We start from the raw sequence: 144179 nt of genomic DNA, 5'->3' as shown, positions 1-144179 counted from the left end.
GAAATATTATTCTCTCTATGGTGGTATGTGGAACTTGTTTTGCAGAGCCAGACACGATCCTCGTGTTCAAAATCTTCTATGAAGTATTCAGAGGAGGAACCCGCCTTGCAATGCCGAAGACAATCTGCGCGCCGGACTCATCGTCATTGAAGCCTGGTTCACGGGCTACTGAGGGAGTCCTGGATTAGGGGGTATCCGGACAGCCGGATTATATCCTATGGCCGGACTATTGGACTATGAAGATACAAGATTGATGACTTCGTCCCATGTCCGGATGGGACTCTCCTTGGCGTGGAAGGCAAACTTGGCAATACGCATATGTAGATCTCCTTCCTTGTAACCGACTCTGTGTAACCCTAGCCATCTCCGGTGTCTATATAAACCGTAGGGTTTCAGTCCATAGGACAACAACAATCATACCATAGGCTAGCTTCTAGGGTTTAGCCTCTCTGATCTCGTGGTAGATCAACTCTTGTAATACTCATATCATCGAGAACAATCAAGCAGGATGTAGGGTTTTACCTCCATCAAGAGGGCCCGAACCTGGGTAAACATCGTGTCCCCTGCCTCCTGTTACCATCCGCCTTAGACGCACAGTTCGGGAACCCCTACCCGAGATCCGTCGGTTTTGACACCGACAGCAAGAAAGATCAATCTAGTAGGCCAAACCAAACTGATAATTCGAAGAGACTTGCAAAGATAACCAATCATACATAAAAGAATTTAGAGAAGATTCAAATATTATTCATAGATAGACTTGATCATAAACCCACAATTCATCGGTCTCAACAAACACACCGCAAAAAGAAGATTACATCGAATAGATCTCCACAAGACAGGGGGAGAACATTGTATTGAGATCCAAAAAGAGAGAAGAAGCCATCTAGATACTAACTATGGACCCGTAGGTCTGAAGTAAACTACTCACACTTCATCGGAAGGGCTATGGTGTTGATGTAGAAGCCCTCCGTGATCGATGCCCCCTCCGACAGAGCTCCGGAACAGGCCCCAAGATGGGATCTCGTGGATACAGAAATTTACGGCGGTGGAATTAGGGTTTTGGCTCCGTCTCTGATCGTTTGAGGGTACGTGGGTATATATAGGAGGAAGAAGTACGTCGGTGGAGCAACAGGGGGCCCACGAGGGTGGGGGACGCGCCTGGTAGGGTAGGGCGCGCTCCCTACCTCATGGCCTCTTGTTACGTGCCTTGATGTAGGGTCCAAGTCTCCTGAGTTGTATTCGATGAGAAAATCACATTCCCGAAGGTTTCATTCCGTTTGGACTCCGTTTGATATTCCTTTTCTTCGAAACCCTAAAACAGGTAGAAAACAACAATTCTGGGCTGGGCCTCCGGTTAATAGGTTAGTCCCAAAAATAATATAAAGGTGGATAATAAAGCCCAATAATGTCCAAAATAGTAGATAATATAGCATGGAGCAATCAAAAATTATAGATACGTTGGAGACGTATCAAGCATCCCCAAGCTTAATTCATGCTCGTCCTCGAGTAGGTAAATGATAAAAACAGAATTTTTGGTGCGGAGTGCTACTTGGCATAATTTTATTGTAATTCTTCTTAATTGTGGTATGAATATTCAGATCCGAAAGATTCAAGACAAAAGTTCATATTGACATAAAAATGATAATACTTCAAGCATACTAACTAAGCAATTATGTCTTCTCAAAATAACATGGCCAAAGAAAGTTCATCCCTACAAAATCATATGGTTTATTCATGTTTCATTTTCGTCACACAAGAATGCTATCATCATGAACAACCCCGATGACAAGCCAAGCAATTGTTTCATACTTTAGTAATCTCAAACCTATAAACTTTCACGCAATATATGAGCGCGAGCCATTGACAAAAAGGAGGAAGTCTCACATCGATGAGGCTAATCAATGGGCTATGGAGATGCCCACCGATTGATGTTAATGTAAGGAGTAGGGATTGCCATGCAACGGATGCACTAGAGCTATAAATGTATGAAAGCTCAACAAAATAAACTAGTGGGTGTGCATCCAACTTGCTTGCTCATGAAGACCTAGGACACTTGAGGAGGCCCATATTTGGAATATACAAGCCAAGTTCTATAATGAAAAATTCCCACTAGTATATGAAAGTGATAACATGAGAGACTCTCTATTATGAAGATTATGGTGCTACTTTGAAGCACAAGTGTGGCGAAGGATAGTAACATTGTCCCTTCTCTCTTTTTCTCTCATTTTTTATGGCCTTTCTATTTTTTATGGCCTTTCTTTTTTTCGTTTTTTATATATATTCCTCACTTGGGACAATGCTCTAGAAAATGATGATCATCACACTTCTATTTATTTACAACTCAATGATTACAACTCGATACTAGAACAAAGTATGACTCTATATGAATGCCTCCAACAGTGTACCGGGATATGCAATGGACCAAGAGTGACATGTATGAAAGAATTATGAACGGTGGCTTTGCCACAAATACTATGTCAACTACATGATCATGCTAGGCAATATGGCAATGATGAATGTGTCATGATGAATGGAATGATGGAAAGTTGCGTGGAAATATATCTCGGAATGGCTATGGAAATGCCATAATAGGTAGGTATGGTGGCTGTTTTGAGGAAGATATAAGGAGGTTTATGTGTGAAAGAGCGTATCATATCACGGGGTTTGGATGCACCGGCGAAGTTTGCGCCAACTCTCAATGTGAGAAAGGGCAATGCACGGTACCGAAGAGGCTAGCAAGGATGGAAGGGTGAGAGTGCATATAATCCATGGACTCAACATTAGTCATAAAGAACTCACATACTTATTCAAAAAAATTTACAAGTCATCAAAAACCTCGGTACTATGCGCATGCTCCTAGGGGGATAGATTGGTAGGAAAAGACCATCGCTCGTCCCCGACCGCCACTCATAAGGAGACAATCAAATAACACCTCATGTTTCAAATTTGTTGCATAACGTTTACCATATGTGCATGCTACGGGACTTGCAAACCTCAACACAAGTATTTCTCAATTTCACAACTACTCAACTAGCACGACTTTGATATTATTACCTCCATGTCTCAAAACAATCATCAAGCATCAAACTTCTCTTAGTATTCAACACACTCATAAGGAAGTTTTATTATTAATCTTGCATACCAAGCATATTAGGATTTTAAGAAAATTACCATGCTATTGAGACTCTCAAAATAATATAAGTGAAGCATAATATATCAATAGTTTCTATAAAACACATCCATCACCGTGCTCTAAAAGATATAAGTGAAGCACTAGAGCAAAATTATATAACTCAAAAGATATAAGCGAAGCACATAGAGTATTCTAACAAATTTCAAATCATGTATGGCTCTCTAAAAAGGTGTGTACAGCAAGTATGATTGTGGTAAACTAACAAGCAAAGACTCAAATAATACAAGACGCTCCAAGCAAAACACATATCATGTGGCGAATAAAAATATAGCTCCAAGTAAAGTTACCGATAGAAGTACACGAAAGAGGTGATGCCTTCCGGGGCATCCCCAAGCTTTGGATTTTAGGTGTCCTTAGATTATCTTGGGGGTGCCATGGGCATCCCCAAGCTTAGGCTATTGCCACTCCTTGTTCCATAATCCATCAAATCTTTACCCAGAACTTGAAAACTTCACAACACAAAACTTAAAGTAGAAAATCTCGTGAGCTCCGTTAGCGAAAGAAAACAAAATACCACTTCAAGGTACTGTAATGAACTCATTCTTTATTTATATGGGTGTTATACCTAATGTATTCCAACTTCTCTATGGTTTATAAATTATTTTACTAACCATAGATTCATCAAAATAAGTAAACAACACACGAAAAAAAGAATCTGTCAAAAACAGAACAGTCTGTAGTAATCTGTAGCTAGAGCAAGATCTGGAACCCCAAAAATTCTAAAATAAATTGCTGGACGTGAGGAATTTATATATTAATCGTCTTCAAAAAGAATTAACTAAATAGCACTTTGCAAATAAAAATGACAGCAGTTCTCGTGAGCGCTAAAGTTTTTGTTTTTTACAGCATGTTCAACAAGACATTCCCCAAGTCTTCCCAACGGTTCTACTTGGCACAAACACTAATTAAACACAAAAAACACAACCAAAACAGAGTCTAAATAATTTATTTATTACTAAACAGGAGCAAAAAGCAAGGAATAAAAATAAAATTGGGTTGCCTCCCAACAAGCGCTATCGTTTAACGCCCCTAGCTAGGCATAACAAGCAAGAATAGATCTAGGTATTGCCATCTTTGGTAGGCAATCCATAAGTGGCTCTCATAATAGATTCATAAGGTAATTTAATTTTCTTTCTATGAAAGTGTTCCATGCCTTTCCTTAATGGAAATTGGAATCTAATATTTCCTTCCTTCATATCAATAATTGCACCAATCATTCTAAGGAAAGGTCTACGAAGAATAATAGGACATGAAGGATTGCAATCTATGTCAAGAACAATAAAATCTACAGGCACATAATTCCTATTTGCAACAATAAGAACATCATTAATTCTTCCCATAGGTTTCTTAATAGTGGAATCCGCAAGGTGCAAGTTTAGAGAGCAATCATCAAAATTACGGAAACCTAACAAATCACACAAAGTCTTAGGAATCGTGGAAACACTAGCACCAAAATCACATAAAGCATAGCATTCATGATATTTAATTTTAATTTTAGTAGTTGTTTCCCACTCATCAGAAAGTTTTCTAGGGATAGAAACTTCCAATTCAAGTTTTTCTTCATAAGATTGCATCAAGGCATCAACGATATGTTTAGTAAACGCTTTATTTTGACTATAAGCGTGAGGAGAATTTAGCACGGATTGCAACAAGGAAATACAATCAATAAAAGAGAAATTTTCATAGTTAAATTCCTTGAAATCCATAATAGTGGGTTTAGCAACATCTGGGGTTTTAATTTCTTCAATCCCACTTTTATCAAATTTAGCATCAAGATCAACAAATTCCGAATTCTTAGAACGCCTTCTAGGTAAAGGTGGATCATATTCAGTCCCATCATTATCAAGATTCGTATTGCAAAACAAAGATTTAATAGGGGACACATCAATAACTTTTAGATCTTCATCATTATTTTCATAGGAACTAGAAGAACACGCTTTTATAAAGGTATTTTTCTTAGCACGCATCCTAGCGGTTCTTTCTTTGCACTCATCAATGGAAATTCTCATGGCTTTGAGAGACTAATTGATATCATGCTTAGGTGGAATAGATCTAAGTTTCAAAGAATCAACATCAAGAGCAATTCTATCAACGTTCCTGGCCAAATCATCAATCTTAAGCAATTTTTCTACACTCATAGCATTAAAATTCTTTTGTGAAGTAATAAATTCTTTAATATTAGATTCAAAATCAGAGGGCATCTTATTATAATTTCCATAAGAATTGTTGTAGGAATTACCATAATTATTAGAGGGATTACTAGGATAAGGCCTAGGGTTGAAATTTCCTCTATACGCGTTGTTGCCAAAATTGTTCCTACCAACAAAATTCACATCCATAGATTCATTATTATTCTCAATCAAAGTAGACAAGGACATATCATTAGGATTGGAAGAAACACTCTTATTAGCAAATAATTTCATAAGTTCATCCATCTTTCCACTCAAAACATTAATTTCTTCTATCGCATGCACCTTTTTATTAGTAGATCTTTCAGTATGCCATTGAGAATAATTAACCATAGTATTATCTAGGAGTTTAGTAGCTTCTCCTAAAGCGATTTCCATAAAAGTGCCTCCCGTGGCCAAATCTAAAAGATTTCTAGAAGCAAAATTCAATCCGGCATAAAATTTTTGTATAATCATCCACAAATTTAAACCATGAGTAGGGCAATTATGTATCATTAATTTCATTCTCTCCCAAGCTTGTGCAACATGTTCATGATCAAGTTGCTTAAAGTTCATAATATCGTTTCTAAGAGAGATGATCTTAGCGGGAGGAAAATACTTAGAGATAAAAGCATCTTTGCACTTGTTCCATGAATCAATACTATTTTTAGGCAAATACGAGAACCAAGCTTTAGCACGATCTCTAAGCGAAAAAGGAAATAGCTTCAATTTAATAATATCATTATCCACATATTTTTTCTTTTGCATGTCACACAAATCAACGAAGCTATTTAGATGGGTAGCGGCATCTTCACTAGGAAGGCCGGAGAACAGATCTTTCATGACAAGATTCAGCAAAGCAGTATTAATTTCACAAGATTCAGCATCGGTAAGAGGAGCAATCGGAGTGCTAATAAAATTATTGTTGTTGGTATTGGTGAAGTCACACAATTTAGTATTATCTTGAGCCATCGTAACAAGCAAGCAAACTAACACACAAGCAAACGAAAAGCAAACGGACAAAAAGAGGCAAATAGAGAGAGAGGATAGAGAGAGGGCGAATAAAACGGCAAGGGTGAGGTGGAGGGAAAGGAAAACAAGAGGCAAATGGCAAATAATTTAATGCGGGAGATAAGGGTATGTGATGGGTACTTGGTATGTTGAGTTTTGCGTAGACCTCCCCGGCAACAGCGCTAGAAATCCTTCTTGCTACCTCTTTTAGCACTGCGTTGGTTTTCCCCAAAGAGGAAGGGATGATGCAGCAAAGTAGAGTAAGTATTTCCCTCAATTTTTGAGAACCAAGGTATCAATCCAGTAGGAGGCTATGCGCGAGTCCCTCGCACCTGCACAAAACAAATAAATCCTCGCAACCAACGCAAATAGGGGTTGTCAATCCCTATAGGGCCACTTACGAGAGTGAGATCTGATAGATATTATAAGATAATATTTTTGGTATTTTTATGATAAAGATGCAAAGTAAAATAAAGGCAAAGTAAATGACTAAGTAGTAAGAGACTGATATGACAAAGATAGACCCGGGGGCCATAGGTTTCACTAGTGGCTTCTCTCGAGAGCATAAGTATTCTACGGTGGGTGAACAAATTACTGTTGAGCAATTGACAGAATTGAGCATAGTTATGAGAATATCTAGGTATGATCATGTATATCGGCATCACGTCCGAGACAAGTAGACCGACTCCTGCCTGCATCTACTACTATTACTCCACTCATCGACCGCTATCCAGCATGCATCTAGAGTATTAAGTAAAAATAGAGTAACGCCTTAAGCAAGATGACATGATGTAGAGGGATAGACTCATGCAATATGAAGAAAACCCCATCTTGTTATCCTCTATGACAACAATACAATACGTGCCTTGCTGCCCTTACTGATCCCGGGAAAGGACACCGCAAGATTGAACCCAAAGCTAAGCACTTCTCCCATTGCAAGAAAGATCAATCTAGTAGGCCAAACCAAATTGATAATTCGAAGAGACTTGCAAAGATAACCAATCATACATAAAAGAATTCAGAGAAGATTCAAATATTATTCATAGATAGACTTGATCATAAACCCACAATTCATCGGTCTCAACAAACACACCGCAAAAAGAAGATTACATCGAATAGATCTCCACAAGAGAGGGGGAGAACATTGTATTGAGATCCAAAAAGAGAGAAGAAGCCATCTAGCTACTAACTATGGACCCGTAGGTCTGAAGTAAACTACTCACACTTCATCGGAAGGGCTATGGTGTTGATGTAGAAGCCCTCCGTGATCGATGCCCCCTCCGGCGGAGCTCTGGAACAGGCCCCAAGATGAGATCTCATGGATACAGAAAGTTACGGCGGTGGAATTAGGGTTTTGGCTCCGTCTCTGATTGTTTGGGGGTACGTGGGTATATATAGGAGGAAGAAGTACGTTGGTGGAGCAACAGGGGGCCCACGAGGGTGGGGGCGCGCCTGGTAGGGTAGGGCGCACCCCTACCTCGTGGCCTCCTGTTACGTGCCTTGACGTAGGGTCCAAGTCTCCTGAGTTGTATTCGATGAGAAAATCACGTTCCTGAAGGTTTCATTCCGTTTGGACTCCGTTTGATATTCCTTTTCTTCGAAACCCTAAAACAGGCAAAAAACAGCAATTCTGGGCTGGGCCTCCGGTTAATAGGTTAGTCCCAAAAATAATATAAAAGTGGGTAATAAAGCCCAATAATGTCCAAAACAGTAGATAATATAGCATGGAGCAATCAAAAATTATAGATACGTTGGAGACGTATCACCCACAAGATAGCTTTTGTCCCATTATATTTGGTAGACCCTTCCTGAACACTGTTAATGCTACCATAGATTGCAAAAGGGATGTTGTTACTATCGGTTTAGATGACATGACTCATGAATTTAATTTCTCTAAATTTAGTAAACAACACCGTGACGAAGAATTACCTAGTAAGGATGAAATTATTGGTCTTGCTTCTATTGCCGTACCTCCTAGTGATCCTTTAGAACAATATTTGCTAGACCATGAAAATGATATGTTTATGAATGAAAGAAGGGAAATAGACGAAGTATTCTTTAAACAGGAACCTATTCTGAAAAACAATTTGCCTATTGAAATCCTGGGGAATCCTCCTCCACCCAAGGGTGATCCCGTGTTTGAGCTTAAACTGTTACCTGACACTCTTAAATATGCTTATCTTGATGAGAAAAAGATATATCCTGTTATTATTAGTGCTAACCTTTCAGAGCATGAGAAAGAGAGATTGTTGAAAACTCTGAAGAAGCGTCGTGCTGCTATTGGGTATACTATTGATGGTCTTAAGGGCATTAGTCCCACTCTATGTCAACATAAAATTAATTTGGAAGAAGATGCTAAACCAGTTCATGATCATCAACGACGGTTGAATCCTAAAATGAAAGAAGTGGTAAGAAAAGAAATACTAAAGCTCCTTGAGGCAGGTATAATCTATCCCGTTGCTGATAGTCAGTTGGTAAGTCCTGTCCATTGTGTCCCTAAGAAGGGAGGTATTACTGTCGTTCCTAATGATAAAGATGAATTGATTCCTCAAAGAATTATTACAGGTTATAGGATGGTAATTGATTTCCGCAGTTTAAATAAGGCCACTAAAAAGGATCATTACCCCTTACCTTTTATCGATCAAATGCTAGAAAGACTATCCAAACATACACATTTTTGCTTTGTAGATGGTTATTCTGGTTTCTCTCAAATACCTATGTCAGTCAAAGATCCATCAAAGACTACTTTTACTTGCCCTTTTGGTACTTTAGCTTATAGACGTATGCCTTTTGGTTTATGTAATGCACCTGCTACCTTTCAAAGATGCATGATGGCTATATTCTCTGACTTTTTTGAAAAGATATGTGAGGTTTTCATGGACGATTTCTCCGTCTATGGATCTTCTTTTGATGATTGCTTGAGCAACCTTGATCGAGTTTTGTAGAGATGTGAAGAAACTAATCTTGTTTTGAATTTGGAAAAGTGCCACTTTATGGTTAATGAAGGTATTGTCTTGGGGCATAAAGTTTCTGAAAGAGGTATTGAGGTTGATAAAGCCAAGGTTGATGCTATTGAAAACATGCCATGTCCCAAGGACATCAAAGGTATAAGAAGTTTCCTTGGTCACGCCGGATTTTATAGGAGGTTCATTAAGGACTTCTCAAAAATCTCTCGGCCTCTGACTAATTTGTTACAAAAAGATATACCATTTGTTTATGATGATGATTGTGTAGAAGCATTTGAAATATTTAAGAAAGCATTGATCTCTGCACCTATTGTTCAGCCACATGATTGGAATTTACCCTTTGAAATTATGTGTGATGCTAGTGATTATGTTGTAGGTGCTGTTCTAGGGCAAAGAGTTGATAAGAAATTAAATGTTATTCAATATGCTAGTAAAACCCTAGATAATGCTCAAAGAAATTATGCTACTACTGAAAAAGAATTCTTAGCAGTTCTATTTCCTTGTGATAACTTCAGACCTTATATTGTTGATTCTAAAGTAACTATTCACACTGATCATGCTGCTATTAAATAGCTCATGGAAAAGAAAGATGCTAAACCTAGACTTATTAGATGGGTTCTCCTGCTACAAGAATTTGATTTTCATATTATTGATAGAAAGGGAGCTGAGAACCCCGTTGCAGACAACTTGTCTAGATTAGAAAATGTGCTTGATGACCCACTTCCTATTGATGATAGCTTCCCTCATGAGCAATTAAATGTCATAAATGCTTCTCATACTGCTCCATGGTATGCTGATTATGCTAATTACATTGTTGCTAAGTTTATACCACCTAGTTTCACATACCAGCAAAAGAAAAAGTTCTTCTATGATTTGAGGCATTACTTTTGGGATGACCCACATCTTTATAAAGGAGTAGATGGTGTTATTAGACGTTGTGTACCTGAGCATGAATAGGAACAGATCCTACGCAAGCGTCACTCAGAAGCTTATGGAGGACACCATGTTGGAGATAGAAGTGCACATAAGGTATTGCAATATGGTTTTTATTGGCCTATTCTCTTCAAGGATGCCCGTAAGTTTGTCTTATCTTGTGATGAATGTCAAAGAATTGGTAATATTAGTAGACGTCAAGAAATGCATGTGAGCTATTCACTTGTCATTGAACCATTTGATGTTTGGGGCTTTGACTATATGGGACCTTTTCCTTCCTCTAATGGATATACACATATTCTAGTTGCCATTGATTACGTTACTAAGTGGGTAGAAGCTATTCCAACTAGTAGTGCTGATCATAACACTTCTATTAAAATGCTTAAAGAAGTTATTTTTCCAAGATTTGGAGTCCCTAGATATTTAATGACTGATGGTGGTTCACATTTATGGTGCTTTCCGTAAAATGCTTGCTAAATATGATGTTAATCATAGAATTGCATCTCCTTATCACCCACAGTCTAGTGGTCAAGTAGAATTGAGTAATAGAGAGCTCAAATTAATTTTGCAAAAGACTGTTAATAGATCTAGAAAGAATTGGTCCAAGAAACTTGATGATGCATTATGGGCTTATAGAACTGCATATAAAAATCCTATGAGTATGTCTCCGTATAAAATGGTTTATGGAAAAGCATGTCACTTACCTCTCGAATTAGAACACAAGGCATATTGGGCTATTAAAGAACTCAATTATGATTTCAAACTTGCCGGTGAGAAGAGGTTATTTGATATTAGCTCACTTGATGAATGGAGAACCCAAGCCTATGAAAATGCCAAGTTGTTTAAAGAAAAAGTTAAAAGATGGCATGACAAAAGAATACAAAAGTGTGAGTTTAATGTAGGTGACTATGTATTGCTATAAAACTCTCGTTTAAGATTTTTTGCAGGGAAACTTCTCTCTAAATGGGAAGGTCATTACGTTATTGAGGAGGTCTACCATTCCGGTGCCATAAAAATCAACAACTTCGAAGGCACGGATCCGAAGGTGGTGAACGGTCAAAGAATCAAACATTATATCTCAGGTAATCCCATAAATGTTGAAACCAATGTTATTGAAATCGTAACCCTGGAGGAATACATAAGGGGCACTTTCCGGAATGTTTCAGACTCCGAAAAGGAATAGGTATGTAGTACGGTAAGTAAACCGACTCCAAAACAGTTTTAAGGCAATATTTCTCCATTTCGGAATATTTAGAAAAATAGAAAAATAAGAAGCAGTCCAGGAAGGACACGGGGGCTCCACGAGGGTGGAGGGCGCGCCCTACCCCCTGGGCGCGCCCCCTACCTCGTGGGTAGGGCTGCAAACGAGTCGAGTTCAAGCGAGTTGGACTTGGCTCGGCTCAACTCATATAAATTTTGAGCGAGCTCAAACTAAGTGAAGCTCAAGATCGAGCTATAGAACATGATTCATGCTCAACTTGTAACGATCTCGAGTCGATCTCGAGCTAGTTTCGAGCTAAATGAGACCGTAAAAATTATAAATTTATGGCGATTATTCTAACGAGATAAGGACACAACATGACACAACTTTGTACCCCCATCTTGTCATGCTAGGGAGAGCTCATCTTCTCTCTTGGGTGAACTAGCAATAGATGGTGGTCTTCATGGACGAAAAACAAGAAAATGAAGGTGCATATGCTGGAAACTTTTGCCAAACACAATATGATATTTAACACATAGTCGACCACGTACCATAATTAGGCCAAAATCTTCTGTGCACTTATATGATAACAAAAATGAAGGTGCATATGCTTCCATGTTTGTTGGTAAATAAAATGGAGAAAAAGCATGGACATCATATGTGATAACAAATTATCTTATTTCCGTTTAATATATGGCATGATCATTTAACATAATGATATTATGTCGAGCTATAGAGCTCAAATCAAGCGAGCCAATATTGGCTCAAGATCAGCTCGTTTCTCGGTCAAGCTGCATAAAGTGTTCAAACTCAGATCATTTCTTTTCGAGTCGTTCTCAAATCGAGCCAAAAAACGAGTCGATCTCGAGCGTCTCACGAGCCACGAGCTTTTCTTGCAGCCCTACTCGTGGGCACCTCATGTGCTCTCCGGACTCCGTTTTCTTACACAATGCGTATTTTGGTCGGTAAAAATTCATTATATAATCTCCCAGAGGTTTTGACTCCCGTATCACGCAAAAATCCCCTGTCTTTGTTTCGAGCTATTTTCTGTCAGGGTTGTCAAGGCCAGCACTGTGTCGTCTCCCTCCTCCTCCAACCATGAGGGCAATGATGCTTGGCTAATGAAGATAGAGTTGAAGAGAGAAGAACCCATGGAGATCAACAAGGATGAAGGGATCAAGAAGGCCATGGAGGACCAAGTTCCGGCAACATAAGACACCCTTCAACTTGATCACAATCTTCTTACCCCAACAAAGATCGAAGCTTTCAAGATGATTAAGTTAGCTTGTATACAAAATAAGTATCTCACACGTGAAAATATTTTGTTGAAGGAGCATATCATCGCACTTAAGGGCATTATCCGCAAGTAAGAAGACCTCCTGCGCTCGATGTGCGACTATCCATCATCAACAACTCCACCTTCTTCACCAACAAAGGAGACATAATCACATGGGTATGGGCACTCCCCTTGGCAAACTGCCAAGCTTGGGGGAGTGCCCCGGTATCGTATCACCATCACTTTTACCTTTACCATTTTTATTAGTTCGATCCTTTTGGTAATATCTTGATCTAGTAGAATAAAAGTCTTAGTATGATCTAGTTGTGAGTTTTGATTTATGATTCCTCTATGTAATCGAGTCCGTGAGCTATATATATAATAAAGATTAGTGTTGAGTCAAGGGCTTGATTATTTTGCCATGATCCTAAGTGAATAAAAGAAAAGAGAAAGAAATAAAAAGAAACAAAGAGATCATGTGAGTCTTATGGAGAGTAATGAGCTCACATAGAAAAAGTATGATGAATAAAAGTTGTTGAGAGTTGACAAACATAGTTTTGGTCATCGTTGCAATTAATAGGAAGTAATAAAGAAAGAGAGGTCTTCACGTATAGATATACTATCTTGGACATCTTTTATGATTGTGAGCACTCATTAAAATATGACATGCTAAAGAGTTGATATTGGACAAGGAAGACAATGTAATGGATTATGTTTTCTTACATCTGAGATAAATTATATTATCATGGATCCTCCAACATGTTGAGATTTCCTTTCCCCCTCATGCTAGCCAAATTCATCGCACCAAGTAAAGATACTACTTGTGCTTCCAAATACCCTTAAATCGGTCTTGCCATGAGAGTCCACTATACCTACCTATGGATTGAGTAAGATCCTCCAAGTAAGTTGTCATCGGTGCAAGCAATAAAAATTGCTCTCTAAATATGTATGACTTATTAGTGTGGAAGAAAATAGCTTTATACAATCGTGTGATATGGAAGAAATAAAAGCGACAGACTGCATAATAAAGGTCCATATCACAAGTGGCAATATAAAGTGACGTTCTTTCGCATTAAGATTTTGTGCATCCAACTATAAAAGTGCATGACAACCTTTGCTTCCCCCTGCGAAGGGCTTATCTTTTACTTTTATCTCCTACATTGCATAAGAGTCATGGTGATCTTCACCCTTCCTTTTTTACACTTTATCCTTTGGCAAGCACAGTATGTTGGAAAGATCCTGGTATATATGGCTAATTGGATGTGAGTTTTCATGAACTATTATTGTTGACATTACCCTAGAGGTAAAACATTGGGAGGCAAAATTATAAGCCCCTATCTTTCCCTGTGTCCGATTAAAACTACATACCCATAAGTATTGCGTGAGTGTCAGCAATTGCGAGAGACTATATGATAGTTGAGTATGTGGACTTGCTGAAAAGCTCTTATACATTGACTCTTTCCTATGTTATGATAAATTGCAATTGCTCCAATGACTGAGATTATAGTTTGTTAGTTTTCAATGAAGTTTATGATTCATACTAGAAATTGTGATTGAATTATTACTCTAGCATAAGAAATCATATGACAAGAATTATATAAGTTGTTGTTCTAAGAATGATCATGATGCCCTCATGTCCGTATTTTGTTTTTATCGACACCTCTATCTCTAAACATGTGGACATATTTTTCGATTTCGGCTTTTCGCTTGAGGACAAGCGAGGTCTAAGCTTGGGGGAGTTGATATGTCCATTTTGCATCATGCTTTTATATCGATATTTATTGCATTATGGGCTGTTATTACACATTATGTCACAATACTTATGCCTATTATCTCTTATTTTATAAGGTTTACATGAAGAGGGAGAATGCCGACAGCTGGGATTCTGGGCTGGAAAAGGAGCAAATATTAGAGACCTATTCTGCACAGCTCCAAAAGTCCTGAAACTTCACGGAAGCCGTTTTTAGAATATATAAAAAGTACTCAGCGGAAGAGATTCACGAGGGGGGCCACACCCTGCCCACGAGGGTGGGGGCGCGCCCTACCCCCCTGGGCGCTCCCCCTACCTCGTGGGCCCCCTGGTGGCCCTCCGGTGGCCATCTTCTGCTATATGAAGTCTTTTGATGGGAAAAAATAGGAAGCCATCTTCTCGGACGAAACTCCGCCGCCACGAGGCGGAACCTTGGCGGATCCAATCTAGGGATCCGGCAGAGCTGTTCTGCCGAGGAAACTTCCCTCCCGGAGGGGGAAATCATCGCCATCGCCATCACCAACGCTCCTCTCATCGGGAGAGGGCAATCTCCATCAACATCTTCATCAGCACCATCTCCTCTCAAAACCCTAGTTCATCTCTTGTATCCAATTCTTGTCTCCAAGTCCGGGATTGGTACTAGTAGGTTGCTAGTAGTGTTATAGTTGATGCTAGTTGGTTTAATTGGTGGAAGATCATATGTTCATATCCTATATGCATATTAATACCCCTCTGATTATGAACATGTTTATGCTTTGTGAGTAGTTATGTTTGTTCCCGAGGACATGGGAGAAGTCTTGCTATTAGTAGTCATGTGAATTTGGTATTCGTTTGATATTTTGATGAGATGTATGCTGTCTCTCCTCTAGTGGTGTTATGTGAACGTCGACTACATGACACTTCACCATTATTTGGGCCTAGAGGAAGGCATTGGGAAGTAATAAGTAGATGATGGGTTGCTAGAGTGACAGAAGCTTAAACCCTAGTTTATGCGTTGCTTCGTAAGGGGCTTATTTGGATCCATATGTTTCATGCTATGGTTAGGTTTACCTTAAAACTGTTGTTGTAGTTGCGGATGCTTGCAATAGAGGTTAATCATAAGTGGGATGCTTGTCCAAGTAAGGGCAGTACCCAAGCACTGGTCCACCCACATACCAAATTATCAAAGTACCGAACGCGAATCATATGAGTGTGATGAAAACTAGCTTGGCGATATTCCCATGTGTCCTCGGGAGCGCTTTTCTCTATACAAGAGTTTGTCCAGGCTTGTCCTTTGCTACAAAAAGGATTGGGCCACCTTGTTGCACTTTATTTACTTTTGTTACTTGTTGCTCGTTACAAATTATCCTATCACAAAACTATCTATTACCACTTATTACAGTACTTGCAGAGAATACCTTGCTAGAAACCGCTTATCACTTCCTTCTACTCCTTGTTGGGTTCGACACTCTTACTTATCTAAAGGACTACGATAGATCCCCTATACTTGTGGGTCATCACAATGCCACCAAAAAACAGCAAGCACGGGACTCCGCCGCCGACGGGAACACCGGAGCACCGCGAATCCGCCAGAATCTTGATGAATCTCGATCGGAAAATTGGCCATAGATGGGGGGAGGGAATGCAGGTAAGGAATGTGAGCGCGTGAAGGAGCATTACCTTCAATCTGCGGGGCACTCCGGTGAAGACGCTCCGGTCCGGCGAGCCCCACCGATGGCCGTGAATGCCGTCGACTCTTCCGCTTCCGCTGCCGCCTTCTCCTCTCGGCTTCTCTTCCAATCGAATGAACTGCGGGGTGGGTTGGGTGAGTAATGAAGTGGAGCGAATAAATGGAACCATGAGGGGAGGGGGCGAAGTGCGAGACATGGTTGACGACAACCACAGTCGGGCGAGTCGTGCGGGCACTAAGCAGTTCCACCACACGCCCCTGAGTGGCAACCGTTGACCACGGAGAGGAAACCGGCATGTGGGCGAACTCTCTCACACACCACACACGCGAGGCGTCCTATGTGGCACACAAAATCACCCATCTTGTGCAAAGATTCGTGCAGAAGTGATTGGACGGCGATGGAGACATGTGGGTGAGTTGGCTAACGCCCACACGTGTGGGCGTTACTGTTTTCGTTATTACTAACATACAATACAATGCCTTCGGGATTTCTCTCCCCTTGGGTTGAGTTGTTTTTTACTAACATACCTCTTGTTCAGTTACTAATGAGTACATCAAATTGTCTGAACAATTTAATCGGTTACTAGTGAGTACATGTAGTACATCGAACTGTCTGAACAATTTCATCGGCATGCCCACTGTATATCGTATCACAATATTGTTTTGATTGTATTGTACTTCACAATGCTGCTACTACCTGTTACTATGGAGTTCTCTATAGCTAATTTACATCAGATAGGGCGACGCGACGAGGAGGGCAAGAACAATGGCAGACACAAGAGTGGAGGCAGCCAAAGTGGCGACGTGGCGACACCCGATGCTGTAGGGTTCGAGGGTGCCGCTCGGCCCGAATGTCCCGCTCCCGTCTGGGCCAAATGCCGAGGGGGACCGAACCTAGACGGTGGGCCAAAGCCGGTCGGAGGGGGCCCGGAATCAGACAGAGGGCTCGAGCCAAACGGAGGCATGAGGCCACCTGACGGAAGGGCGAGGCCCGTTGGAGGGTTGGCGCTCGGCACAGGCGGGTTGGAGCCTCCTGCCATGGTGCTGCAACCATGAAATAGGCAACTCGATGGACACGACAACTCGGTGGAGGAGGCTGCTCGGGCAGTGCAGGGGACGCCGGCCACGGGTGGTGGCGGGTGAATCAATGACAATCGGGGCGGACAAAATCTACTAAAGCTACAAAAGAATCAACCATGTCAAGATTAGAGCATCTCCAATAGATGGTCAAAAATTTTGTGGTCCAAAACCGAAGATGTAAAATTTGGACCGCCAAAAAGTGTGTTTTGGAGCTCCGAAAAAAGCTCAACTCCAGCAGATGATCCAAATTGATGGTCCAAATTTGCAACTCCAATAGATGGTCCAAAATGAAGATGTAAAAAATATGAGAACGGCCGCGTGGCTGCTGCCAGCCGCGGTTTTGCATTGAAATAGCAACTAAAATTTGAAAATAAAGTGCATCATCATCATAGTTTCAATCAAAAGTGCATCGCCATCATAGTATCAAATTCGTCTACCAAAAGAGCATCGTCTGAATCAAAGTTTTTCGCCCAAGAAATTGAGATGCACATGAATATTACTCATGCGCAACACCACCGGTGTTTTGAACCGTGGTACGATCATCATCTCCACCATCTTCTTTGTCGACGTTCTCAACAAGCGGTGAACTCTCATTGTCGTGAGCACCACGGGAACCATCTTCATTGCGTCCCATGTTGCCGCCATATCCACCTTCAATGCCACTCATGTTGCCGCCATAGCCACCTCCCAAGCCACCACTACAAAAAAGACACATCCGTGAAATTTTGGGCCGAACAAATTTTTTTCTGTCATACATATGACACTTCTATGACGATAATTGTGACAAAACCCGGTATCATCATAGATGTGGTGGGCTCCTACTTCTATGACAAAAAATCATGACAGAAAAATGGGCTTTTCGTCCTGGGCGGGCCGGAGACGCATCTGCATGACATTCTTTGGGCCGTCCATGACGGAAAAAACCGTGGTAGAAGCGAGGGCGAGGAAAATTTCGGGGAGTTCCCGGTTATGGTGGGAGGTCGGTGCCGAGCGATGCACGTTTCTCTCGTACACGTACGCGCGTGTGTGCGAGGCGTTGGCTCTAACTGAACCCGAGCGAGGCATTGGGCTCTAACTGAACCCGAGCGATTACACTGCAGGCTACGTGTTACTGAACTGGAGTGATCGATCGATGGCTGTTAACTGAACCCGATCGAGCAATTCCTGCGCTACTGCTGCTAACTAAAGCCGATCGATGCTGCCTCTGGATGAACAGTGAGCGTTGCGAGGGGGGTTGGATGAATAATTCCTGGGTGGGGGTGGATGAACAGGACCCCGTGGTGTTGCCTCTGGATGAACAGGACCCCGATCGATCGAGCCGGTTGGGGCTGGATGAACAGGACCCCGTGGAGGGCTGGATGAACAGGACCACCCCGTGGAGGGCATGATGAGCAGTAGACGGTGGAGGGCAGGATGAACAGTAGCCCGTGGAGGGGTGGTTGAACAGGAGCCCGTGGAGAGGGCTGGTTGAACAGTAGCCGGTGGAGTAGCGCGCGGTGGAGGCTGGATGAATAGGAGCCTGTGGATGAACAGTCGCAGGTGGAGGCTGGAGGAGGTCGACGGTGGATGAACAGTAGCTCGTGCAGGCTGGAGGGGGTCGACGGTGGAGATGAACAGTATCCCGTGGAGTCCCGTTTTGCGGTACGCCACACCCCTCTCGATGAACAGGACCCCTGTTTAGACCGTAGCGCTCCAACACAAGTCTGTTTCGTCCGTTTTGCGGTACGCCACACCCCACCCGATCAACAGGACCCCGTTTCGACCATAGGAGGTCCGTTTCCTCCATTTTGCGGTACGCCAGACCCCTCCCGATGAACAGGATCCCGTTTCGAACGTGGCCGGTCGAACACAAGGCCGTTTCCTCCGTTCTGCGATACGTGAGGCCTCGTTTCCATCGCCTGTTCCGTTCAAGCCCTCCCGATGAACACGATGCATCCCGTTGCCTCCCCATGAACACGACGCATTTCATTGCCTCCACATGAACATGACGACGATGTTGTTTCTCCGTTCCGACCCAGCCATGTACACGAGCCCTGGCCGTACGTATGCGTGAGTAGGCGTTCGAGACCCCGCCTGTATGTACACATACGTGGCCGTATTTTCTTTCTTGCACCCTGGCCGCTGTACGTACGTGTACATGCTACGTGCGCACCTCTACATCGACCAGTATGTACGTACAAGTTCGCGACCAGAATGACAACGCTACGTATGCTTCGACCAGGTGGGTCCCGACTGTCAGGCACTTCCTTGCCTGCAAAGATGTAGCTGGTGGGTCCCAGCAGTCAGGGGGCGAATCGTTTTTTTTGCCCGGACGCACTTCCTTGCGTGCGAAGATGTAGCTGGTGGGTCCTAGCAGTCAGGGGGAAATGTTTTTTTCGCAAAATACAGTGGCCCGTCCGATGGGTCTCAGCTGTCAGCTGGAGGAATCATTATTTTCCGCGTAATAAGGAGGCACTTCCTTGCTGCGGCCGTGGACCCAGCTGTCAGCCTCTCCACGTATAGTCCATGTCCGATGGAAGTAGGTCCTTGACCACGTTGACCATGCCGCGCCGAGAGCACCAGGGCGGTGGACGACGGTGAGGCCTAGGAAGGGGACGACATGGAGGCAGGGAAGACTCGGTAGTTGTTTCCCATGTGGAGGGGAGTACGACTGTACGAGGGTCTACTGGTTCGTCTGTCGTCGCCGGAGAATAAAAGCAGGTGTGGGTGAGTAGAGGGATGGCTAGGCCAGCGATGGGAGTACGGTCGGGCGGTGAGGCCTGCGCGGTAGCACAGCCGGCTGCGAGGAGGAGGGAGCATGCAGTCCCGCCGGCGCTTGCTTGAGCGGCTGGAGCAGGAAGAGCAGAGATTGAAGAAGCACGACGGCCGTTGATGGACATCCAACAGTCAGTGCTTGTGCGTCAACCTTTTTTTAGGAAAGCCTCAAATGTGCGGTCCGAACTGTTTTTAATCTCGAAATTTTTACTCACATTCAAACTGATTTTAAAAATAAATGTATATCAACATAAAATCCAACAAATTCTCCATGCATAAAAATTAATGTAATTTAAAATCTTGAAATGAAAAAAAGATATTTGAAACTAATTGCCGGTTTGATGTGTCTTAAAAATGTACAACCCATTTCTTATTACTAATGGGCCATTTTCTCGGCCAGCCGAATGAAAGCTCTCCTCGTCTTGAAAGATTTGCAGCCCAACAGGCCTGACAAAGCGACTTACTTGACAAATCACAAAAAAACTGGGCTGTGACCGTGGACCCAGCTGTCAGCCTCTCCACGTACAGTACTCTTCCGATGGAAGTCGTTCCTAGAGCACGTTGACCACGCGGTGCGGAGAGCACCACGGCGGTGGATGACGGCAAGGCCTAGGAAGGGGATGACGTGGCAGTGGAAGCCCGCGCGGAGAGGACTACAAGGGTTCACTGGTTCAACTGCAGTGTGAGGCTGCCGTCGCCGCAGGGCCTGGCTAGCGGTGGGAATAGTAGGGGCAGTGAGGCCTCTGCGGCAGCACAGCCGGCCACGGGAGGCAGGAGCATGCGGCACGATCGGCGCTTCTTTGGGCGGCTGGAGCAAGAAGACCAAAGGTTGAAGAAGCACTACGGCCGTTGGATGGACATCGTACGGTCACTGGAGCTAGAATCGTTCATATTGACTAAGTTGACAAAGCCCTTCATCCCCGTCAACTTAGTAGGCCCACAAGTCAGCCTCCCAGCAAGGTGGGTCCCAGCTAGCCGGGGGAGTATTCATTTTTTTGTGTGTAATAAGGAGGCACTTTCGGTGGGTCTGAGATGACAGCGGGGGGGGGGGGGACATTTTTAACGCGAAATACGGTGGCCCGTCCGGTGGGTCCCAGCAGTCAGGGGGAAACGATTTTTTTGCAAAATACTGTTGGCCCGTCTGGTGGGTCCCCGCTGTCAGGTGGAGGAATAATTATTTTACACGTAATAAGGAGGCACTTCCTTGCTGCGGCCGTGGACCCAGCTGTCAGCCCCTCCACGTACAGTCCACGTTCGATGGAAGTCGTTCCTTGACCACGTTGACCACGCCGCGCCGAGAGCACCAGGGTGGTGGACGACGGCGAGGCCTAGGAAGGGGACAACGCGGAGCCGGGGAAGACGTGGCAGTGGATGCCCACGCGGAGAGGAGTACGAGGGTTCACTGGTTCGGCTACGCTGCCGTCGCCGCAGAATAACAGGTGGTGTGGGTGAGTGGAGTGGAGGGATGGCCTGGCCAGCGGTGGGAGTAGTATGGGGGTGGTGAGGCCTCCGCGGCAGCACAGCCGACCACGGGAGGCAGGAGCAGGCGGCACGACCGGCGCTGCTTTGGGCGGCTGGAGCAAGAAGACCAGAGGTTGAAGAAGCACTACGGCCGTTGGATGGACATCGTACGGTTAGTCGAGCTAGAATCGTGCATATTGACTAAGTTGACAAAGCCCTTCGTCCCCGTCAACTTAGTAGGCCCACTATATTGTGTCCCAGCTAGCAGGGGGAGTATTCATTTTTTGTGCGTAATAAGGAGGCACTTCCTTGCGTGCGAAGATATAGCTGGTGGGTCCGAACTTTCAGCGGCGGTAACGTTTTTTCGCAAAATACAGAGGCCGTTTCGGTGGGTCCCAGATATCAGGTGGAGGAAATCATTATTTTGCGCGTAATAAGGAGGCATTTCCTTGCGTGCGGCCGTGGACCCAGCTGTCAGCCTCTCCACGTACAGTCCACTTCAGATGCATGTCGGTCATTGACCACGCTAACCACGCCACGCTGAGAGCACCAGGGCGGTGGACGATGGCGAGGCCTAGGAAGGGAACGACACGGAGGCAGGGAAGACTCGGCCGTTGTTTTTGTTTCCTGCGCGGAGGGGAGTACGACTGTACGAGGGTTTACTGGTTCGTCTGCCGTCGCCGGAGAATAACAGCAGGTGTGGGTGAGTAGAGGGATGGCTAGGCCAGTGATGGGAGTACAGTGGGGCGGTGAGGCCTGCGCGGCAGCACAGCCGGCCGCGGGGAGGAGGGAGCAGGCAGTCCCGCCGGTGCTTGTTTGAGCGGGTGGAGCAGGAAGAGCAGAGATTGAAGAAGCACGACGGCCGTTGGATGGACATCCAACAGTATACAGGCCATCTGTGGAAAGTCTCAAATCTGTGGAAAACAGCATACAGACCATCTGCCATTATTTCAAATAATTTACAGCCCATTTGCTAATTCTTATGGGTTTTTTTGGAGCCCATATTCTTTATGTTAGCATTAAAGCCCATATTCTGGCCACGGTTAAAAAATTATACGAAATTTTGCATATGTCGGTGCAGTCTGAACTGTTTTTAATCCCGAAATTTCGAGCCACATTCAGACTGATTTTAAAAATAAATATATATCAATATAAAATCCAATAAATCGTCCACGCATAAAAATCAATGCAATTTAAAATCTCGAAATGAAAAAAAGATATTTGAAAATAATTGCCGCTTTGAGGTGTTTTAGAAATGTACAGCCCATTTCTCAGTACTCATAGGCCATTTTCTCGGCCAGCCGAATGAAGCTCTCCTTGTCTTGAAAGATTTGTAGCCCAGCAGGCCTGATAAAGTGACTTACTTGACAAATCACAAAAGAACTGGGCTAGCCATTTTCAGAAAGAAAAAAAACTACTGGGCTGGTCTGTGGTAAACATAAAAGGAAAGGCTGTCTAGACAGGCCAGAGTGTCCTGCACAGCCCAGTTGACACCTTGCTTTCGTCTCAAAAACAAATTAGATAAATGCCACTCCAATTATGGCGATTCGTAAAAATGCCAGTGCAATTTCCAAACTTTGAAAAATGCCACTGCAATTTTTGCAAACTTTGAAAAACGCCACTGCAGTTTGGAAACTTTGAAAAACGCCACTCCAGACTTCGAAAAATGCCGCTAAAATGGCATGAAATGGCATTTTTCAAAGTTTGGAAATTGAAGTGGCATTTCTCGGATACACCGGATTTGGAGTGGCATTTATCAAATTAACCCAAAACAAAAATAACTGGGCGAGCTGCTGGGTCCCTGGTGTCAGCCGCTCGTTGTGCAATTCTCTCGTTTATTGACTACGTTGACAATGGCATGGGACCCAGATGTCAGAAATCCACTAGGAAGAGCCATTTTTTATTGGCTTGAAATAAGGAGGCACTTGCTTGCGTACTGCCATGACCTTGGCGGGTCCCTGCTGTCATCCTCTCCACGTATAGTACCAGTTAGTCGTGCTTCAAAACTGATCGGCACGCCATTAAAAAAATAAAGGTCGATAACTAATGCGGCACCTCGGGCCAACGCGGCCAGATCGCATTTTGCATGACAAATTACACACCATGTTTTGTTGACATGTGGTCCCGTTCCAACATATCAGAGAGACGACGGCGAGTAGGAGGAGTATTTCCGAACGGACATGTAGGCCGGGGCGCCTCTTCATGAACCGTGGCAAACTCGCAACCGTCCACCGACTCTTCGCCTTTCCCTCTCGATTTGGAACTACTGTCGCACGCTCTTCCTCTCCCCCCTCCATTTTCCTTCAGCCCTTCACCCTTTCTTCTGCCATTGTTCGATCGTCTTCTCCATGGAGGGAACAGGCCGGAAACGACCCCGTTATTCTTGCCCCGATCTGAAAGATGACGTGGTGGAGGAACTCATTGATCGGTGCGACGTCATCACCTCGGCTAGCATGGCAGGTTCATTCAAGCCCATTCTCGACTCAATTAATAACATCATTACAAAGAACCCAAGAGTCAAGGAGCGGTTTGATCTCCCATATCTTCTTCGCCGTGACCCTGATGACTGGCGCCGGCACGACGGAGGCCTCGCCCTGTGCCAGTTGATGCCGCTTGATAATGATATGTATGATGTTAAGATGCCATCGCTTGAGGGCAAGGCTTGGGCGGGCACAAATGGAGATTGGGTTGTTTACATTGGGTCCAACTGCGAGTAGGAACTTGTGAATGTGTACACTTGTCACCGGGTTCCACTTCCAAAAATCTCAGCACACTGCCCAGAGGTTGAGCACACCTGTAATGTACGCACGTTCAAATACGATCATGGTGACTGTCTTCTACGGAAGATAGCAATTTGTCGAGTTCCCAACTGCTCTTGGAATTACAACAACCATCAAGTTGTTGCTATCTTCGACAAGCTTGTTGCCGTCCTTCGTGGTTCGACTCGATGGATATTGCTCAAAAATCAGTTTCTATACACGGATGAGTACTGTGATGCAATTCAATACGAGGGCCTTGTGTTTGCTGCCACCACTCGTGGCATTGATTTTGCATGGCATCCTAATAGTTTTGGTACGTTTGTCTTCCACCATAATTATAATTGTTTCATCCACATGCATGCGGGTTAGCAAGTTTCCCCTTACTAATTAACCTTCTTCTTGTATTTCCAAGGTCCTGTGAACATCCCACCACCTATACTTGAAAATTTTTATAACCAAGGGGGAGATGACTATGGTGATGATCATGGGCATGAGGACGAGCAGTGCCGATATACTCTATGGCGCCTGGCAACTAATTCCGATGGATCACCTCTTCTTGTGTGTATACAGCCCACTGATGATGTTACTGCTAAGGAAGCAGGTGTCTCCCATGGTCGCACTCTCCGGACCTATTCCAACACCCGTTGCATGGTATTCGGAATGGATACTAGTGTGCTAGCGCTAACTCCTTCTCCCTGGCACAGAATTGATAGTCTTGGAGAAAACTTGTTCTTCCTTTGACAAAACTATCCGATGATGGTGAAAGGCGATCCAACTGCTGTTGACACATTTATGAGAAGCAACTGTGTCTATACCTTGGACATTTGGGTGGTTCCCTACCCTCGTACTGATATAGTAGGCCGCTTCAGCCTGGATGATCGGTCCTGCGTTGGTCTCCAGATCGACAACAGATGGCCCGTCCCAGAGAATCACTTGTGGTTCAAAGCAAGCGTTTCCAACGCCGCGGAATGGTTGAGTTGAAGTTCATTTCATGGCTTGTTATTTGTTGTGTGGTGAAAACTTTAGTATTTATAATGTATCCTCATTGTCAATGTGGGTTGATGACCTGTTTTATGTAATAAAATGATATGCCTGTGATAAACTTACTAAATTTATGAATGGCTTTCGAGTCGCTTCTCTAAATTTGTACTAGCTTCACATGCTTCGTGCGTCGGGAGGGTGTTTTTACTGTAGCCATATGTTAATGTGTTCGTTGTACGTAACCAGCACCTCGAATCCTCGATACTAGTATACTATATACTAGTAGGAGTAAGTAGTAGGAGTAGTAGGGTGGCATGGGCCAGAACAAGCATTCACGTCCAGGAGTACAACACACGCCACCACCACGACATCCATCTGACACCATATTATTTCTTGGAGTCCGTGCTAGAGCAATCTCTTCAATCTCATCGTTTCTCTAACTCTAGCCATCGCGCAGCGAGCGAGGTGGGGGTTTGCCGATAGTCGGTTTCCTTAACTGCGGTCCCACTTGTAAGGCCAACTCCAACGCACGACCCCAAACGGACCTCCGTTTTGCACGAACTCCAACGATAATTTTGACTAGAAAAGCAAGACCAAAGAAAACAAGAACCACAAGAATACATTTTACTACTCCTGTAAGTTGGATTAGTGCCTTCTCGATGCATTCATTTTTGATCTGCGGAGGCTCGATCTTGCGTGCTTCTTTCTTCTTCGAGTGTAAAGAAGTAGACGTTGCTTCCTCGCATCTAGTCTCATGTCTAGCCTCTATTCTAGTAGGAGTATCAACAAGTGCACTAATCTCATCCGAGAGCAGAACCGAAGATTTGGTCGGGTTCTTCCTCCTTTTGCCGACACGTGGGACATCCAGCATCCAGGTCGTGTCATGAAAGAAAATAGAGTGGTAGTTGAAGCCACGAGATGTGCATCTTGGGTTAAACTGTAAATAGAATCTTACTACTATTGAGTAACTCCAAAAGCGGCCACCGACGATCTTTATTGGATTTGTTTTTCATCACCAACACGTCGAGGTGAAAGATGTGCAAGTTCAGTGGGTCCTCTTGCGTTTTCACTGACATGTGGGGCCGCATGTGAGCAAACATACGATGGGCTCCGCGCGTCCGCTGGCTGGCTGAGAAGAGAGCTAGAGGAGGGCTGAGCACGGACTGCGGGAAATTTGTTCTACGTACCTCGATATAGGCTCGATATAGTGGGGTGGCATGAGCCATAACTCAGTAGCATTCACGTCTAGTAGTACGGCACACGCCACCCACACGAGTCCCATCCGACACCAATTTTCTTGGAGTCCGTGCTACATCCATCTCTTCTCCCTCCTGTTTTCTCAGCCATCGCGCGATGGGCGGGGTGGGGGTTTGCCGATAGTCGGTTTGCTCAACTGCGGTCCCACTTGTAAGTGAAAATGCAACACCGCATGCATTCCCGCTTGAGCGGCGTGCCGGACCAACCGTGTGGGGGTGCGACGCGAACACGGCAGGCTTTTCCTTTTGAACTCGTAACTTGTAAAATTTGGTTCTCCTCCATGGCGCGACCGATAGATAGAAAATAACGATTTTGCCTAGAGTAATGAGAAGTTTGGTTCTGGCGCTGTTCATGCATGGAGTATGTACGAAAATTTTGAAGTTGATGCGAAAGGTAAGATAATTACTGTAGTATCATATACTACTACATGGATTCGACGGAAAGATAAAAATACATACGGATCCATCAACGTTCAACAACATCCTCACGCCCTAGTGCGCCGGGTCACCAAATGACGTGTGAGGAGCAGCGGCATTGGCGGCGAGCTCAACGTGCTTCTGAACAGTGCCGTCCAAGGTTGCCCTGCGCTCCAAGAAGGCCAGCGTCCTATCGTCCTCCTCTTGCATGTAGTAGTCCTTGTGGACGATTTGCGTGTAGACATGGGTGATTATGTCGATGGTGTCTTGCTGCGCCAGGCGCTGCGCGGCGAGCGCGACCTCGAGGTGGACATTCTCTGGCGCGACGGCGGGCAGTCGCAGGGCCACCAGTGCGTCGAAGAGGTTGTTACCATAGTGGCCGTTGAGGGTGGCGGGCATCGCAGAGCCTGGGCGTGTCGGCTGGAGGCTTACGTCAAAGTCATCCGCAAGCTTCTTGACGACAGTGAACTTGTCGAGGAAACCGACGAGGACCTCGTCAAACAAGGAGAAAAAGCTATCGTCCAAGCGGCCCCTCGCCCTGGCGGCCTCAAGCAATACTACCTGGAGACGTTCCTCGGTGCTGGGCCGCAGGCCGGCGTCGTGGACCATCTGGCACAGCCGGCTGATGCTCGCGCTCATCGCCTCCATGGGTCTAGCGTAGCTTCTAGTCAACTGATCTTACGATTCGAGTTATCACTCAGCCCTTGGTTAGCGTGCGTAGGTGCGTAGGATTTCGTACTACTCCTCGGCCCTCTACTGCACCTGCCTTTGGCTGTATGATAGGTGGGCCAGCCACCCCCTGGGGCCACGTGTCATTCACCCAAAGGAAGTTGTCGTAAGTCAATGAAGCTACGTCCCCCTCCGTGCCGGTGCAGTATAGTCATCTCACTAGACCTCTAGTTGGGGCCAAACGAGAGAAGTTTGATGTTTACTGGTTTATTGGTCCCCTTTGCATTTTGCGCCAAGTTTTGACCTTTGATTTAACTAATAAAATGTTAATGCATGTAAACAAAAATGTTGTGTAAGTCACCTTACGAAAACCAAATAATCCCAAAATACTTAGGCACGGTGCATTAACTCCCTCCTTGTTTCTTATTTCGTGACATATCAACCAATGAGAGATGTGGGCCGTGCATGCTTTCAATGACTTGAGACTACCAAACATGACATGCAGTGTTTAGTTCATTGCATGTAATCCTATTAGTACTCTAGTTAGGAGTAGCAAAAAAACATTAAGTTCTCTCGCCGATAGGAATAAAACACCATGTATTTATTTACAGAGGGAGTAGTACATTTTTGGTGACATGCATTACTAGATATTGCTAGTCAAATACTAAAATCCAGATGGACATGGTAGTACTCCTAAATCCAGACGGTGGTGCTACTAGTACTAGTAGTAGTACTACCAATGTAGGAGTAGTAGTAGGAGTACTAGCATTGTACTATCTATTGGTCAAATTATTACATGCTGCTCCTCATAGTGAAGTGACAAGACCCTGCGCCGGAGATGACACCTGAGTATAGGCGCCGTGTTCGGCATACCATAGTCAGCCTCACCGTCTGCAGTCACTATCATCATGGCTGTAGAGCTAGCCTGCTTACAACTAGCCATGTTCGACATAATTTCTCGTGCGTAGATGCCTGTGCATTGCACGGAACACCAAGATTGGGGGTGGACGGCTCCGGCAGCGGCAATCGCGCCAGATTTTTCCACGGCCTTCTACTCCTAGATGTGGTGGGGAGGAGATGAGGCTGATTGTGAGAGACAAGGAGTTGTTTGTAAATAGGGAACAAGTGCGGGCATCTTTTTGCAAAAATGGAGAAGCTTGGTTTGTATGCGTCAGATCTAGATCCGACGGCTATTGGTGAAAGATGGGAGGCACAACATCATCACCAACTCAGGACCTGTTTGATTTGCAGGATTTTGAAAATGCAGGAATAGGACACGGCAATATTACAAGTTTCAAACTGATATTACAAATGTTAGGAGTAATGTTGCACCTACGAAGAGGGAATTACTAGGAAGTTTACGTAAGAACTTTCGTTACTTTAGGTGGATGCAGTATTATCGTACAAACTAAAATCCACCGCCCTGACAAGTCACTAATGGGAAAATAAGTTTTCGAATCTCTGGCCACTTGATGTTTCAAAAAAAAATTCAGCTTCTGCGGAGAAATGAGCTCCACCGTGTACCCGCGCGGGTGTGGCTGGGCACGAAGCGTGAGTACGTGCACAGTGCACCTATTCTCTTCTTGTATATGTACACCACCTACGTGGGGTTGTTTGAGAGAGATACAAACCTAGAGAGATATAGTGTGTGGGTTCTTGAGAGTTTTTTTTGTGGGGGGGTCAATCAAAAAATTTAACATATGCAATGTGTGTGAAATAGAGTCCTGGATATAACATATATATATATAGAGGGGGCGATCCACGAGAAGAGAGTGGAGGTATCATCGGCTTGAGGTGTCCATAGAATCGAAGAGAGGGATGATGTGTGTGTGTGCGCGCGCGCGTGATCGATAAAGAGTGCCATCGAATTTGTGTGTGCCCACGTCAAAGATATAGAGTGGCTGGCCTACTGGAACTTGAGATGGGACATGTGCAGTTTGTCTCTATGGCATGGATACCTACCTACAGCGGTCAACTATCGGTGTGTGGTGGGGGAAGAGGGAGTCCCAATTAACTATAGAGGTACAATGGCTGGTATATGTGTGGAGGAGGAGAGAGGCCTACCTCATGTATTAAGGAGATCGGTCTACCTCATGTATTAAGGGAGATCGATCGGCATCCATGCATATGTGCAGGAGATGAATAAGGTTGGCAGAGAGACAGAGCTAGAGTGTTGGAGGGGGTGGTAGTGGAGTTGCTTCTAACAAATGGTGGGATAGGCTTGCTAGACAAACGGAGGGCACGCCCGCAATATCAATAAGAGAGGAGATGGCTGCTTGTTGTCTGTGCACGTGTGTGTGAGAGACGGGTCAGGAGGCATGCACGAATGATGAGGGGGGACGATGTGGCTGTGGTAAGTAGACGTAACTACATAGGAAGATAAATCGCCCTTTGTAAGAGAAATGAGAGACATAACTTGTGAGGTACGTCGATCGATGGGGGGGTAGTTAAAGTCGATCTAGGTATATGTTGGGAGATTGATCGGTATACATGCATGTGTGTGTTAGAAGCAAATGAGGCACAAGGAGAAGGATAGAGAGAGAGGGATGCATGTAGGAGGTGGTACGAGAGGCATACTATATCGAGGGGGGAGTGTGCGAGTACGAGAACGATGAAAAGAGTGGTGGGAGTGAGGCATGGATGGTGACAAGAGAAGAGGGGAAGCTTGTGTTTGTGCTAGGCACACCTGGCTAGAGAGGCATATCGATCGATGTGTGCCGTAAAGAAGGAACTGGGGGGCCTACACACACCGTGGGTGAACGACCTAAAGTGAAAAGACAAATTTGCGCGATGGAGCTACAGAATGCCGAGGGAGGGTGAGAGGGATGCGGGCATGTGCATGCACAAGAGAAAGTTAGCGCTAGCTACAAAGATAAGAGGGTTGTGTGGGTGTAAAAGACGAATAGAGATCATATATACTTCATTATAAAAAGCGGATATTTGAATAATTTATCATAGTGTTTCAAACCGACGGATGTGTGAATATATATAACGGTGATACACATGGTGTGGTTATGAACATGGTATACTACATTTAATATATTTTATCTCTACTCTTATAAAAAATGGAGTTGTTGATGATGGTGTGCCTGCCATCCTGCATTATAGGCCGTCTGATTTATATCTGGCGGATAGCAAGGAAACTATGATGGTTGAAGTTGGCAACAATCATGATCGTTGTCGGTGTCAAAACCGGCGGATCTCGGGTAGGGGGTCCCGAACTGTGCGTCTAAGGCGGATGGTAACAGGAGGCAGGGAACACGATGTTTTACCCAGGTTCAGGCCCTCTTGATGGAGGTAAAACCCTACGTCCTGCTTGATTTATTCTTGATGATATGAGTATTACAAGAGTTGATCTACCACGAGATCGGAGCGGCTACACCCTAGAAGCTAGCCAATGGTATGATTGTATGTTGTCCTACAGACTAAAACCCTCCGGTTTATATAGACACCGGAGAGGGCTAGGGTTACACAAGGTCGGTTACAAAGGAGGAGATCTACATATCCGTATTGCCAAGCTTGCCTTCCACTCCAAGGAGAGTCCCATCCGGACACGGGACGAAGTCTTCAATCTTGTATCTTCATAGTCCAACAGTCTGGCCAAAGGTTATAGTCCGGCTGTCCGGATACCCCCTAATCCAGGACTCCCTCAATAGCCCCTGAACTAGGCTTCAATGACAATGAGTCCGACGCGCAATGTTGTCTTCGGCATTGCAAGGCGGGTTCCTCCTCCGAATATACCATGGAAGAATTTGAATACAAGGATAGTGTCTGACCCTGCAAAATAAGTTCCACATACCACCGTAGAGAGAATAATATTTCCACAAATCTAATCTGCTGACACGTTTTGGCAACATGACATCATGCCATGGCCCGGTGATTATTTGAACCATTTTTCTTTAACCAGCCATGCCCATAACGTGAGGCGGTTTCTTGACACGTCTTGTCAAAGCAGAGATCGTGTTCCCCTAATTATGGGATTCTCATCAATACGGTCGTGGGTAACCCAACTGTGCCTAGGACTCCTAGATTTTAGGCAAGTCCCAAATGGCCACTAGGAGGACGCTTGATATTCACCCTCCTTATAAAGGGACAAGGCTTTTACTTTTTTCCCTCCCGTGCTCAATCGAATCCTTCCCCCGCCTCGAGTTCTAACACCCAAAGCCCAGGTCAGGTGCTTCGGACCTTCAATCATGTCCGGATCTAGCCTTCAAGGCCAGTGGATGCCCTCCTCTGTTACGGAAGAGGATATCAAGAAGTTGAGGGAGGCCAGATACCTGACCGCCGAGGTTTCGCATCGGCTGCCTGCCCGAGGGCAGGTCGTCCCTACTCCCGAACCCAACGAGAACATTGTGTTCATCTCCCACTTCCTCCGAGGTCTAGGCCTCACTCTGGATCCCTTCGTTAGGGGTTTGATGTTCTATTACGGGCTAGATTTCCACGACCTATCCCCGAACTCCTTTCTCCACATCTCGGCATTTATTGTCGTATGTGAGGCCTTCCTCCACATTACCCCTCACTTCAGCCTGTGGCTCAAGACCTTTGACGTGAAGCCGAAGATGGTTGAGGGGCAGCATGTAGCGTGCGGAGGCGCATTAATAAGCAAGATCGCTGGAGCTCCATGGCCAAAGGGTTCCTTTCCAGAGGTGTCCGGATTATGGCAACGGGAGTGGTTTTACATCACAGCTCCCAGAAGTGCCAAGTGGGTGGCTGCCCCCGCTTTCCGCTCGGGCCCTCCACCACAACTGATTTCATGGATTAGCAGAGGGCTGAGCTGGGGCCCAGTCAAGGACGTGCCTATATTGCGGAGCCGTATTCAAGATCTCTTCGAAGGAGATTTCAGTCTGGTTACGGTGGTGCAAGTCATGCCGGTTCGTCGAGTCCAGCCTTGCAAACATCGGCCCCTCCGCATGTGGGAGTTCAACCCAGAAGGACCGCGCACTATTCAGAATTTCCTCGGCCTGACGCACGAGGAGATGTATAAATCATTCTTCGGACCCCAAATAGAGTGTCCGGATACTACCGAGGACGTGGGCCTGAGCAGCAACCGCACCGCCGACCAAGTAAGTAATCCTCTATCCGAACACAACGTCTTTCATTTATCATGACGTCATTCCGAGAAATCGCTCTTTGACCAGGACTGGCTAACAAAGGCGAAGATGATTCGGTGTTCGGTCCCCCTTCCTGAGGGTTTGGACAATCCGGTACTGGAAAAGATGCTCGAGCTAGCGCCCTGCCCGGCGCCCTCAAAGGAAGATAAAGGGGGGAATAATGAGGGCAAAAGCGGGCCCCACCGCTACCAATTCCCATCGAGGGAATAAGTGCCTCCATGAAGGAGGATAACCAAGGGGAAGAATCTGACATTCTCTTGCTCCGGGGAAGGAAGAGGACTGCCTCTGAAGAGCCGGAAACCAAGGCTTCCAAACGGGAGAAGAAGTCTCCACCAGAGGGTCCTGCCTCGGAGGGTGCTCTCGCCGCACAAAGTCCATGCGGGGATCAGGCCTCTAACGAGCCGTAAGTGATAAAAAAATTCTTAATAGTAAAGATATTATACCTTACTTCCACGGAAAATAACCGAAGCGTTTATCTTGCAGTTCGGATCTTAGCCCTTCTCAACAGAGCTCATCTTCGGGGGATCTTCTTCCGGAGATGATGGAGAGTGAAACGCCTCCCCCGGACTCCCCCGCTCAAGAAGCGGGTGACCTTGAGGTGTCATCACGGAGGGCCTCCCCGGGTCCGGTGAGGCCAGAAGATAATCCTATGGTCACCCGAAGTCCCCAGTATCTGGCCCTTGAAGAGGGTAAACAAAAGAGTCCGGCGCCGTTTGGTATGCGGTCGGACGCACTGAGGGATCTGCTGATGTGAGCGACCATCTCGGAAGAACACCATATGTTGATGGGCATGGTGATGGAGAGGATTTCATCCGCCGAAAGCGGGTTGCATGACACCTTTATGAGTCTACTAACGGGCTTTGAGGTACGTAAAATGATATACATTTGTGATAGTACCGCACATTTTTAGGTGTGCCCTGTGTAGGTAGTAGCCCCTGAGACTCTGGTTGTCGCCGAGAATGGCGGCAAACAGAGGATCATAGTCCCAGGTAATGACCATACCGCTTTTATGTGCAGGTGGTGGAAGCTCCGGTGGCTAGCCGGACTAATGAGTTTGCCGAACTAAAGCGGCAAATGGATGCGGCAGATGCCGACATCGAGCTTGTTAACAAGCGGCTTGACGAGGCATGGGGTAAGTGATGTTTTCTGGTGAATGTCACATAGGAAGAGCAGCATGATGCCAGTATCTTTAATATGTTGTGACTGCATATGGAGCTGCCACCGTGGAGACCCTTCGGGCGGAACTTGCCCGAGCCAAAGAACAAGCAAGGAGTAGTAATGCGGCTGCTTTGAAGGCGGCCGAAGAGTTGAGAGCCGAGAAGGCCGCGCATTGCGATAGCAAAGAGAAAATGGCCAAGATGGCTGTAAAGTTAAAAGACACTGCCGACCATTGCCAGTTCCTTGAAGAAGAAAACCGAGCAAAGGCGACGGACCTTGAAAAGGCCATGATGGCGACCAAAGACACCCGCTCTGCTATGAGAGCGAAGAAGGAGGAGCTGCGTGAAGCCAAGGATATTGTGGCTGGGAAGCCCTTTATGCTGTGGAGGAAGTTCGAAGATCCGTGGTATGCCCCTCTGGATCAGCTGTGGAGTTCGGCAGACGCATATCTGGACTTGGCGGCGAGCGCGGTCGATGCGACCGAATACTTCCGAGATCAAATGGATCATGAAGTGGACACGTTGTTCTGGTCGCAGTTTAACGTTCCAGAGCGTCCGCTTCCATTGACTGGTCGGCTAGCCGAATGGGCCGAACTCAATAGGTTGTCCGGACTCGCCATGAGGTCTGTCGTGGATCAGCTGTGGCCGGAAAGGCCAAAGCCGAACAGCTATTTTAGCCTGGTGCAGCAGTTCCTTGGTGCGGTGTCGAGCATCAATGCGATGAAGAGGTCGGCATGCATAGAGGGCTCGCGGATGGACCTTGCCCGTGTCAAAGCATACTGGGCGGAGATGGATGCTACCACTGTTGCGGCGCAGGGTTCGGCCATAGGCCGAGTGGCTGCCGAGCACTATTTTGAAGAAGTTCTTGAGGGTGCTCATTTGATAGAGGCCCGGTGCTCGAAGAATATTATGTTTGAGTGACATGTATTCCCATTGTAAAAACAATGTTTTATTAAATTTATCAAGGCTGAATTACTTGTGCCCAAAAGTATTGTGATGCCTCCTGTGCGGCCGTTTATGTATACATGTATATAACCTGAAAGATTGCAGTCGTCGGCTTCAGCCCCCACGCATATAATGCGGGGGTGTTTGCAGAAGACGCGTGTTTACACTTAACCCAATGTCTTGGTTCTAATAAGGAGGTGATAGCGCAGCGAACTAGGCAACCAGACTATAATGCTTTAACACTTTCACTTAGCCATAGGAGTTTGACAGTGGGGCTACTATATAGCCCCTGGTGGCTCCGCACTCACCCGAATTCGGGGTGCGTACATGCCTGACTGGGAAACGGCCCTTCGTTAAGGCAGGGGAATTCTAAGATTCTGATGGGTCATCGAGTGGTTGACCAGTCTCGCGCTATATCATGACAGTCTGTTTTCGGCTTTCTCTACTGAGGTGCTCGTTCGGATGAACCAGGGCACAATCCCAGTAGTTCTCCTGGTGCCGCCTTAGCCGATAGAGCGGAACGTAAGGCAGCAAAACACAGGAGCCGGGCAAACCCAATATTTTACCAAAGACATGATTCGGAGCTGATGCATATAAGGCCAAACTCGCGACGCCGAACACTCCCTAAGGTATTCGGTCTTTATGGTGTAAACCGGGCCTAAACAGTGCCCTTTGTAAGAAGCCCCTGGTGTCCAGGTACGTGCATTGTTTTGGCGTGGCCACATGCCAAGACGTCAGCATCCTTCTCAATTGTACCGAGAATCTGAGGGATGTGTATCAACAAGAGACAGTAAAAAAGGTTGACACAGGGTCTTAATCTAAAGAGAATCCTTGGAACGGGTCCCTGCTGCACGTCTGCGCCTGTGTCTCCGTTGTGCCGTATCCTGGACGGGTGTAGCACGATAGTCATCTGTAAAAGAGAGGAACTTAGGTGAAAAGTTGTCGTGCAAAAAGGTAGGTTATATTAAACAAACCATGTACAATTCAAGATGAGCAAAAATTGCCACTTGTTTACGCGCGTGGAGCCCCTTGTTTTAATAACAGGGGTGTGGCTGTCGAACCTGTATGGATTACATATAGCTGCGCCGGACTCGTCTGACCGTGTCCATGGTCTTGACGACCTATCAAATGCTTTAGTTGGTGAGGCCGTTTTAGTGTGTGGCTGCCAAGGCAGTCACACTCTCTTCGGCGCGCAAGGATCGCTCAATATTTCCACTTACTGTAATAATGCCACGTGGACTGGGCATCTTAAGCATGAGGGAAGCGTAATGCGGTATTGCGTTGAAGCGAGCAAAAGCTTTGCGTCCGAGTAGTGCTTGATAGCCACTTTGGAACGGAGCAATGTGGAAGGTTAAATTTTCGCTACGGAAGTTATCGGGGAAGCCGAATATAACCTCTAGTAGCAGGGAGCTCGTGCAATGAGCCCCTGAGCCTGGCGTTACTCCTCTAAAGGTAGTATTGCTGTGGCGAATTTTTGTTGGGTCTATCCCCATTTTGCGGATTGTGTCCTGATATATCAGGTTTAGACTGTTGCCGCCGTCCATCGGGACTCGTGTGAAGAGGTATCCATCAATTATTGGGTCTAATACCAAGGCAGCCCATCCTGCACGCCGGATACTTGCTGAGTAATCCCGATGGTCGAAAGTGATCGGTTGAGACGACCAGTGGCAGGACTCCGCGGTGACAGGCCCTTGGGCATATTTCTCTGGGAGTGCCGCTTTGTTTCTCCCCTTGATCACGTGTAACACATTTACTGTTTTGACTTCTGGTGGAAATTTCTTTTGTTCCCCAGTGTCTTGCTTGAGAGGCTCATCCTCGTCTTCGCTTGGTGTATCCTCCCCCTTGTGTACGGCATTGAGCTAGCCGGACTGCTTGAAGACCCAACATTCTCTATGGGTATGATTAGCGGGTTTACCAGGGGTGCTATGGATCTAACATATTTGGTCCAGAATTTTGTTTAGGCTGGACAGTTCGTCTCTGCTGCCTTTAGAGGGCGGCTTTTGCTGACCTGGCCGAGAGCTTCTGAATCCGGCGTTTACCGCCGTGCTCTTCGGGTTGTCTTCTTTATTCCGGCGCTTATTTTTGTTGCGTCGGGATTTCCCATTTCCATCCCTGTCTTCGGATGTATTTGGGTCGCTGGTGCTGCATCGGGCTAACCAGCTGTCCTCGCCCGCGCAAAAGCGGGTCATGAGGCTTGTTAATGCTGCCATTGTTCGCGGCTTTTCTTGGCTGAGGTGTCTGGCAAGCCATTCGTCACGAACGCTGTGTTTGAAAGCCACTAAGGGTTCGGCGTCCGGACAGTCGACTATTTGGTTCTTTTTAGTAAGAAACATATTCCAAAGCTTTCGGGCTGACTCTCTGGGCTGTTGAGTTATATGACTCAAATCGTCTGCATCCGGTGGTCGGACATAAGTCCCTTGAAAATTTGCCCGAAAAGCTTCTTCGAGCTCTCCCCAACTTCCGATGTTGTTTTCGGGGAGGCTTTTAAGCCAGTGCCGAGCTGGCCCTTTGAGCTTGAGGGGTAAGTACTTGATGGCATGGAGATCGTCTCCTCGAGCCATGTGGATAAGGAGGATGTAGTCCTCAATCCAGACCCCAGGGTCTACCGTTCCGTCGTACGCCTCTATGTTTACGAGTTTGAATCCCTCTGGAAATTCATGGTCCAGCACCTCATCGGTGAAACATAGGGGGTGTGCGGCACCCCTGTATCTGGGTGTACCGTGTTGTTCGGATGTTTGTTGTGTTGCATCGTATGCTGGAGCGCGCTTGCGTGGTCCATAGATGGATCTGGTTGCGCCGTCCTTTTGATGCGAGCCCTTGTGTGGATCGTGTATTGGCTTATGTGTGGTGTTGTTTGCCGCTCTATGTTGGCCGTGAGGTTGTCTATTCGGCCAGATGGCCGTTTTAATTTTTGGTTGCGGGGGATCTAAGGCCTCCTCATCGAATTCAGGTAGCAACTTCCGCTTCGGGTAGCTCTTGGTGGGGTGATTACCGCCGTACTTCGCTGCTGTGTTGAGTACTTTAATCCATCTGATTCTGAGTGTGTCTTGCGCAGCCTTGAGCCTTTGCTTCTGCTTTTTAGACTCCTCGCAGTGGCAACAAGCCTTTGACGGGCATTCTGTTGCTCCGGGTGTCTGTCCGGTGTGATGTCGTCCAGACTATTATCTTTGACAGAGTCGGGTTGATCGGTTTGATTCTCCGTGTTGCCGTGGTCCGGCGATGGTTCACCCTGCTCTAATGCTGGGTCTATATGATCGTTGTTTCTGCCGAGGCGGGATTTGGAGCGGCGCTTATGCCGCCACTTTGACTGCTTCTCGAGGGGACAACCCTTCATTGCGTCCTTCCGTTCCTCGTCATCATTTTCTTTTGGTGTGTCCACCATGTATACGTCATGTGATGAAGTGGGCGTCCAGTGCCCTGTGGGCAGTGGTTCCTGTTCGTCTCCTGCATCGTCGTCCATACCGTCGATGTCTTCGGAGTCGAAGTCGAGCATGTCGGTTAAGTCGTCGACAGTGGCTACTATGTGGGTGGTGGGTGGGCGGCGAATTTCTTCGTCATCCGCATCCCAATCCTGCCGAACATAGTTCGGCCAGGACTCTCCTGACAAGGAGAGAGACTTTAATGAATTTAGTATGTCACCGAAGGGCGAGTGCTGAAAGATATCCACGGAGGTGAACTCCATGATTGGCGCCCAGTCAGATTTGATAGGCACGGGCGGAGGCGGTTCGGAGTCCGTGGCCGGGGAAGGATCCGGTAGTTTGGCAACACGGCTCTCGTGAAGGGTAAGGTCGATATTCGGCTCGATCGCCGCTAAGGATACGGGCTCTGTGACGGGTCTATCCACCCGTCCATGGATGGCGCAACTGGCTCCGAATTGAGGCTCGGAGCGGCTGCCGGTGCAATCTCCTGAATACGGTCCGATGGTAGAGCTAAATCGTACTCATCGTGACCGTGTGGCGCACAAGGCAGGGGCTCAAATCCGTCGAAGATCAAGTCTCCGCGGATATCGGCCGCGTAATTTAAGCTTCCAAACCTGACCTGATGGTCAGGGGCGTAGCTTTTGATCTGCTCCATATGGCCAAGCGAGTTGGCCCGCAGTGCGAAGCCGCCGAACACAAAGATCTGTCCGGGGAGAAAAGTCTCACCTTGGACTGCATCGCTATCGATGATAGAAGGAGCCATCAAGCCTAACAGCGACGACACAGAGGAACTCTCAATGAAAGCACCAATGTCGGTGTCAAAACCGGCGGATCTCGGGTAGGGGGTCCCGAACTGTGCGTCTCAGGCGGATGGTAACAGGAGGAAGGGACACGTTGTTTTACCGAGGTTCGGGCCCTCTTGATGGAGGTAAAACCCTACGTCCTGCTTGATTTATGCTTGATGATATGAGTATTACAAGAGTTAATCTACCACAAGATCGGAGAGGCTAAACCCTAGAAGCTAGCCTATGGTATGATTGTATGTTGTCCTACGGACTAAAACCCTCCGGTTTATATAGACACCGGAGAGGGTTAGGGTTACACAAGGTCGGTTACAAAGGAGGAGATCTACATATCCGTATTGCCAAGCTTGCCTTCCACGCCAAGGAGAGTCCCATCCGGACACGGGACGAAGTCTTCAATCTTGTATCTTCATAGTCCAACAGACCGGCCAAAGGTTATAGTCCGGCTGTCCGGATACCCCCTAATCCAGGACTCCCTCAATCGTAGTTTCTTATTGAAATAGAGAAACGAATTCAAATTTAGTTCGAATTGCAGCGGTAGTATAGACATTTGGAATGCACTAAAATGTTGGTATGAGTAGGTTACATGCATTATACAGCAAGCGAAAAATTTAATCGGACATAACATGGATTCATACTCCCTCCTTCCATCTATATAGGGCGTAATGAGATTTTTAAGACCGCCTTTGACTATTGACAAGATTAATAGTACATGACATGCACAATGTGAAAATTATATCATTGAAAGAACCTTTCACAGACGAATTTAATGGTGTGCTTTGTGTAAGTTGCATGTCATATATCATTGCTCTAATATTTGGTCAAAGTTAGTATCGAAAAACGCATTAAGCCCTATATAGATGGAAGGAGGGAGTAGCTTTGAATAGCATTTGTATAGTAAAACGGGGCAAGACTCTCTCTTTGTGTGGTGTGAATAGTTTTATTTTTTTCGTTTTCTTTTTGGTTGAGGGAAGTCCGAATTGATTTGGTACGTACAAGTACAATATTACTACACGTTAGGCTTGTCCCTAAAATTCAACCCTCGTCTTGTTATATCCCGAAAATTCAGATATCGTGCTCCCAAAACTGGTGCCTTCACAACCCGCGCCTTGCTATCCCGAAATTACAACGCGTGTGAAAACTCCCTCCAGCTGCCAAATCCCGACACGTGAAATCCCCCTTCTAACCCTGAGCCGAAAGGGCCGCTAGTTCAAATCGGTGGGAGGTACTTTTGTAACACACCCTACATTTTGGACAAGCGCGTTCCTAAGTCATGCTTCACCCCCTCCCATCGCCCCCTTTTCGCCATTCGAAATCCCAGGTCGCCATAACCTCTCCGCTCCAGCCGCGAAACCCCACCCTCCTCCATCCACCACGTCACCGCTGCCCAGCCGGAACCTCTTCCCCGACGACGTCGTCCACCGCAATAGATCGACGTCCCTCGTCCACCTCCCCGGATGAGGATTCGTCGTCCATTTCGCTGTCCCGCCGGTTCAGCCGCCCCGTCCTCCACCTCCAAGGAGCTGCTCCAACGATCGCCTCATCTATCACGGCTACTCCATCCCCACAGCGTCGCCTTAACCTGCTCCACCGGAACCACAGCATCCTCACCGACTCCTCGGACGAAGCCGAGGCCTACTCGGCGCCACCAAAGAGGTTGTACACTCATCGCATAGCACCTTATCCTTAACTCGACCTCCCGCCGCCGACGGTGCTCCATCTCGCACCCCCATGGAGCGGCTACCTTGAAGCCCGCGCCGCGGGCGACATCTCCACGATGGCTCTTGTTGGGGATCGTAGCAGAAATTTAAAATTTTCTACGCATCACCAAGATCAATCTATGGAGTAATCTAGCAACGAGGGGAAGGAGAGTGCATCTACATACCCTTGTAGATCACTAAGCGGAAGCGTTGCAAGAACACGGATGAAGGAGTCGTACTCGTAGCGATTCAGATCGCGGTTGATTCCGATCTAAGTGCCGAACCACGGCGCCTCCGTGTTCAACACACGTGCAGCCCGGTGATGTCTCCTACGCCTTGATCCAGCAAGGGGAGAAGGAGAGGTTGGGGAAGACTCCATCCAGCAGCAGCACGACGGCATGGTGGTGAAGGAGGAGCGTAGCAATCCTGCAGGGCTTCGCCAAGCACCTGCGGGAGAATAGGAGGACTTGGGAGAGGGGGAGGGCTGCGCCAGAACTTGGGTGCGGCTGCCCTCCCACCCCCCACATATATATAGGGGCAAGGGAGAGGGCCGGCCCCCTCAGATCCAATCTGAGGAGGCGGCGGCCAGGGGGGTTGCCTTGGCCCCCAAGGCAAGGGGGCGCGCCCCTTTAGGGGTTCCCAAACCTAGGCGCATGGGCCCTAGGGGAGGGCGCCCAGCCCACTAAGGAGCTGGTCCCTCTCCACACACAGCCATAGGGCTCTGGGGCAGGTTGGACCCTCCCGGTGGACCCCGAACCCTCCAGTGGTCCCGGTACAATACCGGTACCCCCCGAATATTCCGGTGACCGTATGATGGACTTCCCATTATATTAAATCCTTTACCTCCGGACCATTCCGGAACTCCTCGTGACGTCAGGATCTCCATCCGGGGACTCCGAACAATATTCGGTAGACCACGTACATACTTTCCCTATAACCCTAGCGTCATCGACCTTAAGTGTGTAGACCTATGGCTCGGGAAACCATGCAGACATGACCGAGACAAACTCTCGCGGTCAATTAACCAACAGTGGGATCTGGACCCATGTTGGCTCCACATGTTCCACGATGATCTCATCGGAATGAACCACGATGTTGAAGGATTCATCAATCCCGTAATTCAATCCCTTGGTCCAGTCGGTATATTGTACTTGCCCGAGATTCGATCGTCGGTATCCCGATACCTTGTTTAATTTCGTTACCGGCAAGTCTCTTTACTCGTTCCGTAACACATCATCCCGTGATCAACTCCTTGGTCACATTGTGCACATTATGATGATGTCCTACCGAGTGGGCCCAGAGATACCTCTCCGTTACACGGAGTGACAAATCGCAGTCTCGATTCGTGCCAACCCAACAGATACTTTCGGATATACCTGTAGTGAACCTTTATAGCCACCCAGTTATGTTGTGACGTTTGGCACACCCAAAGCACTCCTATGCCTACGGTATCCGGGAGTTGCACAATCTCTTGGTCTAAGGAAATGATACTTGACATTAGAAAAGCTATAGCATACGAACTACATGATCTTGTGCTAGGCTTAGGATTGGGTCTTGTCCATCACATCATTCTACTAATGATCTGATCCCGTTATCAACAACATCCAATGTCCATGGTCAGGAAACTGTAACCATCTATTGATCAACGAGCTAGTCAACTAGAGGCTTACTAGGGACATGGTGTTGTCTATGTATCCACACATGTATCTGAGTTTCCTATCAATACAATTCTAGCATGGATAATAAATGATTATCATGAACAATGAAATATGATATAATAACTAATTTATTATTGCCTCTAGGGCATATTTCCAACAGTCTCCCACTTGCACTAGAGTCAATAATCTAGTTCACATCGCCATGTGATTAACACTCACAGGTCACATCGCCATGTGACCAACATCCAAGAGTCTACTAGACTCAATGATCTAGTTCACATCACTATGTGATAAACACTGAAAGAGTTCTGGGTTTGATCATGTTATGCTTGTGAGAGAGGTTGTAGTCAACGGGTCTTGCCATATTCAGATCCCTATGTATTTCGCAAAACTTTATGTCATATCGTAGATGCTGCTACCACGTTCCACTTGGAGCTATTCCAAATTGTTGCTCCATTATACATATCCGGTATCTCTACTCAGAGCTATCCAGATAGGTGTCAAGCTTGCATCGACGTAACTCTTTATGTCAAACTCTTTATCACCTCCATAACCGAGAAACATTTCCTTATTCCTCTAAGGATAATTTTGACTGCTATCTGGTGATCCACTCCTAGATCACCTTTGTACCCTCTTGCCAGACATGTGGCAAGGCACACATCTGGTGCGGTACTCAGCATGGCATACCGTATAGAGCCTATGACAAGAGCATAGGGGACGACCTTCGTCCTTCCTCTTTCTTCTGACATGGTCAAGCTTTGAGTCTTACTCAACTTCACACCTTACAACTCAGGTAAGAACCCCTTCTTTGACTGATCTATTTTGAACTCCTTCAAAAACATGTCAAGGTGTGTGTTCTTTGAAAGTATCATCAGGCGTCTTGATCTATTTCTATAGATCTTGATGCCCAATATGTAAGCAGCTTTATCCAGGTCTTCCTTTGAAAAACACTCTTCAAACAACCGTTTATGCTTTCCAAAAATTCTACATTATTTTGGATCTACAATATGTCATCCACATATACTTATCAGAAATACAAGTTTCTATCAAACATTGTATAAACCTAAAAGCTTTGATCACTCTATCAAAGCATGTATTCTGACTCCGAGATGCTTGCTCTAGTCCATAGAAGGATCGCTGGAGCTAGCATACCTTTTAGCATCCTTAGGATTGACAAAACCTTTTATTGTATCACATACAACCTTTTCTTACGAAAACTGGTAAGTAAACTTGTTTTGACATCCATCTGTAAGATTTCATAATCGAAAAATACAGCTAATGCTAACATGATTCCGACGGACTTAAGCATCGCTACGGGTGAGAAATTCTCATCGTAGTCAACTCCTTGAACTTGTGAAAAGACTCTTTCCCACAAGTCGAGCTTCATAGACGGTAACATTACCGCCCACGTCTGTCTTCTTCTTAAAGATCCATTTATCTCAATGGCTTGCCGATCATCGGGCAAGTCCACCAAAGTCCATACTTTGTTCTGATATATGGATCCTATCTCGGATTTCATGGCTTCTAACCATTTGTCGGAATACGGGCCCACCATCACTTCTCCATAGCTCGTAGGTTCACTGTTGTCTAACAACATGATATCTAAGACAAGATTACCATACCACTCAGGAGTAGTACATATCCTTGTCGACCTACGAAGTTCGATAGCAACTTGATCCGAAGCTTCATGATCACTATCATTAACTTCCTCTTCAACAGACGTAGGCGCCACAGAAAACATCTTTCTGTGTTGCATCACTCTCTGGTTGAAGTAAAGGTTCGACAACCTCATCAAGTTCTATCTTCCTCCCACTCAATTCTTTCGAGAGAAACTCCTTCTCGAGAAAGGACCCGTTCTTAGCAACAAACAATTTGCCCTCTGACCTGAGATAGAAGGTGTACCCAACTGTCACCTTTGGGTATCCTATGAAGATGTGTTTGTCTGCTTTGGGTTCGAGCTTCTCCGGCTGAAGCCTTAAGCATCGCAGCCCCAAACATTAAGAAACGACAACTTTGATTTCTTGACAAACCAATGTTCATACGACATCGTCTCAACGGACTTAGATGGTGTCCTATCTAAAGTGAATGCAGCTGTCTCTAACGCATAACCTCAAAATGAAAACGGTAGATTGATAAGAGACATCATAGATCGCACCATATCTCATAGTGTTTGATTACGACGTCCGGACACACCATTACCTTGTGGTGTTCCAGGTGGCTTCAACTGTGAAACAATTCCACAATGTCTTAAGTGATTGCCAAACTCATAACTCAGAAAATCCCCTTTTGATCAGATCGTAGGAACATGATCTTATTGTTATGATGATTCTTAACTTCACTATGAAATCGCTTGAACTTTTCAAACGTTTCAGACTTGTGCTTCATTAAGTAGATATTCCTATATCTACCCAAATCGTCAGTGAAGATGAGAAAATAGCGATATCCACCGCACGCTCCAATTCTCATTGGATCACACGCATCAGCATGCATGATTTCCAACAAGTCACTTGCCCGTTTCATTGTACCTGAAAGCGGGGTCTTAGTCATCCTACCCATGAGGCATGGCTCACATGTGTCAAGCGATTCAAAATCAAGTGACTCCAAACATCCATCGACATGGAGTTTCTTCATGCATCTTACGCCAATATGACCTAAGCGGCAGTGCCACAAGAAAGTGGTACTATCATTATTAACTCTACATCTTTGGCGTGAACATGCGTATTACCACGACCGAGATTCAATGAACCATTCACATAGGGTGCATGACCATGAAAGGTATCATTCATGTAAATAGAGTAACCATTATTCTCTAATTTAAATGAATAACCGTATTGCAATGAACATGATCTAATCATATTCATGCTCAACGTAGACACCTGATAACATTTATCTAGGTTCAATACTAATCCCGAAGGCATATGGAGTATGCGATGGTGATCTCATCAACTTTGGAAACACTTCCAACACACATCGTCACCTTGCCCTTAGCCAGTCTCCGTTTAGTCCGTAGCTTTTGCTTCAAGTCACCAATAATAGTAACTGAACCGGTATCCAATACCCAGGTGCTACCAGGAGTACTAGTGAGGTACACATTAATAACATGTATATACTTTGTTGAAGTTGCCAGCCTTCTTATCTACCATGCATTTGGGGTAATTCTGCTACCAGTGACCGTTCCCCTTACAATAGAAGCACTCAGTCTCGGGTTTGGGTTCAACGTTGGGTTCCTTCACTGGAGCGCAACTGGTTTTCCATCCATGAAGTTTCCCTTCTAGCCCTTGCCCTTCTTGAAACCAGTGGTCTTGTCAAACCATCAACACTTGATGCTCCTTCTTGATTTCTACCTTTTGTGGTCTTAAGCACCGCGAACAGCTCCGGGATCAACTCCATCCCTTGCATGTCATAGTTCATCACGAAGATCTAGTAGCTTAGTGATAGTGGCTAGAGAACTCTATCAATCACTATCTTATCTGGAAGTTTAACTCCCACTTGATTTAAGTGATTGTAGCACCCAGACATTCTAAGCACATGCTCACTAGTTGAGCTATTCTCCTCCATCTTGTTGGCAAAAGAACTTGTCAGAGGTCGCACACCTCTCAACACGGGCATGAGCCTGAAATCCCAATTTCAGCTCTTGGAACATCTCATATGTTCTATGGCGTTCAAAACATCATTGGAATCCCGATTCTAAGCCGTAAAGTATGGTGCACTAAACTATCAGGTAGTCATCAGAATGTGTTTGTCAGGTGTTCACAACATCCATAGACGACGTTGTAGGGGTTTGCACATCGAGTGGTGCATCAAAGACGTAAGCCTTCTGTGTAGCAGTGAGGACACTCCTCGGACTACGGACCCAGTCCGCATCATTGCTTACAATATCTTTCAACTTGGTTTTTCTCTAGGAACGTATTGAAACAGGGAGCTACAACATGAGCTGTTTATCTACAACATATTTGCAAAGACAATTTAGACTATGTTCATGATAATTGAGTTCATCTAATCAAATTATTTAATGAACTCCCACTCAGATAGACATCCCTCTAGTCATCTAAGTGAAACATGATCCGAATCGACTAGGTCGTGTCCGATCATCACGTGAGACGGACTAGTCATCAACGGTGAACATCTCATGTTGATCGTATCTTCTATACGACTCATGTTTGACCTTTCGGTCTTCTGTGTTCCGAGGCCATGTCTGTACATGCTAGGTTCGTCAAGTCAACCTAAGTGTTTCGCATGTGTCCCGAGGCCATGTTTGTACATGCTAGGCTCGTCAACACCCGTTGTATTCGAACGTTAGAATCTATCACACCCGATCATCACGTGGTGCTTTGAAACAACGAACCTTCGCAATGGTGCACGGTTAGGGGGAACACTTTTCTTGAAATTTTAGTGAGGGATCATCTTATTTAAGCTACCGTCGTTCTAAGCAAATAAGATGTAAAACATGATAAACATCACATGCAATCAAATAGTGACATGATATGGCCAATATCATTTTGCTCCTTTTGATCTCCATCTTCGGGGCTCCATGATCATCATTGTCACCGGCATGACACCGTGATCTCCATCATCATGATCTCCATCATCGTGTCTTCTTGAAGTTGTCTCGTCATTCATTACTTCTACTACTACGGCTAACGCTTTAGCAATAAAGTAAAGTAACTACATGACGTTTATGTTGACACGCAGGTCATAAATAAATTAAGACAACTCCTATGGCTCCTGCCGGTTGTCATACTAATCGACATGCAAGTCGTGATTCCTATTACAAGAACATGATCAATCTCATACATCACATATATCATTCATCACATCCTTTTGGCCATATCACATCACAAGGCGTATGCTGCAAAAACAAGTTAGACGTCCTCTAATTGTTGTTGCAAGTTTTTACATGGCTGCTATAGGTTTCTAGCAAGAACGTTTCTTACCTACGCCAAAACCACAACGTGATATGCCAATTTCTATTTACCCTTCATAAGGACCCTTTTCATCGAATCTGATCCGACTAAAGTGGGAGAGACAGACACCCGCTATCCACCTTATGCAACTAGTGCATGTCAATCGGTGGAACCAGTCTCACGTAAGAGTACGTGTAAGGTCGGTCCAGGCCGCTTCATCCCACGATGCCGCCGAATCAAGATAAGACTAGTAACGGCAAGTAAATTGACAATATCGACGCCCACAACTGCTTTGTGTTCTACTCGTGCATAGAAACTACGCATATACCTAGCTCTGATACCACTGTTGGGGATCGTAGCAGAAATTTAAAATTTTCTACGCATCACCAAGATCAATCTATGGAGTAATCTAGCAACAAGGGGAAGGAGAGTGAATCTACATACCTTGTAGATCGCTAAGCGGAAGCGTTGCAAGAACGCGGATGAAGGAGTCGTACTCGTAGCGATTCAGATCGCGGTTGATTCCGATCTAAGTGCCGAACCACGGCGCCTCCGCGTTCAACACACGTGCAGCCCGGTGTCGTCTCCTACGCCTTGATCCAGCAAGGGGAGAAGGAGAGGTTGGGGAAGACTCCATCCAGCAGCAGCACGACGGCATGGTGGTGAAGGAGGAGCATGGCAATCCTGCAGGGCTTCGCTAAGCACCTGCGGGAGAATAGGAGGACTTGGGAGAGGGGGAGGGCTACACCAGAACTTGGGGTGCGGCTGCCCTCCCACCCCCCACATATATATAGGGGCAAGGGAGAGGGGGGCCGGCCCCCTCAGATCCAATCTGAGGAGGGGGCGGCGGCCAGGGGGGTTGCCTTGCCCCCCAAGGCAGGGAGGCACCCCCCCCTTTAGGGTTCCCCCAAACCCTAGGCGCATGGGCCCTAGGGGGGAGGATCCCAGCCCACTAAGGGACTGGTCCCTCTCCACACACAGCCCATAGGGCCCTCCGGGGCAGGTGAACCCTCCCGGTGGACCCCCGGAACCCCTCCAGTGGTCCCGGTACAATACCGGTAACCCCCCGAATTATTCCGGTGACCGTATGATGACTTCCCATATATAAATCTTTACCTCCGGACCATTCCGAAACTCCTCGTGACGTCCAGGATCTCATCCGGGACTCCGAACAATATTCGGTGACCACGTACATACTTTCCCTATAACCCTAGCGTCATCGAACCTTAAGTGTGTAGACCCTATGGGTTCGGGAACCATGCAGACATGACCGAGACAACTCTCGGGCCAATAACCAACAGTGGGATCTGGACCCATGTTGGCTCCCACATGTTCCACGATGATCTCATCGGATGAACCACGATGTTGAGGATTCAATCAATCCCGTATTCAATTCCCTTTGTCCAGCGGTATTGTACTTGCCCGAGATTCGATCGTCGGTATCCCGATACCTTGTTCAATCTCGTTACCGGCAAGTCTCTTTACTCGTTCCGTAACACATCATCCCGTGATAAACTCCTTGGTCACATTGTGCACATTATGATGATGTCCTACTGAGTGGGCCTAGAGATACCTCTCCGTTTACACGGAGTGACAAATCCCAGTCTCGATTCGTGCCAACCCAACAGACACTTTTGGAGATACCTGTAGTGTGCCTTTATAGCCACCCAGTTACGTTGTGACGTTTGGCACACCAAAGCACTCCTACGGTATCCGGGAGTTGCACAATCTCATGGTCTAAGGAAATGATACTTGACATTAGAAAAGCTTTAGCATAAGAACTACACGATCTTGTGCTAGGCTTAGGATTGGGTCTTGTCCATCACATCATTCTCCTAATGATGTGATCCCGTTATCAACGACATCCAATGTCCATGGTCAAGAAACTGTAACCATCTATTGATCAACGAGCTAGTCAACTAGAGGCTTACTAGGGACATGGTGTTGTCTATGTATCCACACATGTATCTGAGTTTCCTATCAATACAATTCTAGCCTGGATAATAAACGATTATCATGAACAATGAAATATGATATAATAACTAATTTATTATTGCCTCTATGGCATATTTCCAACAGCTCTCCCCTAGTGCGAGGCCCCTTCGGCGGCGGCCATACTAGCCGGATCTACTGCTGCTGCTTCGGCTCTCGCTCGATTGCTCGCTCGCCTAGCTGCTCCTGCTGCTCTCCCCCTCGCTCGTGCTGCTGCTCTGCTCCGATTAAGCGACACTTTAGTCGACTGAATCGACTTTTGGGTCAGTCGATTTTCAGGGGTTGGAGGGGGGCTCGCCGGAGTTAAGGAAGAACCACCCGCAGCGGGGACGGGGGCTCGCCGGAGAGGTACCCCACTATCTATCTTAGGGTTCAGGGTGGGGGCGGGGGGCCTAGAGGGCTGGCCGGGGCGGCGATGGCGAGTTGTTTCGGGGCGGCGAGGCGGTGCTGGGGCCGGTGGTGGTTGGCGGCTCAGCGGGGTGCAGGTTGAAGATGAACTGCAGGCCCTCCCTAAACTACATGTCAAGTGCCTCTCTGCTACCATTGCGTTCAGTTTCGACAGTAGCATTCAGATTCCATAGTAAATTTCAGTTTCGACAGTTAAGTTCAGAGTCAACAGTTTTTACCTCATCTGTTGTAGTCAGGTGGTTTTTGGTGATGTTAATTTTACATCCATTTTACATCATCTATTGGAGATGCTATTAGAATCCCACTTGAGATTGACGATGTCTGTCTTGTGCTGCTTCAGCCTTGACGTCTTACGGCTCACCGGAGCTGCTCCAACGATAGAACGATCCATCACAAGAGAGCAGTGCCTTGGACGCCGTCTACAGATTCCTCAGATCTTCCTCCACACCTCCGACAGCCACCTCTGCCTCAACTGCTTCAGCGACCAACCCAATGATGCTGAGGTTGACACGGCTACGGCAAAGAGGTTGTACACTTGTTGCATCACTTATTACTATACATTCACGTCGATCCATTAGGGCTATTTTGGTTCAACGGTAAAACATCGATCCACTGGTTGTTACCATCACTCTAAATTTCTGCATGCTCTCCTTACATAATCTCACCATATTTTTTCGTATGCATGTCAGATATTGTACACAGTCATGCTGAACGTGTAGAGAAAAAGTGAAGAGTTTTGCGTGGCAATACAATGTCATGCAGACATTGCTCCATGGTGGGTTCAATGGAAAACCCTCCCCACCCCTCTCCAGATTGTAATCCAGAGGAAGATATATGTTCTGAGGCAGATTCGGACGCCGCTGACCACTCCTATTTACCCCCAAGGTGTTTGCTCTACATTGGCATGATGATCTTAGTCATATCATGCATATGTTGCCTTGTAGTGCCTACTTTTGACATCATATATGTCATCTGCTTAGTTTAGACATGTTCTGTAATGCCACCTGTTTAGTTTCTATATCATATATGGGAATTATGCAGTATCATGTCTTTTAGCCAGCCATAATATATGTGAAATGTGCAATGCCATCTTGTTTAACCAGGCATCATATATTTGAATGATATCTTGCCCATCCTTTTCTTCATTACATTTCCATTTGTCGACAATGTTTGTACATTAAACTACTCTTCCTGTGAATCAGCCATTTGGGTGGGAGATGGAAAAATCTGGAGTGAAAACAAGGCCTTCAGAGCAGACAGTGCTACCTGTCGAAGCAGATCTCTTGTTGGGTCCCGATAGCTCCTCAAAGATGGATTCAGAGACAGATGACCAGTCCTATTCCCCCACTGAGGTGTATGCTCTAACTTGGCACGGTTATACTGCTCATATCATGCATACGGTGTCTTGCATTGCATAGTTTAGACATCATATACACAATATTCAACACCATGTTCTTAGTTCAGACATCATATCAAATGCCCTCTGTTTAGCATATAAATCACATATGTGAATTAAATGATACAATCCTGATTACTTAGATAACATGTAGGTGAATTATGTCATGCGATCCTGTTTAGTTATTCATCATATCTTTGAATTATGTTATGCTATGCTATCAGTTTAGATAGACATCATATATGTGAAATTATGTCATGCTATCCGTTTTAGTTAAACAATATACATGTCAACTATTTCATGCCCTCTTTTTTCCACACTATCTATTGCATCTGTCTCTCATACAATGTATGTACATTCAACTATGTTTCCTGTTTTTCAGCCATTTGAATTGGAGCGGGTGATGCCAGTATCTAGCGGGCTAAAAACACGGTCTTCAAATAAAACAGCGCTACCTCTTGGTGGAGATAGCACCCCGGTTGTACTTGCACAAGAACCACCCTACCACATATAACCCAAACTCTCGCAGATTGTACCCCTACTACGATGGACAGAGAACCAGCTTCACCCAATCTAACCCCAACCCTAGCCGATAGTAACCCAGTTCCTGTTGACACAGCACCATCTCCACCACAGAGCTCCCAAACAAGAGCAGTTAGTAAGGCAGCTCTAGTGCCCAAAGGGCCGGTACTATCACGGCGAACCCCAACTCCACCAGTTAGTACGCCTATTCCCGTGGAGGAAGCACAACCAGCTAGTCGTAGTTTAGCATCTATCGCATTTGATGTTGTTAAATCGTATGTGCGTATCTTCCCATCTTGGAAATATTATACTGAAGATAAAGGAAAATGCCAGTTGCAGGTGTTTGTCCAGGTGTTATGTGTAATTAATGTTATTCATGGCAATTACTTTGCTTCGTCCCATACATCCTACCTCCGTGATGGTTATAATATAGCAAATTTTCCCATTTTTCTCTATAGAGAAGGACCGATTTGGAAACTTGGGATGAGGTAACCTGTGCTAATACCTCTACTATCTTCAAGAATGCTTGGTGGCAGTATCGGAATTACCTAAAGAAAACGTACTTCACCGGCAAAGAAACTCATCAAATTCCCTTACGTTCTCCTGAGACACATTTACTGGACGATGACTGGGAACGCCTTGTTCTGTACTGGTCCCGAACCAAGAATGTGGTAAGGTCTATGAGCTCATTTTCTATTTTTAAGTATTATATTCTTGCGTCTTACTGTACTCTGTTCATGTAGAACAAGTGCCTAAACCTGAAGAACAACTGTTCTAATTTAAAGATTCCATTGCTACCATAGGACATAGATATATGTTTGTTTGATGCTTTTATTATGTACTAGTACTTGGCAATAGAAGACTTGGTAGTTTAATCCTGTCCACCTTACTAATGAACTGGTTCACCGAAATGAGTTTCATATACTAGTACATGCTAAACTTGTTATGTGTCTGCTTGTTTCTTCTTTTAGAATGCAGACAGAATATTGGGGAAGAGTGCCTTATTAAGCAACGGCAAAGGAAGTAATGCAGATAAGGTTCAGGATAGTGACACATCCTGTCTTGGTTTAGTGTTGGAGTTACTGGCCACTACCGCTTGCACAAGCTATTCAAACTCACTGTCTGAATCAGTTCGGTTTCTTGAGTCTCCACTACAAGTTGAAAGATATCGATCAGTTGTGCTGCGACAAGAAGCGGAAGGACTACAAAAGTCCCTGGAGCATTCAGATGCATACTTTCTGGTGCAATAGCAAGCGTTGGAGGATTTTAGCGCCAAACAGGACAAAGCTAATCAGCTTGCTAAGCTTATTTCCAGCATGGTGGATACCCAGGATAACGTTTCTTGAGCTCTTCTGAAGTTGTTTCAGTTATGCTCTTGTTTTGCTGTCGCGTTTTTTTTGCACTGGTGGCCAATTTTGACGGCCAGTGTATATGATATGCTGCTTTGTTCCCTATATTTGCACTGGTGGCGAACTTTGATGCCTAGTGGATGTAATATGTGTAATAGCCGTGATAGCCTAGCGTTAGTTGCTTGCTTATTTATTTCCTTGTTGTCTTGTTTATTTGTTTGCTTGTAGTCATTGCAGTTCTTTTTCCGCGGTTAACTAGTGGCTGCAATAACCTATTTTTTAGAACTAGGCCACAATAACCATGGGCTAATATTTACTGTAGTGACATTGGGCCTCCTACGGGCCGTAGAAATAGTGGGCCTTCTACGGGCCGTAGAAACAGTAGGCCTTCTACGGGTCGTATCATCAATGGGCCTTATACGGGCCGTATGATCGATTGGCCAAACATGGGCCAATAACAGGCCGCATTATGGTCGTAAACGGGCTAGAGTTGGAATCGTCCGTTCATGGGCCGACCGTAACGGGCCATCGTTAATAGGCCGTATTTGATGACGCTATGAAAACAGCCCAACGTATTAACGGACCACAAACGGGCCGACTGTAACCACAGGCCGAGTTTGGCCCACAAGCAGAAAATGACAGTAACGGGCCGTAAGTAAACGAATGTTGGAAATGAGCCCAAGAATAAATGGGCTCTGAGAAGGCCGAAAGATAACATGGGCTGGAAACAGCCCAACGGAATAACGGGCCATTAATGGGTATAAAGTGATACACTGTTCATTACGGGCCAGTTTCACCACGGGCCGTTAATGGGTGTAAAGTGATACACTGTTCATTACGGGCCAGTTTCACCATGGGCCGTTAATAGGCCAAGAGTTACATAGCGCCTCATATGGGCCGAAAGATGTCATGGGCCATACATGGGCCAGAAGTGAAAACGGACTGGAATCATATTGGATGGCCCAGATGACGCTACTGGGCCTAATTCGGATAGGGCGTAACGGGCCTTGGGTTAGCGGGCTGTAAATGGGCTATATTCGAACAGGCCGTTAATAGGCTTTACATGGGCCGGCCCGCCACCTTTTGACCAAGTCAAACGGGCCGGCCTTTGCACAGGAATGGGCCTCTGTTGGGTCGTGCCACGTGTCGACGTATCATAGGCGCCTATCTGACCCACTTACGAGCTGACACGTGTTTCGTCCGGCCAATAAGAATTTTACACGTGGAAATTTCCCATTGGTCGGGGCTGTTAATGGGTTATCGGATCCAAAACCCGACCTCATAGCTTAACAGCGTTCCGTTACGGTGGATGCCATGCGTCGGTCACCCTTGACGAAAGCACTTCTGTGACGCGCGATTTATCGTCATGGAAGTGGACACTTCTGTAACACCCCGGATGTAACTTTCTCAATTTGTACTCCAACTCTTGCCGTTTCCGGCATTAAGTTATATTTATTTCCTCGGGTTCGGGTTTTGTATCCATGTGTTGTTGTCATTGTCATGCATCTCATATCATGTCATCATGTGCATTGCATTTGCATACATGTTCATCTCATGCATTCGAGCTTTTTCCCCGTTGTCCGTTTTGCATTCCGGCGTTTCGTTCTCCTCCGGTGGTCATTTCTAGCTTTCTTTCGTGTGTGGGGATTAAACGTTTCCCGATTTGACCGAGACTTGCCAAGCGGCCTTGGTTTACTACCGGTAGACCGCCTGTCAAGTTTTGTATCATTTGGACTTCGTTTGATACTCCAACGGTTAACCGAGGGACCAAAAAGGCCTCGTGTGTGTTGTAGCCCAACACCCCTCCAATTTGGCTCAAAACCCACCAAACTCTGCTCCATCATCTAGAGCGTTCGATCACGATCGCATGGCCGAAAACCGCACCTCATTTGGACTCTCCTAGCTCCATCTATGCCTATTTAAAGACCCCTTCCCCGAAATCCTGATCCCCCCTCGTCCGAAACCCTAAAATCCACCTCGCGTGCCGCCGGACACTTTCCCTGCCGACGGACGTGTCCGCCGCCGTGTCTACTGCCACGTGGCAGCCTCCTATTCACCCGCCTCCCTCTCTCTCCACCGCCGCCACCGGAGCCCGCCGCGACCCGTGGTTGTTCCGCCCGCGCCCGCGCACGGGCCAGAGGAGCCGCCGCCGCCGCCTCCTTCTTCCTCCTCCGCCCCGCTACCTGAGCAACGCCTCCCTCCTCGCGGCCGGCCACCCGGGGCCATCGGCGCCGCCGCCCGCCATCGTCGCCGGCCGGCGCCTCGCGCCGCGACCCCGCCGTCCGCCGGCGCGCCCGCCGCCGCCCGACCCCGCCGCGGCCACCGCCGAGCGCCGCCACCGTCGTCCCCGCCTCCTCGTCGTCCGGCCACTCCGGCGACCTCCTCCGACGTCATCCCCGCCGCCGGTCTACAGTGCTCCGGCCGCCTCGATTTCTGTGCGCGAGATCTAGATCCAAAAAAACCCTAGGTCAAATTCGTCTAAGTCCCAGAAATTTCAGTACAAGTGCACATGTTCATGACCACGTAACTTTGCATCCGTAGCTCCGATTCATGCATATAGCATATCAAAATGTTCATCTCAGAGAGTACATCATTTCATTCCCTTCCATCATTTTCATTTGAGTTTATCTTGATTCCCGAAATGCTGTTAGAAGTAGGCTACTTGAGTTATTTGTCAGATCTACTACTCCATTTAGGTTTTTGTCATTTTTGCCATGATTAATGTGTGCATGATATGCCCTGATGCTCTACATATATTTTGTTAAGGGTTTTGTCATCTTTCCAGAGGTGCAACCCATGTATTTTTGTGATGTGTGTGGTGACTAGTGCAAGCTTGCAAAGTGGTGCACTTGCTAATTCTGTTTCCAGGGACTTAGCATTTCCACCAAGTCCTTAATCTGTTTATCTCATGATGCCATATGTTCATGTTGTTTCCTAGTGATCCGTGCCTCTTTTGAGGATGATCAGTAAGGATTTTTTGTTAATATTGTAGTGCTCTATCTATCCATGCCTTTGTTTGCAATTATGGAGCACCCTAGCTTGAGTCAATCGAGCTCTACTTTTGCTACTTTGTGAATCTGGGCAGATTGTCAACTTGTTTGCAATTTTGCCGATGATGTTGTAGTTGATCCGTGCATGCTATGCTTTTTTTCTTGCCATGTCTAGCTTGTATTTTGTGCCTTCTTGATGGATGTATGCTTGTCTTGCCATGACTTGCACCGTAGTGAGTGCATCGAGCTCGTAAACATGCCTACTTGAGTTATATTTCAGCATGTGTCAGTTTTTCACTAAGTCTGAAAACTGATTATGTTTTTGCTATGTTCACATGCTTGCAATTGTATTTTCTGATCCCTTTTGGCTCAAGGTCACTAAGGGACTTTTGTTAAGCTCTTTGAGTAGCTCCATGCCATGCTTTACTTTGCCATGTTCAGGTCCTGTATCATGTAGTTTTGTTGCTCCGAAGAGTGCTACCCGATCTGAAATTCCAGACAAGTGTTAATTTCACCAAGTCTGAAATCTGTTTGCCATATGCATTTTTGCCATGCTTGTTTGAACATGTTAATGGATGAATTGGCCGTAGATCAATGCTAGACTTTTGTTAAGCATCTTGTGTGCATCACTGCCATGTATTTTGTTGTCATGTTTGGGTGCTGTAGCATGTTCATCTCATTGCATTTAGATGGCTACTTGCTGTAAATCGCAGGCCGGTGTCATTTTTGAATCGCTTGCCATTTCCAAACTGTAACTCCGATTCTGGCGTTCTTTATATCGTTTTCAAGAGATTTCATCTCATCTTTCCAGTGGCACACTTGGTTTTTCAAGTTGAGGCCAGGTTCATGCATTTCCTGTCATATCTTGCATTTCGCATCCCGCATCGCATCCCGCATAGCATACCATCTTTGCATTGCGTTGTTTGAGTTTGCACGTGGTTGATTGTATCCTTGTTGCTTGTTTGTCTTGTTTGGGTAGAGCCGGGAGACGAGTTCGCTAACGAGGAGCCCGTTGAGTTTGCTTTCGAGGATCCAGTCAACTCTGACAACTATGCAGGCAAGATGATCATACCCCTCGAAATCACTACTATCTTTGCTATGCTAGTTTGCTCGCTCTTTTGCTATGCCATTGCTACGATGCCTACCACTTGTTTTTAAGCCTCCCATATTGCCATGTCAAACCTCTAACCCACCATGTCCTAGCAAACCGTTGATTGGCTATGTTACCGCTTTGCTCAGCCCCTCTTATAGCGTTGCTAGTTGCAGGTGAAGATTGAAGGTCGTTCCTTGTTGGAACATTTATTTACTTGTTGGGATATCATTATATTGCTATGTTATCTTAATGCATCTATATACTTGGTAAAGGGTGGAAGGCTCGGCCTCTCGCCTAGTGTTTTGTTCCACTCTTGCCACCCTAGTTTCCGTCATATCGGTGTTATGTTCCCGGATTTTGTGTTCCTTACGCGGTTGGGTTATAATGGGAACCCCTTGATAGTTCGCCTTGATTAAACCTTTTCCAGCAATGCCCAACCTTGGTTTTAACATTTGCGACCTAGCCTTTTCTTTCCCTTGGGTTCTGCAGACTCAAGGGTCATCTTTATTTTAACCCCCCCGGGCCAGTGCTCCTCTGAGTGTTGGTCCACCTGTCAGCTACCAGTGGCCACCAGGGGCAACTCTGGGCTGGCCTACCCGTACCTAGGACAATCTGAGTGTGCCCTGAGAAAGAGATATGTGCAGCTCCTATCGGGATTTGTCGGCACATTCGGGCGGTGTTGCTAGTCTTGTTTTAACCTGTCGAAGTGTCTTGAATAACCGAGATACCGAGTCTGATCGGAATGTCTTGGGAGGAGGTCTATTCCTTCGTTGACCGTGAGAGCTTGTCATGGGCTAAGTTGGGACACCCCTGCAGGGATTTGAACTTTCAAAAGTCGTGCCCACGGTTATGGGCAGATGGGAATTTGTTAATGTCCGGTTGTAGATAACTTGAACCTTAACTTAATTAAAATGAATCAACCGAGTGTGTTACCGTGATGGCCTCTTCTCGGCGGAGTCCGGAAAGTGGACACGGTGTTGGAGTAATGTCTGCGCAGGTTGTTCTCTAGTTTCTCGCTCGTGCTTTGCCTCCTCTTCCCGCTCTCTTTTGCGTATAAGTTAGCCACCATATTTGCTAGTCGCTTGCTGCAGCTCCACTTATATTTACCTTGCCATACCTATAAGCTTAAATAGTATTGTTCGCGAGGGTGCGAGATTGCTGAGTCCCTGTGGCTCACAGATTACTATTACACCAGATGCAGGGCCTGATGATTCCGCTCCAGGAGACGCGTTTGAGCTCAAGTGGGAGTTCGACGAAGACTCTCAGCGTTACTATGTTTCCTTTCCCGATGATCAGTAGTGGTGGCCAGTTGGGGGTGAACGGGACCGTGTCGCATGTTGGGTTCTCTTCTATTTTGGCGCCGTAGTCGGGCCATGAGTGTTTTGATGATGTAATGTTATTTATGTACTTGATTGACGTGGTGAGTGTAAGCCAACTTTGTTATCTCCCCTTTATGATTTATTTTACATGGGGTGTTGTGAAGATTGCCTAACTTGCGACATATGCCTTCAATGCGATTATGCCTCTAAGTCGTGCCTCGACACGTGGGAGATATAGTCGCATCGAGTGTGTTACAACTTCCGTGATGATAATTTTGGTAATGTCATGGAACACTTCTACGACAGCACAGGTATGACTATCTTGATTCTGTCATAAATTTGTCATGGATGTACATGCATGACAAAAAACGCGACCTACTGTGACAAACACGTGTCATCACGGAAGTGTATTTTTTTGTAGTGCACCCATCATGTTGCCGCCAAAAGCACCTCCCATGCCGCCAAAGCCACCTTCCATGTTGCCACCGAAGCCACCTCCCATGTTTCCGCCAAATGCACCACTCATGGAACCTCCAATCATGTTCATGTAACCACCCATGGCACCTCCCATGGCACCACCCATGGCATCTCCCATGCCTCCTCCCATGGCACCTCCCATGACTCCTCCCATCATCATTTGCCTCATGAGCATTTGCTTCTTCATGAGCATTTCATCGCGACAAAGTTCAACATATGCCTTTGCCTTGGCATTAAGAGTTGATGTGTCCATAAACATAAACTTGAGTGTCCTCTCTTCTACCATCTTCCTCTCGTCGGCCGCGACCTTCTTCTCCTCTAGGTCCACCTTCCTCTCCTCGGCCGCGGCCAACCTCTCCTCGGCTGCCGCCCTCTTCTCCTCGGCCGCCGCCCTTCTCCGCTCGGCCTCACTCCTCTCCTCTATTTCCTTCAGCTTCAACATTCTTTTCTCTTCGGCATACTCTTTCCTTGCCATGACAATGGCATCAAATCCTTCCTTGAGATCATTGTCTCCGGCCTTGGTTCCCTTCGCTTTCTTATTTCCATCGGGCCTATAAGATTTTGTCGGGGAGTGAGGAGTGGGGCTCGTCTCCTCAATGGTGACATCTTCTTCATCCTCAACCAACACACTCTTCTTCTTCGACAATTCAAAAGTCTCTCTAGTTTTCCACTTCTCCACATCCTTGAGCTCTTTGTAGCAATGATGAAAAGTGAAAGGTTTTCCTTTCCTTTTCTTCTTCTCGCCTTTCACGTTCCTCTCCCGAAACAATCCTTGTGCAATGATTTTCTACAATAAAATATATCATCATCAACATGTTGAACAAAGAGGAAATATTTGACAAAGCACGGACGAAGAGGAAATATTTACCAAATCACTATCACCGCAACCACTTGGGTTCATGCGAGCAACGTTTGACAAGCAACCGGCCCACTTTGAGCATTCGGCGTTGATGGTGGACCAACGTTGGTGTAGAGAGTCGCTCGAACGGAAGATACCACTTGTGTTGTGCTCATCAAAATACTCCTTGATGCGTTTCCAATAGGTGCTGACCGTTTGGTCGCTTCCAACGCTTGCATCTTGAGAGATTTTCTTCCAAGCGGTGCATATCAACACATCATCCGCGGTGCTATAATTTCCACTTCATCAAGATTGTCATCATCATATTGGGTTTCATATTCTTGTGACTCATATATGTAATCATCATTTGCCACATTTGTTGCGTGCATGAAATCTTCATCATCAACACTACAATTGCACGCACAAACAATCAAGAACACAAAAAATTTGGAACAACAAACGAGAGCACAACCGGAAAATTTATACCTTTGCGACATTTCCTCGAACATGTTGGAGGCGGTGGCCGTCGGCGTGGCCACATCTTCCTCCACGGCTGGTGGTGGCGGCGGGGGAGGTTGAGGAATGGATGTGTGGCTGCTGGAGGAGGCCGCCGGCCGCACCGTCCGCGAGTCGTCGCCCCGAGCCGCTGCGGCCGCCTTAGAGACCTTCGCCGGCCGCGTAGAACTGTCGGCCGGGTTGCGACTGCGGTTGGCCGGCCGTTTGACGCTGCCTCCTCGTCCCTTCGCCGGCTTCGCCGCCTGCGTGGTGGCCACCGGCCGGGGCGGCACCAATCCGAGCCCGCGGGCATGCCGCGGTTGCGGGCGAGATGGCAGCGGCGGCAGCGGTGGCAGCCATGTGGGTCAGCCCACCGGCTGCGGCGGCGACGGAGAAGGCGGCGGGGTCGTCGACATCGGACATGGCGGCGCCGGACGGCGGGGGCGGCGGTGGCCGGGAGGGTCACGGGCGGGCGGACGGGCGGGAAAGAAAATGAAGTGGCGATTGGGCGTTCGCGGGCGGCGGCTAGTTTTGGACCAGATGCATCTGGTGATGTATATTTGCATCGCGAGGTGTTGTATTTTACATCACGAAGAGGCCGCGGTCCTTTTTTTTGCATATGAACCGTCTGTTGAAGCAACATTTTTTGCCCCAGGCGATCCAAAAATTAGGTATTTTTACATATTACCATCTATTGGAGATGCTCTTAGGCATTCCATTTTCTTTTTTCTTTTCGATTTAGATTTTGTATGGAATGTTTATCCAATATATAATTTTAAAGGAATATTAGAATAACAATGCAGTGAACGTTTGACAGCAATTACAAAAACGGTGAAGTTAATCAGACCGTAAGGCCAAGAGGTGCACAACGTTACGAAATTATGTGGGAGCGAGATCCAATGCTACAGGAGGTAGTAGCTAGTTCGTGGAGAAGAAATAGACCCACAAGCAACTTGGGTGCGGTGGCCAACTCCTTGAAAGAACTAATGAAGAATATCAAAGAATGGAGTAGTAATTTTTTTGGCCATGTGATACGTGATATAGAAAGGCTGCGGTTCGAGTTAGCTGGTCTTCAACAAAGGAATGCAGATAGGCAGACTATAAGGCAGAAGATGAACGAGCTTGACGAGCTTTTGTATCGAGAAGAGATGCTATGGTTACAACGCTCAAGGATTACTTGGTTGAAAGAGGGATAAAGGAACACCAAATATCTACACCGGCGAGCTGTATGGCGAGCGAGGCGAAATTATATCCAGCGGCTGCGCAAACTGGACGGCACTTGGTGTACTGCGCCCTCAAAGATGGAATTGATGACGCGGTCATACTTCTAGGAAGTGTTCACGAAAGACCCAACTCTCTCTCCTGATGTGGTCATCGAATGTATTGAGGAAAAAGTGATGGATGAGATGAACAATGTGTTATGCGTTCCATTCTTAGAGAAGGAGATTTCAGACGCGCTTTTTCAGGTAGGGCCATTAAAATCCTCCGGAACAGATGGATTTCCAGCACGGTTTTATCAGTGTAATTGGGCGATATTGAAACAGGAAATTGTTGCGGCAGTAATGGAGTTTTTTGTTATTAGAGTGATGCCTAATGGTGTTAATGACACGGCCATCGTCTTGATCCCTAAATTTCAATTCCCAAAAGAACTAAAGGATTTTAGACCGATTAATCCGTGTAATGTGATTTATAAGATTGTTTCAAAATGTTTGGTTAACCGACTACACCCTATTTTGTCTGAACTTATTTCGAAAAACCAGAGTGCATTTATTCCAGGAAGGCTCATTATAGATAATTCTATCATAGCATTTGAATGCTTGGATTTCATCCAAGAGGTTGGAGCCAGTTCACCGGCTTTTTGCGCATACAAACTAGACCTATCAAAGGCCTACGACCAGGTGGACTGGGTTTTTCTTGAGAAGGCTCTTAGTAAATGGGGATTCTCACAACAGTGGATTTCTTGGATTATGGCGTGTGTCACGTCAGTAAAATATTCGGTGAAGTTGAATGGAAAATTATTGGAGCCCTTCATCCCCTCCCGCAGCCTCCGACAAGGTGATCCTTGTCTCCATTTCTTTTTCTCTTTTGTTGCTGATGCTTTGTCTTTGTTGGTCAACAAGGCTATTTCGGAGGAGGGGCTGATGGGAGTGGAAGTATGTCGACGGGCACCTATGATCTCTCACCTGTTATTCGCAGATGATTCATTGTTGTTCTTTCACGCATTTGAGCAGCAAGCAACTATTGTAAAAGGTTTATTGAGCACTTACGCACGAGCTACAGGACAACTCATAAACCCCTCAAAGTGTTCCATCCTCTTCTCTAGTAATTGCAATGAGATGATGTCGGTGGAGGTTAAACGTATTCTGGAGATAACAAGTGAAGCTTTCAAACCCAAATATTTAGGGTTGCCGGTCCCAGAAGGGAGAATGTATAAGGGGAGGTTTGAAACTACTCAAGAAAGATTAAATAAGAGACTAGTTGATTGGAGCGAGCAATTTTTGTCCTCTGGTAATAAGGAAATATTAATAAATCAGTGGCATAAGAAATCCCTACATATGTTATGAGTGTTTTCCGCTTACCTGTATCGTTTGTGATGATCTTACTAAGTTGATGAGGCAGTATTGGTGGGGTGTGGAAAGAGGCAAAAGGAAGATGGCTTGGCTAAGTTGGGATAAACTGAGGCTGCCGAAGAGTAAGGATGGCATGGGATTCAGGGACATGCGCACTTTTAACCAAGCATTGCTAGCCAAGCAAGCTTGAAGACTGATTGAGTTCCCTGATAGTCTATGTGCACACATATTAAAAGCTAAATATTATCCTTATGGCAGCATCTTGGATACAGTATTTACTGAAAATTCGTCCGCAGTTTGGAAGAGAATTGCGCATGGACTAGAGCTTGTTAAGAGGGGTATTATTTGGAGGGTTGGGGATGGTGCATCGGTGAGGACATGGAGGTATCCATGGATTCCTCGACGATATGATTTTCGTCCTATCACCCCTAAAAGGAACTGCCGGTTTAACCGAGCGTCCGATTTCTTAGACTCAAATGGAGCATGGATGGTGGAGCGGATCGAGGAGCACTTTTGGCCGATGGATGTTATAGAGATTCTGAAAATTCGTACCTCTCCAAGGAATAAACAAGATTTTATTGGCTGGTTTCCTGAACCTCACGGTATTTTCACGGTTAAATCGGCGTACAAGCTAGCTACAGAATCACATGATGATATTCATGCTGGTGGCGCTAGCAGTAACAGGCCGGACGGCGACCGGACAATTTCGAATTCTATATGAAAGTCTCGGGCACCTTTAAAGATGCGCATATTAGCATGGAAGGCGGCGAGCGGGGCATTAGCTACTAATTTGGGCAAGGTTCAACGTCATATATCAGCATGTTGTTCTTGTCCGGTATGTGGCAAGGAGAAAGAGAGTAGTTTTCATGCCATTATAACATGCATGCATGCTCGGCAAGTCTGGGAAGGTCTACGCAAGATTTGGTCATTGCTTGATGATGCACTATTAATTGATTCAGGGAAGGATTGGCTCTTGCAACTGCTATTAAAGTGTTCAGAACATACTAGGGACTTAGTAATTATGACCATTTGGCGAATATGGCAGCTACAGAACGACATGGCTCATGAAAAGGGTGAGACCTCGATTCATGCTACAGTTGACTATTTGGATAGCTATTACAAGTCGCTTCATTTAGCAAGAAATTTTACTACGAAAGAAATAATAAAAAGGGAAGATGCCAATTTCGGAGGAAGCCGTGTGGTGAGTAGTAAACGGTTGTCAACACCTGTACCATGGCCTCGGCCTCCAGCTGGTTGGGTAGCCTCCTCTGTTGATGATTCTTTTTCGAGCTGGGACAGGCGCGCTTCTGCCGGAATGGTACTGCGGAACAATGATGGTTCTATGATCTTTGCGGCATATAGGTACATCTTTCATTGTAATGACACCCTTAAAGCGGAAATGCATGCAATAATGCAAGGCATGGCTTCGGCTATCCAACATTTAAATAAGTCGGTGATGGTTCAATCGGATTCTTCAAATGCATTGGCAACTCTTACCGGTGACACACTATCCAGATCAGCCTATAGTCATCTTGACGCTGAGATTAAGGCTCACCTGGATGTTAGGGAGTTTGTTCCTTGTAAAATTGGTAGAGAGAAGAATATGGTATCACATTTCTTGGCACATTATAGCCGTACCGAGTGTTGTACTGCGGTATGATTGAACTCGAGTCTTCCATGTTGTGAGGAGTTGGCTTGGGATTGTAACCCTATAATTTTGGAATAAAACTCCCTTTCATCCCGCAAAAAAAAAAAAATCAGACCCAAACTGAAAAAGAAAACTGAGCTATCCTGTACAATGAAGTTAATTTCTTCGGAGAGATTTTGGCCGTTTGATGTGAAAGCAAGGGACAGGATTGAACTGTGCAGGCACCTCACCTCCGTCCGTTGGGTCATTTGCAGAAAGGGCCTCGAAATGTCCAAATTGCTGCGACAAGTGCATACATCCTTCTCCCCCAAATCCTCACCCACGGGACTCACACTCTCTCTCACCAAAACCAAACAAAAACTAGGGTTTCCGATTCCGGCGACGCGATGGTCGACGGCGCGGCGGATGAGCGCGAGCCCCATCCTCGACCCCAGGAAATGGCCTCGCTGACAATCCCCGACGAGCTATCGGTGGAGATATTCCTCCGCATTCCCAACCCAGCCGACCTTCTCCGCGCCTCCGCCGCCTGCGTCTCCTTCCGCCGCCTCATTGCCGACCGCTCCTTCCTCCGGCAGTACCGCAAGCTCCACGCTCCGCCCCTTATCGGCCTCCTCGACCACGAACGCAAGGTCTTCTACCCCGCGGTCCCGCCTCACCCCTCCGCGCCGGCAGCCGGCGCCGCGGCCCTAGCTGCCGACTTCTCCTTCTCCTTCCTCCCCGCCCCCGCCACCGATTGGCGCGTCCAGGACGTCCTCAGCGGCCGCGTCCTCCTCGACAGAGCCCCCCAGCACGACATCGATAATAGGCACAGACTGGTCTTCCCGGAGCTGGTGGTGTGCGACCCCTTGTACCGTCGGTACCTCCTGCTTCCCCCAATCCCTGCCCACCTAGCCGCTACGGTGAAGCGTCCACTCTGGATAAAACCGCATCGTTACTGCGAGACCTTCCTCGCTCCCCCAAGCGACAGCGACGAGGAGGCATCCGCGGCAGAAGAGACGTCTTTCAGCGTGGTCTGGATGGCACAGTGCAATGCTAAGCTGATTGCCATTGTCTTCTCGTCAAGCACAGGGCAATGGCGAGCCATTTCGTCCCTGAGCTGGAGTGATTTATTACCTGGCTTGCTATCGTCCACAGGGTTGGCTCTGTTCTCCTTGCGGCAATACGCCTATGGGCTCTTCTATTGGGTGACAGATTGGAGGGAAAAGTTTCTGGCGCTTGACTCCCGGAGGATGAAGTTCTCCATTGCTGAACCCCCACCTGAGATGAGATATTTACACGGTGTGGATATAGCCATTTTGGAGTCAGGGGAAGGCAGGTCCAGGATGTTTGTGCGTACCGAAGGCACAAAATACCTCAACTATACCACTGGGCGAAACAATTGTGGGAGTTCCATCCAGTGGCAGTTGGAGAGGACAATCTCACTGGATTCTGGGTATGTGTTGATAGTTCAACAGGGAGGCACTTATTCCTATATCAGCGCCAAAGCTCATCGCTTGATCGAGCCTTTTTCTCGCTGGATGCCAGGACATTCCAGCTTGAGAGGGTGTTTGCCTCAAATTCATGCATCCCCAATGCGCGCGCATATAGCAGCTTTCCACCATCATTGTTGTTGACACCAACAATATCAAGTGGTAAACTTTGTGCTGCATCCTTATTTTCTTACTTGCTATACATACTTGGTACTTCATTATTGTTATCTGTTATTCTTGCTTACACAATTTGGTAGTTGTTACCTTTCAGCTCAGGAATATATGAATAATTTTCTAGTAGCCATCTCAAGATAGTTAGATTAGTAAAGGAAGGATCTTACTATGATATACATGAGTAGCATCCTTGAGGCATCATGGAATTTTAGAAAGCACTGCAACAACAATAACAACAACAACAACAAAGCCTTTAGTCCCAAACAAGTTGGGGTAGGCTAGAGGTGAAACCCATAAGATCTCGCAACCAACTCATGGCTCTGGCACATGGATAGCAAGCTTCCACGCACCCCTGTCCATAGCTAGCTCTTTGGTGATACTCCAATCCTTCAGGTCTCTCTTAGAAAGCACTGCGCCGCAATTTTTTTTTGCCAAGCTAATGTAGAGGGAATGCAAGTTTAAACCAGGACATTGCTACCAGTTCACCTTTAGATTGTTTTATCTCAGACACATTTAGTCAAGTCAAGCAGGACTTATGCTGTCCACTTTTCTGTATGGTTTTAACACAAGTGATATGACATGTGTTATATTGACATTTATTTTTTGATTTGAGAAATTTGTACAAGAGTTTCTCCAATTACGAGTGATTATGACCAGTTTCTTCTCTATCTTGATGTTGCATTAAACCATTGTTCTGAAACTTATATAGCTGACAAGTGAGACCATAGATCATTTTTTTCTCGTCATCTATATGTAAGACATGCATAATCCTATATGTGAGATCCAAACCCTATTTAATTCAGATCGATGCTTAGAATACTTCCTTTCTTTATTTGTGTTTGACATTAATTCAGTAGTTTGTCAATCCGTGCACCTCTACATCTTTATTCTGAATTCTTATTTGACAGTCGATGACCCTAACCATTGATTCTTTATCAAACAGAAATTGGATGGTTACATGTTTTTTAATTATGTGAAATTTTATGGTTTCACAATCTCAAAGTATTGACTGTTTCCTCACAAAATTATCAAACGACACCAAAAATTACCACTGCACGCAGCCTGTGTACCTTACACATAGTCTTCTTTTTTAATGGATTTTTCAGCACTGTAAGTTGAGGAGGGAAAGTAGGTAAAAGCTCAAGGCTTCATCGGTTAGAAATTGCATTTTTAATCTCCTTCCCTTGAAGCAGGGTAATACTGGGTTTGGTGTAGATGGATTCCTAACACTATAACCTGCATGCATATGTTTCTGCTTTTTCATGTGAAGTGGCGATGGGAAAGAAAGGGGAAACATAATTAGTTTCTTCCCTAAGTTAATCTTAAAGGGTCTATGGATAACATTGGAAACTTCTGCATGTTTTGATAATAATATCTCAAAGTGGTGTAAGTCTTCTTTTACATTTCAAATTACCATACTTTTTCGTGGAATACATGTTATTCATGTATATTTATTTTATGTTTTTAAAATGCTAGCCCGTGCGCCTGCACGGGTTGATGACTAGTATACATATAATCAGGATAACTATGGCTTCCAGGTACTAACTCCCCAGCAGCAGAAACCTATTAGTAAAAATGCAGAAGTTAAATGTACTTACAGAACAAGGGAAGTGATTATGTATCAGGGCAATACACTCGTAGACGGTTAAATCGATACCATACAGAAATCAAATACGAGAAAAGTATAAAAATTGAAAATTGTGAATTATCATAATTTAGTTTTTCCTTACCACTGTGCTTTAATGGTGATACTATTTGCGTTCTTATATGCATAACAATATACTCCCTCTATAAACTAATATAAGACGTTTTAGATCACTACAGTTTGCAGAGGAATAGTCATTTATGGGTCCTTACCAATGAAGGGGTAACAGTAGATATGCGTCATTGGATCATGCAAAATTAGTGTCTCATATTAACTTGGGAATATCTTAAAATCTGTCAATTCTCTTTGTTAAAAATCTCCCCTTGGTAATGAGCAGCTAGAGAAGAACATTTATTTTTCTTACATTTCTTTGTTGGCAACTAAATTATACTAGTAAAATAGAATACCTCATGCAGTAGCGGCTGAGTTCCGCAGCTCTTTAGGGAGCTTATAAGAAACCTTCACTGTTGCGTTTGTATGGTGGAACTTTGCCTTTGTATACTGTTCCATGTGACCCCCTGCCAATCACAAGATTGTTTATATGACGGAAGATACACAGAGTAAAGTTAGTTTAATGCTGCTACTGCAACCGTGAGTTTTTAGTAGAGATTTGGTATATGCTATACTTGGTAATTTGTGAGGTTCTGAAGCTACACACTGTTCTAGAGCTTTAAGTTTATTTTTCTAAGCACCCACTTCTCTTTGTTTACATGCTTTTGTCAATGTGGTTTGGTTTAAGCTTTGATATTTCATCTCAGTTTCCCTAACCGTGCTTTTCCTGCAAGCGATGCACCGAGCGTTGCCGATGCTAAGGCCTACCTTCTGTTCCTGTTTATTCGTATGCTGTTTAATATCCACAGTTGAATACACTTCATATTTTGATATATTGCCATATTGGACAGGCATTGCAAACAGCGGGGCTGAGAAGGAGACACCGGAACAAGGCTGTGCTGCAAGCTCAAGCACAGAGTCACCAAAGTCAGAGTAGTGCTAATGCGGATGCCGAACTCAGACAATTAACCACTATTCCGCCATGTTGGTCTTGTAGTAGCGGTGTGGCAATCTAGCATTAACCCGGAGTTTATCTTGTGTGCCTTGATCCGACGATGAGTATCGCGCTCGCCGGGTAAGGTAGAGACAGTGAGAGTGCGTTAATGGCGTTTTGTTCAACCACAAGCAGTAGGTTAACTAAGAGTATGTAACCAGTCGACGCGATTGCGATCTTGTGGTATGCCTGCCAATCTCTGTACCTGGTACTGCTACAACTGCATGTGTTGGACACAGTGGACAGACTTCAGTTTGCTCAAGACTGCGAGTATGCTAATGAGTACTACATCAAATTGTCTAACAATTTAATCCGTTACTAATGAGTACATCGAATTGTGTCGACAATTTAATCGGTATGTTCGCCTGTATATCGTATATCGATATTGTTCTGATTGTGCTGTAGTATATTTTACAACGCTGCTAATAGTACATGTTACTAGTATGGAGTTGTCAGGGCGACAGGGTGACACCCGACAAGAACGGGCGTGATCTCTCTATAGCTAATTCAAATACACACTCACATAATTTACATCAGATCGGGCGACGCGACGAGGACGGCAAGAACAATGGCGGACAGGAGAGTGGAGGCGGCCAAAGAGGCGACGTGGCGGCACCCGGTGCCGTAAGGCTCGAGGGTGCCGCTCGGCCCGAAGGTCCCGCTCCCGTTGAAGCTCCCCGGCGGGCCGAACGCCGACGGGGGACCGAAGCCAGACGGTGGGCCGAACCCAGACGGCGGACCGAAGCCACCCGCGGGAGGGCCGAAGCCGGTCGGAGGGGGCCCGAAGTCGGACGGAGGGCTGGAGCCGACCGGAGGCGCGAGGCCACCCGACGGAGGCGCGAGGCTCGTCGGAGGGCTGGCGCTCGGCACGCTCGAGTTGGAGCCCCCTGCCATGGTGCTGCAAGCATGCACGAAATCGATACCGTGTCAGACTTGTGAAATGATCTTGGAGCAAAAGTATGCTGAGTGTCGCGAGAAATGACGCTCACCTTCCCGCGAAGACGCACGATCCCGAGCCTGCAAGGAGCGATCACCATGAAAGAATCAGAGAACATACATCCATGGCGGTACAGGAGATGGAAGAAGCTGTGCCAGACTGCATGCTTACTGGGGTCGGTGGCGGTGGTGGTGGCGGTGCCGTTGAAGGAGCAGGTGGCGCCCGTGCTGGCGCCCTTCTGGTAGTAGTCGTTGTAGGCGTAGGAGGCCAGCGCCGCCAGGTTGTTCTGCCTGTAGCAGGCCCCGCCGGGCTGGATCGCCGAGCAGTCGGCCTGGCCCTGCCCGCACGCCCAGCTCAGCCCCGCCTGCAGCGCCGCCGGGTCCGCGTTCTGCAGCGCCACGCAGAACGTCCCCGCCGCCAGCGACCGCCTCCCGCCGCCCCCACCGGCAGCATGACGCAAGTGGCCGCGGTACACCACCGCGCCGCCGAGCCCCTCGGGCTCCGCGGCGATCAGCGGGACGCCCGAGAAGCCGAGCGCCCGCATCGCGGCGTACGCGTCGTCGGCGGCGGCGGCCTCCCGTGCGCGGGCCTGCTTGAGGAAGAGCGGCGAGCCGGTGTCGCTGAGGAACCGCAGGAGGTGCCCCGCGACGCTGGCGTGCCAGGACGGGGCGAGCGGGACCGACGACAGCGCGGTGGACACCCTGACGCGGCCGTCGAGGCGGGCGGCGGCGAGCGCGGCGTGGAGGTTCAGCATGGCGGGGACCAGCGAGTAGGCGGCCCCGGGAGAGCTTGACAGGACGTCGTCTCCCGCCAGGACGTGCGTGATCATGGTCGCCGGGAGGAACGGCGCCACGTTGGCGGCGACCCAGAGCTGGGCCTCCTCCTTGAACTCCGCCATGTGGTGCAGCCGCGAGTTGGGGACGGTGACCATGACCTCCGCTCCGGTGTTGGCCAGGGATCGCAGCAGCCGGTGGTCTGCTCCGCCGCACACGCGCGCCTGCTTGGTCTGCTTAGACTGCACGAGTTTTGCCAAGTCTGACGGAGAATTCTCGGCCTCCGAGGGGAGCATCGTGTCGTCCCTCATAGAAGTGCCTGCCCATCATCAAGGTAAATTTGAGTTCAGTTGGCACTTGCCAGTGACTGCCAGTATGTAGTAAAGATTTTTCTCGTTTGACCGCATCATTGGAGCGTCTTCGTATTAGCTGCACGTTACGGCCACGCATGGCTTCAGGTTTCAGTCTGTTCAGCGCTTGAGTGGCAAATATAATTAGGGATAACTGAAGTTAAAAGCTTTTACATCCCTCCGTTTCTTAAATACATAAGTCTTTTAGAGATTCCACTACAAACTATATACAGATGTATATAGACTATTTTAGAGTGTAGATTCACTCATTTTACTCCATATGTAGCAGTGACGTAGTTAAAGGATGGCTAGGGTGGTCCATGGGCCACCCTGGAATTTCCCCATAGCTTGTATATAGTGTAGTAAAAAAATATTTCTTTGTAAATAAATAAACTTATGTAAATAGAAATTATTGATGGACCACCTTGGTTTATTGGGCTGGCTACGCCACTGGTATGTAGTCTATAATGGAATCTTTAAAAAGACTTATGTATTTAAGAACGGAAGGCATACTTTTCGGGGGCATGCAAATATGATGGGGCGCCCAAGTGGATCCACCCCTTTGACTGTATGGAGTACTCTCTGGAAGCTGCAATGTCCACGTAAAGTGCAGATTTTTGGTTGGAGAATTTTGCGAGGAATTATTCCGCTTCGAGCTATCCTTACTAATAGGCATGTTGGTTCAAATGGTGCATGCCCCATCTGTCATCAAGGCGCCGAGGACATCCGACATCTGCTATTCTTGTGCACTAATGCATGGTCCCATCTTGGGTTAACTCATATCATTGACCAAGCGATACATGTTGACAGATCAGGTTCGGCCATCTTTAAATATATACTCTCACTGCTGGATCAACAAGTAGCTATGCATCCATCTTTGAACTTCAAACAGGTTATAGCCGTGGGAGGTTGGTACCTATGGTGGATCAGAAGACAAATAACGCATAATGAATCGGTTCCACCACAGTGGAGATGAGCGTTGTCAGTGCTATCCATTGCGAGCAATCATCAGAGGACGTCATCGCTCACCCCTAGTTTCGCTGAAGCAAAATGGAGTAAGCCAGACCCTCAATTTATTAAATTGAATGTTGATGCAGCTTTTTATCCAGATGAAGGTGCGGGGGCTACAGCGGCCATACTACAGGATGTTAGAGGAAACTTTGTGGCGGCACAATGCAAATTTATCCCTTTCGTTGCAGATGCGATCACTACAGAAGCTTTGGCAATGAGAGACGGTCTAGTTTTTGCTAATTCTCTTGGATTCAATTGGTTGGAAGCGGAATCAGACTCCCTACAGGTTATTAACTTCTGTAATGGTCAAACTAGATGGTGGGACTCAGCGGCGGCAATCTTCGTGGAATGTGTGGATACTAGTTCATTGATCGGAAAGGTCATTTGTAAGCATTGTTATCGTTCTTGTAATCAAGCAGCTCATGCACTAGCTAATTTTTGTTTCTGTAATAAATCTTCTTTCAGTTGGTTGGATGAGCCTTTTGACTGTGTTTGTGTTGTCTGTAAGCTTATAGACGATGTAAACGTTGTTTAATTTTAATAAAGCTAGCCAGGCCTTCCTAAAAAAAGAACGGAAGGAGTAGTACGTAAGATAGTTAGGTAGGCGCATCATTCAGTTTCTTGGACACGAGGCCACAACCGATGAGCTAGCTCTTGTAGTACGCGTGTCGCGTCTGCTTCTGCTTTTTTGCTCATGACTCAACGCAAGATAAGAGTCTTGAAAGGGGAACGCACAAGCATCGCAGCTTAGAAAGTCCCTTTGTGCTGCTGCACGCTTTCAAGAAAACGAAAATGAAAATAGAACTCTGTCTGTCTGTGTGCCGTGCCGTCGCGTCTTTGGGAAAAGACGCCACCTCATGTAGTGCCGCCATGTTACATCCTTTCTGTCATGCTTTCCTGCTTTCTACGATGCTCTACGTACGTCCGTCCGGGAACGTATGTCGAGTTAAGTTACGAATCTTGGGCCGGGGACAGAAAGGAAAGCGAGAATGGAACCCTGCACCGGCAACCCCGTGCTGAAGCCGGAGCACAAAAGCAGTCACATACCTGACGCCGCGTTGGAGAGAAGAAGAAGGACGAGGGTAAAAACGCGTCCCTGCCATCTCTCGCGCAACATTGGAGCCTCTTCCTGCGTGCGACGATGCAAACACCTATGCAAACATTGGAGCAGATATGTCAGAACATATACCTATGCAAACAATGAAATTTTGTAATCTGTCCATAAAAGTAATATTCCAGCCGTAAGGAGACTTCGGAAAGACCATGAATTATCGTGAGTGGTTATTCCCTCCGTCCGAAAAAGCTTGCCCCTTAAATGAATTTATTCAGTATCAAATTAGTGCTACATACATGCATTTGAAAAATAAGGTTTGGACAAGTTTTTTCAGACGAAGAGAGTATTATTTTCCGGAAAACATGGCATGGTATACGCGGGCCTGCGGCATTATTCGAGCTCCATGATGCGTGCATGCTTCCAGACGGATCGCCACCAGCAACGCTAGTCCTACAACAGCAGGACACGACGCCCCACGGAAAGAAGGAAACAATACAATTGATCGAGGAGAAGAAGATGGAGTGGAACACTTTGGTCACTGTTGTTACGGCCGCGTGTGACACCGACCGATGAACCGATTCCATCAAAAGCGTCAACATCTGATAGGGCCACGATTGCATGCATAGTCCAAGGACAGTTACGTTTATATATCATCCGCGCAACACAATTTGGTGGGTAAACGGGGACACCTAACACTATCCCTATCCTGACAAGCATGCCTCATCACGATTTAGCGTAACTAGTTAACTGGTTTATCTAGCTATAGCTCCTGATTAATTAGCTAACAGCGGCTTCTTTTGGAGTAATACTGCAAACGGGCGGTTCATGGAAAGGAAACGCTGCTCTTGGGTAAGAACATATCCTGCTATTTTTGTTCGTAGCTGAGGTATGTAAGCTCCATGGATGGATGGAAGAAGGAAAAACACACAATTGTTGGGTTGGAGAGGTTCTTCCTGACACCGTTATTAAGCTTAATTTGGCTACCCTGCTGCATGCTTACATATTCTTGAGGAAAGTAATCGGGCAATCTAATCTAACCTAATCTTTCTATATGCATGTGGAAGCGGTTGAATTCAACTTAATTGTGAAGCTAAAAGAGAAGGAATCGTATCTCAAAACAAGCTAGAGAATTTAAGAAAAAAGGGCAAGCTCAATTCGGTGAAGGAGGAACTGGCGACGATGGCCACACATACATACCTGAACTCGGCTGGCCGGCCCCAAGAAGCTGGCCAGATCTTGCTATGCTTGCTTCTCCCGGACGAAAAGCTACTGTGTGTATGGTGGAAACGAGAAGTTGTTAACGGTTAACTAGACTAGTCCCCTGGATCGATCCGCTCCTCGTGTTTCTTGGAGCCTGCAGTCGGCAGCGGGGAGAGGCCTTCGCTAGGGGCTCTATGTATGCCTGACCATGTGAGCACAAGCGTATGGCCTTTTTTATACGCGCACTATGCAACCACAATCACGCTGACGTGCACACACACGGCTGACTGTGATTGGGTGATGCCGCGACCAAGAGATGCCAAGGCGGTGCAGCGGCGAGGCCGCGAGAGAAAGTGCTTGCCGACTTGTGTCGTGTGTGGCTGGCTCGTACGCACTGCACGCGGCAAAGGAGGAAAGAAGAGACAGGTTAAGTTTGCTTGTGTGTGTGTTGTCCGCCGTCATTCCGTTCGTTAAACGAGTGTCGGATGAAGATGAAGCCTCTAATTCGTGGCGTCGGTCGCTGCGCGTGTCGCCGAAACATCAAGATTGTTTGATGCGCGTTCTCATTCGCCACACCACCAATCCTGAAATAAATCTGAAGATGATATGCCGGCTTAGTTTTTTGAAGATGCTCATAAAAATAAGATATGCGTATGTGTTTATACGGATGAATATATGCGCGTATGTATGAGCGTTTGTGTCTGTACCGCGTTCAAAAAGTTTACGTGGACGTGTAGTGGTGTTGGGTGCAACTTCAAACCCAAACTCACCCTACGGAGAGACAGCCTACCGCAACGGTGCGAGTGCGAACCCAGCTTCGAGTTCGTCAAACCGAATCGACGGCAGGTGACCCATCCTCCGCACGTCGCCGTCCAACGGCCCCTCGAAACATGCATGATCCCTTACTTCTCTTTATTTATTTATTATTATCTCTCCGCCGAATAATCCCTATCCCTCCTTTATCCGACGCCGACTCAAAAGCAAAGCATGGCCTATGCTCTTGATTAAGCCGACTCAAAAGCAAAGCATGTTAGCATGGCCTGTGTTGTTGATTAATTAGCTAGCCAATCCCGGCTTACTTTCACAGTCTGGTGACGCCAACTCGTGGATATCCTCATACCATCCCTGCTTTCCGGTGTCACCAGCGCCAAGGTTTTCCGTCTAGTTGCACCAAGAAAAAGGTAAGGCTAAAAGGAAATTCCCTCCTTTCTTCTGGCTTTAGGATACAAAAAAAAAGCGTTGCAAATTGGCTGACCGATCTCGTGCGTGATTGGCCGCCTCGCCACCCATGCTACGCGATAGAGCCCACACACCGCTCTGGGTACTCTAGGGCAACTCCGATGCGGATCACCAAAACATACTTTAGAACGGCGGCTGGTGTTGCTGGAACGAGGGCAGCGGCAATGTTGGAACGGTGTTGGCGTTGCTGAAACTAGCCGACGCCGATGTTGGAACGGTGGGGGAGGGGGGGGGGGCGTTGCTACGATTGGTCGATACCAATGTTGGAACGACGTCTAGCGTTGCTGGAATTGGCCGACGCCATTGCTGGAACAACGACCGGTGTTGCTGGAATGAGGGCCTACATGAGTGTTGCAACCCCAGCACGGCAAATGCTGGAACCTACCGGCGGCACTATTGGGCCGGCGGCTGGTGTTGTTGGAATCGGGCGGCGGGGCTGCAACCCTAGCACAACAGTGCTGGAACAACATCTAGTGTTGGTATGAGCCGAATGGTGGTGCCGCTGCGAGCCAATGAGGTATGTGTTGATGCTGCAACCGCGAGGGGGGGGGAGGACATCCTGCTTGATGAGAGAATGTGGGGAAGGGCACCACAGCTAATGTTGGAGTGCCGCCACACCAAGAGATCCCTCTGCAGGGATGGGGCGGGGTGTAGAAGGGGAGCACATCTCTCAGGAGGAGCCTTCTGGGGAAGAGGGATTTGACGTGAGGAAGGAGATGACCGGTGAAGGATAGGGACAACTTGTGGGGCCGATCGAGCAACTGAAGCGATGCGAAGAGCGAAGCGCGAGGTGATGGATCGGTCGCTTGTGATGGTCGACCTGCGCTATCGTCGGCCTTCTGATATGTATTTAGCCAGCCTTCTTTTCTCTTCTCTATCTCTACTGCAGGTAGAACGTTTCGTCCAACCTTAAGTATGTTCCCAGCTCCCTCTCTCGGTTTTGCCCCTAATTATCCTCCAACCTTACGTACGCCCCCTCCCACCCCCCTTCTTGCTTTTGCATCGTCCCCGTTAGGAGACAAGCAATTGCCTTAACAAATCCAGGGCTAGCGGCTCCAAGCTAACAAACACGTCACAAAGACCTTTTGCGAAAAAAGCATCAGGATAATGGGGCTATTTGGATGGTAGCCAAGAGCTACCACGCCAAAAAATGGGCGTTGACTGGAAACATGGGCACTCGTTTGGATAGTGGCCAAATCTACGGAGCCTTACTAATTTTTTGGCTCGCTGTTCAGATTCCATGCCCGCGAGCTGGCGGAACGGAGGCGGCCGTTTCTCTCGCCAAAATATTGGCACGCCCTGTGTTGGTCGAGCTGGCCAGGGCGAAATCCAAACAGCCCCAATGTGACATTGGGGGTGGAGTGGGCACCAAAGCCACATTCTAGTGCCCAGTCGAGTTCACCTTGAGTTGTTGACATGATAGAGGCAAATCATACCCCTTGCACGAGGTCATCACCGAGTCCACCTTCGTATGCTCCATTGACAAAGGCGAAGCAAGGCTCGGGCATAGCTCCAGAAGCTCGGTCACGATCTATAGCACCAGAGCCACGACATAGGGATCAAGGCAGACATGGATTGGGAGTTGTCCCGAACATGAGGACGAGGGGAGAAACAACCATATAGCTCTGCTCCAGTATCCTCTACGGAGCCAACACCGACCTCACCAAGATGATGCACCATCAGAGAGGTCTGCAACATAGTCGGCCCAAAAAAAGCCTGCTCAAAGCAACCTTTACTTGCCGTAGGATGCTCCCAACACACGCCAGCAAGCCTTGCAGATGCTCAATTTGAACCACCAGAGCGGACTGTAGCACCACATCAGACGGGTGTGCCAAACCAACAGTTACGGATACATCCGACATTCAAGACCCACGATGAAGCGTCTTGGAGGGGAGCGCAGATTTGGTCACACCCTCACAAGTCACATGAAGCCAGAGCTTGACGATGCTCGGTGTTGAGGCGGGACGCAGGCGGCACAACAACGGCATGCTAAGTGAGCTGAGTGGACGCCTAGTTGCGTAGCAGATCCATAATCTTATCAGCGTGTTATATTGGCTCTTCGTGCTTTCTACGACCCAAAGCATGTGCAGCTGCATCTAAGAGCATCTTCTACAGCCGCGTCAAAAGACGCGCGCGCGGTAAACTAGATTTTTAGCACGCGAGGACGTTTTCGCGCGCTCCAACAGGGGTGAAAAACTAGCGCGCGCCAGAAACGATTGCGCGCGCGGAAAAAGGCGGCAGCTCGCGCGCTATTTTTGACGCACCGCTTTCAGCACGTCTATAAATTGCGACGCTCGCCGCGCGGCTATCCACACGCACCTCTCCCGCTTCCTCGTAGCTTCCTTTGCTTCCTCACTGCTCCAGCGCCCCGTCACCGACGCGCCACCATGCCGCGCCGCCGAGGAGCGTCGGGCTACCGCTGCGTCTGTCAGCGCCCCAACGGCTGGTACTACGCCGAGATCCGGTCCGGCGACATCTGGCTCGACCTCAGCACCTTTCCAGACTGCGCGTACGACGCCGCCTGCGCGTACGACGTGGCGGCATGGCGCCTAGACAGGCCGCGCACGCAGATGAACTTCCAGGACATGTACATGCGCCAGCAGGCGCAGGACGTCGCCCCTCCGCCTCGTCTTATCACGGACGAGGGCCGTGCGGAGCACACTCGGCGGCAGCGCCGCCTCCTCATCGCCGAGGAGGACGAGCGAGGCATGGCGGAATGGCACCGGCGCCATCCGGAGAACGTCGCCAACGAGCAAGCCTACTGGGCAGAGAGGACAGCAAAGCGCCGCGCGGATCGGTTGGAGAGGCGTCGGCGGAAGGCCCTGGCGCTATCGCAGTGCGATATCGTTGAAAATGATGGGCAGTCGATCTTTTCGGCTAATGATCCTCGTTGGGACGACATGTGGCTCGATATCTCGAACCAGACCAACGAGGATGATGATGATGACGACGTCTGAGAATAGGTTGTAGTTGCACTATCTAGTAGTTTTTTTTATGTCGTTGCACCATAGTTTTATCTATGTATACTATGGAACTATGTAAAATATATATGTATCGTTTTTATCTATGAATTTTATTTAGTATCGTTTTTATTTAAAAATATCTACGCAATGTTTATGCGATACGCGCTGCATTTTAACGCGGCTGCTGGAGCTACGCGCGTGCGCTAAATTTTAACACGGCTGCTGAAGCCAGCGCTGCCCGCCACGCTTTTACAGACGATAGACACGCTGCAAACTACTTTTTAGCGCGTCGCGCTCTGTTGGAGATGCTTAAAAAAGACATGCGGAGCGGCCGGACCGCACACGCTGGAGCATGGCTGACGGAATCTCAATTTGATGTAGGCCTTCTCCGCAACAGACTGGTCGAAAGCGAGAATGTTCGTCAGGGCCAAGGACCGTGGCCAACATGCTCATCTGCCACAAGTGTATAAAGCGTTAGTTAACTTGATGAACAGCAATGCCGACTCCATGTTTGGTTGGCAAGTCCGAGAAGGCAGACGTCTACAGAACCGCATTTCGACATGCAAAAGCCATGTCCCGAAGCAAAGAATCAGTACCAAAATGTAAGCAACTGTATGAGAACATTGCAACGCAAGCATTCCCGAAAGAGCGGCAAAACATGGTACTCCCTCTAGTAGAGCAGCGACAATAAATATGGATAGGAGGGAATACAACACCTGACCACAACAAAAGGAAAATTACAAAGATTGGGGCACTCATGAACAAGAACAGCATTTCAATGAGCAGACAGTTACAGCAAACCACAGCCTCTAAAGGCCAGAGCAGAAGAGGTAAAAATAAAACAAGGAACAGAAAAGGGCTATCTATACAGAGGACATAACAGCAAAGTGGCGCCACGGATGGAAATAGATATCCAAGCTTTGTTTTCACCTTCACAAAGCTATATAAACTGTACTTACATTTCAGAACAGCACGGCTCAAGTGAATATCTCTCTCACGAGCCAGTCCAAGGTGGGATAAGCAAAGTAGAGGATCAGAAACGACGGCAGCGCAAACAAAAACGTGACAAGGACGTACAGGAGCAGAACCGCGGCGCTGGCAGGGACGGCGTAGAGAACTATGAGGAGGAACATTATCACGAGCGGGAACTTGGCCGTCAGCTGCACGAAGCACACCATAAGCTTTTGGAGAGACACGCTGGCAGTGTTGGAGGTGTTGGCAGTGGCATTTCTATCTCTGGCAGAAAAGGAGGTCTCTGCTCGTGCCGTAGGGGTTCTTCGGTGGTGTTGACTGGAACTGGTGCCGCCACTGGAGGGACATACTGATTGGCGCTCTTCATGACCAGAGGAATGGAACTTTGCTCTGTCACCATTCATGCTCTCAACCATCCACAGCAGAAAGTAGTTCTTACGTGGGAACTTGAGGTTGCCCTTGTACACCAGCCGGAAAGATAATAGGTTGCACCAAGGACACGAGACAAAGAGAGGCAGCTGGATAGGAAGGGTTGGGAACTTGACAACAGCCCACTGAAGACCTAAGATGCAGTTCTTGCACATTGTGTGACCACACCACAAGACATAAGGAACGTTCTCTACGATGTTGAAGGATTCACAGCAAATTGGGCATTCAAGGCCTTCTTCTCGACTTGCACATGAAGAACCATCGTCATCAGAGCAATCATGATTGGATAAGCTGCCTTTTGATGGTTGTACCTTTTTCTTTATGCTTCCAGCTATGGCATTTGATGCAAAACTCCACATGTTGAGTGAGGAAGAGCTGGTACACTATGTTTTGTGCATCTGCAGTCCTGATGTACAGCAAAAAATCAGAATGCCTCACAAGCGAATAATACCATACCTACATAGAGGGAATGCCAATTTCTCCAGTAAAACTGACCACAAGTATTTATGTTGAGCAAAAAGTGAAATGCTCTCATAAATGAAATAAAGCCAGCAGTCCATAAAAAATCAAGTAAACAACCAATTGACAAGACAGGCAATGAGTCATATTAACTACATAATCATGTTTATTTTTTAGAACAATGATACAGTTTCCCTGTGCATTAGCTATTTCAGAAACCACATAACAAACACAGAAATGCTGAGAGTGCCAAGTGATATTACTGACTGCATACGTATCTACTTTAGTCGAGGAGGGATTAATAATGTGTGGCCTAGTTGATTAGGTGGCGATTTTCTCAGTCGGCTTTGTAGCTACCCTGAGTAAGTACTCCCTCCGTTCGGAATTACTCGTCTCGGAAATGGATGTATCTAGAACTAAAATACGTCTAGATACATCCATTTTTGTGACAAGTAATTCCGAACGGAGGGAGTACTTAATTTGTACAGATTTTTCAGTACATATAGCACTTCTCTAATAAAAAAAACTAATAAATAAATTGACAATAACCGTGGTATCTAAAGAAGGTGAGAAACTCGGCAAGCAGGAATTCATCCGTGAAAGTTATTGTAAACATTTTTACTGCTGGAAACTTATCGGGAAGGAGCATCATTCACTAGTTTTAGATAAGAACTGTTTAGATAAACTACATGTGTGCTATCACATTAGACCTGCAGTGCTTTTCAAAACAGTTAATTATCCCTACCGTAACAGATAAACTAGAAGAAATTACTCTAGTTACAAAATCGTGGTAAAATAACTAAATTATCACGACATTGTTTTAATCCGCTCAGTAAAGTCTACAGAGGACTAGCAGCACATTAAGGACTCTTTTGGATCCTAGGCAAGAATAGTTATAGCCTTGCCGGGCAAGGCTAGGTGTTTGGAACTGTTCAAATATCTTAGTTTTTGTGGGCCAGCTAGCTTGGGTGGGCTACAAAAACCTTGCTAGATCAGGAAAGCCAAATCGGCTCGCTTCCGATGGCAAACTTTTCGCAAAGAAAAACCAATGACCCACTCCTCACAACAGTTTCACAGGGCAAGGCTGGTAAGCAAAAGAACCAACGCAAAAGCTGGCTAGCTGAGCTATTGCCCAACTAAGCATCTCTAAATAGAACTATGGGAGGATCAAACAAATCCTACAAATTCTACACATGGCTTACTCATCATTTAATAGTTGCAATAAGAAGAATGCTTAGTGGTCAAAAGAAAACATTGCTTCTTCTGAACATAAATTACAAAACGTAGGACCACCAAGTCTAGTTCAGCCCTACATGATTTATATGAAAGCAATAGCAGGTTCTGAGTTGATGCCAATACACCCAATTTGAGCTATTTAATTGTATCACAATAAACTAGGCAATTATTAAGCAAAGATATGATTTCTTGTTTTTAACCAACTTGAGAAAATAAAATAGCCATTCGCATCATGACAGGTTCACAATCATACGGTATCCAGAGCCTAATAAAGCCTATGACTCCTCAAACAGGTTCAGTCAGAGATAGTTTCTAGCAAACTCGACTAAGCCCTGCTTAGATAATCGAGTCTATATGTGCCCTACCTTCTAGAAAATGTCATCAGACCCAAAAATCCTAAGCAGGTACCAGTCACGCAATTCCCATGGAATTACAACATTATCCGGCCTACTGGTCACTCCTCAGCTTCAGGCTACAAACCATATGTCTCTATCATCGTGCAAGTCACAAAGATTTCACTAACCATCGTTTAATATATACTTTTTCCCAATCTGACATTTCGTGCCTACAAACAGCCATGAAAATCCCCAAATCGGCGAGGTCTCCACCCCAAGCGCCCTACGGTAAAAGGAGGACCAAAAGCCACGGCCCAACCACGCATCTGGTCACGAGAGACTCCGTAACATCACGAACGCGCGGGCAGGAGCCGGAAACGAATCGGGACAAATCGCTGGGGGGATTAGGGGCAGAGGGGGTCGGCAGCTCACCAACGAGGTCCCGGATCTCTGTCGGCGCGGCGCAGGGGCGGGCGGGGGACTCCGCGGGAGATCGGTTGTGGTGTGCTAGAAGACGGTCATCCCGGCGGCGGCCGCCGCGTCGAGAGGGTCGCGGCAGAGGGGGGGGTAGCGGTCGGGTGGAGACGATGCGAGAGGGGTGGGGGAGGAAGATGACCGTCCCACCTGTTGTTGATTTCGGTTTCTTTCTCCCGTACGTTCGTGCGACTCGCTCGGGCGCAGTATATCTGGACCGCTCGTTTTCCTTTGGATGGCTCGGATGACGCCACTTTTTCCTCTGTTGTTATCTATCTTGGTTTGCTCTGGGAAAACTTAGTGATCAGATGAGAATAAGTAAAGATAAGTATGGCGAGCTGTCCAAAGGCATGATCATTGGCGGTGCACCCATGCTGTAGATACATCTCGTTTTCTTCGAGAAGGAAAAAAGAAGATATGCCGCGTCATGCCTTTTGCTCTTGACAAAAAGTCCCAATCCAAATCATGTAACAACAAATTGGCAGTTGGTTTATGAAGGCTCTGGTGTGGTACTGAGTTGTTAGGACATCTCTAGTCGATCTTAAAGAATGGCGAAGTAAACCGTCGAGTAACATTATTGGAGTGAATTTACTCCCAAAGTTTTGGTTGAACCTAGCCGAACTTCTAAGTTTAGTCGAGTATAAAACGAATTCGAGCAAACAAACACAAGGTCGATTCAAACAAGTACTTATTGAACATACTAGCCGAAGTTCGGCGCCGATTCAAAATCTATATCAGTTTTGCTAAAGGACATATTGATGTGCTATAAGTTTTACATATCTAAATCCTAGCTACTACCCCTCTCTCAGTTTATAGGGCGTGCGCGTGCCCCTAAGTCGTCAATTTGACCAACCTAATACAAGTCATATATTACAAAAAATATATACTAATATAAACTTCAGATGTTCTATTTTCAAACTGTATAATTTTGTGTTATATAGTTTATATTAAGGTGATAAAATTGGCAATCTAGGTGTACGCGTAGGACTTGTAAACTGAAACGGATGTAGTATATCATTGGTTTTACACTAAGATTTGTGCAATATTCTTTTTGTCTTTTTTTCTTTTTCTTTCTAATTTGATTGAGGACTTAGATGTGCAATAATTATGGCACATCTAGATGTGCCCTAAACAGACCTGACAGACCTATACTAATAAAGTGAATAGTGCTTCTGCCCATCTGTCGATAATTTTACAGAAACCCCCTGTAGTTCTCGATATTCCACCTCGATCCTTCCCGCGGCGTACTCCGTGTATAGGCGGTGCTCCGCCTTGGTTTGGGTAGCACCGGTAGAGCTCCCCCATGTACGCCTCACCGTCAGCCTCGGGCGCGTGTCGCTCGCGGGCTTCTCTGTCCTCCCGGCGCTCACGGGCATTGGCCACACGCTGGTCCAACGGTGGCTCCGGAGGCGGCAGATAGCCGTCAGAGAAGTTTCGGCGGCCGATGACGCCATACAAGTGCATTGACTTGATGTCGTATGCACTCGCCGCAGCTTTCTCCGAGTGAAAATTGTCGAACCAGTGGGTTTTCCTGGTGTCTCGGTCGGTAGTTTGGCCTCGGCACGACGCGAGAGGAGGAGGAGGTACGGGAAGATTAGGCGACGTCGGCGCGGGAGAAGGCGGCCGTGCGGGGTCTATCCACCGGGCAGGCGCTGCAGATGGGTGACAGCGAGCGACGCCGGCCGGATCCAACCATGGAAGGAGACACACGGGGGTGGATTTGGGCGGTCGGACGATGGAGAGAGTGTTGGGTGCGATTTATTGGGCGGACGAGCGAGCGGATATTTTTACTCCTCGGCCGCCGCGAGGAGTAAATTTTTTACTCCCTTATATGATTTAAGAGTTCGGCTATGTCCCGGTTAGAGGAGTAAACCAGATATTTACTCCTCTAAGCGGTTTTAGGGGATCGGCTAAAGATGCCCTTTGTTAAACCTATGAAGTCAGCTTCTCAGGTACCATCCATATGCAATCCATTGTCGCTTGTGCTCACAATCACGTGGAGGTGGGCACTGACTGGTTGCGCCACTGCTAGAACTAATTGTTGCCTGCCTTTCCCGACGCCTGCAACTCTGCCAGTCGTGGCACCGCCACCACCTCCCTCTGCTGCATTCGGCCACCGCTACTCCTTCCGTCATCGACAACCACGTCGTCCTCACCGCTGTTGCCACTCCTTCCTCTGCTCGCCGTCGAATGTTGTCGGTAGGTCGAGCTTCGCCGTTGTGTTTATTGCACACGAGAGTGGGAGAGAGAAAGGTGGGGGTACATATGTTAGTCTAAGTATAGGGGGTATATTGGGGATCTGCTGCAACAACACTTTAAACCCAATAAGCAATTATAAAGGAAGATTTTTTGAAAAGTTGTTAGTGCTGCAACAACGCTTTAAAACCAACACTGGTAGAAAAAGGGCCTGTTGTCCCGGTTTGTAAGGGCCTTTTGTCCCGGTTCCTGAACCGGGACTAAAGGGTCGGTACTAATGCCCTGCCCCTTTAGTCCCGGTTCAATCCAGAACCGGGACTGATGGGCCTCCATGTGGCCTGTTGCGCGGAGCCCAGGCAGGAGACCCTTTGGTCCCGGTTGGTGGCACCAACCGGGACCAATAGGCATCCACGCGTCAGCATTTCTGTGGCTGGGGTTTTTGTTTTTTTTTGAAAGGGGGGGAGGGTTGGGGGTTTTGGGGGGTTAATTTAGGTGTTTCATATATTGTGTTAGCTAGCTATAATTAATAGAGAGAAATGTCCTCTCTTATGTCCGTGCTTGGTCGACGCTACGTACTATACATACGTATAGAGAGGATTAGACACGCTAGCTAGCTAGTAAGCAAACGAAGGAAACAGAAGATCGTCATGAATATATATGCATATAGAGAGAAGTGATATCGACCACCTCTCCTTCTCCGAGAGATTGGTCGAACAACAAGTTCTCGTATATCTATCCGACACTACCGGCTACATATATACAATAATTATCTCTTACAAATATAATCATACGGACTCATGGTCCACATAGTATTCTCCGTCTTCAGCGATCACGTGGTCAAGATAGAATGCCGCCAATTCCTCTTGAATTGCTCGCATGCGAGCTGGTGCTAGGAGTTCATCCCGCTTCCGAAACATCTAATTTGAAGAAGGGGGTCAATACATATATATATATATATGAATGGATGAAACTCAACACAAATGATGGTAATAAAATAAAATTGTGAATGTTGTTATTTACGTACTTCATATTGTTCGTCAGTGTATCCCCGCTCACAGGTCGTGTGGCAGATGGACTCGCAAACGTAGCATCCACAGAAATCATTTCCTTTTTCCTGCCACAACCACTTTACAAGAAATAGAGGTCAATCAAACTGATAAGCAAGAATGCCAAATCAATAGGAGATGCACGGAACATGCTACTATAGTATTTACTTTCGGGTGTCTAAATTGCAGCTTCTTCGGGAGTCCTGGAGCTTTTTTGGAGAATTTTTTCCAAACCCTGCCAGACAAAAAAAACAATTACTTGATATATCAGGAAATGAACAAAGTTGCTGATATGGTGGATAATGATCGATTTAACTTACTTCTCGAGCATTTGAGTCATGTCCGCATAGTCCTGGGGATCTTTTCGTTTTGAGTCTAAGACAGTTACTAGTCCCTGCTCAAGCTTAATCTCTAGGAGAATATAGTGGTAACTGCACACACATGCATAACTCATCAATTACATTACTATAACCTTGACTAACATATATATAAGGGAAACCGAATACGCACAAGACAATAACACTCACTTGAAGTTGTAAGGAAAGAGTATTATATCTTTGTTTTCATTTATTACCAATGATCGTAGCAGGTTGGCCTCGGTATCTGCGGCATGAAATTTAACCTGAGTTGCATCTATGAGATATGTGTTAATGAACCCAATATCACCGACTTGTCTTTTCTTCAATTCGGCGATCTTCAATCTGCATAATATAGTGAGGATGATTATAAATACATGCAATGAAAGAGCTGAGCTATATAGAGAGACTCAATGATAGAAGTAGTATTACTTACAGACAGTAGCAGGTGACCGTTGTTTTATCGAGGGCCAATTGATTGAAAAACTGAAAGAACTCTTCAAATGGAACAGGCAACAGTTCAATTCCAACGAGGTCATGCTCCTTTTTAACTTTCACATACAAAGTACTCCTCCCCCCAGAGTCTCTGCAGATTTTCAAGTACCAATCATGCAATCTTCGCATCATCGTTGATAGAGATCTTTCATCTTTGATGAGAGGCTTCCCGTACTCGTATCTTTGTATCTGCACCTCCATGGGTTCATAATGTACATCGTCGGGCAGGTAATCGGCAAGATTGCTATAACCGGGCACCATCCTCGGATCATTAGCGACGTTGTCGCTAGGCACCTTGAGCGGGGGGCACGATTGCTTCGCTTGTTCGCCGAGCTGGGCAATTTGTTTCCCAGCTCGTCGTTCTTTCAGCCTTTGATCACTGACAGTACTTCCCAACCGCTCCGCTTCGGCAAATTCCTTTCCAATAATGCGCTCATAGTTTCCTTTCGGCGGAGACTTGGGTGGTTTTGTCAGGGCAGCCAGAGTGCGCTTCGCTTTCACCGGATCTACCTTCTCCTCTGGAGGTGGATGTCTCTTTGCTTTCAACCCTTGAAACCAGTCATCCACTTCGGTTCACGCGATCTTCGCGTTCTCCTCCAGGGTCCTCTCGTATGGTAACTTCTCTGGAGTCTTCAGAGAAGGACCAAATCTGTATGTCCTTCCACCTCTGGCTGTACTACTAGACGCCGGCCGAGCAGACGGAGCGGCTGTCTTCTTTACTTGCTTACGAGGCGGAGGAGAAGGACTACGACGCGCCGGAGCAGCCGGAGCGGCGGCAGGTCTCTTCCGCCCTTGCTGACGAGGCGAAGAAGGAGGAGGCTGGCTGCTCGGGCGCGTCGGCGCAGGCGAAGAAGGAGGCGGAGTGCCGCCACGCGCCGGAGAAGGAGCCGGTCGAGTGCCCTGATCGTCACTCGCCGGAGGAGGAGGCGGTGGAGGAGGCGGAGTGCCCTGACTCGCCGGAGGAGGAGGCGGTGGAGGAGGCGGAGTGCCCTGACTCGCCGGAGGAGGAGGCGGTGGAGGAGGCGGAGTGCCCTGACTTGCCGGAGGAGGAGGAGGAGGCGGAGGCGTCCAGTTCGAAAGGTTGATGAGCTCCTTCCGCCATAGGCATGGAGTCTTCAGAGCAGACCCTAGCCTAGTCTCCCCTTCACCGGTAGGGTGGTCAAGCTGGAGGTCCTCAAATCCCTCCGTTATTTCATCCACCATCACCCTAGCATATCCTTCTGGAATCGGCTGGCAGTGAAAAGTTGCGCCGGGTTCAGTAGGATAAACAGAGCCAACAGCCGCCTTGACCTTCAACTTTATCCATTGCGTCATAAGGTGGCAATTTTGAGACTCCGTGATAGCATCCACGGGATAGCTGGCAGGAGCCGTCAAGGCATGCTCCGGCTGAAGCAGCTCGGTGGAAGCCACGCTGCTTCTCCGCTGAGATGGCGGGGTAACTTCGGGGGAAGCTTCGGCAGTACGTTTGCTGCGATTTGCTTCTCGTTCCTCTATCGCTTGTACCCTTGCTTGCAGCACCTGCATTTGGGTCTGCTGCAATTTTTTCCTCCTCTCCTAGGATTTGTAACCGCCTGCGTCCGGAAACCCAACCTTCCACGGAATGGAGCCTGGCGTGCCTCGTGTCCGTCCAGGGTGCTCAGGATTCCCGAGGGCCATTGTGAGCTCGTCGTTCTCTCTATTTGGAAAGAACGTCCCTTGCTGCGCTGCTTCGATATACTGCTGAAGCTTCCTAACTGGTATGTCCATTTGATCGTTCTTCCAAATGCACTTCCCTGTTACAGGGTCCAAGGTTCCGCCAGCCTCGAAGAACCAAGTCCGGCAACGGTCTGGCCAGTTAATTGTCTCTGGTTCGATCCCTTTATCAACCAGATCATTCTTAGTCTTGGCCCACTTAGGCCGGGCTACGAGGTAGCCACCTGACCCCGTGCGATGGTGATGCTTCTTCTTCGCAACATTTTGCTTGTTTGTCGCCGACATCTTCTTACTCTTTTCCGATGTCTTGTGGGCCACAAATGCGGGCCAGTGATCTCTGATCTTCTCATATCTGCCCTTGAATTCTTGTGTCTCTTTATTTTCGACAAACTTATTCAGCTCTTTCTTCCACCTCCTGAATAGTTCTGCCATCCTCTTAAGAGCAAAAGACTTGATTAATTGCTCTTTAACTGGCTTCTCTGGATCATCCTCTGGCGGTAGGGTGAAATTTGACTTCAGCTCAGTCCAAAGATCATTTTTCTGCATATCATTGACATAAGACACCTCAGGGTCTTCTGTAGCCGGCTTTAACCATTGCTGGATGCTGATTGGGATCTTGTCCCTAACCAAAACCATGCACTGAGCAACAAATGCGCTCTTTGTCCGGAGGGGTTCAATCGGTTGGCCGTCGGGCGCGATTGCTATGATCTCAAACTTTTCATCCGAGCTCAACTTTTTCTTCGGGCCTCGTCTCTTTACCGAAGTTGTGCTCGATCCGGAGGGCTAGAAAAAAGAACAAAGACTTAATTAATATGTGGACATACCAAAACAATGAATGCATCAATTAGCTAGTCAACAGAAGCTTAACTAATATATATACCTGGCCGGACTCGGTTCGGTCACTGGAGACGTCATCACGGTCTCCTTCTTGCACCGACATTGGGTCACTGGAGCCATCCTCACGGTCTCCTTATTGCACCGGCATTAGGTCACCGGAGCCATCATAATCATAGCCAACTGCTTCCAGACCATCGAAGTCGTTGAGAAACAACGAGAAGATGGCATCACTTCCTCGTGCGATTATGTCCCCCAACAACTCTTCTTGTACTTCGTCTCGGGCGGTGTCCATAGTTCTACAAATATTTACAACATGGCAATTATTATTCAAACATGACAGATGGATATATTACTGGCAAACGTAGAACTAATATTAATTAGTGGCCTCGACGCTGCTTCTCTAGGGTTTGGGGTGGCCTCGACAATGCTTTAAGGATAAAAAAAGAAGAGGAAGAAGAAGAAAAAAAGAGGAAGAAGAAGAAAAAAGAGGATAAATAGCAAGTATCGTGGGTCAGGGTCGCCGAACGGTAGAGGAAACCCTAAATAGCAAGTATCGTGGGTGTGAGATACATGTGGCCGTCGGTGTCGGACACTACATCCACGTCCCACAAGTGACGTGGGCGTCGAAGCCCGCGCCACTTGTGGGACGTGGATGTAGTGTCCGACACCAACGGTACATGTATCTCACACCGACGATTCTTTCTATTTAGGGTTTCTCCTCTACCGCTCGGCGACCCTCGACGACCCTCGTTCCCGATAAAATAAAAAGGAAGAAGAAGAAAAAAAAGAGGAGAAGAAAGAATAGAGAAGAAGAACTCCTCTATTCTTTCTTCTCCTATTTTTTTTCTTCTTCCTCTTATTTTTTATCCTCTTCTTCCTCTCATGTTCGACGACTCTCGACCCCTCGGCGACCCTAGACCCCCTCTCGACCCCCTCATGTCGAAGTTATCGGGTAGGGGGTATATCGACAACGACATACCCGATACATACATACATACATACATACATATCACATGCATCCATACATATATGAACAAAATTAATATCTACTAATTAACAACTTAAATAAAAAAACTAATACATATAGGAAGAAGAAGAAAAAAGAAGAGAAAAAAGAATAGAGGAGAAGATCTCCTCTATTGTTTCTTCTCCTCTTTTTTTTCTTCTTCCTCTTCTTTTTTTATCCTTTTCTTCCTCTCATGTTCGACAACCCCCTCTCGACCCCCTCTCGACCATCGACCCCCTCTCGACCCTCATATATAAAACATTTTCTTCCTTCTATTCCTTCTTCCTAAATATATAAAACTTTTTTTAAAATGAAACTAACCTAAAATGTACTAAATCAGAGAACATATATAGATAAAAAATTTCTAATTAAAAATCTAACTTTTGCATATATGTATTTTTAAAACATCATTACAATTGAAAAAATACATACATACATACAAAAAACATGTAAAAAATACATATATGAACATACATCAAAAAATACGTATATCTAAAAAATACATAGATACACATATATATGAAAATCTAAAAACATGTAAAAAATAGCATGTATAATAAAAAAATCCACGGCGGCGGCGGGGGCGGCAGACGTGCGGTGCTCACAGAGGCGGCGATGTTCGGGGCAGGGGACGGCGGCACAGTGATGGCGACGGGGCAGGGGCGGCGCGCATCGGGGCAGGGGACGACGGCGCGCGGCGACGGTGTCGGGGGAGGGCGCGGGCGACGGCGTCGGGCGAGGGCGCGGGCGACGGCGTCGGGCGAGGGCGCGGGCGACGGCGACGGCTGGGGCGGCGGGCGGCGTTAGGGCAGCCTGGCGGCATCGATGTGCTCGGCGTCGTTGGGGGGCAACTGCGAGGGAAATGTGAAATTTTCCTAAGTGCTGGCTTATATAGCAAAGGCATTGGTCACGGTTCGTGGCACAAACCGTGACCAATGCCCCCCTTTAGTCCCGGTTGGTGCCACCAACCGAGACCAAAGGCCTCTTTTCAGCAGCCCAAAGGGCGGGAAGCGGCATCCTTTGGTCTCGGTTGGTGGGACCAACCGGGACTAAAGGGGGGCATTGGTCACGGTTCATGTCACAAACCGTGACCAATGGCCCCCTTTAGTCCCGGTTGGTGCCACCAACCGGGACCAAAGGCCTTGTGCGGCTGCTGCGTCGAAAGTTTAGTCCCACCTTGCTAGTTGAGAGGGGTACGCAGTGGTTTATAAGCCCCACTGCCGCACCCCTGTCAAGCTTCTCTCCATTGCAGGCTTACGGGCCTAATTGTCACTGCTATGCCTGTGGGCCTACTGGGCCTCCTGCGAGCCTGAATCCTGGCCCTTTGATGGGTTTCTAGTCGTATTCAGACCATGGGGGCCCAGTAGATGGCATTTTTTTTGTTTTTTTGTTGCTTTATTTATTTTATTTTATTTTGTTTTTTGCTTTATTTTTTAATTCTTTATGCTTTTAGTTTTAGAAAAATTATAAACTTTTTGTTAATGCCATTAGTTTTCAAATTTGAAAACACTTTTTTTTGTTTTCTTTGTTGCTTTATTTATTTTATTTTGTTTCTACTTACAACAAAATACTTATTGTTGCTATTTTTTTCCAGTTTTTTTGTTTTGTTTTCTGCATTATTTATTTTCTTTTGTTTTTGCTTTATTTTTTTATTCTTTTTGCTTTTAGTTTTAGAAAAATTATAAACTTTCTGTTAGTGCCATTTTATTTTGTGATTAACTTTACTATAAAATAGTTTTTTTCCTGTTTTTTGATTTTTTGCATTATTTATTTTATTTTGTTTTTTGCTTTAATTCTGTTTGCTTTTAGGTTAGCAAAATTATAAACTTTCTGTTAGTGCCATTAGTTTTAGAAAAATTATAAACTTTCTGTTAGTGCCATTAGTTTTCAAATTTGAATAGTTAAAATTTGAATTCTTTGAAAATTGTTTGAATCACAAGTTTGTGATTAACTTACTAAAAAATGAGAATAGACGCGTTTATAGAGAAAATTCAACCTAAATTCCTAGTAAATTTCTATGAATTTCAGAGAAATTCATTATGAATTTAGGTTAAACTTTTCTCTATTAGGGTATCTATTTTCACTTTGAGAGGAGCTCAATAAGGCACAGAGGGAAGGGCTTATAAACCGGTGTGAGCCCCCTTCGGCTGGCGAGGTGGGACTAAACTCTGCCCGCAACGAGGACCAACCCTTTAGTCCCGGTTTGTGGCACAAACCGGGACTAATGGTCATGGGCCAGGGGCGAGGAGCAAAATTATAAACTTTCTGTTAGTGCCATTAGTTTTAGAAAGTTGAAAGTTGAAAGTTGGCATGGGCCAGGGACTAATGGTCATGGTATTACGAGGGCCGAACCATAAGACATGAAAGCATTTCAAATGAACTCTGAAAAAGTTGAAAGTTGGCATGGTATCATAATTTCACCCACATAGCATGTGCATGTACAAAACGGACAATGGTAGCATGTTCGTGTGTTACAAAGTTGGCATGGTATCATCATAATAGTTGCGGGAGAAAGTCTTCACTTTTTCTTCGCTTGTGTCATTTGCTTATTGCGCCCTAACCATGGATAATCTTCATTGTTTATCAGGATGCTTGGGTCAGCCTTGACATTGAAGGGAGGAATTTCATGAAACTTTTCATAATCTTCAGACATGTCTGTCTTGCCGTCCACTCTCAGGATGTCCCTTTTTCCTGAAAGAACTATGTGGCGCTTTGGCTTATCGTACGATGTATTCGCTTCCTTATCTTTTCTTTTTCTCGGTTTGGTAGACATGTTCTTCACATAGATAACCTGTGCCACATCATTGGGTAGGACGAACGGTTCGTCAGTGTACCCAAGATTTTTCAGATCCACTGTTGTCATTCTGTACTGTGGGTCTACCTGTACCCCGCCGCCTGACAGATTGACCCATTTGCAATTAAATAAAGGGACCTTAAAATCAGGTCCGTAGTCAAGTTCCCATATGTCCACTATGTAACCATAATATGTGTCCTTTCTTCTCTCAGTTGCTGCATCAAAGAGGACATCGCTGTTTTGGTTGGTGCTCTTTTGATCTTGGGCGATCGTGTAAAATGTATTCCCATTTATCCCGTATCCTTTGTAAGTCAATACAGTCAAAGATGGTCCCCTGGACAACAAGTACAACTCATCACAAACAGTGTTGTTACCTCTGAGACGTGTTTCCAACCAACTGCTGAAAGTCCTGATGTGTTCACATGTAATCCAGTCGTCGCACTGCTTCGGGTGTTTGGAGCGCAGACTGTTCTTGTGTTCATCGACATACGGGGTCAGCAAGGTAGAGTTCTATAGAACTATGTAGTGTGCTTGAGACCAAGAATATCCGTCCCTGCATATTATTGAGTCTCTTCCAAGAGTGCCTTTTCCAGTCAGTCTCCCCTCATACCGCGATTTAGGGAGACCTATCTTCTTAAGGCCAGGAATAAAGTCAACACAAAACCCGATAACATCCTCTGTTTGATGGCCCATGGAGATGCTTCCTTCTGGCCTAGCGCGGTTACGGACATATTTCTTTAGGACTCCCATGAACCTCTCAAAGGGGAACATATTGTGTAGAAATACGGGCCCCAGGATGACAATCTCGTCGACTATATGAACTAGGACGTGCGCCATGATATTGAAGAAGGATGGTGGGAACACCAGCTCGAAACTGATAAGACATTGCGCCACATCACTCCTTAGCCTTGGTACGATTTCTGGATCGATCACCTTCTGAGAGATTGCATTGAGGAATGCACATAGCTTCACAATGGCTAATCAGACGTTTTCCGGTAGAAGCCCCCTCAATGCAACCGGAAGCAGTTGCGTCATAATCACGTGGCAGTCATGAGACTTTAGGTTCTGAAACTTTTTCTCTGGCATATTTATTATTCCCTTTATATTCGACGAGAAGCCAGTCGTGACCTTCATACTGAGCAGGCATTCAAAGAAGATTTCTTTCTCTTCTTTCGTAAGAGCGTAGCTGGCAGGACCTTTATACTGCTTCGGAGGCATGCCGTCTTTTTCGTGCAAACGTTGCAGGTCCTCCCGTGCCTCAGGTGTATCTTTTGTCTTCCCATACACACCCAAGAAGCCTAGCAGGTTCACGCAAAGGTTCTTCGTCACGTGCATCACGTCGATTGAAGAGCGGACCTCTAGGTCTTTCCAGTAGGGTAGGTCCCAAAATATAGATTTCTTCTTCCACATGGGTGCGTGTCCCTCAGCGTCATTCGGAACAGCTAGTCCACCGAGACCCTTTCCAAAGATTACGTAGTGTAAATCATTGACCATAGCAAGTACGTGATCACCGGTACGCATGGCGGGCTTCTTCCAGTGATCTGCCTCGCCTTTGAAATGCTTGCCTTTCTTTCGACATTGATGGTTGGTCAGAAGAAATCGACGATGGCCCAGGTACACATTCTTCCTGCATTTGTCCAGGTATATACTTTCAGTGTCATCTAAACAGTGCGTGCATGCGTGGTATCCTTTGTTTGTCTGTCCTGAAAGGTTACTGAGAGCGGGCCAATCGTTGATGGTCACGAACAGCAACGCCTTAAGGTTAAATTCCTCCTGTCTGTGCTCATCCCACGTAAGTACACCGTTTCCATTCCACAACTGTAAAAGTTCTTCAACTAATGGCCTTAGGTACACATCAATTTCGTTGCCGGGTTGCTTAGGGCCTTGGATGAGAACTGGCATCATAATGAACTTCCGCTTCATGCACATCCAAGGAGGAAGGTTATACATACATAGAGTCACGGGCCAGGTGCTGTGATTGCTGATATGCTCCCCGAAAGGATTAATGCCATGCGCTTAAAGCAAACCATACATTCCTTGGGTCCTTTGCAAACTCATCCCAGTACTTTCTCTCGATTTTTCTCCACTGCGACCCGTCAGCGGGTGCTCTCAACTTCCCATCTTTCTTTCGGTTCTCACTGTGCCATCGCATCAACTTGGCATGCTCTTCGTTTCTGAACAGACGTTTCAACCGTGGTATTATAGGAGCATACCACATCACCTTCGCAGGAACCCTCTTCCTGGGGGGCTCGCCGTCAACATCACCAAGGTCATCTCGTCTGATCTTATACCACACTGCACCGCATACCGGGCATGTGTTCAGATCCTTGTATGCACCGCGGTAGAGGATGCAGTCATTAGGGCATGCATGTATCTTCTCCACCTCCAATCCTAGAGGGCATACGACCTTCTTTGCTGCGTATGTACTGTCGGGCAATTCGTTATCCTTTGGAAGCTTCTTCTTCAATATTTTCAGTAGCTTCTCAAATCCTTTGTCAGCCACAGCATTCTCTGCCTTCCACTGCAGCAATTCCAGTACCGTACCGAGCTTTGTGTTGCCATCTTCGCAATTGGGGTATAACCCTTTTTTGTGATCCTCTAACATGCGATCGAACTTCAGCTTCTCCTTTTGACTTTCGCATTGCATCCTTGCATCGACAATGACCCGGCGGAGATCATCATCATCGGGCACATCGTCTGGTTCCTCTTGATCTTCAGCAGCTTCACCCGTTGCAGCATCATTGGGCACATCGTCTGGTTCCTCTTGATCTTCACCAGCTCCCCCCGTTGCAGCATCACCGTATTCAGAGGGCACATAGTTGTCATCGTACTCTTCTTCTTCGTCGTCTTCCATCATAACCCCTATTTCTCCATGCCTCGTCCAAACATTATAGTGTGGCATGAAACCCTTGTAAAGCAGGTGGGAGTGAAGGATTTTCCGATTAGAGTAAGACCTCGTATTCCCACATTCAGTGCATGGACAACACATAAAACCATTCTGCTTGTTTGCCTCAGCCGCATCGAGAAACTCATGCACACCCTTAATGTACTGGCAGGTGTGTCTGTCACCGTACATCCATTGCCGGTTCATCTGCGTGCATTATATATAATTAAGTGTCCAAATTAATAAAAGTTCATCATCACATTAAAACCAAAGTGCATACATAGTTCTCATCTAACAACATATAGCTCTCCAGAGCATCTAATTAATTAAACCATACATTGAAACTATGTAAAACATTTCAATGCGGAAACAAATGCGATCATAATCGCAACCAAGGTAACAATTGATCCAACAACATAATGATACCAAGCCTCGGTATGAATGGCATATTTTCTAATCTTTCTAATCTTCAAGCGCATTGCATCCATCTTGATCTTGTGATCATCGACGACATCCGCAACATGCAACTCCAATATCATCTTCTCCTCCTCAATTTTTTTTATTTTGTCCTTCAACAAATTGTTTTCTTCTTCAATTAAATTTAACCTCTCAACAATAGGGTCGGTTGGCATTTCCGATTCACATACATCCTACATAAATAAAATCTATGTCACGTTGGTCGGCATAATTTTTATAAACAATAAATGAACCAATAGTTATAAAGATAATATATATACCACATCCGAATCATAGACAGGACGAGGGCCGATGGGGGCGGATACCAAAACCATCGCACTATATAAGATGCAACAATAAAAGTAAGAAAATAATACAAGTATCTATGTAAACATACAAGTAAGAATATTTTTCCTTTCAGAAAGAAGATAAGAACAAGAGGCTCACCACGGTGGTGCCGGCGATGAGCTCGGCGCGGGTGATCGACGGCGGTGAAGACGGGGACGGGGCGTGACGGACCGCTAAACCTAGACAAATATTATGGAAAATGAAGTTTGGAGGTCGAGCTTGGAGAGGAGAAAGCTTAAGTAGTGTGGCTCGGGCATTCCATCGAACACCTTGTGTGCATAGGAGGTGAGCTAGAGCATCACCAAGCCCTCTCCCCCTCGGCCAGAGAAAAACAGAGCACTGGGGTGCTCTGCTCGCGAGCGAGGGATATATATAGGCACCTCATTGGTCCCGGTTGGTGACATGAGCCGGGACTAAAGGGGAGCCTTTGGTCCCGGTTCAAGCCACCAACCGGGACCAATGGTGGTGGGCCAGGAGCGAGGCCCATTAGTCCCGGTTTATCCCACCAACCGGGACTAAAAGGTCCAGATGAACCGGGACCAATGGCCCACGTGGCCCGGCCGGCCCCCTGGGCTCACAAACCGGGACCAATGCCCACATTGGTCCCGGTTCTGGACTGAACCGGGACTAATGGGCTGACCCGGCCTGGACCAAAGCCTTGTTTTCTACTAGTGCAATAAGCAATTATAAAAGAAGATTTTTTTGAAAAGTTGTTCATGCACTCACATTCACCTCTATAAATATATCACATGTACCTCTTTTTTGCAAAATCAATCACATTCTACCCTTATCAGCGCCACTTGAAGACTTGATTGGCAGATTTTTGAGATTAACAAAATCATCACAGACACCTCATAACAGACGGTCATGTCATAACAAAAGACTGAAATAAATACAAGAAATATGCGAACACTCGTGATAAGTCTAACACTTAACTCGGATGAGTTGGTTCTAGCATGAAGAACCGTAGCTAACCAACAAAGCTATGGTTAATTCGCTCGTGCCATGCCATTTGCTCATGACAAAAAAATTGTCCCGATCAAAATCATGCAAGGCCACCTCTTAATAATAAATTGGCAGTTGGTTACTTGGTGTATATATGAAGGCTCTAAGCCTGGTCGTAAAACAATGTAACGGACCAGAGGCAGAACCGGAACAAACATCAACATGGACCATTTGGATTACGTACTATTTGCGAGTGACGTTTTCAAATCATATAGTTTCGTTTATATAAGTCTTACTAGAAAACATGCCCGTGTGTTGCAACGGGGGAAAACAATCCATGAGCGATTACTCTCGGGTTTTCCGCTTTTGAGAATTCCATTACGGTATTAGGATTGAACGATCTGCTCGGCCCGTAATCATTCTAGAATTTCATCATGGTATCAGTAATGAACGATCCACTTGGCTGATCAAGGAATCAAAGCCAACCAGAGACTAGTAACACTCACAACATATATATGAGCAAAAAGCTTCAACTAGACACATAGAAAGATAGGGGTTTATAGTTTCGCCTCCCAACTTATTCATCTGAACAGTGATATCAACAATAATAACTCATGATCACTCACATCCAACTGGATATATGTGCTTAGATCTTTCCCCACCAGATAGTGTAGTACGTGTCTGCAGCTTGCTTGTGAGTGGTTAATCTTCTCAAGTCAACAGCACTAGATTGTCTCTTACCTTCCAGTCCCTCTACTGCTAATGAGCTAATCGCGTGGAGGAGACCAGCCGACGGTAGCAGAGGTAACTGGTGCACCGACGGGAGAGTGAAGCATTCATGGTAAGCGACGACTCGACAGCAACTCCGCAGCATCACCTTGTCACTTGTGTACTGAACACATTAATGAGAGCAAGGGCAAAACCTCTGCCTGTCCATGAATCAGTCAGAGATCGATGCACCAAGCTAGACGCGCTGCTACCGGCCGTGAACTCCTTGCAGAGCGCGCGGGACGATGGTGACTACGACTACGAGCTATTGTACGTACGTACGTGTGAGCATGAGAAGTAGAGAGGATTCCTAAACTCGGCAGCGGTTTACGCGGCGTCGCGGCTCAGCTGTTCGACAGCAAAAGAACTACCACTATTGGTTTTCATGGAATGCAGATTTTTTGAGCTTACGCACCCGGGTCCTCCTATCCTGACTCTTGGCTCATGACAGTGTACCTCGAGATGCACAGCAGTTAGAACTGCTGTTCTGAACCGATTACTGTGGCAGAATGTGTTGGTCTCGTAGGCTCGCGTGTGGGTTCTAATCGAGCAAAGGCTCTGTGTATATTTGTTCTTTTCTGCCACCAGAATATGGACGCACGCCCGTGACTCTGACGCGGCAGAAACACTTCCTCCCAAGCCACTATACCTCATCTCCTCCTTGACTCGTGCTATGGGAAACGACATAGCATCTCGCACGGCCGCGGCGTCGCAAGATCAGGTACTGGCCCGCTTTTGCAACATGTACACCGTACCCTTCCTGTTTCGAGCTTATCTAAAATTTTCGCCTGGCCTTCTCTTCCTCCTCGCAGCTTCACCGTGATGGCTGCCTGAGATGCCAGATTGGGGACAGCCTGCCGAGGTTCAAGCGCTACATGATGGTCAAAGGAGAGTGCGTGTACCTGTCATGAACGACTACGAGGATCCATGGGACAACGCCAACGATGTACCAGGACATGGCGTTACCGATCTGAACGGCAGCGGCGCACGCCGTGATTCCGTGGGAGCTGGAGGTGCCGATATTGGCGCTGCTTCCTCGTCAAGGCGAAAGAAGAAAGGGAGAAAGCCAGGTGTTGGCTTCTTCCGTGGCGAGCGCGTTCATGACGACTTCACTCAGTTCAGTGTCGTGCTTTGCGGCGACGGCCTTAGCAAGCCCGTCGTTCCTCCCAATCTGTCTCAGATCGTGCCTGGGAAAGCCCCCCCGAGTCGTCCGTATCGGCACTGGCGGTGATTACACATTTAAGGTTCACCTGAGGGAGAATGCCGGTCGAATGGTTCTGCAAAACGGTTGGTATATGTTCGTTTCTGTTCATTGTTTGCAGGCTCCTTCCTCTCGCAAAATAAAACATGGACCTAGTACATGACACGGCTTTGGTTCACACATGTGCCTGGCTCATCATCGATGGATCACACATCCATCCTCTCCCAAAACAAAACACGGACCTTGTACATGACGCATACAAATTACAAGTCAAAGACGATTTGTGCCATGGATATGTGTAGTTTGAAACAGTACATGTAGATCCCATGTGAGTACGCCGGGAAGAGGTGAAAACGTCCACATGCATTTGGTCTTATCTGGTGTGCGCAGCGGTCAGAGGAAACAGTGCCCTGAGTATGAACAATGCCCCTAGCGGCCTTGCGGCGGGCCACGAGTGCCTGACCCTGTAATCCCCTGAAAATGTAACGGGGCAGTGGCATTTTACGGACCAGGCTGACTCAGATCCCTAGCAGCATGGACGCTCAGGATAAGGGTACCGGGGTGCATAAGCTCTCTTGAATGATTTCGGGTTTTCATGTCAAGAAGAACTAGTGTTGTTCTTCAGTGCTTGAGCTAGCCCGCTCCGACACTCTCTTGTCCCAACTCCCAAGCTCACACTCAAGAATTGGATGCCCAAATCTGTGCCAATCAGAAATATCTCAGAATGAAAACACTAATTTTCTAGATAGGTAAATACAAAGTCTGATGTTACTATTAAGTTCAGAACAATGCTCCACCCTCGCTGGATAAAACCATACATACATACGATAACTAAAATCAAGAAAATAAACAAGAAACAGGAACTGTCACGACCTGGCAACCTTACGAGCCTAAACCCTGCGTGCCGCAGCGGCGGCGGCCGTGCTCACGAACCTTGACATCCCCCATCCCCTTGTACTTCTTGCCGATAGGATCCCCTTCCTTCCAGCCATAGCCAGCGAGGAGAGCAGCGCCGAAGCCCTCCACAGGCACCTCGTCATACTCGTCCGTGCCTTGGATCTCCGGGAGAACGGCCATGTCCTCCTTGAACCGCCGCAGCATAAGGTCCTCGCCGCTGGGGCCTGGAGGCGGCGGCTGCTGACTAGCGGCATCGTCCTGGGGCTCAAGCTTCCTCTTCGAATCCGTGTTGCGGACGGTGAGGCCGTAGGCTGCGCTGGAGGAGCGGCTGTCGGAGGCGCCGAGCACGAAGGCGGGGGCCTCGGCGAGCCTGCGCGTGTTGGGAAGGGGCGCGATGACGACGGGCGCGGCCGGCGCGGCAGCGGCTGGGGAGGGTTTGCGGGAGTCGGGAAGGGGCGCGATGACGGCGGGCGCTGGGGTCAGGGTTTCCGAGGGATCGAACACGGTGACGAACCGCGGGGCGGGGCCGGGGGCCACGGCGGCGACGGAGAAGGCGGCGGGGGGCGTGGCGGGCTTGACCTTGGGCTTCGAGGGGATGGAGAAGCAGAGCTTCATCTTCTTCTCCTCCTCCATGGCCGCGGCCGGGCGGGCGTCAGCGATCTCCGGTGCGATTGATATGGAGTTTGGGTTGGGGCATTGGGGGTCTGATTGGCATCAATTATAGTCCACGACCAAACCGTCTTCGACACCTGATCGGATGGGCTTTATTTGGTCTTAACAGTACAACCCGCTCATAGCGCCCAGACCAGCAAACTGAAATGGGTCGGCCCATTAGATGTACAAACATTTTGTTAGAACCATGATCATTTTGACCGGCTAACCGAGGGATCGAAGGGGGATGACTGAGCGAAAGCTCGCTTGTTGGGCCGGCCCACGCTTACAGGGCGCATGAGCCCTGCTTCCCTCACCCGACACAAAAAGCATCGAGGAGGAGGTCATGCCGGGCTTCTTCATTGGTGAGGCTGCTCAACCCGTTCAATCATTGGTGAATCAATGTTTTAGCTCCATGCAGTGGCGGAGCTACGGCTGGGCAAAACCATGCCATGGCCCGTCCAGTCAGATAAGATTACAATGTAGAGTGGTGCTGCATTGAGGCTCTCGGAGCAAAATTTCAGACATATTTCCTAAGCTAGCCGGTTATGGCCCGTCCAATGAAGCGTGTGTAGCTCCGTCACTGGCTCCATGGTAATTTTGCGAACCAAACCGTGGTTGGATGGTTAGGAAGATAGCGGTATCCGAGCCCACAAGAGTTCAAATCCTAGAGTTGACATTGATGCTCGTATTTTTCTAGATTTATTTTGGACCTTCTAATGATGTGCATCTAGTGACAGAAGATGTTCCCTTCGACTACGAGGACGTCTACTCCCTCCGTCCAGGTTTATTGGCCCCGAAGACCACTTCTATTGTACCAAGGCACATAATAATTTGTGAACAATAATTCGGAGATGAGGAGGTTTTGGGTTAGGGATAAATATATTTTTCGTCCTCGAACTCTTCCGAGAGTTTAGAAATCATCGGTCAACTCAAAATCGGATAGTTTTCGTCCCTCAACTATCAAAACCGGATAGTTTTTGTCCCTCACGCCGCTTCAGGCAGTTTTAGTCCGTCATGAACAGTAAACCGGCAAACAGTAAATTAAAAAAATTAGCAAAAAACCAAAAAAACTGAAAAATTGTGGGATCAAAGTTCCTCGGGTGCCCAAGGTGCGTACAAATTTTCATATTGTTTGGACATTCCAGGTGCTCATGACAAAAAAAAATTATAAATATGTACGTCAGTGAACAGTAAATTAAAAAATAGCAAAAAAATATGAATTTTTTTGGCATCAAAGATGCTTGAGTGTGCAAGGTGCTCGCATATTTTCGTGCTGAAATGACATAGAAGGAGCTCTAGCAAAAAATAGTGCACTTTTTCAAAGTTTCTTTCATAGTCAATGTTTTTTTTGCCACGAGCTCCCACAATGTCCAAACACCACGAAATTTTGCAGGCACATTGAGCACCCGAGCATCTTGTATGTCAACAATTTTCATATTTTTTGAATTTTTTTCTATTTTATAAATTTACTGTTCATTGACGTACATATTTATGGTTTTTCCTTTGTCACGAGCTCCTGGAATGTCTAAATAGCACAAAAAAAATTCACGCACCTTGCGCACCCGAGGAATTTTGATCCCACAAATTTTCAGATTTTTTTGACTTTTTTTGCTTTTTCTAAAAGATACTGTTCATCGGTTTACTGTTCACGCGGACGGGACCACCCGAAGCAGCGTGAGGGACGAAAACTATCCGGTTTTGATAGTTGAGGGACGAAAATTATCCGATTTTAAGTTGAGGGACGATTTCTAAACTTTCGAAAAAAATCCGAGGACGAAAAATATACTTATCCCTTTGGGTTAATATACCAAGCACTCCAAATGTGAATAGAGTGTAATCGGAAGCAGAAGCAGAGCCACAACCACCACCTAATGTTGCCGATTAATTTAATCCAGGTGAGATTGAGCATCTTCCAAGAAAGACGAAAAAATTGTGAGTATTCTCATGATATCCAACATATAATATATTGATAGAATTTATGGTTCTAAAATTTGGTATCATTTTATATGTTGTACTTCAAACACCGAATTTTCTTTCACCTAAGGCTCAAACTTGTCCAGGCCCCAGAAAAGTTCTGGCTCCGCCATTGTTGTCCTTATAAAAAAAATATTATACCAACATCTACTACACCAAATTAGCTTAATTAGATTCACCACGTGTGTTTGGCTTTTGCTTCGGCTGTGTGGTTGCCCCCTTGGAAATGTAATATTTTTTGGCTTGCTTTTCTCTAGGTTTGTAAATAACCATTGTACAGTTTTTCTCCTTTCCCTATTTATATGAAAGGTTTTCTATTAGTTGTGTCGCACTACTCAATTTTGGCACTAGAATTTTTAATTACTAAAAAAAATGGCATCCTTCCATTAAGCGTGTGCTAAAAAATGCCACTCGACATCGTTACCATCCCGTCAAAGGCCATTGACCGCGGTGAAGTTACCAAAATACCGCTGGACCCCACTTGTCGTTGTTTCCTCAACAACTCATTGTAACCTATGGGTCCTTGTTTTCAGCCCTCAAAGAATGAAATTAGAAGTAAAAATAGCTTCGGGTGCGGGTGATCGAATCCCCACGTGTCATTATTATTTTCTTCTAATTTAATTCTTGGTATGCTAATAACCAGGGGCCACAAGTTATAAGGGAGCACTGACAAGTGGGGCCCAGGGGCATTTTTGGTCACTTCACCCTAGTCAATGGCCTTTGACCGAATGGTAATGATGTCGAGTGGTGTTTTTGAGCACACGTTTGACGAAAGGTTGTATTTTTGAGCAGTTGAAATTTTTAATGACAAAATTAAATAGTGTGACACAATTAAATATGAAATGGGCAGAGCACTTGTCTTTTATATCAAAAAGAATTCATCATAACATATATTTTCATTCCATAAATTTTTAATACTGTAGATATTAGAAAAATAATATAGAGTAGGTCAAACTTAAAATAGTTTGATCTAGGACAAACATAAAACTTCATTATTTTAGAGCGGAGTGACTGAGTAGTTGATATGGCAAGCCACACATGAAGATTCCTGAGGCGGGCGCGTGTATGGATCCTTGCAGGTAAGGAAGGAACGTGGCAAGTCAGGCTTCAAGTAGAAACACTGCTGAAGTCCTAAACTTAGCCACATATGAAAATTCACGAGGCATGTGTATGGATCCGTGCAGCGGTGCAGGTAAGGAAGGAATATGCAGTTCAATTTGCCAAAATTAGACGCTAGGCAGGCAACAAGAAACACTGCTGAAGTTCCTAAACCTCCCCGCTCCTCTAAAACTCTGTCAGCACTCAGCAGTTTACAGCTGACTGCTCAACAGAATACAGAACCATGGTTGAACACGCTCTCGTACTTATCTCAAAAGCGTCGTCTACCGCTCACTCGGATGCAGTACAGGAAGGTACTGACGCGTACTACATGAATAAGCAAGTACTACATGGCATGCAGCTCTCTCTCGCGCTTCCTAAGATTCATCGCCGCCGTCTCCGGGCGCCCGGAGTGCGAGGGCCAGGCAGAGAGGCACGACGGCGTAGGCCCCGAGCTTGAGCAGCTCCTCGGCGTCCTTGGAGATGGCGCCGATGCGGGACCAGTCGCCGCTGTACCTGCAAGCCAACGAGGCTTCGCTTATTTACGATCGGTGCGCGCCGGCCGACGTGATGTGAGAGCTCACGTACCCGGCGTCGACGAAGCCGAGGGCGAAGAGAACCGCGCCGGCGCGCAGGAGCACGGTCTTGCTGGGGAGCGCGCCGGCGAGGCCGTTCTTGGCGTTGCCCCCGCCTCGCTCTGCTTCCTCGGGGGACTTCTTTGCGCTGCTGCGCGGGCCGAGGAGGTGCGGGCGCCTGCCGCGGTGCGGCGGAGTGGCCCTGAGCGGAGAGGCGACCGTCCTGGCGCCGTGGCCGGCGCAGGAGCGCAGCATTGCTCTCCTTGTTGTGCGCTCCCTTTGCTGAGGTTTCTTTCTCGTCCACACGTGTGTTAGCGGCGGGAGGTGGAGCTGATCTGACCGTGAACGCTTTGAGGAGGAACGCTTTGTATGACCTGCTGACTTGTTGCAGCAGCTGAAGTGAGATAATAGTGCTTTGGCAGGCTCGTATGGTCCACAGGTTATTATTTTACACAAAAGGAACAGCTAAAGCAACGACCATACGCCCCATAAGATACAACACGTTACCCATATCATACACGCCCAACGCACGATACAACGATGCTAAAGAACAGCTGCACCACCTCAAACCACTCCAAGCAATCAAAACATGGCAACAAGAGTACTCCTTGAAGTCGTCGAAGTCCATCGTGACCAAGTCCCCGCCAAACGAACCATGGACTTCATGGCAGTGTCTTCAGAAAGCATACGACACCGAAACGTCGCCATTGACTGATCCAAAGGATCATGATTTTCACACAGAGCAGTACGAAGACCAGAGAATAGCCGCAACAACGTCTTACGAAAGAGACGACGCCCACGGATACCGCCAACATCAGTTTGGCCAAAGCCAGACATAGTTTGTCCCCCGATGAGCACTCTCAGCCTCTCAACCAAGGTACGACTAGTCGAAAGAACACAGTCGCACCACCACCATCGAACGCATAACACCGGCCACCATATCGCTTGCATGGCCATGGTAACGCATGATCTCCGTCATAAGCATAGAATAAAACAAAGGAAAGAAACTGAACATAGCTCCGTCTTTAAATAAATATCCCACCACCAGGGTCGCCACCCCGGCCTCCGAGATCACCCCTGAACCGCCGCCACAGCACATGGAGGCCGCCGGACGGTGAAGGGCAGAAGGCCCCTCCTCCCACCCCAAAATGAGCCCCTTGGCAGGAAGAGGACCCGGTAAGCTAGATTCAGGAAGGGGGAGGTCGTCGGCCACACCACACTGTCCCACCAGGGATCAGGGTCATCGTCACAGCCAGTCTGGCCTCACATTATGTCGGCGACAACAAGACCGGGAGGCCTCCTGCCTCCCTCATTGGAACGCTCCTGCCATCACCGGCTGGCCACCGAAGCATCGCGCATTGAGCTGTCGTCACCACCCATGAGGGTCTGCCATCGGCTGTAGACCCAAGACCGCATGAGTAGAGGAAGGAGGGGCAAGACCACGAAAAGTGCCTGCAGCTACCGAGCTTCATTGCTCTTGATATTTGAATTTTTTGAAAAGCACACTTTCGATGCTCAAAAAAATCTTCAAACAAATATGTGAATACGTACACATATTCCTAAGGACCGGTAGAAATCTAGAGATGAAATACTTTGTATTTTGGGAAATACAAAAAAGAGAAATTTCTGACAGAAATGGCACCTTTTTTCTCCTATATACTGTCAGAAATTTGTTTTTTTTCTATAGTCCAAAACAAAACGAGATTTGTACCGAAACTTGCAATGGGTATTCGGAATGTGTATATGCATTCCGGGAAATAATTTCACATTTTTTTGAAATTTCAAAAATACGAATTTGAAAAAGTCAAATATAGAGAGCACTGGTGCTCAGGTGCTGCAACGCCGCTCTCGGCAAGACAAGCACTACCGCGCCACCATCTGTAACAGCCGACTGCTACGGCAGAGACGGTCGTCCGCGGCCTGCGTCGCCCTCGGCCCGCACCGCTTGAGGGGTCATATCGGGCTGAGCTGTTGCCGGATCCAGCCGAAGCCGGTGTCCCTGACTTCCAAGCATGCCCACCTCCACAACGCCCGTCACGCTGCTGCCATAATGTTGTCGCCGATGTCCTCTGGTGCGCCACTGCGAGCGTCGTATCCAGGCCCGACCGCCATGACCCGCGCCGACGCTTCCGCGCGAGGAGATGTGACAACTCTGCCGCTGACTGGCCGCGACGACGGCGAAGGATGAGAGAGGGGCTGAGTGTGGGACGTGGAGGGGGGGGGGGGGGGGGGGGGGGGGGGGGGGGGGGGGGGGGGGGGGGGGGGGGGGGGGGGGGGGCTGCTAGGGTTTGCACCTACAAGGGCAAGCGTCGGCTGAATTATTGGAGGGTCGCCGTGCAACTTATCAAGCTTTGGCCCGTGGCATGGAGCTGCTAATTTGCTGATTCCTCTGTTGTGCAATTATGATGCTTGCCATTTTGTTTGAAAAAGGAAAAATGATGCATGCCATTTTCTATCCCAAGCAGTGAAAATGAGCAGGGCTGGCTAGCACACCGCCAGTAGGACAGTAGCACTTGCAAGTGATAAGTCATCAATGCTCCTCTCGAAACATGAGCCATGGGGCTTTCCCAGCAATGCATGGGATGAATATACTACACCTTCCCCTAAAACAAAAATAATGCACTACACCGTCATTTGCTCGAAATTCAGGAGCAGAGAACAGATTCAAGTGCATGCTGCAGTGCTAAAAAAGACAGGACGCAGTATCCACCGATCGAGAGAAAAAACGGGACGGAGCAGATCATTTTTCTGTGCATAGGGAGAAGATCACGCACGCGCGCGCGCGCGCACACACACACAAATTATGGTATAAGCAGCTGTTGATCATCACCACAATGGCTTGACACTTTGACCATAAAGGGGGTTAAAATTCAATGTAAGATTTTACGAGCGTAGCATCAACTGAGACTTAAGATTTAGTTCCCTGTAAAAAAAAGAGACATAAGATTTAGCAAGATTGTAAAATAATATCCTATCACTATCAATATATGCACAGTAGGCACGCTGCCACTGCCATTACACTGGCATCCCCACCGCCATCGTTGAGCCAAGAATGGGAGAAAAATGGATGCTGCCCATTTACGTGAAAAGAGGCCAGATCGGTGCAATGATTTATTGCCGCCTGTCCCTTTCTCTGCCCGAGCCCATAGCAGTGCGGCATGTGCGAGCCCATTGCCGTCCGGCCCTTTCTCACATCTCCATTTCTCGGTGGAGGGGTCAAGAAGTCTATCCCGGAGGAGGAATCCAGAGAAGCGAGGCGTTGTATATATCACCGCTGCACATTCGAGAGGAGAGGCAGAGGAAGGAGGAGGAAGGAGGAAGAAGAGGGTTTTGCTACGTGGCATGGAATTCATGGCATAGTTGGTTCTTTCTTCTTCCTCTTCCTACCTCTGCCTCTTGCTCTTCCTTCTTCGCAAGCACCAGTCTCTCCGCCCTCGCAGCCAGCCGCTGCCGAGAGGGGGCCGGGAGGTCGCCACCGCCGGCTGCTCTCTGCCACCCCGCTTCGACCAGGCAAATCCTCTGTTTTTGTTCTTGGCTGCAATCCCTCTGTTCTTCCCCAATTCTCAGCCTGTTGTGTTGCTCGTGTCCTAGATATCTCTTGCGATTTCGATTCGAATCCTTGCATCTAAGCTATCTGTTCATGCGTGCAGAGACAGGTGAGATGGAAGGTTTCGAGTTCTTCCAGATCATACTTGACAACTCCTCGAGCAGGCTGGTATATACATGATCTCTCTTTATCGCTCTGCTGTGCTGCCTAGTGTTTTATCGGCTCAATCACTGCTTGACCCTCGCTGCAGAGGCTGCCTGACAAGTTTACCAGGGTGCTGCTAGACGGCGGCAAGCCCCAGGAAGTGAAGCTACGGGAGGCCGGCCATGGGCGTCGCTTCTGGGACGTGAAGGTGGTGCTGGACGCCGACGGCCACATGTACCTAGGGCGCGGCTGGGAGCAGTTCGCCCGTGCGCACGACCTGCGGCTCGGCTACTTCCTCGTCTTCAGCTTCGACGGCGACGCCGTGCTCACCGTGAAGGTGTTCGACGTGAGCATGTGCCGCAGGCACTACCAGCACGACGGTGACACCAGTACGCGCCTCTTCTTGCTCTCCGTTTCAGTTGGGTGGTTGTAAGTTGTAACTTGTAGGAATTAAAGAAGGTGGTTTTTGCATTTGGCCAGGCAGTGGGAGCAGCAGCGACGGTGACAGTGGGAGCAGCAACGCCAGCGACGGCGGCAGTGGTGGCAACAACTGGAGCCTGGCGGAGATGGACGTCGAGGACGGGCCGACGGGGCAGTTCAGCGCCATGCTGAGGAAATGCAACCTGGGCATGAAGCAGGAACAGTACCTGGTGAGTGCGTTCTTCATGCTCGAGCATGACTAGTCAAGCGTGTTCAGATGCATGTATCCATGAGGTGCTATCTGGTCACTGGTTCCATCCGCTGCTCGCCGGCCGTGTGCAGAACGTGCCGGTGGATTTCCAGCTCGCGCACGGGTACGCGGAGAGGAGCAAGGTGGAGCTGCGGATGCGCGGCAAGTCGTGGCTCGTGCACCTCAAGCACAACCCCAAGACGGGTGGCAGGCCGCGGGCGTCTTTCAGGTACGGATGGCACCAGTTCTGCGTCGACAACGCCCTCGGCGAGGGCGACACCTGCTTCTTCCGAGCGCTCCGCCAAGGCAGCGCCGGCGGCGGCGGCGAGGACCACCTACTCAAGGTGGAAGTGAGGAGGCGCGACGGCAGCTTCCTGGTCTGAGGCGAGGGCGGTGGCCGCCGGCCTCCGTTGCATGCATTGGCCTGGTTGGCCGGCGTGACCTCGTCCGTGGCCATCGGCCGGCACGACTCAGTGCGTTATTATGCTTGCTTAATAATGATTGTAAGACCTTAATTCTCGGTAGTCCACTGCCGATGCTACTAGCAGGAGCGTGAGTAACTAGAGAGTGGGGTCTAAACCTGGCTGTGTTTATCCGTGTGGAAATGATTATTGTTGAGCATTTTGTCAATCGCTCAGCACGACAGTGAGGCTGCTGGGTGGTGCTCTGCTGCATCGATTGTTTGCTGCATTGCCATTCCAAGCAAACGCGACGACGCCGACCCTGAGCTGAAGAACGTGGGGTGCTCAGGAGCCTTGCGAGCCTTGCATGGTTTTGCCATGGGCTTTCCAAGCAACTTTCTTCCCCTGTGATTTGAGTCCTGTACATGTACCATGCAGTGCAGTGGAGTGGTATCCATGTGCCAACCAGTTGCGCGGCTTGATGCTACTAGCAGCGTGAGTAACTCGGAGACTAAACCCATTTCCAATGAAGCCATGCACCATCACCTGATTTATTTAATTTTTTTAAAGCAACGACCGTACAACAAATGTTCTATGGTAATCTATCTATTAGGTACCATCAGAAACATGAGTGTATGCGCGTGTATATAAGCGCTCGTGTTTGTACTGATGTTAAAAAAAAGGCACAATCGGAAACCTAGGCGTGGATAGACGGGCTAGGAGGGGCTCCCGCGACCCGCGCTAGGGTTCCTCTCCGCCACCGCCGGCCGCCCTTGCCCCTCCTGCCGGAGCAGGCCGCCGTCGCACGCCCCCCCGGTCCACCTCCCTCTACCCCTCCTCCCCCCTCCCCCGGTGCTCCTGTCGCTCCCCGAGGCGGCGGAGTGCCCCCCGCCCTCCTCCCCCTTTCGCCCCTCCTCCATCTCCTCCCTTCGCCGCCGCCGGCAGTGGCCTCCGGCGTGCCCGGGTGGCGCCGGCGGCGGCGGACGTCCCTTCCCCGCGCGCCTGGAGGGGGAGTCGAGGCTCCCTCCTGCCCGACGGCGGTGCTGCTCGGCTGGCGGCGGCGAGGCCCGGCGGCGGCGTTCTGCAGGCCTCGGGTGCCCTTGATGTGGCGGCGTGGCCGTTGGCTGCGGGGCGGCGCGGTGGGCGGCTGGCTGGCAGCGCCCGCTCGGCCCAGATCTGGGCCCTCTCGGGCCCCATCTGGGCTGGGGCAGGCCTGTGGTCCGGTGCGCGATGGCGTGGCTCCCTGGTGGTGTGACGAGGGGGTCGTGGCTCCGGTGGTGGTGGCTCCGGCGGCCGGCGTGTTGCAGCGTGGCTGCAGAGACTGTCCGGACCCGTTGGGGTCCGGCCAGGCCGGTGGCCTGGCAAGTCCCTGTCGCCATGTCCGGTCGGCTCCGTGCGGCGGTGGAGGTTGTTTCCTTCTGCCGGCTGCGTTGCGGTTGCCTCCGAGCCCGGTGTCTTCTCGTCCTACCCCTGGGTCTCGTGTTGGTGACCTCAGTGAAACGGTGAAGATGGTGCGGTATCCATGGTGGCACAGGCGGGTGGGCGGCATGTTGGGCGGTGCGCTTTCGATTGTCTGAGGTGGCGGTGGTGGTTTCGGGGCGGGAGAAATCTCTGGCGGCTCGTTCGCCATCGGCGCGGCTGCGCCCGCGGGCGTTGTCGGACCTTCCTGAGGGGTGTCGGTGATACCCCCTTCCCCACTGTCATCTGCGTACCGGGGGAAACCCTAGGACTTGTCCGGGCAGCAGCGGCGTTGTCATCGCATTTCTTCCTGAAAATGTTGCTTCCTACGCGAGGCTTCAGAGTGCTTGGCAGGCGGTGGTTCTTCTCCGGTGGGTGCAGCGGGTATCGGTTATATTTGCTTAGTTGAGCTGCCGGCGTCGGCATTTTTTCTTTTTTCTTTCTCTTCTTTTTCTTTTGGGCTTGTTTGTGCTGCGGCCCCATGATGACCCACAAGTATAGGGGACCTATCATAGTCCTTTCGATAAGTAAGAGTGTCGAACCCAACGAGGAGAAGAAGGAAATGATAAGCAGTTTTCAGTAAGGTATTCTCTGCAAGCACTGAAATTATCGGTAACAGATAGTTTTGTGATAAGGTAATTTGAAACGGGTAACGAGTAACAAAAGTAAACAAGGTGCAGCAAGGTGGCCCAATCCTTTTTGTAGCAAAGGACAAGCCTCGACAAACTCTTATATAAAGGAAAGTGCTTTTGAGGACACATGAGAATTATCGTCAAGCTAGTTTTCATCACGCTCATATGATTCACGTTCGGTACTTTGATAATTTGATATGTGGGTGGACCGGTGTTTGGGTACTGCCCTTACTTGAACAAGCATCCCACTTATGATTAACCCATCTTGCAAGCATCCGCAACTATAAAAGAAATATTAAGGTAAACCTAACCATAGCATGAAACATATGGATCCAAATCCACCCCTTACGAAGCAATACATAAACTAGGGTTTAAGCTTCTGTCACTCTAGCAACCCATCATCTACTTATTACTTCCCAATGCCTTCCCCTAGGCCCAAACAATGGTGAAGTGTCATGTAGTCGACGTTCACATGACACCACTAGAGGAAAGACAACAAACATGTGACGCCCCCGATTTAATCGTACACTAATCATACACGCAAACATGTACGATCAAGATCAGGGACTCACGGGAAGATATCACAACACAACTCTACAAATAAAATAAGTCATACAAGCATCATATTACAAGCCAGGGGCCTCGAGGGCTCGAATACAAGAGCTCGATCATAGACGAGTCAGCGGAAGCAACAATATCTGAGTACAGACATAAGTTAAACAAGTTTGCCTTAAGAAGGCTAGCACAAACTGGGATACAGATCGAAAGAGGCGCAGGCCTCCTGCCTGGGATCCTCCTAACTACTCCTGGTCGTCGTCAGCGGGCACCACGTAGTAGTAGGCACCTCCGGTGTAGTAGGAGTCGTCGTCGACGGTGGCGTCTGGCTCCTGGGCTCCAACATCTGGTTGCGACAACCAGGTAGAAGGGATAGAGGGAAAAGAAGAAGAAAGCAACCGTGAGTACTCATCCAAAGTACTCGCAAGCAAGGAGCTACACTACATGCGTATGCATTGGTATCAACTGGAATAAGGCTATTATATGTGGACTAGACTGCAGAAAGCCGGAATAAGAGGGGGATAACTAGTCCTTTCGAAGACTACGCTTCTGGCAGCCTCCGTCTTGCAGCATGTAGAAGAGAGTAGACTGAAGTCCTCCAAGTAGCATCGCATAGCATAATCCTACCCGATGATCCTCCCCTCGTCGCCCTGTGAGAGAGCGATCACCGGTTGTATCTGGCACTTGGAAGGGTGTGTTTTATTAAGTATCTGGTTCTAGTTGTCATAAGGTCAAGGTACAACTCCAAGTCGTCCTGTTACCGAAGATCACGGCTATTCGAATAGATTAACTTCCCTGCAGGGGTGCACCACATACCCCAACACGCTTGATCCCATTTGGCCGGACACACTTTCCTGGGTCATGCCCGGCCTCGGAAGATCAACACGTCGCAGCCCCACCTAGACCAACAGAGAGGTCAGCACGCCGGTCTAAACCTAAGCGCACAGGGGTCTGGGCCCATCGCCCTTAGCACACCTGCACGTTGCGTACGCGGCCGGAAGCAGAACTAGCCCCCTTAATACAAGAGCAGGCTTACGTTCCAATCCGGCGCGCGCCACTCAGTCGCTGACGTCACGAAGGCTTCGGCTGATACCACGACGCCGGGATACCCATAACTACTCCCGCGTAGATGGTTAGTGCGTATAGACCAAATGGCCAAACTCAGATCAAATACCCAGATCTCGTTAAGCGTGTTAAGTATCCGCGAACATCGACCAGGGCCAGGCCCACCTCTCTCCTAGGTGGTCGGAACCTGCCCTGTCGCTCCGCCTCAAAGATCCACTCGCGGGTGCTCCTCAAGCCGACCCGTCTTTAGTCACCACATGTATCATGTATAAAGTATATAGTATATACCCGTGATCAACTCCCGAGTGATCACGGCCCGATAGTATAGCATGGCAGACGGACAAGGATGTAGGGCCACTGATGATAATCTAGCATCCTATACTAAGCATTAGGATTGCAGGTAAAGGTAACAACAGTAGTAGCAAGGACAGGCTATGCGTCAGTATAGGATTAACGGGAAGCAGTAACATGCTACCCTACTCTAATGCAAGCAGTATAGAGAAGAGTAGGCGATATCTGGTGATCAAAGGGGGGGGCTTGCCTGGTTGCTCAGACAAGGAGGGGTCGTCAACACCGTAGTCGATCGGGGTACCAGCAGCGTCGGTCTCGGTGTCTATCGAGAGAAGAGGGGGGAGAAACAATAAATATTTAAGCAAGCATATGCATAGTGATGCATGACATGACAAGTAACGGTGCTAGGGGTGCCCTAATGTGGTATGAGGTGATACCGGTGAAGGGGGAAAACATCCGGGAAAGAATCCCCGGTGTTTCGCGTTTTTGGGCAGAGGAGGCGGAGGGGGAAAGTTGCAAGTTCGATAGGTTAGGGATGTGTGGCGGACGAACGGGCTGTGTATCCGGGTTCGTCTCGTCGTTCTGAGCAACTTTCATGTACAAAGTTTTTTAATCCGAGCTACGGTTTATTTTATATTAGTTTTAAAAGATTTAAATCATTTTTAGGATTAACAGAATTAATTAAATCAAAAGGCATTTATGACGTCATCATGACATCAGCGTGATGCAAGTGGTCAAAGTTGACCGTTGACCAGTCAACTAATGGGTGGGTCCCGCATGTCATAGGCTGTTATCTAATTGACAGTAGTTAGTTTTATCAGCAAGTTAATTAGGTTTAATTAACTAGATTAATTAAGTTAATTAATTACTTAATTGTTATTATTATTATTATTATTTTTATTTATATTATTTTTTTTTGAAAATGTTCTGGGTGTGGGGCCCATCTGTCATAGGCCCCAGGGGCCTTAACGGGCGCTGGGCACGCGGGTTCGGGCGCTACGGGCATGGGGCATCGCCCGAACAGTGAGCCGAGCAGGGCTAGCCCCGGGCGCGGGTGCGCGGCCAAGCGACCGAGCGAGGCCAGTCGGGCGGGGCTAGCGGCAGGGAGGCGACGGCGAGCAGCGGTGGAGGCAGGGCGGCGCGGCGGTAGCAGGAGATGGGCGCAGCCCGGCGTGTGTTGGCGGCTGCAGAGAAGTGCGAGGGAACGGCGGGCGCGGGTGGGCGTGATGGCTGCGGGAGGAGGCGGCCGAAGCGGGCGAGGGAAGCACAGCGCGGGCGCGAGCTGGGCGGTGTTGGGCGCGAGCGGGGCCGCGCGCGAGCACCGCGAGGAGGCCGGGGCGCGGTCGGCGCGCGATGGACGGCGCCGGCGACAGAGAACGAGGGGAGAGAGGGAGGACGGGGCTCACCGAGCCCTGTAGTTGAGCAAAGCCGGCTCGAGGAGGAGTCGGGGCTGGCGCGACGGGGCGGAGGAGTTCCTGGCGACGAGCAGCGACGGCAGGGTGGTCCTGCGACGGTGAGGCCTTCGGGCGGCAGCACGGCATCGACGGGGTTCGGGGCGAGCGACGGGGTGACGACGAGGTGGCCGTGGCGGAGGCGTTCCGCGCGGCGTCGAGGCGGCGGGGAAGGTCGACGGGGTCGCGATGGGCGTGTGGGGCGACGGGGTCACCGGGATCAGGGGGCGAGCGCCCCGATCCAGATCGGGTCCTCGGGTGGGGGGGGGGAGTGCGAGGGGATCGTGCGGGTGGGGGGAGGAGTGGACCGAGAGGGGTGGAGTGGGGGTGTCGGTGGGTTAGGGTTTCGGGGACCGGGGGTTATGGGTGCGGTTGGGCCGGCCCGTTCGGGCGGCGGAGGCCAGCTGGGCCACTTGGCCCAGCGGGGGGGGGGGCTTGCTCTTTGTTTTTTTTGTTAGTTTAGTTTTTCTATTTTGTATTTTCTTTTCTTTTATTTATTTACTTTTCTGTTTTAAATCATTTTAAATTATTTAGGCCTTTTATAAAAATGTGTTTACTACACCATATTTATCTATGTAATATTTAGTACAAACCGAACATTTTTATTTTAATGTTTGAAAACTTTTATTATTTATCAAACTTTGAATTTGAATTTTGGACTGGTTTTGATCTAACGATAGATTAGCAGCAGTAACCGTGGTGACGTGGCATCATTAGTAGAGGTTCACTGTAGCTTAATTATCCGGGCGTCACAATACATCTCATCAAAATATCGAATGAATACCAAATTCACACGACTACTTATAGCAAGACTTCTCCCATGTCCTCAGGAACAAACGTAATTACTCACAAATCATATTCATGTTCATAATCAGAGGGGTATTAATATGCATAAAGGATATGAACATATGATCTTCCATCAAATAAACCAACTAGCATCAACTACAAGGAGTAATCAACGCTACTAGCAACCCACAGGTACCGATCTGAGGTTTGGGGACAAAAATTGGATACAAGAGATGAACTAGGGTTTGAGATGAGATGGTGCTGGTGAAGATGTTGATGGAGATTGAACCCCTCCCGATGAGAGGATCGATGGTGATGACGATGGTGATGATTTCCCCCTCCCAGCGGGATGCTTCCCCGGCAGAACAGCTCCGCCGGAGTCCTAGATTGGTACCACCAAGGTTCCGCCTCGTGTCGGCGGTGCTTCATCCCGAAAGCTTGCTTATGATTTTTTCCAGCGCAAAAGACTTCATATAGCCAAAGATGGGCAGCGGAGGCCTGCCAGGGGGCCCACGAGACAGGGGGCGTGCCCAGGGGGTAGGACGCGCCCCCACCCTCATGGATGGTGGGTGCCCCCCTCTGGTGCTTTCTTCTCCCAATATTTTTTATATATTCCAAAACTGACTTCCGTGGAGTTTCAGGACTTTTGGAGTTGTGCAGAATAGGTCTCTAATATTTGCTCCTTTTTCAACCCAGAATTCCAGCTGTCGGCATTCTCCCTCTTTATGTAAACCTTGTAAAATAAGAGATAATAGGCATAAGTATTGTGACATAATGTGTAATAACAGCCCATAATGCAATAAATATCGATATAAAAGCATGATGCAAAATGGACGTATCAACTCCCCAAGCTTAGACCTCGCTTGTTCTCAAGCGGAAGCCGATAACGAAAAATATGTCCACATGTTTAGAGATAAAGGTGTTGATAAAATAAAATATAGACATGTGGGCATCATGGTCATTCTTATAACAACAACATATATATTGTCATATGATTTCTTATGCTAAAGTAACAATCTTATTCACAATGTAAAGTATGAATCAGAAACTTCATTGAAAACTAACAAACTATAATCTTAGTCATTGAAGCAATTGAAATTTATCATAACATCGGAAAGAGTCAATATAAGAGCTTTTCAGCAAGTCCACATACTCAACTATAATTTAGTCTTTCACAATTGCTAACACTCACACAATACTTATGAGTATGAAGCTTTAATCGGACACAGAGAAAGCTAGGGGCTTATAGTTTTGCCTCCCAACCTTTTACCTCGAGGCTAATGTCAACAATAATAGTTTATGAAAACCCACATCCAATTAGCTATATATATATCAGGATCTTTCCAACACACAGTGCTTGCCAAAGGATAAAATGCAAAAAGTAAAGGTGAAGATCACCATCACTCTTGTATGAAGTATAGGACAAAAATAAAAGATAGGCCCTTCGCAGAGGGAATCCGAGATTGTCATGTGTTTTTATGGTTGGATGCATGAAATCTTAATGCAAAATAACATCACTTTATATTGTCACTTGTGATATGGACCTTTATTATGCAGTCCGTTGCTTTTATTTCTTCCACATCATAAGATCGTATAAAGCTTATTTTCTCCACACTAATAGATCATACATATTTAGAGAGCAATTTTTATTGCTTGCAACAATGACAACTTACTTGAAGGATCTTACTCAATCCATAGGTAGATATGGTGGACTCTCATGACAAAACAAGGTTTAAGGATATTTGGAAGCACAAGTAGTATCTCTACTTGGTGCAAATAATTTGGCTAGCATGAGGGGCAAAGGCAAGCTCAACATGTTGGATGATCCATGCCAATATAATTTATTTCGGATATAAGAAAACATAACCCATTACGTTGTCTTCCTTGTTCAACATCAATTTTTTAGCATGTCATATTTTAATGAGTGCTCACAATCATAAAAGATGTCCAAGATAATATATTTATATGTGAAAACCTCTCTTTCTTTATTACTTCATATTAATTGCAACGATGACCAAAACTATGTTTATCAACTCTCAACAACTTTTATTCATCATACTCTTTATATGTGAAGTCATTACTCTCCATAAGATCAATATGATCTCTTTATTTCTTTTTCTTTTTACTTTTATTCCCTCAAGATCATAGCAAGATAGCAAAGCCCTTGACTCAAAACTAATCTTTATTATATATAGCTCGCGGACTCGATTACATAGAAGGATCATAAAGCAAAACTCCAAACTAGATCATACTAAAACTTTATTCTACTAGATCAAGATATTACCAAAAGGATCGAACTAAGAAAAACGGTAAAGGTAAAAGTGTGATGGTGATACGATACCGGGGCACTCCCCCAAGCTTGGCAGTTGCCAAGGGGAGTGCCCATACCTGATACTCAATTCTCCTTTGGTGGTAGTGATGATGGAGTTGTTGATGATGTAGGCTTGTCATCCATCTTCCAAGGCATAGCCTCACCATCATAGAAGGATGATCGAGTCTCCGGGATCCTCGAATCTGCAGCCAAACTCATCCTCTTGAATCTATATTCATACTCACAGTTTTGGTTTTGTAGGTCATAGATCTGCGCTTGGAGGTGCTCGATTTTCTCGTGAAGTTTGAAGATGGTCTCCCCAATGTTCTTGGCATCCAGCTTGTGGTTGTTGGTGAACTCTGCGATCATCATGTGGTTGGCGTCGAGTCCGCGTTCCACCATCCCCTGGCACTTGAAAACTTGTTGCTCCATTGCTTTGAGTCTTGTCTCCACGCTTCCAGTCCTCCTTGGTCCCTCAACATCGCGGATGTGCAGCACCCCCTCACGCAACTCAATGGTTTGATGGGCGTTGCAGCACCTCTGCGAGGTAGGGGTTGATGACCCTCTCGAAAAACTTGTCCTTGGGGCGCTTGAAGACGTCATGGTGATCTAGATCTGTTAGAAAAACAGCTCAAAACAAAAACATGAGGTATTTGCGAGGTACGGTGGTCAAAACCTTCGAGAGATTATATAATGAATTTTTACCGACCAAAAGAAGTATCGTGCAAGAAAACGGAGTCCGGAGGACACACGAGGTGCCTACGAGGGAAGGGGGCACACCCAGGGGGGTAGGGCGCGCACTCCACCCTCGTGGATGCCTCGTGTCCTTTCCGGGCTGCTTCTTATCTTCCTATTTTCTTAAATATTCCAAAACGGAGAAAATTTTCTATCAGAACTGTTTTGGAGTCGGTCTACTTACCGTACCACATACCTCTTCCTTTTCGGAGGCTGAAACGTTTTGCAAGGTGTCCCTTATATACTCCTCTGGGGTTATGGTTTCAGTAACATTAGTTTCAACATTTATAGGATTACCTGAGATATAATGCTTGATTCTTTGACCGTTCACCACCCTCGGATTTGTGCCTTCGAAGTTGTTGATTTTTATGGCACCAGAACGATATACCTCCTCGATAATGTAAGGACCTTCCCATTTAGAGAGGAGTTTTCCTGCAAAAAATCTTAAAGGATAGTTGTATAACAATACATAATCACCTACATTAAACTCATGTTTTTGTATCCTTTTGTCATGCCATCTTTTAACTTTTTCTTTAAACAGTTTGGCATTTTCATAGGCCTGGGTTCTCCACTCATCAAGTGAGCTAATGTCAAATAGTCTCTTCTCACCGGCAAGTTTGAAATCATAATTGAGCTCTTTAATGCTTTAATGGCCCAATATGCTTTACGTTCTAGTTCGAGAGGTAAGTGACACGCTTTTCCATAAACCATTTTATACGGAGACATACCCATAGGATTTTTATATGCGGTTCTATAGGCCCATAATGCATCATCAAGTTTCTTGGACCAATTCTTTCTAGATCTATTAACAGTCTTTTACAAAATTAATTTAAGCTCTCTATTGCTCAGTTCTACTTGACCACTAGACTATGGGTGATATGGAGATGCAATTCTATGACTAACATCATACTTAGCAAGCAATTTACGAAAAGCACCATGAATAAAATGTGAACCACCATCAGTCATTAAGTATCTAGGGACTCCAAACCTCAGAAAAATAACTTCTTTAAGCATCTTAATAGAGGTGTTATGATCAGCACTACTAGTTGGAATAGCTTCTACCCACTTAGTAACGTAATCAACAGCAACTAAAATATGTGTATACCCATTAGAGGAAGGAAACAGTCCCATGTAATCAAAGCCCCAAACGTCAAATGGTTCAATAACAAGTGAATAATTCATAGATATTTAACTTTCCCACACAAGACTTCAACATCTCTAACAATCCCAATCGGTGAAATAGTATCTCTATTGGCAAGCTTAATTGTAACATCAATACCTTATAACTCGGTAGGTGCAATATCATGCATAATTTCTTCGTATAAAGAATGAGGTGTTGCACTCGCACTAGCAGCCATATCACATAAGCCATGATAGCAATGATCTCCAATTTTAACAGAAATAACAGGCATGCCTACAACAGGTCTATGTTTATTTTTAGTATTGGGTCTAGCAATTCTAGCAGCTTCATCACAAAAGTAAATAACATGCCCATCAATATTATCAACCAAGAGATCTTTAACCATAGCAATACTAGGTTCAACTTTAATTTGCTCAGAGGGTTTGGGTGTTCTAATATTACTTTTATTGACCATAGTTGAAGTTTTAGCATGATCCTTTATTCTAACAGGGAAAGGTGGTTTCTCAATATAAGCGATAGGAACAATAGGATCAACATTATAAGTGATAGTCTTTTCTTCAACTTTAATAGGTTCAACTACTTTTACTTCAATGGGAGGATGATATTTAAGCCACTTCTCCTTAGGGATATCAACATGAGTAGCAAATGATTCACAAAAAGAAGCTACTATCTCAGAGTCAAGTCCATATTTAGTGCTAAATTCACAAAAAGCATGAGTATCCATAAAAGATTTAACACAATCAAACTTAGGTGTTATACCTGAATCCTTAGCTTCGTTGAGTTCCCAATCTTCATAGTTGCATTTAATTATTTCCAATAAATTCCATCTAAATTCAGTAGTCTTCATCATAAAAGATCTAGTACAAGAAGTATCGAGCATGGAGCGATTATTGAGAGAAAGCCGAGCATAATTTTTTTGAATAATAATTTCTCTTGAGAGATCATTATTGGGACATGAATATAACATTGACTTAAGCCTCCCCCAAGCTTGAGAGATGCTTTCTCCTTCACGAGGCTAAAAAAAAATATAATTACGATCACGATGAACCAGATGCATAGGATGAAACTTCTGATGAAATTCCAATTTCAATCGGTTGTAGTTCCATGATCCAATATCATCACATAGCCTAAACCATGTCAATGCCTTTCCCTTCAAAGATAAAGGGAAGACCTTCTTCTTGATAACATCCTTGGGCATACCTGCAAGCTTAAATAATCCACAAAATTCATCCACATAGATTAGGTGCAAATCGGGATGCAATGTTCCTTCTCCTGTAAAAGGATTAGCTAGCAGTTTCTCTATCATACCCGAAGGAATTTCAAAGTAAAAATTTTCAGTAGGTTCAGTAGGTTGAGGAGCAACTCTTTGCTCTACTGGTCGGGGTGAAGATACCCCGAATAAGCCCCTCAAAGGATTACTTTCCATAGTAACAAGTGATAGTAAATTTCAGCACACTATATAAAATTTTCCTTACCAAAGGCACTTCACTCCCCGGCAACGGCGCCAGAAAAGAGTCTTGATGACCCACAAGTGTAGGGGATCTACCGTAGTCCTTTCGATAAGTAAGAGTGTCGAACCCAACGAGGAGCAGAAGGAAATGATAGGCAGTTTTCAGTAAGGTATTCTCTGCAAGCACTGAAATTATCGGTAACAGATAGTTTTGTGATAAGGTAATTTGTAACGGGTAACAAGTAATAAAATTAAATAAGGTGCAGCAATGTCCCAATCCTTTTTGTAGAAAAGGACAAGCCTGGACAAACTCTTATATAAAGGAAAGCGCTCCCGAGGACACATGGGAATTATCGTCAAGCTAGTTTTCATCACGCTCATATGATTCGCATTCAGTACTTTGATAATTTGATATGTGGGTGGACCGGTGCTTGGGTACTGCCCTTACTTGGACAGGCATCCCACTTATGATTAACCCCTATTGCAAGCATCCACAACTACAAAAGAAGTATTAATGTAAACCTAACCATGCATGAAACATATGGATCCAAATCAGCCCCTTACGAAGCAACGCATAAACTAGGGTTTAAGCTTCTGTCACTCTAGCAACCCATCATCTACTTATTACTTCCCAATGCCTCCCCCTAGGCCCAAACAATGGTGAAGTGTCATGTAGTCGATGTTCACATGACACTAGTACAGGAAAGAGAACGTACATCTCATCAAAATATCGAACGAATACCAAATTCACATGACTACTTATAGCAAGACTTCTCCCATGTCCTTAGGAACAAACGTAACTACTCACAAATCATATTCATGTTCATAATCAGAGGGGTATTAATATGCATAAAGGGTCTGAACATATGATCTTCCACCAAATAAACCAACTAGCATCAACTACAAGGAGTAATCAACACTACTAGCAACCCACAGGTACCAATCTGAGGTTTTTCTACAAAGATTGGATACAAGAGATGAACTAGGGTTTGATATGAGATGGTGCTGGTGAAGATGTTGATGGAGATTGACTCCCTCCCGATGAGAGGATCGATGGTGATGACGATGGTGATGATTTCCCCCTCTCGGAGGGATGCTTCCCCGGTAGAACAGCTCCGCCGGAGCCCTAGATTGGTTCTGCCAAGGTCCCGCCTCGTGGCGGCAGTGCTTCATCCCGAAAGCTTGCTTATGATTTTTTTCCAGGGTGAAAGACTTTATATAGCCAAATATGGGCACCGAAGGCCTGCCGGGGGGCCCGCGAGACAAGGGGCGCGCCCGCACCCTCGTGGATGATGGGTGGCCCCACTCTGGTGCTTTCTTCGCCCAATATTTTTTATATATATTCCAAAGCTGACTTCCGTGGAGTTTCAGGACTTTTGGAGTTGTGCAGAATAGGTCTCTAATATTTGCTCCTTTTCCAACCCAGAATTCCAGCTGTCGGCATTCTCCCTCTTTATGTAAACCTTGTAAAATAAGAGAGAATAGGCATAAGTATTGTGACATGATGTGTAATAACAGCCCATAATGCAATAAATATCAATATAAAAGCATGATGCAAAATGGACGTATCACCCCAGCACGATGGTTGTATCGGTTGGACGTTGCTTTATAATCTAAAGTGGGGGGAACCCTTTTTCTTAATCTATCTATTAAAACAAAAGGTGTGTATAGGGCTCATATAGATGTGACATTTTTTGAAAAGGGACGCTTTATTACTTGAAAGATTTAGGCATTACACCTGGTCTCTGCATAACTAAGATGCACACAGTCAAACAAGGTCCCTCACACAAATGAAAAATAAAGTAGTGAAATACAAAAGACATGCAGAGTCCGTATGATACCTAAAGCGGAGGGGAGCCAATCCTAAGAACATGCTGCCACCCATGTTGGGTAAAAGTATCCCTCGCCGCAGCTTCAATCGTGTACACACATTCATAACCAAGTCTCGATTCTCGACGCGTTGTGAGAGGGCCATAAACAAAGAGTCTCAATACATCTGTAGATAACCTGCATCAGAGAAGTGCTTTTATCATTAAAAACCTTACCATTTCTACATAGCCAGAGCGACCAAATAACAGCAAACGCTCCCATCCCGAGAAGAGTTCTAAACCTGTGACAATCTCATGTAACCAGTTGCCAAATACGTTAGCAACACTATACGGAGGATACAAGTCAGAAACTATTTGGATAACTGACCAGATAGAACGAGCCAATTTGCATTGGAAGAATAAATCTTTTATTGTCTCATCACGGTGACAAAAGACATATTGCGTACTTTCATGTCAATTTCTCTTAATAAGGTTATCTTTAGTAAGAATGACTCCGCGGCGAAGATACCATGCAAACATTTTATTATTAAGAGGTATCTTCATCTTCCAGATCTTCTTGTTATTATCAACTGACACATCAGACTGGATTAACTCTCTATACATGGACTCCACTGCAAATTGTCCATTCCCATGGAGGTTCCATCGGAATACATCAGACCCATGTGACAATTGCACCATGGACAACCGCTGGAGCAGGATGCTCCATGGTTGAAGTTTGGGTCCAATTAAATCACTTTCCGAACGTCACATTTGGTGGAAATGATTCCATTACCATGGAGATAGTATCACCCTTGTGGCCCATAATGTTGTATAGAGCCGGCTATTTTTCTCGGAGTGTGGCATTGCCTAGCCACTTGTCCTCGCAGAATATAATTCCCAAGCCATGCTTAATCGAGAAGGATCCATATCAGAAGAAATATTTCTTCGTAGCCATTAGACCCGCCCAAAAGTGGGAATCCCCATGCTTCCATTATATTTGGGATACTTCCTTTAAACCCACATATTTCCTCCATAGGAGAGGGTGTTCCATACACCATCTTCCTTCAGTAATTTAAACAACCATTTGCCGAGGAGGGCCCTATTCTTAACCTCAAGGTCATGAATGCCAACTCGGCCACCTTGGTGTCGGTGTCAAAACCGGCAGACCTTGGGGTAGGGGGTCCTGAGCTATGGATCTCAGATAGATGGTGATGTCTGCTAGACTACGTCGGTATTTCTCCAAAGAGAAATGGATGATGCAGCATAGCGATGGTAGATATTTCCCTCAGTGATGATACCAAGGTTATCAAACTAGTAGGAGAACCAAGCAACACTATGTAAACATCACCTGCACACAAATAACAAATACTCGCAACCCAACGTGTAAAAGGGGTTGTCAAACCCTTTCGGGAAACGGCGCCAGAATTGGCAAATGGACGTGATAAAAATATGATAGATGGATAAATAGATCTTGAATAAAATAAATTGCAGCAAGGTATTTTTGTATTTTTAGTTTAATAGGTATGAAAATAAAAGCAAAGGCAAATATATTAAAGAAGAGATCCGGGGGCCGTAGTTTTCACTAGTGGCTTCTCTCGAGAAAAATAGCAAACAGTGGGTAAAAGAATTACTACTGGGCAATTGATTGGACTTCAAATAATCATGACGAAATCCAGGCAATGATCATTATATAGGCATCACGTCCAAGATTAGTCGACAGACTCCTGTCTGCATCTACTACTATTACTCCACACATCGACCGCTATCCAGCATGCATCTAGTCTAGTGTATTAAGTTCATGGAGAAATGGAGTAATGCAATAAGAACGATGCCATGATGTAGACAAGATCTATTTATGTAGAAATAGACCCCATCTTGTTATGCTTAATAGCAACAATACATATGTGTCGGTTCCCCTTTTGTAACTGGGATCAAGCGCCGTAAGATCGAACCCATCACAAAGCACCTCTTCCCATTGCAAGATAAATAGATCAAGTTGGCCAAAAAAAACTCAAATATTGGAGAAGAAATACGAGGCTATAAGCAATCATGCATATAAGATATGAAAGAAGACTCAATTAACTTTCATGGATAAAAAGAGATAGATCTGATCTTAAACTCAAAGTTCATCGGATCCCAACAAACACACTGCAAAAGAATTACATCATATGGATCTCCAAGCGACCATTGTATTGAGAATCAATCGAGAGAGAGGAAGCCATCTAGCTACTAACTACGGACCCGAAGGTCTACAAAGAACTACTCACGCATCATCGGAGAGGCATCGATGGACATGATGAACCCCTCCGTAATGGTGTTCTAATTGGATCTGGTGGTTTCTAGAACTTGCGGCGGCTGGAATTGATTTTCGTCGACTCCCCCAGGGTTTCTGGAATTTTGGGGAATTTATAGAGTAAAGAGGCGGTCCGGGGGCACAACCCACCAGGGCGTGCCTGGGCCTCCTGGTGCGCCCTGGTGGGTTGTGCTCCCCTCGGACCCCTAGGCGCTTCTTTGGCCCATTGAATGTCTTCTGGTCCAAAAAAATCCACAAAAATTTTGGCTGTGTTTGGGCTCCGTTTGATATTGATTATCTGTGATGTAAAAAATATGCAAAAAAAATAACAAATGGCACTTGGCACTATGTCAATAGGTTAGTACCAAAAAATGATATAAAATGACTATAAAACATCCAAGAATGATAATATAACAACATGGAACAATCAAAAATTATAGATACATTGGAGACGTATTAGCATCCCCAAGCTTAATTACTGCTCGTCCTCGAGTAGGTAAATGATAAAAACAGAATTTTTGATGTGGAATGCTGCCTAACATGTCATCTCATTTTCTTTATAGCATGGACATTTGGACTTTTATATGATTCAAAGCAATAGTCTAGTTTTGACATGAGACTTAAATACTCAAGCTTACCAACAAGCAACCTTGTCTTTCAAAATGTCAATGCTAAAATAAGTTATCCCTACCCCATCATGCTCAATCATTGATCCATTCATGAAACACACTCGCATATTAGCTACACCCAATGCTCAAGTACGATCATAGTGCCCCCTAGTTGGTGCTTTATAAGAGAAGATGGAGACACAAATTAAAAATAAAAATTGATAAAGTAAAAGAAAGGCCCTTCGCGGAGGGAAGTAGGGATTTATAGAGGTGCCAGAGCTCAAAGCGAAAAACATAGAGATAAAAACATTTTGGGAGGCATTCTTTTCCTGTCAACGAGAACGATCGAGAAGTTCCCAATACTTTCCATGCTAGATATATCATAGGCGGTTCCCAAACATAAATTAAAGTTTATTCCTTTTTCCATCATACTTTCACTTTCCATGGCTAGCCGTATCCACGGGTGCCTTCCATACCAACACTTTACAAGGAATTTATTATTTGACAACATAAAAGTAAATTCATTTTTCATTTTGGGACTAGGCATCCCTAATACCTTTGCCTTACTCTCGTGCAATGATAAATGAATAAACACTCATCGTGAGAATAACATATCTAGCATGGAAATATATTAGCCACCCCCTACCGATTCATGAGCGGTACGAGCACACAAAAGAGAAATTTATTTTGAAAATTAGAGATGGCACATGAAAATTTGCTTAGAACGGCAAAAGAATACCGCATATAGGTAGGTATGGTGGACTCATGTGGCAAAACTGGTTTAAAGGATTTTGGATGCATAAGTAGTGATCATACTTAGTGCAAAATGAAGGCTAGCAAAAGATTGAGAAGCAACCAACCAAGAAACGAATAATCTCATAAGCGAGCATTAAGCATAATTAACACCGAATAATGCACCACAAGTAGGATGTAATTTCATTGCACAACTATTGACTTTCGTGCTTGCATAGGGAATCACAAACCTTAACACCAATATTCTTACTAAAGCATAATTACTCATCAACATGACTAACATATCGCATCATCATATCTCAAAACTATTATAAGGAATAGAGTTTATTTTGTCCAATGATCTTCATGAAAGTTTTTATTATATCCTTCTTGGATATCCATCACTTTGGGACTAATTTTCATGTGTTGCTTTTGATAGGTTCAAACCAATATAAGTGAAGATCATGAGCATAATATTTCTTTCTCTCAAAATAATTTAAGTGAAGCAAGAGAGAATTTCTTCAAAAATACTAAAGCACACCGTGCTCAAAAAGATATAAGTGAAGCAATAGGGCAATTCCATAGCTAATAAAGATTTAAGTGAAGCATAGAGTGCTATTCTAACAAGTCATGGCATAATTTTGGATCTCTCAAATAGGTGTGTCCAGCAAGGATTCAAGACTTAAATAACAAAACAAAACAAGCAAAGACTCATATCATACAAGACGCTCCAAGCAAAACTCATAGTATGTGACGAATAAAAATATAGCTTCGAGTAAAATACCGATGGTCGTTATAAGAAAGAGGGGATGCCACTCGGGGCATCCCGAGCTTAGTTGCTTGCTTCTATTTGGATAATAGCTTGGGATGCCATGGGCATCCCCAAGCTTAGGCTCTTCTTACTCCTTATTCCTTCATCCATCGTAACATCACCCAAAACTTGAAAACTTCAATCACACAAAACTCAACAAAACCTTCGTGAGATCCGTTACTATAAGAAAACAAATCACCACTATAAGTACTGTTGAAAACCAATTCATATTTTATTCTTGCATTATATCTTCTATATTCCAACTTCTCTATGGCAAAAACTCTTCAAAGAAAACCATAGAATCATCAAAACAAGCACACAACGCAAAGAAAACAGAATCTGTCAAAAATAGAACAATCTGTAGCAATATGGGTATTTTGAATACGTCTGTAACTCCAATTTTTTGACAAATTAGGACGATCTAAGAAATGTGTGTATCAATCTTGTTCAAAAAGAATTGGTATTTTATCATACTTCTGTTAAAAACGAAAATTATTTTCGTGAGCACGAAAGTTTCTATTTTTCAGCAAGATCAAGTCAACTATCACCCAAGAAGATCCTAAAGGCTTTACTTGGCACAAAAACTAATTAAAACACAAAAAACACAATCATAATAGTATCATAATTGAGCTAACACTCAAGAATAGGAAGAAAAAAATCAAAAATAAATTTTGTTCATTGGGTTGCCTCCCAACAAGCGCTATTGTTTCACGCCCCTAACTTGGCATAAAGCAAGGATCTAAGTTTTGTCATCTTTGCTTCTAGATCCATAAGATTCCCTCATGATTGATTCATATGGTGGCCTAATTATTGTTCTATGGAAGTGTTCCATACCCTTCCTTAGTGGAAATTGGAACTTAATATTGCCTTCTTTCATATCAATCACGGCACCGATAGTGCGTAAAAACGGTCTACCAAGAATAATTGGACAAGACGGATTGCAATCAATATCAAGAACAATAAAATCTATTGGCACATAATTCCTATTTTGAAGAATAAGAACATCATTACTTCTTCCCATAGGCTTTTTAATAGTAGAATCCTCCAAGTGCAAATTTAAAGAACACGCTTCAATATCTGTTAGACAAAGCACATCACATAAAGATTCCAGAATTGTAGAAACACTAGCACCCAAGTCACATAAACCAAAAAACTCATAATTTTTAATCTTGACTTTGATAGTAGGTTCCAACTCATCATGTAATTTTCTAGGAATTGAAACTTCTAATTCCAACTTTTCTTCCAAAGCTTTCATCAAAGCATCAACAATATGTTTAGTAAAAGCTTTATTTTGTTCATAAGCATGGGGTGAATTCATCATGGATTGCAAAAAAGAAATACAATCAATCAAAGAGCAACTATCATAATTAAAGTCTTTGTAATCCAAAAGAGTGGGAACATCCCTAGTTAAAGTTTTGACCTCTTCAAACCCACTTTTATCAATTTTCTTAACAAGATTTTCACCCTCCGAATTATCGGACGCCTTCTAGCTAAAGTCGACTCTTCTCCACTCCCTTTTTCATCAATCTTAATTTTACTAAACAAGGAATCAATAGAAGAAACACCAATCATTTTAAGATCTTCATCACTTTTGCGAAAGAAATCACTAGAAAACGCTTTTTCTAAAAATTCTCTTTTAGCTCTAAGCATAGCGGTTCTTTTCTTACTTTCATCCATAGAAACATAAAGAGATCTAATTGATTCCTCAACCGTAGGCACACAAATTTTCATCTTGTGATTTTCTACATCATGAGAAATTCTATCAACACTTCTAGACAAATCATCAATCTTATCCAACTTTTCTTCCATTGTAGTATTGAAAACCTTTTGAGTGTTGATAAATTCTTTAATATTATAATTTTTAATCTTGACTGATATTAGGTTTCCATTCATCATGCAATTTTCAAGGAATTGAAACTTCTAATTCCATTTTTTCTTCAAAAGCTTTCATCATAGCATCAACAATATGTTTAGTAAAAGCTTTATTTTGTTCATAAGTATGGGTGAATTTATCATGGATCGCAACAAATAAATACAATCAATCAAAGAGCAACTATCATAATTAAATTCTTTGTAACCCAAAAGAGTGGGTACATCACTAGCTTAAGTTTTGACCTCTCCAAACCCACTTCCATCAATTTTCTCAACAAGATTTTCACCCTCTGAAATATTGGGACGCCTTCTACCTAAAGTTGACTCTTCTCCAGTAACTTTTTCATCAAAATTAACTTTACTAAACAAGGAATCAATAGAATAAACACCAATCATTTTAGGATCTTCATCACTTTTGTGAAATAAATCACTAGAAAACACTTTTTCTAAAAAATTCTGTTTTAGCTCTAAGCATAGCGGTTCTTTTCTCACTTTCAACCATAGAAACATAAAGAGCTTTAATTGATTCATCAACCTTAGGCACAAAAATTTCCATCTTGAGATTTTCCACATCATGAGCAATTCTATCAACACTTCTAGACAAATCATCAATCTTACTCAACTTTTCTTCTATGGAAGTGTTGAGAACTTTTTGTGTATTGATAAATTCTTTAATATTATTATCAAGATCAGATGTGTTACTATTATTATTATAAGATTGATTATCATAGGAATTACCATAATATTAGAGGAATTACTAGGAAAAGGCCTAGGATTAAAATTACATCTATAAGCATTGTTATTGAAATTGTTTCGCAAGATAAAATTCACATCCGCGGCATCACTATTTTGCTCAATCAAGGTAGACAAAGGCACATCATTAAAATCAATAGGAGAACTTTTACTAGCAACCAATTTCATAAGAGCATCAACTTTTTAACTCAAAGAAGAAATTTCTTCAATCAAATTATTTGCTTTACTAGTAGAAGCCCTTTCGGTATGCCATTGTGAATAATTTTCCATAATAATATCAAGCAATTTGGTGGCTTCACCCAAAGTAATTTCCATAAAAGTACCACCCGCGACAGAATCTAAAAGATTACAAGAAACAAAATTCAACCCTGCATAAAAAATTTCTATGATCATCCAAAGATTTAACCCATGAGGTGGCAATTCCTTGGCATCAATTTCATCCTTTCCCAAGATTGTGCAACATGCTCATGTTCAAGTTGCTTGAAATTTGTGATCCGTGTTCTAAGGGTAATAATTTTTGCAGGCGGGAAATACTTAGTAATGAAAGCATCTTTGCACTTATTCCAAGAATCGATACTATGGCGAGGCAATGAAGGAAACCAAATTTTTGCATGATCGCGCAAAGAAAATGAAAAAAATTTCAACTTCACAACATCATTGTCCACATCTTTTTTATTTTGCATATCGCATAATTCCATGAATGTGTTAAGATAGGACGCGACATCGTCATTAGAAGTACAGGAAAATTGATCTTTCATAACAAGATTCGGCAAAGCGGTATTAATATCACAAGACTCTGCACTAGTGGCAGGAGGAGCAATCAGAGTGCCAATAAAATATTTATTGTTGGTATTGGAGAAATCACACAACTTGGGGTTCTCTTGAGTCATTGTGACTACGCAACAAGATTGCACTCAAAAACAGATCCGGCAAGAAAACGACAAACGAAAAAAGGGCGAATAAAACGACAAATTTTCGTGAAGTGGTGGAGAGGAAAACGAGAGGCAAATGGCAAATAATGTAAATTGCGAGGAGATGAGGTTTGTGATTAGGAACCTGGTAGATGTTGATGATGTCTCCCCGGCAACGGCGCCAGAAATTGCTTTTGATGTCTGCTAGACTACGTCGGTATTTCCCCAAAGAGGAAGGGATGATGCAACACAACGACGGTAGGTATTTCCCTCAGTGATGAGACCAAGGTTATCAAACCAGTAGGAGAACCAAGCGACACTACATAAATAGCACCTGCACACAAATAACAAATACTCGCAACCCGATGTGTAAAAGGGGTTGTCAATCCATTTTGGGTAACGGCGCTAGAAATTGGCACACAGACGTGATAAAAATATGATAGATGGATAAATAGATCTTGAATAAAATAAATTGCTGCAAGGTATTGTTGTATTTTTGGTTTAATGTATCTGAAAATAAAAGCAAAGGAAAATAAATCGCAAAGGCAAATATATTAAAGAAGAGACCAGGGGGCCGTAGTTTTCACCAATGTTGGGGATATCACTTATCGGAAACTTATCGGTCAACCTAAGATAAGGGGTAAATTGGCCATTTTATCAGCATATCGGCCAATTTATCACCATATCGGTTGATTTATTGGCCGATTTATCTTATCGGTCACACACCGGTAAGCGATAAATCGATCGATTTATCGGAATATCGGAAGAAATCTTGAATAGTGGTTTTCACTAGTGGCTTCTCTCGAGAAAAATAGCAAATGGTGGGTAAACGAATTACTGTTGGGCAATTGATAGAACTTCAAATAATCATGACGATATCCAGGCAATGATCATTATATAGGCATCGCGTCTAAGATTAGTAGACCGACTCCTGCCTGCATCTACTACTATTATTCCACACATCGACCGCTATCCAGCATGCATGTAGTGTATTAAGTTCGTGGAGAAATGGAGTAATGCAATAAGAACGATGACATGATGTAGACAAGATCTATTTATGTAGAAATAGACCCCATCTTCTTATCCTTAATAGAAACGATACATACGTGTCGGTTCCCCTTCTGTCACTGGGATCAAGCACCGTAAGATCGAACCCATCACAAAGCACCTCTTCCAGTTGCAAGATAAATAGATCAAGTTGGCCAAACAAAACCCAAATATCGGAGAAGAAATACGAGGCTATAAGAAATCATGTATATAAGAGATCAAAGAAGACTCAAATAACTTTCATGGATAAAAAGAGATAGATCTGATCATAAATTCAATGTTCATCGGATCCCAACAAACACACCGCAAAAGAATTACATCATATGGATCTCCAAGAGACCATTGTATTGAGAATCAAACGAAAGAGAGGAAGCCATGTAGCTACTAACTATGGATCCGAAGGTCTACAAAGAACTACTCACGCATCGTCGGAGAGGCACTAATGGACATGATGAACCCCTCCGTGATGGTGTCTAGATTGGATCTGGTGGTTTCTGGAACTTACGGCGGCTGGAATTGATTTTTGTCGACTCCCCTTGGGTTTCTGGAATATTGGGGTATTTATAGAGTAAAGAGGAGGTCCGGGGGGCACCTGAGGTGGGCACAACCCACCAGGGCGCGCTTGGGCCTCCAGGCGCGCCCTGGTGGTTATGCTCCCCTCGGAGCACCCCCAGGCGCTTCTCCGGCCCATTGATGTCTTCTGGTACAAAAAAATCCACAAAAAGTTCTGCTGCGTTTGGACTCCATTTGATATTGATTACCTGCGATGTAAAAAACATGCAAAAAACAACAACTGACACTTGGCACTATGTCAATAGGTTAGTACCAAAAATGATATAAAATGATTATAAAACATCCAAGAATGATAATATAACAACATGGAAGAATAAAAAAAATTATATATACGTTGGAGATGTATCAGGTGGTAACAGGAATAAGGGAGACGATGTTTACCCAGGTTCGGGTCCTCATGATGGAGGTAAAATCCTACGTCATGCTCTTGTTATATTGATGGAGATGTATCAAATACAAGATTGATCTACCTCGAGATCATAAGTTGTGTTCTAACCCTAGGGCTAGGTGAATGTAATTGTGATTCGGCCCCTTCTATGGGCTAAACCCTTTGGCCGATATACACGATAGGTAGGACATCTAGGGTTACATGGTCAGTATCCAGGGGGATCGAATGGAGGTGGTACAAGATGTCTTGGAGTATACATCAAGTCTTTGGCAGATGTAGTCTTGATCTCGTCCAGGCATGCAGCTTCCGGAGTCCTCCCGATGGAGAGTGAGGCCCACATGCCCAGTCCGAGGGCTACGGTTGACTCAGTTGGCACCCCTTAGTCTAGGACACCATCAGTAGCCCCCGAACTAGTCTTCTATGCCGAGGTCAACTTTCTTTATGTAAATAACTCTTGATCCAAAGTCCTTGGCTTGATAGACGAGTTCCCCATCTTTGGCAATCATGGATTCCTTTCCTTTAAAGGTCACTATGGACCACTCCTCAAAGGAGTGGTGTTCCCCGGCCATGGCCTAGCCGAACTCAGTCAACGCCTGAAGATGCAGGATTACTTAATCACAAAGACCAGCCGCATAGGTGTTAATAGTGCTTTCTAGACCGACAACTTTATCGAAGCGGCACCACCCACGATAGCTCAAGCAGTTACTGCTCACCCCAATTGCGGCCTGAGGCAATCTTCTTATTGGCACGTCCCATCAAAATGGAGATCGTGCCCATTTTCTTAGGGATATCATTAAGATTTTGTTTCTCCCCGTACGCATAATGGCATATTTTGCGGGGAGTGGTGATTTCAACGGTGTGTCAGAGGGACTATTGGCCTTTTATTAGCCTATATAAGAGTAAGAGATAGCGACAAAAAAGTATGCTCTCATTTCTCCTCGCCCGTTGCCTCTCGAGCTCCAGCGCCCAGATCCAATCTCGACCCCATCCTCCGTAGCGCATCCTAGCTTCCGTCCATAGCAATGGCAAACGCAAACCTCAACGGCCACTAGGCTGGTTCCTCCGTTACGGAGGGCACTATCTTGGAGCTGCACAGCGCGGGGTACATCCCTACTGATGTCTACACCCGAGCGCCGGACCCAAACCAACAGGTACCCGCTCCCAATCTTTGTCCCCCACCTCATCGGAGGCCTAGGGTTCCCGCTGCACCCCTTCGTGCGCGGGGTCATGTTCTTCTACGAGCTAGATTTCCATCATCTAGCCCCAAACTCTATCCTCCACCTTGCCTCCTCCATTATAGTCTGTGAGGCCTTCCTCCGCGTCGAGCCGCACTTTAGCCTGTGGGTGAAGATCGAATTCCAGCGGCTCCGAACTCGCGGAGTGCGGAGGCGCAATGATCAGCCAGAACCAGACGGTCGGTTGGTTTGAAGGCACCTTTGTGGAGACCATCAAAGAGTGGCATTGTGAGTGGTTTTACATCACCGAGTCGCTTGCTGCTTGCCAGGACGAGGTTCCGGCATTTTCGGCTGGGCCTATGAAGAAGCTTACGTTCTGGAAGAAGAAGGGAATTGCCTGGGGGAACATAGGGGAGGTGGAGGCACTGTCCAAGAATATCCAGTGGTGGTTTGATCATAAAAGCCTCGAGCTGGTAGACGTGGTGAACTTCATGCTCCACTGCCGTGTCCTCCCACTCCAATCTCGAGCCACCCCGACGTGGGTGTACAAGCTCGAGGACACGACTCCCAGTCACCACTTCTTCCGCTCCACCTTGGCCGGAATGTGGACGCTGCTGTTCAAGCCGTTCGAGAATGATTTCCCTTTGGAAGGGCGGTACCTCGGCTTTGAAGCCGGCCACGATGCCCCTGAGGTAATCTTTCAATACACAGTTCTATACTCTGCGTTTATTTGAGATATAGACCTTGACTAATCGATTGGTCTCGTATTTGTAGAAGTGGATCCCCAAGGCACAGCAGATGCTGTGTCAGGTGCCGCTGCCCGAGGGGGAGAGGACCCCCTACTCATGGCCCTCCTATTCGAGGAGCCGTGCGTGGTGATCCCCAAGGGGTCAAAGCCTCCAAAGGGCAAGGCGGGCCTTCGGCCATGCGAGACCTCGGTCACTCGATCTGAGGAGACTGATGCCTCCTCCATTCATGATGACGATGTGGAGGAGGACACGAGGGAAGGGAACCCTTCCCTCAAGGGGAAGAGGGCGGCGTCTGAGGACGTCGGGGCAGAAGTGCGGTCGAAGGGCCAAAAGAGGCCGTGTAAGGCTTCCACCAAATCCACCGACAGGTCTGCTTCGCCGGAGAAGACCAGCTTCTCTGACGAGTCAGACGATGACCTCTTCGAGCTGGGGAGGATGAAGCCAGTGCCTCAGAGGTATGTCAGCATCACCATATGTGGTCTTCAACAAGTCCTTTTATCAAGATAAAACTCATACGGGTAATTTTCTTCAGTCCACCGAAGGTGCGCCTCAGCGGTGATACCTAACGCGGGCTACTGCCCGCTAGTGGGATGCCTGATCCCGCCACTCTCCCTCCAGCTCTAGAGGGGTTGGGGGAATTGACATCCGGTCCGCCCCCCTAGTTAACACCACGGGGGCCGAGATATCGGTCATCATGGCCGAGGTTGAAACCTCGGCCAAACAAGGCCAAGGGGACGAGGTTCCCGAGGTTGTCAGGGAAGGGCTGGGATAGACATCGGCCCAGCCGAGGCCGACTCCAGCGCCAATGCCACAGCCGGTGTCCTTCGTTCCCAGCACTTCGGTGTTGGGTTCCGAGGTTCTACCGCCCCCGCCTTCCGCCCCAGGGCGAGCTACCGCGGGATGGACCGAAGAGATGGAGGTAGCCTTAACGGGCTCCTCCATCAAGGAAGAGCATCGCACACTGATCGACACTGCACTATAGGGCTTCCGGTCAGCGGAGGCCGGAATGCATAAGGTCTTCAAGGGCCTCGTCAAGAGCTTTGAGGTATATTTCTTTGTATTTGTATTTGTATTAAGAGTAATCCTCATGCTTAGAATTGTTTGCAAATCCGTGCTTTTGTCCGAAGACATTTTCACCTACATCATATCATAGCACTTAGAAAACATAGCCAGTGAGTAGCCCTCGAGCCCAAGGCTAGTTTTAAGAAACTGGCTTTGGGATCAAAGTAGAGCCTCATGAGACGATTAACAAGTAGCCCACAAGACTCCGACCGACATTGAAAATGTGTGTCTGGAGCATTGATATCGGGAATGTGGGCTAAGTAAGAATTGTTTGTTTGTAGATCTCGACCTTGGATTTTGTAACACCCCGGATGTAACTTTCCCTATTTGTACTCCAACTCTTGCCGTTTCCGGCGTTAAGTTATATTTATTTCTCGGGTTCGGGTCTTTGTCTCCGTGTGTTGTTTTCGTTTTCATGCATCTCATATCATGTCATCATGTGCATTGCATTTGCATACGTGTTCGTCTCATGCATTCGAGCATTTTCCCCGTTGTCCGTTTTGCATTCCGACGCTTCGTTCTCATCCGGAGGTCATTTCTAGCTTTCTTTCGTGTGTGGGGTTTAAACATTTCCGGATTGGACTGAGACTTGCCATGCGGCCTTGGTTTACTACCGGTAGACCGCCTGTCAAGTTTCGTATCATTTGGACTTCGTTTGATACTCCAATGGTTAACAGAGGGACCGAAAAGGCCTCGTGTGTGTTGCAGCCCAACACCCCTCAAATTTGGCCCAAAACCCACCAAACTCTGCTCCATTCCTAGAGCGTTCGATCACGATCGCGTGGCCGAAAACCGCACCTCATTTGGACTCTCCTAGCTCTACTTATGCCTATTTATACCCCCTCCATTTTCGGATTTCGTCTTCCCCCTCGAAACCCTAGTTCTAAAAAAAACCAGATCCTCGTGGCGACGGACACGTCCGCCCCCGGCCGGACAGTGTCCGCCGCCGTAGCCCGCCAATCCCGCCTTGCCACGTGGCGCCGCCTGCCCGCCGCCGTCGCCGGCCCGGGAGAGCCCGCGAACGGCCCCCGAGCCCAACGCCTCCGCGCCGCCGCCCGACTCCTTCGCCTCCCTCGCGCCCGGTGGCCGGAGCTGCCCGCGCGCCACAGGAGCTGCACCGACCTCGACGCCGGCCGACGACCGCCGCTCGCCGCCGCCCCGCCCGGCGCCGGACCACCGCCCCGACCTCGCCCGGACCTCGCCACCGGCGCCCATCGTCGGATCCGGCCGGCCCCGTCGTCCGGCCTCCTTCCCCGACATTTCCGGCGACCTCGAGCTACAGTAGCCCGTCCAACCTCGGTTTCCGCTCCGCCCGGATCTCAGATCTGAGATCTGAGATATTTTGGACGGTTGACTTTTTCCCCTCCAACCCTAATTTTTTATGCCTACTTTGACCGCCCGTAACTTTGCATCGGTAGCTCCGTTTTGGGCATATTATATATCAAAATGTTCGCCTCGACGAGTACATCATTTCATTCCATTGCATTATTTTCATTTGAGTTCATCTTGATGCCCAAAACGCTGTTAGAAGGAGGATTCGTGAGTTAATTGTCAGATCTGCTAGTTCATCTTAGACTTTTGTTTTTTTTGCCATGATTATTGTGTGCATGCTATGCCTGTGAGTCCTTCATATGTTTTGTTAAGGATTTTGTCTTCTTTCCAGAGGTGCAACCCATGAATTTTTAGGATGTGTGAGTCAACTCTGACAACTGTGCAGGCAAGATGATCATACCCTCGAAATCACTACTATCTTTGCTATGCTAGTTTGCTCGCTCTTGCTATGCCAATGCTACGATGCCTACCATTTGCTTGTCAGCCTCCCAATTGCCATGTTGAACCTCTAACCCACCATGTCCTAGCAAACCGTTGATTGGCTATGTTACCGCTTTGCTCAGCCCCTCTTATAGCGTTGCTAGTTGCAGGTGAAGATTGGAGGCCGTTCCTTGTTGGAACATCTTTTATTTACTTGTTGGGATATCATTATATTGCTATGTTATCTTAATGCACCTATATATTTGGTAAAGGGTGGAAGGCTCGGCCTCTCGCCTAGTGTTTTGTTCCACTCTTGCCGCCCTAGTTTCCGTCATATCGGTGTTATGTTCCCGGATTTGCGTTCCTTACGCGGTTGGGTTATAATGGGAACCCCTTGATATTTCGCCTTGATTAAAGCTTGTCCAGCAATGCCCAACCTTGGTTTTACCATTTGCCACTTAGCCTTTTTTCCCTTGGGTTCTGCAGACTCAAGGGTCATCTTATTTTAAACCCCCCGGGCCAGTGCTCCTCTGAGTGTTGGTCCAAACCGTCAGCCGCCGGTGGCTACCAGGGGCAACTCTGGGCTGGCCTACCGGAAGTTTAGACAATCTGAGTGTGCCCTGAGAAAGAGATATGTGCAGCTCCTATCGGGATTTGTCGGCACATTCGGGCGGTGTTGCTGGTCTTGTTTTAACCCGTCGAAGTGTCTTGAGTTACCGAGATACCGAGTCTGATCGGAACGTCTTGGGAGGAGGTCTATTCCTTCGTTGACCATGAGAGCTTGTCATGGGCTAAGTTGGGACTCCCCTGCAGGGATTGAACTTTCAAAAGCCGTGCCCGCGGTTATGGGCAGATGGGAATTTGTTAATGTCCGGTTGTAGATAACTTAAACCTTAATTAATTAAAATGAATCAACGGAGTGTGTTGCCGTGATGGCCTCTTCTCGGCGGAGTCCGGGAAGTGGACACGGTGTTGGAGTTATGCTTGCGCAGGTTGCTCTTCTATATTCTCGCTCGCGCTTTGCCTCCTCTTCTCGCTCTCTTTTGCGTATAAGTTAGCCACCACATATGCTAGTCGCTTGCTGCAGCTCCACATATATTTGCCTTATCCATTCCTATAAGCTTAAATAGTTTTGATCGCGAGGGTGCGAGATTGCTGAGTCCCCGTGGCTCACAGATACTACCACTCCAGATGCAGGTCCAGGTGATTCCGCTCCAGGTGACGAGTATGAGCTCAAGTGGGAGTTCGACGAGGACTCTCAGCGTTATTATGTTTCCTTTCCCGATGATCAGTAGTGGTGCCTAGTTGGGGTTTGATTCAGGGCCTTGTCGCATGTTGGGTTTTTCTTCTATTTTGGCGCCGTAGTCGGGCCATGAGTGATTGTTTGATGGATGTTATTTATGTACTCTGATGTGACGTGGCGAGTGTAAGCCAACTATGTATCTCCCCCTTTTATTATATATTACATGGGATGTTGTAATGATTGCCTGACTTGCGAGATTGCTTTCAATGCGGTTATGTCTCTAAGTCATGCCTCGACACGTGGGAGCTATAGCCGCATCGAGGGCGTTACAAGTTGGTATCAGAGCCTTCCCCGACCTTAGGAGCCCCATTGCTTGATCGTTTTTAGCAGCCGAGTTGTGTCTAGAAAAAATGTTTTGAGTCTTTAGGAATTATATATCAGAGAGCTTAGGAATTCTTTTTACTTCCCAGTCTCCTCATCGCTCTGGTAAGGCATCCTGACGTAGAGTTTTGACTCTTCTCTTCTCAAATTTCACTAAATTTTTTTTAGGATCACGCGAGTATCTTGGATTTGTTCCGATGGCTTATGATGAGAATACTGTCTTGGTGCCTCCTGTCAGGGGTTTAGTGGAAGTGTCCCGGGGAGTTGAGCTCTGAGGTGTTGTCATCATAATTTTATCGTTGCAATTCTGGAATACTTGAGATATGTTCGCCGACATCGAAAATCTCTTTTATGCAGTTCGTTGGTGAGATAACCTCGACGCCACCCAGTACTGGGGCGGGAGTTCGGGAGTATCGCCATAACTTGTATAACGGATGCTTTTCGAAGGTTGAGGTAGATGGTTTCCGAAGTTTTCTTGGTTATGTGTTGAAGGATGGATACAGCTGGATGTAGGATTTGCTAGTTTGGGTGAGATATTATGCTTCCCCTGTATCCCCAACACCTGATTGCATAACCGGAAAAGTTCGGGAGTTTCATAGGTGGGAACTCTAGTAGCTCTAGTTCTTCTTCCACGGATATTGGTTTGAGATTGGGATTTCTTACCGATTATTCGTTCTTGATCCGTACCTTGTTGATTTATTTCTCTACCTTAATTCTACGTGGCTTCTCAATTTATGGATATGTGACCATTTGAAGAGAATGCATTCGTTCATTTTGTTCGGATGTGAAGACTATATGTTGCAATTTTCATTCCGTTGGATTCAGCTTCAATATTTATCTGTCTATGTGCTAACGGTGGTCAACCTCTTCAGGATGGCTCCCGCTAAGAGCACCAGTCAGAACCAGAATCAAGATCCGCCACCGCCTCCACCTCCTCCAGAGGCATGGCAAGCTGTGATGGCCGCAACCAATGCAAACACTCAGCTGATCATGCAAATTCTTCAAGAGCGCAATCAAGGCAATCAAGGGAATCAAGGCAGCAACCAGAGTCACTTTGCTACACTCAACCAGTTCCTTGCTAACGGGCCAAAGACTTTTAGTAATTGTGTTGAGGCAACCGATGCTGACGATTGGCTTGTGGATCTGTGTAAGCATTTCGAGTGCAGTAACGTCAGGCCTGAGGACTTTGTCAAGTTCGCTTCCTTCCAACTCAAAGATCAAGCTGCAGAATGGTTCCAGCAGTACAAGGACTCCAGAGGTGGACGTGTTATCACTTGGGATGATTTCCGTCGAGATTTCTGAGCTCATCACATTCCGCAGAGCGTGGTTGAAAGCAAGCGTGAGGAATTCCGCAATCTGAAGCAAGGCTCTTTGTCTGTCTATGACTACAACAAATTGTTCCAGAAGCTTGCCCGCTTTGCCAAGCAGGACGTGCCTGATGAGAAGAGCATGATATATCAGTTCAGGGGTGGTCTCAGAGAAGATATTCAGCTCGCTCTTGTTCTCTTTGAGCCCTTGAGGTACGATGAGTTCTACAACATGGCACTGAAGCAAGAGGCTGCTCAGTTGAGGTGTGATGCTTCCAGGAAGCGAGTCAGAGATGTTACTCCTTCTTCCTCTACTCAAGTGTCCAAGCAGCAGAAGTTTTGGCTTCCTCCTCATCCGTTCCGTCAGCCGTATCAGCAGAAGAGCAAAGGTGGCAGTGGTTCTTCCCACCCACCCAACCCTGGCTGTCAGAACAAGGCTTCGTCTCAAGCTCCAAGATCGAGTGCTCCGTATCACTGTCCGCTTTCAGAGGTCACGTGCAACAAGTGCCAACAGAAGGGTCACTATGCCAACAAGTGTTTCAACCAGAGGCGTCTTCCTCCTCCTCCTCCTGTCAGATCGGCAAGTACAGCTGTGGTCAAGCATAACCCCAAGTACGCCAAGGTCAACATGGTGAATGCAGCTCAGGCAGAGGACTCGTCAGATGTGATCATGGGTAACCTTCCTGTTAACGATGTTCCTGCAAAAGTTCTTTTTGACACGGGTGCATCGCATTGCTTCATTTCCAGACCTTTTGCATCTAAGCATGGGTGGTTTTCTCAAGTTATGCATAAGCCATTAGCAGTCGTCTCTCCGGGTAGATGCTTGCTTGCTAACTACGAAGTTCCGGATATTTCTATCATGATGGGTGATTTCAAGTTTCTGGCTTCTCCAATGATTCTTGGCAACTCGGATATTGATCTTATTCTCGGGATGGATTGACTTTCTAAGCACAAGGCTCAACTTGATTGTGCAGCCAGGCAGATTCAATTGACTCATTCGTCTGAGGATGTAATTGTCTTTGCCGCTCGGGATAATACTATCCGTCTGTTTTCTCTCAATGAGAAGGGTGAATTGGATGCCATCTCTCAAATTCCAGTCATTTGCGAATATCAAGATGTCTTTCCAGAAGAGCTCCCAGGAATGCCTCCACATCGGCCAGTTGAATTCGTTATTGAACTTGAGCCTGGCACGGAACCTGTGTGCAAACGTCCTTACAAGCTCGGACCTGAAGAATTGAAGGAGCTGAAGAAGCAGCTCGATGAGCAAGAAAGAATGGGTCTCATCCGGCCTAGTACTTCTCCGTGGGGTTGTGGTGTTCTTTTTGTGAAGAAGAAGGATGGAATGGACCGACTTTGTGTTGATTACCGTCCAGTGAACAAGAAGACCATCAAGAACAAATACCCACTTCCGAACATCAATGAGCTGTTCGAACAACTCAAAGGTGCCCAAGTATTCTCCAAGCTTGACCTCCGTATGGGTTATCACCAGATTCGCATTCGTGAAGAAGATATTCCCAAGACAGCATTCAGAACAAGCTTTGGTTCATATGAATACACTGTCATGTCTTTTGGCCTCGCCAACGCTCCTCCGACGTTCTCTCGCATGATGAATTTCATCTTCAACGCCTACACCAATGACTTTGTTTTGGTCTATCTCGATGACATCCTGGTTTTCTCCAAGAACAAGGAAGATCATGCCAAGCACTTGCGTTTGGTTCTTGACAAGCTCAGGGAACATCAGTTCTATGCCAAGTTCTCCAAGTGTGAATTTTGGCTCGATGAGGTTCTTTATCTTGGTCATATCATCTCTGCCAAGGGCATTTCCGTGAATCCCGAGAAGGTTTCCGCAATTGTGAATTGGGAACCTCCTCAGAATGTGAAGCAACTCCGCAGTTTTCTCGGTCTCGCAAGCTATTGCCGAAGATTCGTTGAAAACTTTTCCAAGATCGCGAAGCCTCTCTCAAATCTTCTTCAGAAGCACGTCAAGTATGTTTGGTCTCCAGAGTGTGATATTGCTTTCAACACTTTGAAAGAGAAGTTGATCACTACTCCAGTTTTGACTCCGCCTGATGAATCCAAGCCGTACGAGGTCTTTTGTGATGCCTCTCTCCAAGGTCTTGGCGCAATTTTGATGCAAGAGAAGAAAGTTGTTGCTTATACATCTCGCCAGTTGAAGCCTAATGAGAAGAACTACCCAACTCACGATCTCGAGTTGGCGGCAGTTGTGCATGCTGTTTTGACTTGGAGACATCTTCTATTGGGAAGAAAAGTGGACATTTTCACTGATCACAAGAGTCTCAAGTACATCTTCACTCAGCCTAATCTCAACCTAAGGCAAACTCGATGGGTCGAAATGATTCAAGAGTATAATCCGAGTATTGAGTATACTCCAGGCAAGGCCAATGTGATTGCTGACGCTTTGAGCAGAAAGGCCTACTGCAATAGTCTGATTCTCAAGCCTTATCAACCCGAGCTTTGTGAAGCTTTCCGCAAACTTAATCTGCAAGTTGTTCCTCAAGGTTTCCTCGCCAACCTTCAAGTCTCTCCTACCTTAGAAGACCAGATTCGCCAAGCCCAACTTCTTGATGCTATGGTGAAAAAGGTGAAGATTGGGATTGCCAAGAGTCAGTCCAAGTACAAGTGCTACCGCCTTGATGACAAGGACACTCTCTTCTTCGAGGATCGTATTGTTGTGCCCAAAGGTGAACTTCGTAAAGTGATTATGAACGAGGCTCACAATTCTCTCCTCTCCATCCACCCTGGGAGCACGAAGATGTATCAGGACCTCAAGCAAGCTTATTGGTGGACTCGAATGAAGCGCGAGATCGCTCAATTCGTGAATGAATGTGATGTCTGCAGAAGAGTGATGGCAGAACACCAAAGGCCAGCTGGTCTCCTCCAACCTCTTGCCATTCCAGAATGGAAGTTTGACCACATTGAAATGGACTTCGTGACTGGGTTTCCAAAGTCCAAGCGTGGCAATGATGCTATATTTGTTGTCATCGACAAACTCAACAAAGTGGCTCATTTTCTGCCTATCAAAGAGTCTCTCACTGCAGCTCAATTGGCGGAACTCTATACCTCTCGAATTGTCTCTCTGCACGGTATTCCTCAAGTGATCTCTTCAGACCGTGGCAGCATCTTTACCTCGAAGTTTTGGGATTCTTTTCAGAAGGCCATGGGCACCAACATCCGCTTCAGCACTGCTTTCCATCCTCAAACAAGCGGTCAAGTCGAGCGTGTCAACCAGATTCTTGAAGATATGCTCAGGGCTTGTGTGATCTCCTTCGGCATGAAGTGGGAGGATTGTCTTCCTTATGCTGAATTCTCCTATAACAACAGTTTTCAAGCAAGTTCGGGCAAGGCCCCTTTTGAAATTTTGTATGGCAGGAAGTGCCGTACCCCTCTCAACTGGTCAGAAACCGGTGAACGTCAGCTGCTGGGTAATGACTTAATCACAGAAGCAGAAGAAATGTGCAAAGTCATTCGTGATAACCTCAAAGCAGCCCAATCCCGCCAGAAGAGCTACTATGATAGTAAGCACCGTGATTTGGCTTTCGAGATCGGAGATCATGTTTACCTCCGTGTCTCTCCTATGAAAGGTACTCGTCGCTTCGGTATCAAAGGGAAGCTTGCCCCTAGATACGTGGGACCTTTCAAGATTGTCAGCAAGAGAGGTGACCTCGCCTATCAACTCGAGCTTCCTTCAAACTTTGCAAATGTTCATGATGTGTTCCACGTCTCTCAGCTTC

General features: G+C 46.5%; 6 protein-coding genes across 8 annotated transcripts; 2 read left to right on the top strand and 4 right to left on the bottom strand.

The window, feature by feature from the left end:
* The first annotated feature begins 64627 nt into the window (after positions 1 to 64627).
* Positions 64628 to 68933, top strand: LOC125552531. Its single transcript, XM_048716133.1, has 3 exons — positions 64628 to 65770; positions 65863 to 65969; positions 68529 to 68933. The coding sequence occupies exons 1-3, from the start codon at positions 64725 to 64727 to the stop codon at positions 68612 to 68614; spliced, it is 1239 nt and encodes a 412-aa protein (XP_048572090.1). The 5' UTR covers positions 64628 to 64724; the 3' UTR covers positions 68615 to 68933.
* Positions 68934 to 69006: 73 nt separating this feature from the next.
* On the bottom strand, positions 69007 to 74224 carry LOC125552530 (glucan endo-1,3-beta-glucosidase 3-like). Its single transcript, XM_048716132.1, has 5 exons — positions 73994 to 74224; positions 72790 to 72893; positions 69780 to 70700; positions 69661 to 69688; positions 69007 to 69569 (listed from the first exon to the last, which is right to left on the bottom strand). Exons 2-5 carry the CDS (start codon positions 72857 to 72859, stop codon positions 69200 to 69202), a joined length of 1389 nt encoding a protein of 462 aa, XP_048572089.1. The 5' UTR covers positions 72860 to 72893; positions 73994 to 74224; the 3' UTR covers positions 69007 to 69199.
* Positions 74225 to 78956: 4732 nt separating this feature from the next.
* LOC125552529 lies at positions 78957 to 82292 on the bottom strand. Of its 3 annotated transcripts, none has more exons than XM_048716128.1 (2): positions 82062 to 82292; positions 78957 to 80005 (listed from the first exon to the last, which is right to left on the bottom strand). In XM_048716128.1, exon 2 carries the CDS (start codon positions 79956 to 79958, stop codon positions 79176 to 79178), a length of 783 nt encoding a protein of 260 aa, XP_048572085.1. In that variant the 5' UTR covers positions 79959 to 80005; positions 82062 to 82292; the 3' UTR covers positions 78957 to 79175. The 3 variants fall into 3 exon arrangements, with proteins under 3 accessions (XP_048572085.1, XP_048572088.1, XP_048572086.1); XM_048716131.1 differs by having other exon boundaries at positions 78957 to 80055; positions 82062 to 82283; XM_048716129.1 differs by having other exon boundaries at positions 78957 to 79997; positions 82062 to 82283.
* A 17585-nt stretch (positions 82293 to 99877) lies between these two features.
* On the bottom strand, positions 99878 to 103653 carry LOC125552527 (protein MOS2-like). The gene has a single exon (XM_048716126.1). It carries the CDS (start codon positions 100655 to 100657, stop codon positions 100010 to 100012), a length of 648 nt encoding a protein of 215 aa, XP_048572083.1. The 5' UTR covers positions 100658 to 103653; the 3' UTR covers positions 99878 to 100009.
* A 192-nt stretch (positions 103654 to 103845) lies between these two features.
* Positions 103846 to 104690, bottom strand: LOC125552528. The gene is made up of 2 exons (XM_048716127.1): positions 104339 to 104690; positions 103846 to 104266 (listed from the first exon to the last, which is right to left on the bottom strand). Exons 1-2 carry the CDS (start codon positions 104578 to 104580, stop codon positions 104128 to 104130), a joined length of 381 nt encoding a protein of 126 aa, XP_048572084.1. The 5' UTR covers positions 104581 to 104690; the 3' UTR covers positions 103846 to 104127.
* Positions 104691 to 107502: 2812 nt separating this feature from the next.
* On the top strand, positions 107503 to 109310 carry LOC125554078 (B3 domain-containing protein Os03g0212300-like). Its single transcript, XM_048717690.1, has 5 exons — positions 107503 to 107835; positions 107976 to 108040; positions 108123 to 108405; positions 108497 to 108666; positions 108779 to 109310. Exons 2-5 carry the CDS (start codon positions 107987 to 107989, stop codon positions 109067 to 109069), a joined length of 798 nt encoding a protein of 265 aa, XP_048573647.1. The 5' UTR covers positions 107503 to 107835; positions 107976 to 107986; the 3' UTR covers positions 109070 to 109310.
* Positions 109311 to 144179: the final 34869 nt, after the last annotated feature.

This window comes from Triticum urartu, chromosome 4, assembly GCF_003073215.2.
Source record: "Triticum urartu cultivar G1812 chromosome 4, Tu2.1, whole genome shotgun sequence".
Lineage (NCBI taxonomy): Eukaryota > Viridiplantae > Streptophyta > Magnoliopsida > Poales > Poaceae > Triticum > Triticum urartu.
This window is presented reverse-complemented; position numbering and strand designations above follow the sequence as displayed.

What these genes read in the sequence shown, in the direction of transcription:
- LOC125552530 (XM_048716132.1), bottom strand. Translation starts at nt 72,859, where the DNA reads ATGTTGCGCGAGAGATGGCAGGGACGCGTTTTTACCCTCGTCCTTCTT. An exon ending in CACCACCGCCACCGACCCCA is followed by an intron (nt 69,689 to 69,779) that starts GTAAGCATGCAG and finishes CGCTCCTTGCAG; the next exon opens with GCTCGGGATCGTGCGTCTTC. An exon ending in TCGTGCGTCTTCGCGGGAAG is followed by an intron (nt 69,570 to 69,660) that starts GTGAGCGTCATT and finishes GCATGCTTGCAG; the next exon opens with CACCATGGCAGGGGGCTCCA.
- LOC125554078 (XM_048717690.1), top strand. Translation starts at nt 107,987, where the DNA reads ATGGAAGGTTTCGAGTTCTTCCAGATCATACTTGACAACTCCTCGAGC. An exon ending in ACAACTCCTCGAGCAGGCTG is followed by an intron (nt 108,041 to 108,122) that starts GTATATACATGA and finishes CCCTCGCTGCAG; the next exon opens with AGGCTGCCTGACAAGTTTAC. An exon ending in TGAAGCAGGAACAGTACCTG is followed by an intron (nt 108,667 to 108,778) that starts GTGAGTGCGTTC and finishes GGCCGTGTGCAG; the next exon opens with AACGTGCCGGTGGATTTCCA.
- LOC125552528 (XM_048716127.1), bottom strand. Translation starts at nt 104,580, where the DNA reads ATGCTGCGCTCCTGCGCCGGCCACGGCGCCAGGACGGTCGCCTCTCCG. An exon ending in CTCGGCTTCGTCGACGCCGG is followed by an intron (nt 104,267 to 104,338) that starts GTACGTGAGCTC and finishes GTTGGCTTGCAG; the next exon opens with GTACAGCGGCGACTGGTCCC.
- LOC125552529 (XM_048716128.1), bottom strand. Translation starts at nt 79,958, where the DNA reads ATGTGGAGTTTTGCATCAAATGCCATAGCTGGAAGCATAAAGAAAAAG.
- LOC125552531 (XM_048716133.1), top strand. Translation starts at nt 64,725, where the DNA reads ATGGTCGACGGCGCGGCGGATGAGCGCGAGCCCCATCCTCGACCCCAG. An exon ending in ACAATCTCACTGGATTCTGG is followed by an intron (nt 65,771 to 65,862) that starts GTATGTGTTGAT and finishes GCTGGATGCCAG; the next exon opens with GACATTCCAGCTTGAGAGGG. An exon ending in GACACCAACAATATCAAGTG is followed by an intron (nt 65,970 to 68,528) that starts GTAAACTTTGTG and finishes CATATTGGACAG; the next exon opens with GCATTGCAAACAGCGGGGCT.
- LOC125552527 (XM_048716126.1), bottom strand. Translation starts at nt 100,657, where the DNA reads ATGGAGGAGGAGAAGAAGATGAAGCTCTGCTTCTCCATCCCCTCGAAG.